Below are 144,179 nucleotides of genomic sequence, written 5' to 3' on the forward strand. Positions count from 1 at the left end.
ACGTCTTCTTTACACTAATAAAAGCTTTATTTTTCTCAGGGCAGTGGCTTGAAAGGAATTTGGGGATTTACATATACATATTAATCAATTAAAACTTTCTAACTGATTAAGGATTTAACAGCATATTAGGTTTGTTTAATACATCCTCATCAATTGTGTAATATATACCTTAATTCCCCTCCACCCAAACATCAGTGAGCACTGTTCATGCCTGAACATCGAACAGTGACATCAATTGCCTCAACCTCTCCACCCCTCTCATCCACTCCTACCTCTCCCTCACAGAAAGTGGAGCCCTCCTCTCCAACCATAACCTCACTATCAAACCCGCAGATGAAGGAGATGCAGTAGTGGTATGGCACACCGACCTTTACAATGCCGAGGCCAGGTGCCAACTCCTCCTATTGCCCCCTTGATCATGACCCCACCCCTGACCATCAACACATCATCTCCCAGACCATCCGTAACCTCATCACCTCAGGTGACCTCCGACCCACAGCCTCAACCTTGTCGTCCTCGAACCCCGCACCGCCTGTTCCAATCTCCTTCCCAAAATCCACAAACCCGACTGCCCTGGTCAACTCATTGTGTCCGCCTTCTCCTATCCCACCGAACTGATCTCCTCTTATCTCGACTCTATTTTCTCCCCCTGGGAACTCCCCACCTACGTCCGGGACACCACCCATGCCCTCCACCTCCTCCAAAACCTCCAATTCCCTGGCACCCAACACCTCATCTTCACTAATGATATCCAATTCCTGTGCACTTGCATTCCCCATACAGAAGGCCTAAAGGCCCTCCGCTTCTTCCTGTCCCACAGGCCTGACCTGTCCCCCTCCATCGACACCCTCATCCGCTCAACTGAACTCGTCCTCACCCTCAACAACTTCTCCTTCAACTCCTCCCATTCCCTACAGACAATGGGGGTGGCCATGGGTACCTGCATGGGCCCAAGCTTTGTCTGCCTCTTTGTAGGGTACATGGAACATTCCCTCTTCCGGTCTACACTGGCACTATCCCCCACCTTTTCCTCAGCTATATTGATAACTGTTTTGGCGCCACCTTGTGATCCCATGAGGAGCTCGAACAGTTCATCAACTTTACTAACACCTTTCACCCCAACCTCAAATTCACCTGGACCATCTCTGATACCTCCCTCTCCTTCCTGGACCTCTCTGTCTCAATCTCTGGCAACCACCTGGAAACTGATATCTATTTCAAGCCCACCAACTCCCACAGCTACCCAGATTACACCTCTTCTCACCACTTGTACAGCTCGGTTTGCAACAAATGATAACACCTTCTAGTCGCAAACCACTTCAACTCCCCCTTCCACTCCCTAGGCAACATGTCCATCCTGGGCCTCCTCCAGTGTTACAACGATGCCACCCGAAAACTGGAGGAGCAGCACCTCATATTCTGCCTTGGGAGCCTACAACCTAATAGTCTCAATGTGGACTCTACTAGTTTCAAATTCTCCGCAACCCTGACCGCATCCCAAGACCAACCCCCCTCTCATCCCCGTCTCCTTCACCTGTCTGTCTTCTCTCCTACCTCACTGACCAATCCCCACCACCACCTAGCTACACTCACCTTTACTAACTTCATCCCTGCCTCCTCGACCTGTCCGTCTTCTCTCCCACCTTATCCACTCCACTCCACTAACTACCTGCTATCACCATGCCGCCCCCCCCCCCCCCACCGCAACTGTCAATTTATTTCAGAGCTCCCTTCCCCTCCCCCATCTCTGGAGAAGGGTCCCGACCGAAAACATCAGCTTTCCTGCTCCTCTGCTTCTGCCCGGCCTGCTGTGTTCATCCAGCTCCACACTGTGTTATCTCAGACTCCAGCATCAGGAGTTCCTACTTTCTCTCATCAGTTGTGTAACCTGCTGATCTTTTATTTATAAATTCTGTGTCTGATGCCATCTCTCTCACTAACATCTGAAGAAGGAACTAGCTCTGAAAGCTTCTGTTTTCAGATAAACCTGCTGGACTATAACCTGGTGCCATGTGCTTTCTGACCCAGTTTATAAAAGTAATTTCACCAATCCATAATTTTGTCAATATCTTCCTCATTTCAACAACGGTCTTTTTCGTTGTTACACTCCATGTTTTGCGCTGTTTACACATTTCATTACTGGCCTTTTATGGCCAAATCTAAATTGCTGATGCAGTCCCAACACTGACTCTAGAGAACAAGAAATTTTTATATCTGTTCATGTGAAAAATAATTAACTATTGTTCCCTGTCCATTATGTCATTAAGTAAACATTCTGCTGCGTTCCTTTTAATTTGATATGACTTAATATTACCAAAATCCACCAAAATAGCATTTTATAAAATGCCCTTTAAAAATGTTTGTATACAACATCCAAAACATTTCTTGATCTGCCAAATGGACATTTCTAATTTCAAATCTCATGTTGACCTTGCTTTGGGCACCTGCTGTGTAGTTGTAACATTGTATGCCTCACTCTATAATCTGGTTGTCCTTGTTTGCTATGATCTGCCTGTGCTGCTTGCAAAACAAAACTTTTCACTGTACTTAGATACATTTGACAACAAAAAATCAAATCAAATCAAATCAAATCAATGTGTTTCAATGTTTCCACAAAGAAATCGTTGGAGGTAACTTGTCTTTTGTAAATGTGGTCGCTTTGAATACACGTCAAGACCTTCACTGTTCATCCAAACCTGTTACTGAAGTACTTTGTTAGTACCATATACCATGTACAGATTTATATCCATGTTGCTTAGTGAGTGTGCCATTTTTAAACAATCCCACATTACGTTGAATGTATTTTTCATTTCAAAACAAAAGAAATGATTGACAACAAGCCAGCATCATTCATCAAAGCACGAGGAAAATCTCGTCGGCTGCAAGAGGTAAACAATAAATATCTGTTTTAAGGAAAGTTCTGAATTATTATCGTAAAGTAAGTTAGGAAATTATGGTACGGGATGTTTATTCATATAGCGAAAAATAAACTTAAAACAAATTTTGAAAACCCACAAGTGTGCTGAAAGGGTGGTAAATGTTTGAAATAATTTGCAGAGTAGTGGGAAGAACTTTATTAGGCACATTTAATACTCAGCTATTCTTGTTCAGTGAATTAAGATAATAGGGTGCATGCCATGGGATGATTGCTTTTTTCTTGTATTTCCTTTTGTTGTGTTACCATCCCTGTTAGATTTTCATAGATAACCTTTCATATGGAGCATTAACTACATTTGCAAAGTTTAGTAAAATTTAGTTGTAGCTAATTGCCATTAAGATTGGCTTACAACAGATATTCTAATTTATCAGGTATGCATTAATTAGAATCAATTGCTCCTGTTGTCATAGCTAAAACTACAGAAAGAAGCCATTAGAAAAGAAAATCTGAAGCTGATATACCGGCTGGCCCAAATAATGTTGAGTGCACCGCACACTGATTGCTGGAATAAGATAAGACGTGGAAGGTATGTCATTTGTTCTTACTCATTTCTCTATCATTATTCCAATCAATAAAGTGCATTATTCCCTAACTGAGTTTGCAAATGATGGAGCAAGCAAAGATTTCAAGATTGTTTATTTCTAATTTAGAAATCGTTGTAAATAACTTAAATAATAGGAACATAATGGCTACGCATAAACTTTGATGGACCAGAAATACCTATCATGAATTTGGTCATAATTACATGGAAAATTGCATACAGAAAATGTTTGTTCTTTTAGTACAGGAAAACTACTTTCACCGTACCTAGGTTTACAGTTGACATTCAAAGAATGGAATTAATATGAGGATCTCTGATATCCATGCATTCAATCAAACTTTGGGCTAATACAGATCTTTAATAAGAATGGAATATGAGGATCTCTGATATCCAAACGTTCAATCAAACTTTGGGCTAATACAGATCTTTAATAAGAATGGAATTAATATGAGGATCTCTGATATCCAAACTTTGGGCTAATATAGATCTTTAATAAGTACACAAAAACTTTTACTGGTACTTTAAAGTCTGTAATGTTTGAATTTTTTTATAGTTTGAACAAGGAGGAAAGAACCACTGAACTGCAAAAAATTGCAGAAGAGAACTTGAACTTTGCAAAGCGTTTGCAAAGTATTGCAAAAGAACCAGGAAGATACTATTTTGATCTTGTGACACAAAAGGTAGCACCTTACATTATGAAAGGAACATTGTTGTGCTTGACTATTTTGCTTTTACTCACATATTTGAAAAAAAAGCTTGAAATGAAGACAGAAGATTAGTTTTCAAATTACTACAGTTGGAATAGTTAATTTAACTCTGTGAAAATTATTGCTTCAAACAATTAGTGGCTTTGAGGTGAAAGAGTTTGGTACTTTTAAAGTTACAAGATGGTAAAACCATGAAAGTGAATTTTCACAGCCACTTTGGCAACTATGGGGTCACCTGATTAAACAAATTATTGAATATTTCTAACAATGTGAGGTTTTAAATAGGGCATACTGACAGTATAGAAAGATGTCAGTTATTGTAGAATCATGTAGCACAAAAACAGACCCTTCAGTCCAACTCATGTGAATCTTGTTGATTATTAATTGTGAGGGGATCAGTGATCACACTAATAATACCAAATAATTGTGACAGCACCTTCTGGTGTGTGCACAAGCATTAATTATGGAAATGTAGATTTTGCTGTGGGCGGTACCTTGTTCCTCCATATTGTGTGCTGTAGTGATCCTCACCAATAGACAGAGCACTGAAATCCATCAGTTTGAGATACTATCTTGACACCAAAGTCATATGAAAATATTAGGGTTATTATATTTGGAAGTAAATGAGCTTTGTACAGAACATTATATGTTTTAATTTTGCTAAAAAACCTATTTGACCAGGAAATACTAACTCCAGTTATGTGGGATTCATTCAGAAGAAAATTAAAATAACAGATTTAAAAACAAATAAAGTGATGTAAGAATAAATGATATAATATTGTCTGTATTTCCATTTTTTAAAAAAAATCTGTTTTCTGTAAATCATTTAAATGTAATTTGGGCTTTCTGCATAATATTTACATGTTCGTAGTTAGACTGATTTCAACTTTGCACTGGATGGAATTTGAGGGTGGTGGAGGGTGAGATTTGAAAGACTTAAAATCTCGCCCCACACATACGTTTTGGTGACGATGTTTCAAACTGATTGGTTACAAGCCACACTTTTACCTGCATTTTTCACATCCCTTGTTAAGGGTGCCAAATTGAAAAAAGACCTGAGCTAATGAAAATCTCTGCTTATCAGTGTGTAAAAGATCAGTGAACAGCTGTCAGCAAGGAGAATGTGAAAAGTATTTATTACATGTTTGGCAGAAAAATCAGAGTCTATAAATAAATGTGAACAGATGCATATATTGTCACCACCAGACATTATTTAGAGACATATGATAATACATTTCACCTGGATTTTGGTTCTGAGAGTTGTGCAGTACATTTTGTTTAAAGCAAAAACTGAAAGGACTGTGGGTGCTGTAAATCAGGAACAAAAACAAAGTTGCTGGAGAAGCTCAGCAGGTCTGGCAACATCCTTAGGTTCTGAGAAAGGGTCACTAAACCCAAAATCTTAACTCTGTTTTTTCCTTCACAGATGCTGTCAGGCCTGCTGAGCTTTTCCAGCAACTTTGTTTTTGTTCCTTGTTTAAAGCATTGTTTGCTAGCATTTTCATGCTTTCAAATAATGTGCAATTTAACTTTCCAGTAAATCAATTATTCTTCTTGGCTTGTGCTATTTCAACAGCCAATTATTAACCTTTAGTCTGCATTTGCATGAAACTGCTAGTTTTATACCACTGTAACTGTTATAGCAAATACAGTAATACAAAACCCAATGATTTCCTTATTGTCTGGGTTTATTAACGTTCTTGTAAAGGAAGCTTCAAAGTTGGTGTTGCAAGAAGAAACGTAAAGTAGGACATTGAATTCCCTGAGCCACTTGCATAATTTAATTAGATCATGGCTTATGTTATGAACCCAACTCCTTTGATCATCTTTGTTCTACATCACTCACCCAATGAAAATCCATTGATCTCTTCTTTGAAATGTTGTTTTCTTATAAACTTGAATTACATTTTGAAAGTATTTCTAGAACTCCTTTTGAGGAAAATATTGGTCTTTACAGATGATTGAATGATGAGCAATATCCTGGCAAGGTTGGTAAGTTTTTGAGTATGCTTGTAAATTTTAACATTTTTGATTTACTATCGTCCTGTTTTGAATCATTGCTGCAAGATTTTGCACAGCTTTAATTGGTGATGCATGGAATTATTGACTGGGCCAACATAAAAATTATTTGACTGAGTTGACTGCATTTTGACAATTAAGGTTAAAACAGGAATGAAGTCATGTAGACCATGGAGAGGAAAAGTGAGAAATCGATAAAGATGCTGAAAAGCCACAGTAAGCTATAGAATCTCATTGGTGACTTTCATCATGGAAGTCTTGCTGATGTGCATGTGAGTTAAGTGAAACAGAGATTGACTCTTTGATGACCCCCCAGTAATGGAATAGCCAGTCATGAACAAGGAAGTATAACATTTGACCTCCCTTATTAATTTTCCTAAGTCAATTGAAGACCTTCAAAATCAGATGCCAATGTAAATTAATTCACTCATTAACAAAGTGCTTCTTGTTGTGGGAGATGTAGGTTGTTTGTTTCTATCGCCTTGTATTCACATGCCTCATACGGCAAGTTATACTATTTAACACTGAAGAGCTAATTTAATGAGCACAAGGTATTTATTAAACAGGAATTAGCAAATAAAAAAATGCAACAAATTAAGTTATTCACACTCCAAGTTTAAAGTAGAGAAATTAAATGGCTTCCATCTCATGGTGGGTGAAAGACCATCTGGGAATTGGTATATGCCTTCTCCACCTGCAAACAGATTAAGTTCAAATTAAGATAAAACAACACAACAGTTAGACAAATGGATTGCACACAATTGGCTTTTTGTTGTATTTCTGTTTGCTTATTCCCATGCAATAAACAGTATGTGTTCATCAAATTTACTTCCTGTGTTAATTACTGCAAGTTTGCTGTAATAACTGCTATGTGGCTTTGATCCAAATGGTCTCCTCTATGAATGTAATTTGACTTAGAAAAATATATATACTCCTCTAGCTCCTTTGCAAGGAAGTACTTGTTTAATACATAATAAATGGATGAAGTAATTTGCATTGGCATCTGATTTTAACCGTCTTCAATTTGTTTGGACAAATAGGGTTGAGTTTACTCCTGAATACCCCGCTTAAACTTTAAAGAGGTGAAATTTGCATCTCCTCCATGCCTGTTGTATGCTCCATCTGATTTCCTGATTTTGGCAAACTTAAGTACGTTGAGTTAGATGCCTATGTTTAGATGATGAAAGTTGTTTTGAGACTGTGGTGAGGGAAATGTGAGAAAGTGAGCAGGCATGGGAACTCAGTGGTGACTTTCACTGGCAGTAATGGTAGCTCAGAGTGGCATGGTGGTTCAGGGGTGGCACAGTGGCTCCGTGGTTACCACTGCTGCCTCACAGTGCCAAGGACCTGGTTTTGATTCTAGCCTCGGGCAAAGTCTGTCTGGAATATGCAGTTGTGTCTGTGTGGATTTCCTCTGGGAGTGCTAGTTTCCTCTCATTGTCCAAAGATGTGCAGCTTAGGTGGACTGACCACGCTGAATTGTCCCATGGTATCCAGGAATGTGTAGGGTAGGTAGATTAGCCATGCTAAATGCAGGGATACATAGATAGGGTGGGTATTGTGTCTGGACACATCAGAGGGTTGTCATGGACTCAGTGGGAGAGATGGCCTCATTCTGCACTGCAGTCCTGTTGGTATGCATGTGAGTAAAATGAAAAAGCCACTGATGGATTCTGAAGAACAGAATAGCCAGCTGTAAATAATGAAATGTGTATTTGGAGACCCTATAATGTAAGTAGTTTGATAAGGGAATTGATTCAGCTTTCCCAGAAACATTTTGATCTTGATTGTTGTTAATCTTTATGCAAGAAACAAAATGAAACAACTTATGGACACAGTGGAATTTGATTACCAATACTTATTGTTCTTGTAAACAGCATTCAAACAAATAAGGTTTTATCTTACACTTTTGTGCATATAAACTACATAACAATACATCTGAAAACAGAAACAAAACAACAAATTCTTATACACATTTCTTTTAAAAACATGCCACTTCTTAAAATATTGTTCTTATATAAAACAATATTCAGGTTATAATTAAGAAGAAAAATGTTTGGCTTTGATTCAAGCAATATGTATAGTCCCAAATTTGTCATTTGCACAATGCCATCTGTGCTACAATACCCATTGAATAAAATTGATTACACTTTTCACTTCTGCTTTAGTTATATTTACACGATTAATAACTTCTATTTTTATAGGTGATCACTGACTGCATTGAAGATACAGCAACAACTGGAACACAACAGGGGAGATACAATGTTGCACACTACAACGAAAAACAAATTTATGTAATAAACAGAACATCTCTCCACTGACACTTTTCAGTTATTCTTTGTACCACATGGAATGCTGTTGCAGCTGTGATGGCTGTGAATTGTGGGTTTATTTTTGCATGCTTGTAAAACTAACCTCTGCTAAGCATTATTTGCACACTAACTGTGGGTAATTCTAACTTAGGGCAAAAATGTAGGTAATATCTTATTCATTAGAATAATCTCATAAACTGATACCATGTTGGCCATTCAATCCAATTGGTCAAGTTCAAACCTAACCCTATTGTCTGACTGCAAGTCTGACTATATTTTCTGTGCTTGGCTAAATAATAACTGTACAGAAAAGTACAATCGTGTACAGCAAGTATTGTTGGTTGGCCTTTGTTCAGGGATGCACTTCAATGTTGCCGTGAAAACATATCTGCAAAATAAATAGTCCCAGATGGCGCTTTGCAGAGTTATTCTAATGAGGATTGTTTTGTGACTGGTGATTAACATTAGTGTAAAAATTCTTGAACTTATGCTTTCTCAATGATCTAATGATAGAAAGTGTTAACCATGAAACTCAAATGCTTAGAATCAACTAACACTGGAAGATTACACTGATAGTATGCTATCTTTGGGACCTTGTGTATATTAATCAAAAATATTGCAGATCTCACCGCAGTGGGATTATCTGTGTGGGATTTGGATCCTGTCGCATATCAACACTGGTGCAATACATTTATTTCAATGACTAGTTATAGTAATTAGTCACACCTATACAGACTGTTAAAGCTTACACTCACAATTGCAAATCATTTATTTTGAGAACACTTATGAATGTATTTAATTGCATGCATTGTGCAGAATAAATGGGAACTACATGATCCAAGCCAGTGTAGCAAATGCAGAAATCTTCATTTCCACACTAGATTGTCCTGTGCATTAGACATCTTCTATCTATTTGTAGAAATTGGTGACAGAACATATGTGCAGAAAATCATGCATGAACCACATAGTTCTTTAACAAAAACTATTTGTGCTCATTACCAAATTGAGGACTAGACTTAAATTCTGATTCAAATTCAATTAGGGCCATGTGTATTGACTTAATTTTGTTTGACTCAGTTTGCTGGTTACCCTTCGAACAGACTGTACTTAAAGAGAAATTCTCTTCTTTGCTATTGGGTGTAGTGCTGGTTTCCTGGATCTTATAGGGATCTGGAGCTTATAAGACACTGCATGTTTGTGTACCACTGGTTTCAACTCTCAAAGAACATCCCATGCGAAGAATGTATTATACGGACTAGCACAACATTTGTGTTGAATTTCCCAGATTTCATTGTTGGTTGAGGGATAGTCCATCAACCTTAGTCGGTTTTTAGTAGGCCTTTAAAATAGAACATTAATAGTAGTAGAGAAGGTGAAACAAAATCACAATATAGTATCAGACTATATCTTCCTAAAAAGACCAGATTTGATTCCACCCTCGGTCAGCTGTCTCTGTGGAGTTAGTACGTTCTCCCTGCGTCTGTGGGGGTTTTGTCTGATTTCTCCGGTTTCCTCCAACAGTCCAAAGATGCACAGATCACCCCATTCCAGGTGATGAATCTTAACCTATCTTAACCTGTACTTCCCTTGTGCTTAATGACCTATTTTCACTCCCTTGTCCTCAGGCTCCTTTGTTGTTTCACTCCTCCAACACTCAGTCTCCAGTGTTGTATCAATATATAAAAGATAGGTTGCAATGAAGAAAGTGCCACTTTGTGTTTCGCATGGATCAGAGGCAACCTTATTTAATTTGTGGGTTTTGCTGAGATAAGTAATGTAACGAGAGGTAAGTGGGAATTATGACAGTTATTAAAACAGCCTTTTAAAATTGTGTTGTGTACCGAATTTACCATTTATTTGACCTGAATTAGAATGGATCCTTATTAACCATAACATCTTTATGAAAGTTCACTTTCCAAGATAAAAATATCTGTCATGAAATTTAGCACATTGGCAAAGAGATAAATTGTTTGTGTGTTTTGTACATGATCTGAATTAAAGAACTTTGTTCTAACCTTGGAATCACTTCCTCCTGTTGTTTGACACTGGAGATACTTTGAGTGTAATTTGTTATGTTGTATCTCTCAGTTAGTATACCTTTGAGTCATGCTCATGATACAGTTATTGTGTCATAGCACGTGATCTGAGGGTATAAAATTCTCACAGTCCATCTTAAAAAGCAATCACTTGAAGCATAACATGCAACCAAATATGTGCTGCTCAACTGTAATCTAAAGTTTGTTTATAATAGTTAGCTGACGTAAACAGCTGTTAGATTCTTCAGTACCAGATATCCAGATAGTTGTGTTCAAGTGCTAATATAAACACTGCTGCTGCAGGCAAAATATCCTGTAGAAGGCAAAATTGCATCATAAATGGCTGTCTATATGGCAGATGTTTGCAAGACTAATTGAAGACTAACTAGTTCAAAAGTTTTGGACAATCAGCAGCATCTATTTCTGAGAGTGCTGATATGCAATAGATAACAGGACAGCAGAAACCTCCGTGGACTGGACAGAATCCAGCAACACCTTTACTGAATTTGAAACTATTAAAACAACGTACACACTTTTTCTTTATAAATCAAGCAATAGATGAGCCAGATTGCAAAGAAAGGCTTTGCAGGATTAACACATCTGAGGTTTCAAACAGAAAGATCCAGAAAAGATCAGGAAAATTTTCAAACATAGAAACATAGAAGATAGGAGCAGGAAGAGGCCATTTGGCCCTTTGAGTCAGCTTCGCCATTCTTCATGATCATGACCGATCATCCAACTCAATAGCCTAATCCTGCTTTCTCCCCATAACTTTTGATCCCATTCACCCCAAGAGCTATACCTAGTCACCTCTTGAAGCATTCAAAGTTTTCCCAACAACTACTTTCTGTGGTAATGAACTCCACAGGCTCCCCCCTCTTTCGGTGATGAAGTGACTCCTCACCTCCTTCCTGAATGGTCTACCCTGAATCCTCATACTGTGACCCCTGGTTTTGGACACAGTCACCATTTGGAACATCTTCCCTCCATCAACCCTGTCTAGTCCTGTTAGAATTTTATAAGTTTCTATGAGATCCCTCCTCATTCATCTGAACTCTAGTGAAAACAATCCCGACATATTCCATCTCTCCTCATATATCAGACCTGCCATCCCTGGAATCAGCCTGGTAAACCTTCACTGCACTTCTTTGGGAGCAAGAGCATCCTTCCTCAGAAAAGACCAAAATTGCACGCAATATTTCTTGTGTGGTCTCAACTGCAACAAAACATCCCTGGTCCTGTACTCAAAGCCTCTCACAATGAAGGCCGACATACCATTTGCCTTCTTTAGCATCTGCTGCACCTGCAAGCTTACCTTCAGCAACTGGTGCACGAGGATGCCCAGGTCCCACTGCACACTCCCCTCTCCCAATTTACAGTCATTCAGGTGGAAATCTGCCTTCTTGGTTTTGCTTCCTGAGTGAAAAACTGCACATTTATCCAAATTATACTGCATCTGGCATTGATTTGTCCACTCACCCAACGTGTCGATAACATGCTGCAGGATCTCTGCATCCTCAAGAATGTGACATTTCTGCAGATGAGCTGTCAGAGACATTAGTTGAATTCAGCAGGGCTTCTGTATTAATTAAAGCTTTGAAGAACGATCTCGAGCAACAAAAAGTTATTCAATTGATGCATCTCATGATGTGTGAAGCCATTATAGCAGTTGTCTATGCAATAGATATGGCCAACACCAAACACACACATTGACACAGGCATAGTTAGGAATACACATCACACTAACAAAATGTGTAAAAATGTCTTTCCTGCACTAACCTGAAAGCTTTCTAGCTTTTCTTTATCTGTAAAGTATGTGGCATCAGGGGACATTGAGCACCCATAGACAAGAAATCTGTTTTCAAAGGCCAAGCCAGAGTCCAGTGCAAACCACAGGTGATCAACAAGGCAGGACAACACAACACTGGCGGCAAGGCAAGTGCTAAATGTTCCACAAATGAAAAGTCAGCTGAATTTCAGATCCAACCATGCAAGAGGCAAATTTCAGAAGATGACCACCATTTCCTTCCGTTAACCTCACACACTATGCCAACAGTATGGGCAATCAGAAGCCTTTACAACCACTAATATCATATGTCCTGAAAGGATGATTTACATTAAAAGCTATAACTGAGGGACTTGCACCCACATATTATCACTGTATATGATGTAGGACATGTACATCAGCAAGTGTACTGCATATGTGAGACTATCTCTCAGCATATATAGGAGCACCAATTCTGTGCAAAGGCAGAATCACACAGCAGTGTCATTACACCAGTTCATCTTGGCTTCCTGAAATCTTCTATCTGGTACACACCAATGTACAGTGTGGCAGAACTATCTGGTTGGCGTGATCACAATTCATGACATTCAAACTGTGCACCCTTTGGCGGAACTCTTCTTATGTGATGTCATTGAATTAGTCAATGGTCTCCAAGGAAACAATTTTTGAGGTGAGTTATAAATCTGGTGTCAGGATAATTACATTTGACACACTGAGCAGATTACCCAACACACACAAACACCAAGATATTCCCCTAGACCCACATGTTGATCCTCTAGACTGTGAAATTGAAGACATTTTCAAGGTTGATCTGATACACTTAGGCCAGAGCCAGTGTGAACAGTTACACTCATCAACTGCTGAAGATGAACAATGACAAGAGTTGCAAATGATCTTTTTCCTAAAAAAAAATGCAGTCCTGACAGTCCTAAAAAATGCACTTGAGACAATTTGTTGAGTTTGGCCACACAGAGACCAACTTGGTGTATCATGGCAAACCATTTTAAGGGAAAACAGATCCTAATATCAGAAGTGTTACACCAGGATGTCATATACCTTTGAAATCAATGACACCTGGGTATTGAATGCATAGGATGGCTCGCACATGAATTGATGTACTGGCCAGGAATAAAGCAATGGTAGTAGATTCGCCAACTTTAAGTACATTTAAGTCGTCATTGGACAAGCATATGGACGTAGATGGAATAGTGTAGGTTAGATGGGCTTCAGATTGGTATGACAGGTCAGCACAACATCGAGGGCCGAAGGGCCTGTACTGTGCTGTAATGTTCTATGTTCTACTGGTAAATGCACGTGAGGCATGCCAAATATATCAATACTAGCGGTGGAGGGAACCTCTATATTCACATGATGTTCCATCTCCTCCATGAATAAAAATAGCAAGAGACCTAAATTTCCCATTGTTCAACAACTTACCAGCATGATGAGCATTACCATTGCTGACACAGTGAGCACTATTATCAGTTTATTCAATATCCTAGAACAGACAGCAGCTGGCAACAGGCTGCATAATACTGGCAAGCTCTTTCAAAGTGTGTCTACTAAGTGAGATGTAATCTACATCACATCATCTCTCCACTATCTATGTTCAAAACATCCAGCTGATTGTATTGTAGATGATATTAAATTAATGGCAAGTTATCCATTGACTGATGATTTTCATAGAGAAAAGTTTATGTATGTAATGACTTTTAGTAACCTTTAGTTGCAAATTATCTGCTCACAAATATGGCAATTTGAATTTTTGTCAAAATATTAGTTTCTCAAAATTAAGAACAGTTGCCTGGTTATGGATGGCATAGGAGTGTCCATCAAATATAGCCCGACTATTTCAGAGGAAATCTTCAACTCATGAAGTCAAGGTGCAAATGATTTAAGATGATTTTACGTAAGTGAAGATGCTTATATTCAGTCGGAGGAAAGGTTGTTGTATGTTTGTTCCTCATTAAGGCAAATTATACATGTAAAATCCATCTAAATATTTCTGATATTGTGGAATTGTACAAGGGGAACTACTAAATTTAAATAGTATTTAAGCTTCTAGAAATTACATAGTTACAACAAAATTTCTATTCAACACATTGTCAATATGCAAAATGGCTGTTTGGTAAATTGTACCTGCTTCACCAGATTTAACAGTTTATGGAGATCCACTGTGTACGTATGCATTAAACTGAATTTAAAAATATTCATGCTCGGCAGACTGCCTTACTTGCTGGGAGTACAAGTTCATAAAATTTGCTTTATTGTCCCTGATTGACTACAGTGTCTTTTCTGTCATTTCTGTGACACATTACGTATAATAGAAGGATAAGAACTGTTTTCTGCTCAACACTTCCCTTTTGCAGAGATTTGATCACTTCACTATTTATTTACTCAGTAGGGCTCAGCTGAGAGAAGATTTTCCCTGGGATTTGGGTAGAGTAAAATCACAAATACCTCTTTGAAGAAGATGCTTCTAATATATCAAAGGAATATTCCTCACCCTGCTTCCCTTTCGTCCCAGTCCCAAAATGTTAACATTGAGCTTGAAACTTAAATGATCCCCAACAAATCCAGCATTACATTCAGAATGGTTATATTTCCAGATGAATTAATTTGTGTTCATAAGTTATGTTGCTTAAAGAGACTCCTTTATATTATGTATCACCACAAGTTATCAAAAATAATGCCAAGTTTGATTTTCTGCACTTAATTGGAGTGCACTGTGATCATACATTTGTTTGTCATGTGCATAAACTATCTTAAGCCACCCATTAATATTTGATGGTCAGAAGGTGGTATCATAATTATGCTCCTCCATTTGGATTGGTACAGCTACGAACGAACCCAGCTAGCAGGTACCCAGAATGTATCCCTTTCTATACTCTCCAGAATTGTCCTCAATTCACTGCATGCAGTCTGAAGGTCACCCTTCACTAGGACTTTATCGATCAGATGACCATACTGCTCTTCAATATAAGCTGCTGACTGGACCATTTCCTGATACTTGTCTTCCTGCAATTGGAGAACAGAATTTTGACTGTAAGATCAATACTATGTTGAATACAAACAGACTAAAAAGCACAGAAAATCCCACTGGAAATGGAAATTATTCACAAATGTAGAAAGGCTGAAACCACATGGGGGCCACAGATTATTATCAGAGGCCAATGAATAATAAATTATTTGTATGTGATTTAAGGATACTGTTTTTCACATGGGTTTGAAGTTTATGTGAATTCTGTCAGCAATTATACCAGCTGAATGTTTAACTCACACTTTTTTATGTGAACTGTGAAATTGCCAAGTGATTTATAGAACATCGTCAAGGTTAGAAAACTTGCATTCTGGTATTACAGTGGAATGCTTTATACTCAGATGCACCAAAGTAAGGGATTTTGTTTTGCTTCTTTCCACTCCCGTTCACTTCTGTGTCTCTACATTGTAAAAGTTAAACTTAACAAATACCTTCAAATGCAGCTTTGAACTGATTGAACTTACACCTAATTCTTTAACATTGTCATTTCCTGATGTTTCAGCTGTTGATGTGCTTGCCTTTGGTTCTTGAAGGAATGGTTTGACAAATATCACAAATGGTTTAAACTCTGCCGTTCTGAGGTTTTTGATCGTCTGTAAATTGAGCAAAAGAGTAACTTATTTATAGTCAGATAGTAACTATATAAAAGGGTGTCATTGTGGGATTGTGTTATTTCCAATATGAGGCAGCATTCTATCTCAGTGCATTAAAACACTTACCATTTATATAGCAGCTTTTTGATTGTCTCATATTGCCGTAAAACTACTTAATAATGATTAACTCTGTTATGCAGCATCAAATATTGCAAACATTTTCCATAATTAAGACCGAACAAATAAACAATGAGATAAATAAACAGATAATCTATTTTTGCTTCTCTTGGCTTGGAGATAATATTAGCCAACAATCACAATGATCCCCTGACATGCAGTCTGTCCAGGAATTGATCTTAAACCAAATCCTGATCAGAAGCAACAGCATTACCAACTGAGACAAGCTAACATCTAAAACGCGTTACAACACATAACTTAAGCATTTTGTTTAGCTTGTTTATTTACTAAGAAAATCTTTTTAAAGAGAAAAATCAACACAAGGAACTGTTGATGCTGGAAATCTGAAAGAAAACAGAGGGCTGGAGGATCACAGCTGCTCTCATATTCCAGTTGGGAACCCTGCAGCCCAATGGTATCAATGTGGGCTTCACAAGCTTCAAAATCTCCCCTTCCCCCACTGCATCCCAAAACCAGCCCAGTTCGTCCCCTCCCCCCACTGCATCACAAAACCAGCCCAGCCTGTCTCCGCCTCCCTAACCTGTTCTTCCTCTCACCCATCCCTTCCTTCCACCTCCAGCCGCACCTCCATTGACTACCTACTAACCTCATCCCAGCTCCTTGACCTGTCAGTCTTCCCTGGACTGACGTATCCCCTCCCTACCTCCCCACCTATACTCTCCTCTCCACCTATCTTCTTTTCTCTTCATCTTCAGTCTGCCTCCCTCTCTCTCCCTATTTATTCCAGAACCCACTCCCCATCCCCCTCTCTGATGAAGGGTCTAGGCCCAAAACGTCAGCTTTTGTGCTCCTGAGATGCTGCTTGGCCTGCTGTGTTCATTCAACTTCACACTTTATTATCTTGGATTCTCCAGCATCTGCAGTTCCCATTATCACTGCTGCTATACCTGCTGTGTTCCTCCAGCACATTCTGGTTTTTTTTCTTTTTAAACAGAATTGACTAAATAGAATTTACATCACACTACAAATCTAAACTTCTCATTAATTTAGACGAGACCTAAAAATACTAAAATGAGGCAAAAGTGTTAACCACATTCATGAAGTAGGCAATTGATTTGTATATTGGATTATCCTGACAACCCTTCTCTTATCCATCATGATACAGATTCCCCCTTCTCTTCACACACCCAGCCTCATTCCTCACTGTCAACCCTGTCTCTACACGGCCATGAACGTTTAGTCCCAAGTGAGCGAGTGGCAAACCTTTAATCTTTAAATGTGGAGATGGAACAGCTATATTGTTAGGTTGAAGATTCACTCCCATGCAGGTGCACAGTTTTAATATTGGTCTACAGGCCTTAACTTTCTATAATGTAAATGGATTGAATCTGGAAGACAAAGATTGTAGAGATGGCTGTCATGTAAATAAGCTCCAAGATACAATAATGGTTGTGAATTGTTCTGCCTCAATTTATATTGTTTAGACTGTTAAGGTAGGCAACAGTTACTAAAGAACTTACTTCTGGATTTGCATCCAATAAGCAAATCTTTTTTTTTAGCATTATTGAACGAATGGAATCTACATTTATTCCATACAGATTGTCTTTGTATTCTCCATGTTCGACAAACCTACAATAGAGGAAAGAGCAACAATTTAATCCATTTACTCAATTTTGAACCATTTCAGTTTGAGACACATTGGTCACGATGGCCTAAGATTTGTGTTGATGGAGAGGCTCTCATCTTATCCAGAATGGCATTGGAGACAGAGGTCCAGTAGTCCAGTCCTTGGACCTGATCTACACATTTTCATGCTGTGGTTGGGAATCTGACTTTGCACATCCATATTTCACAGTGGCAACTATACGTATTAAAGTTATTTTTGTTACTGGGATGCCCTAAACATGTCTTATGCACTTCAGACCTGGTAAGAGAAAGTCTTAACTTACTGGAGGTTCTCTGAGAAGTGGCTTTCACTTTTGAAGAGATAAGTTACACTTTTGGTTATGGTCATGGGACTGCTTTGAGAAATGCCATTTCAGAGAGGTAATGTGTCATTTCGAGGTAATATGTCATTTATGTCTTCCTAGAAGTAGACATGATTCTCTGTTGGAATTAGACGCAGTTGAATTGTCAAAGAGAGTTGTCAAGTTGTCAACACACTAAATCCTTCTGCCTTTTAAATATACAAAAAAAACTGTAGACATTTTTTTAAAGTATTTGCTATATCACTCTGTTTTTTAATATTAACTTGAGGGGTTGTGTCACAGGATTAATACTGCATGATTAATTTTACAAACTATCATTATCACAGTGGAATGTCTGCGTCTCACAGTTTGACATTTCCAAGTGCTTAAAAAGGCTTTTAAATAGGTACTCACCCCTATCCCAGGCCCCAAGAACGCTCCACACTGCCCTCCGACCCCACCACACCTGGCACCTTCCCCTGCAACCGCCAGAAATGCTACACTTGCCCCCACACCTCCTCCCTCACCCCTATCCCAGGCCCCAGGATAACTTTCCTTATTAAGCAGAGGTTCACCTGCACATCTGCCAATGTGGTATACTGCATCCACTGTACCCGGTGTGGCTTCCTCTACATTGGGGAAACCAAGTGGAGGCTTGGAGACCGCTTTGCAGAACACCTGCGCTCAGTTCGCAACAAACAACTGCACCTCCCAGTCGCAAACCATTTCCATTCCCCCTCCCATTCTTTAGATGACATGTCCATCATGGGCCTCCTGCAGTGCCACAATGATGCCACCCGAATGTTGCAGGAACAGCAACTCATATTCCGCTTGGGAACCCTGCAGCCCAATGGTATCAATGTGGACTTCACCAGCTTCAAAATCTCCCCTCCCCCCACCGCATCCCAAAACCAGCCCAGTTTGTCCCCTCCCCCCACTGTGCCACACAACCAGCCCAGCTCTTCCCCTCCACCCACTGCATCCCAAAACCAGTCCAACCTGTCTCTGCCACCCTAATCTGTTCTTCCTCTCACCCATCCCTTCCTCCCACCCCAAGCCGCACCTCCATCTCCTACCTACTAACCTCATCCCACATCCTTGACTTGTCCGTCTTCCCTGGACTGACCTATCCCCTCCCTACCTCCCCACCTATACTCTCCTCTCCACCTATCTTCTTTTCTCTCCATCTTCGGTCCGCCTCCCCCTCTCTCCCTATTTATTCCAGAACCCTCACCCCATACCCGTCTCTGATGAAGGGTCTAGGCCCGAAACGTCAGCTTTTGTGCTCCTGAGATGCTGCTGGGCCTGCTGTGTTCATCCAGCCTCACATTTTATTATCTTGGATTCTCCAGCATCTGCAGTTCCCATTATCGCTAATTTCATATGAATACATGTTTTTACAAGGGATTAAAGCAGGTTAAATTTTCAATTGTTAGCACAGAACTTAAGTATGGCTGAAAAAAATCCATTTTGTTGAATCTTTTCATCTTATGCTTATCAAGACAATTTGCAAGAATATCAATTTCGGGGGGAAATATATATTGATAAGCTGTGAGAGAAGTGTGCTGATTGGTAGAAACATCGCCATGGAGATTGCACCAATTTGCGATGACTGAGAAGGTTTGTTTAAATTTTAAACCAAGTAGGTCAATTCTGGTAGGTCAAGGTATTGCCCTGTGAAGTGAACTGGTGAATGTCTGTCACTGATTTTGAGTAAAGACAGGCACAGTGAGCGTTCTTTCTGTTTGTACAGGCAAAGCCCACGTGTTAATATATTATCTTCCAAGCCATGCAGATTCTCCTGACTGACAATCCAAAATAGTTGCCAGCATAACTATTCCCACTCTTTAGTAACATATAGGAATAGTGCCAGATGACTGGAGGATAGCAAATGTGGTTCCCCTGTTCAAGAAGGGGAGTAGAGACAACCCTGGTAATTATAGACCAGTGAGCCTTACCTCAGTTGTTGGTAAAGTGTTGGAAAAGGTTATAAGGGGTAGGATTTATAATCATCTAGAAAAGAATAAATTGATTAGGGATAGTCAGCATGGTTTTGTGAAGGGAAGGTCGTGCCTCACAAACCTTATTGAGTTCTTTGAGAAGGTGGCCAAACAGGTAGATGAGAGTAAACCGGTTGATGTGGTGTATATGGATTTCAGCAAGGCGTTCGATAAGGTTCCCCACAGTAGGCTATTGTACAAAATGCGGAGGAATGGAATTGTGGGAGATATAGCAGTTTGTGTCAGAAATTGGCTTGCTGAAAGAAGACAGAGGGTGGTAGTTGATGGGAAATGTTCATCCTGGAGACCAGGTACTAGTGGTGTACCACAAGGGTCGGTGTTGGGTCCACTGCTGTTTGTCATTTTTATAAATGACCTGGATGAGGGCATAGAAGGATGGGTGAGTAAATTTGCAGACGACACTAAGGTCGGTGGAGTTGTGGATAGTGACGAAGGATGTTGTAGGTTACAGAGAGACATAGATAAGCTGCAGAGCTGGGCTGAGAGGTGGCAAATGGAGTTTAATGCAGACAAGTGTGAGGTGATGCACTTTGGTAGAAGTAACCGGAAGGCAAAGTACAGGGCTAATGGTAAGATTCTTAGTAGTGTGGATGAGCAGAGAGATCTCGGTGTCCATGTACACAGATCCTTGAAAGTTGCCACCCAGGTTGACAGGGCTGTTAAGAAGGCATACAGTGTTTTAGCTTTTATTAATAGAGGGATCGAGTTCCGGAACCAAGAGGTTATGGTGAAGCTGTACAAAACTCTGGTGCGGCTGCACTTGGAGTATTGTGTACAGTTCTGGTCACCGCATTATAGAAGGATGTGGAAGCTTTGGAAAGGGTGCAGAGGAGATTTACTAGGATGTTGCCTGGTATGGAGGGAAGGTCTTACGAGGAAAGGCTGAGGGGCTTGAGGCTGTTTTCATTAGTGAGAAGAAGGTTGAGAGGTGACTTAATTGAAACATATAAAATAATCAGAGGGTTAGATAGGGTGGATAGGGAGAGCCTTTTTCCTAGGATGGTGACGGCAAGCACGAGGGGGCATAGCTTTAAATTGAGGGGTGAAAGTTATAGGACAGATGTCAGAGGTAGTTTCTTTACTCAGAGAGTAGTAGGGGAATGGAACGCTTTGCCTGCAACAGTAGTAGATTCGCCAACTTTAGGTACATTTAAGTCGTCATTGGACAAGCATATGGACGTACATGGAATAGTGTAGGTTAGATGGGCTTGAGTTCGCTATGACAGGTTGGCACAACATCGAGGGCCGAAGGGCCTGTACTGTGCTGTAATGTTCTATGTTCTATGTTCTATAATATTTACCAGATCAAAAAAAAGAGCAAGGTCTATTTATTTCGCCTACTAATCTAGCTGTCACATGATAAAGCAATAACAGACTTATTAATAGGAACAAGAAATACTTAGTAATGCAATAGACATCAGATCAATTAGTTAGCATGAATTCCTGTCTTAAAAATGAAACTGATGTAGAGAACAACATTGTATAATGGACTTCATGATGTTTAAACAATAATTCCTTTACTAAAGTGACCTTACCTGTTCTTCTGAATATCTGCTTCAAATGAAAGTTTACTGACGAAATGATATTCCAGTCCTTGCCTCTCATGGATTTTCTTTTGCCTTGTTGTTGCTGAATTTAAGTAAAACTTGTCATTAGAGAAATAATAATCATTGAATGTGGCACACATGATTGCTTCTTTATTTGTCTGGAATGGCAGTCTTCATATAATATGAATAGTTTAATCAATTGAATATCCTGATCGGAAGCAGAAGCCTTTGGTGTTCAAGTCCCAGCAGGATTGTCTCATCCTTGCATATTTGTTTTGTGATGGTGATAAGGAAAAATAGGCTGTGACACAAGAAGCTATCCACTGTTCTTGTCCCATCATCACTGCATCTGTCTCCAAACACTCAGGGGATTGATGATGTGAAGGTGTCGGTGTTAGGCTGAGTTTGGACAAGTTCAAAAATCACAACACCAGGTTATATTCCGAGAGGTTTATTTGAAAACACTAGCTTTCAAAACTCTGCTCCTTCCTCAGGTATAGTTTGGAAAAGGAGATACTAATAGAAATCTGTATCTCCTTTCTAACAGATTAAAGATTCAGGAGGAGGTGGCCAGAGAGCCATTTTTAGGTTTGTTACCTCACTACTTATAAATACTGTGTTGATATACCTCCTTTTCCACACTACACCTGAGGAAGCGGCACAGCTCCGGAAGTTAGTGTTTTCAAATAAACCTGTTAGATTACAAACTGGTGCCATGTGATTTTTGACTCTGTGTATTAAATTGGACCCAATAATACACCATGTCGCTTGGACATTAATCTCCGCAGTAATCTATGCATAAAATCTTCCCTAAAATTCATACCTCTGTTTGAGTCTTAACTTATTGCCCTTCCACCATATGTCAGAATAAAAGCTTTTGTTGTTTTTTGGAGGTCTTCCTGGACATTGTCAGATCATTGCTATGACATGCCTCAGGACTTTATGAACAACTTTCTGCATTACAGGTTTGAAAAGGAACATTTTTGAATTCATTCTTTTAAAAAGCAAAAGGCATTCTTGGAAATTTTAAAAGACACTTAAAAGAAGAGCTTGTATGCAAATTTGAAACTGCTTTGTGATAAATTAAGCAATTAGAATATGAATAGCTTCCTAAGTAATCAGAAAACACCACCTGCAGTGTAACCATCTTAGTAATATTGATGTCAATGATTGCAATTTGACATAAATGCACCTTAATGTTGGGTGTCTTCTTAATGGACCTAGATGAGTAATTTTGCATCAAGGGTGAGGACACAAAATGGTTTGAAATCCTTTGTTGTTATTGAAGTTTAATTGGGTCAGAGCATCATATTGTGCCACCTCCTGGTTAGTTCCATTAAACACAGCTGTTGGTCTATAAACCTAAAGTTACACTATAGCAAGTTGAAGAGAGAATCTAGGACTGAAATGAAGGTTCAAATTAACCCTTTCAGACTTACCTCAATTTCATACCAGGGAAGGACACAAAAAGGGTAAATTTGTTTTCTACTGCAGTGAAGGGAATCTTAAAGATTATTTCAGCTGTCCATGGATACAAATAGTCCACTTTTAACGAACAGTATTATTAAAATGATGTTTGGTATTTAATATTGCTTGGAGGACTTAGGTTTTGACAGATTGTGGAAAATGGTTTCAATTTTTGTCAAAATAACCGGGCTATATTTCATAAAAGGTGTCATTGAAAATTCACTGTTTCACTAAAAGTTCAGTGACTTTGCAGACTTTTATTTTAAATGGGTTGCTGCTGGAGTTGTTTCATTCAGCGTCTGGCTCTGAGTGATATTATTTTATCTGACTGGAAAAGAAAGGAAGCCTGTAAACAACAAGCTGAGGTACAGGAAGACCAGCAAAAAACATGTGGAATTGGAGGAAAGCTTACTATGAAAAAGCTGCCCAGCTGATGCTCTTCATTTCTAAAAAGAAAATCCTTTTGGTGGGTTCATGTTAAAACTGGTTTGTTCTTTTGAAAGAATGATAGAAAAAAAAGTATTGCAAAATTATATTTACTAAGCAAGTTGTGCTACAAGCTTTCAGAGGTAGCCATAGGTGATTGGTGATGTACTATATCAGATGGCGTGATTATGGAATATTTTACATTTTATTGTTTTGCCTACAAGTGTTACTCACTTTTTTTTCAGCAAGCCAATCTCTACAGAGAATTTCTTTTTCACTTTTCCTAAAGAAAGTATACGTATGTGTTTATGTTTTGGGGATATTAAGAATGTTACATATTTATACTTCTATATTACTGACTCTGTTAACCAACTATTGCTCTTTATTGAATAAGTTTTCTTTTGCTATTCGTGCTTATTGCTGGTTAAGAAACCTGATTGATATATCTTTTTCTTTAAGATCTGCTACAGTTGAGATTAGTTATCTTGATGACTGGGAAAATAAAATCTTATGTTGTAGCTAGAACAGTAGTGCCCAATTCCAGCTTGATTGCAGTAACATCCCAATGTGTTTTACAAACTAGCTCATTATAAAGAAAAATGTTCAAGCTTATTTAAAATGGTTACGTGTACTATATAGAAAATCAACTCACTGAGAACCTGCTATTGAGTATAATATAATCTCAGGCTATGACAATCGTATTAATCTTGCATAGGTTCTCATTGAAAATTTCTACAAATACAGTAGCTGTGCAATGTAATATAACCCTAAACCTGCTGTTCTAAATAATTTAAGCTTTATTTAGGAATGCTGTTATTGAGTTGCTGTCTGTTGACTTCTGTTCAAAAAATCATATTTTATATCACTCAATCACTTGTCTGCATCAAGCCCAAATCTTCTTAAGTTAAATGAATAAGCCCCTTTATACTTACAAGGAACAGCCACATTATAGCGATTAGGATTCTCTGCTACAATTCTTTGTCTCATCTCATTTGCCTTTGCTCCTATAGAACCTGCATAGATGCACAGAGACAGGAAATAATCTTCAATGACTCAAATTAGGAATGATGTGCACATTATTTTGTTCTGTGAATCATAGTGGCATATAAATCTAGAGCACTGAGAAAAACGGCCTTCGGTCCATCAAATCTACAAAAGTGAAAAGCAACCACCTGATGATTCCAATTACACATCTAAACACTTCTTAAATATTGTGAGGGTTTCTGCCTCTAACACCCTTACAGGCAGAAAGTTCCAGATTCCCAATCTCTGAGTGAAAAAGTATTTTCTCACATCTCCTCTAAACTTTCTGACCATTACCTTAAAATACCTATATTTTGGTTAGTACTCGAAAGGTTTGTTTTTACCCAGTTTAATCAGTTACAATTCTTATACTAGCACAGCACTGAGTAATAGCAGCAATGAGCTTGATGCAGTAATATTCCTGAATTATTTCTTTAGCACTCTCCACCTCTGCCATTCTTTAATTGCATGGGATAAAGTCATGAGGCAGTCATGTGATTGTTCTATATTTACTGAATGCTGGAACATACCAACTAGTACCACCAGCCTGTGCACATCATTGGGGCGACGGTGGTAGGCAACCACTTCTTCATAAGTAAGATATTCTACATCCTTCTGCTCAGTCTGTTTCTCTTCATTTTGGTTTGCGTGTCGGTCTTTCCGACTGAGCCGAAAACTTCTCCGTAAACCAGCTGAAATGTATCATCAATGACAACTTAAAAAGAAGCAATGGCCCAATGCAGCTAAACAAATGCTACACCCCTGCATGAAATACTACATAAATACAATGGAAAGTGACATGGAAGTTTGTTTTTATTAAAATAAGTAAATGTTCTGTTTCAGTTGCGCAGATAGTATAGACCCATGTTAATCTCGTCCACCAATCCCTCTGCTTATGTTGGTTTCCAAAGCCTTCCACAGCCTTCCCCACTCCCCAACTCTATAATCTCCTCCAACAAAATAACCCTCCACAATATCTGCCTTCCTCTAATTCTGGCATCTCTGATTTTAAATGCTCCATCAATGGTGTCTTAACCTGGAAAGGTTCTAAGCTTATTTTCCCTACCATGTAAATCCTCTTCATGACCTCTTTCCTCATTCAACATGCTCCTAAAATGACCTCTTCTGCTAAGTTTTTGGGCGTGCCTTAATATTTCCTTAAATGATTTAATGTCAGATTCTGCTTTATAACGCTGAAATGAAGGGCTGTGGGATGTTCCTTTATATTAGGGAAGCCACATAAATATGAGCTGTTTTTGTTAACTCCAACTTATTTATGTTTATTTGTATATAAGTAATCCACAAATTTCTTCCATTTGACTGACACCTTTGACTTGAGGGTTTGTAGTTACTTGGGTTGATTTTTGACTCGAGACTCTATTTTTATTGTGACTTACTTTTGATAGCGCAAATTCCTCCCAGTTGTTTTATTCATTCTTTTCCATATAAGCTTCATCGTCTTGGTATTGCCTTACTAAATAATTTAGGGTCTCTATTTTTAACCTATGCCCATTAGCCCTTGGCATGTACTTATCTACCATGGTACAATTTTCATAACTTTGTCCTTTATTTCTCTGATACTGTTTTTTTACTTCCTCAGTTCACTTCTTTAAACTTGTCACATTGCCTTGAAATTGGTCAGTATAAAGCTGACTTTCTGAACATTAATTTATGGCATTGATTTATATAAGATCCTGTCAAATTTATGCAATTCATACAATTTGTTGCGCAAAATGTTAAATTGGCCATTTCTGGTTGGTATTCAGTAAAATACTATCCTAGAGGCTTGTAGCCACTTCCTATCCAGGCTGGCTGATAGCATTCTCATGGTTTCATAGTGCTGTGAGTGGCTGGAAAATACATCAAAACTTGTTGGAAACCTGCTTGAAGTTACAGTACCTTACTTTACCTCCATTAACCTCTATGCCCATATTACAAAAAACTGGGAGTAGGTATCTGCATGGTATGGAAGAGGCCAGTGGATATTTATAGCAAATTACTACTAAGTACAGACATTACATCCCCCAGGCATATGGGTGTCTGGGCGAATGTTAAACCTTTAAGTTACAACAGAGGAGCATTCTTCCAGCAGATTGTCATGCGTAAAGTGATCCAGGTAAGATGAAACACAAGACGTTTATATACTCATGCCACATGCCGTGATAATATCATGTGCATGTTTCTTCAAGATATACTGACTGTAAGATACAATGAAATAGATGTCCTCAGGCGTGTCATGAATGATGTGTGGGACTTTTCCTGGAGAAACCTGCCAGTTTAACCTTATGTGTATGCTTTTGAGAAATCTTTACATTTGTTAACAGTGTTCAGAGTATTACAAAAAGAAAATTCACATGTGAGTTTGGAGGCAGTTTTACAGGCAAATAGAAACACAAATACACATTCGATATATATTCATTTGACAATGCAGTGCTTCAAGGCCCAAGGATGTGAACTGTGTGACCTTCTAATCACTATGAAGGAAAAGCTTCTGGAAACATGAAGCTGTGTGGACAGTATTGATCTCAGCAGTGATAATCTACCCAATGATACTCTATGATTCAAATCTAAATCTTCGAATTGATGGTAACTATTTTGAAATAAACCATTTAAGTTCAGCATTAAAATAACAGCGATCAGAAAATCTAGACATCACTCTCTAAGCTGCAACGTGAAGCTCTTTGAACAAGATAGTGGAAGCTGCTGGCACCTGTGGAATTTTTACCTTTTTGAGTGACTCAGAAGAGAGGGGATCAAATGAGAGAAAAGTGGGAAGAGAAAGCAAGAAATGTTTGTACAGTCTGACAATTAGTTATGCAGGCAGTGATTCAAATGGAGGCACTAAGCTAGTAGCAGTGTAACTGTTTAGTCACAGCTCTGAATAAGAGTTAGGAAGGAAACCAGGCTTAGTTTGCAAAATTTTTGGGGAAAAGAAAACAACCATGACAAAGTATTAAGTTACAATTAAATTATATTTTTGGATAAGAAATTATTATAGGTCTATCAAAATGCCTAGAAAAGCATTTATAACCAGGACCACAGTTTCATGATATATAAAGAAATCAAATTCTGTTTCGTTCCCTCAGATTCTACAATTTTTCCTAGTTTTTAGGTTTTTCGCAATCAAAAATTTTAAGTTGTAATTGAGCAATTGGTTTATGTCATTATTCATTACTGCTGAAGGATTAAATTGTTTTTTCTTCTGATTCTGGGATGTTTTCTGGTAATATGGGGATTAAATGTTAGAGTTTTCCTATGAAAATCATAAATCAGTGGTCTTGATTTTAACTTCAAGAGGTGCATTAGATGGATTAGCAGAATCTAGATTCTCACCTATGTACAGCCCATTCAAATACCCATCACAGTCACAGTCATCTGAAGACACAGGGAAGCAGTAAATAGAAGGAGAAGGAACAATAAAGATCAGAAAGCAGAAATGTTTTTTCATGAAAATCTATTAGTGTTTGACAACAGTAAATCAATAGCAGTTGTACAGCAGTCATATACCACGGTGGGAATTAGGAAACATTGCAGGGTGAATAAGTCACAACACATTTTCTGAAGTTGCTCAGCTTGAACTGAATAATAAATTCTTGAGTAATTTAGAGTCACAGAGGATTACAGCATGGAAACAGGCCCCTTGGCCTATCTTGTTCATGCTGCCCAGTTTTCACAGTTAATCTAACCCTATTTGCCTGTGTTTGGCCAATATCTCTCCATATGTATCCCATCCATGTATCTGTCCAAATGTTTCTTTGCTGACAAAAATGTACTTGCCTCCACCACTGCCTCTGGCAGCCTAATCCAGATGCTCTCCACCCTCTGTGTTAAAAAATTTGCCTCTCTGGATGCTTTTGTATCTCTTCCCTGACATCTTAACCCTATGCCTGCTAGTTTTAGACTCGTGGAGAAAAGCTGTTGGCTATCTATCTTATCTACACCTTTCATGATTTTATTTACCTCTACGAGGCTATCCCTCCATCTCCTATGCTCCAGGGGAAAGAAAAGTCCCAGTCTATCTGAACTGTCCTTATAACTGAAACCTTCCAGTCCAAGTAACAGCCTGGTAAATCTTTTCAGCACTCTTACTAGTTTAATAATATTCTTTCTATAGTAGGGTGACCAGAACTGTGTGCAGTACTCCAAATGTGGCCTGACCCATACCTTGTACAGCTGCAACAAGACATCCCAAACCCTGTACCAATGCTCTGACCAATGAAAGCAATCCTGCTGAAAGTTTTCTTCACCATCCTGTCTACCCATGTGTCTACTGTAACCCTGGATCTCTTTGTTCTATAACAACCCCCAGGCCCCTACCATTGACTGTGTAAGTCCTGCCTTGGGTTGACATATCAAAATGCAACACTGCATTTATCTAAATTAAACTCCATCTGCCATTCCTCAGCCCAATTGATCAAGTTCTCACTGTATTCCTAGATAATCTTCTTCACTGTCCACTGTGCCACCAATCTTAGTGTCATCTGCAAACTTACTAACCAAACTGTCTAAGTTCTGTAGTTCCCTATCTTTCTTAAATATGGTACAATATTAGCCATGCTCCAATTTTCAGGTATTTCACCCATGGCTGCTAATGACTCACACATCTCCACTAGGGGATGCACAATTTCCTCCCTAGCCTCTCACAAAGTCTTCAGATACACTTCATCAGATCCTGGGGATTTATATACCGTAATGCGATTAAGACTTCCTGCACCTCCTCTTCTGTAATGTGGGCTCTCTTCGGGGCATCACTATTTATATCCCCTAAGTTCCCTAGCATCCATATCTTTCTTGATTATGAATGCTGAAGAGAAATATTCATTTAGGATCACACCCAGCTCTTGTGGCTCTGCACATAGACGACCTTGTTGATCTTAAAGAGGTACTATTCACTCCCTATTCTCTTTCTCTTCTTGTGCTTGTAGAATTGCTTTGGATTCTCCTTTACATTATCTGCTGAAGCCATCTTGTGTCCTGTTTTAGCTCTCCTGATTTCACTTTTGCGTGTACTCCAACACACTTTATACTCCTCAAGGATGTCACTTGATCCCAGCTGACTATACACATCATTTACATCCTTTGCTTTCTTGAGCAAGGCCTCAATAACTCGAGGCATCCAGGGTTCCTTACTCCTGCCAGCCTTACCCTTCACCCTAAAAGGAACATGGTGGTCCTGAATCCACATTAGCTCACATTTGAAAGCCTCCCACTTATCAGGCATCTATTTGCCTGCAAGCAGCCCTCCCCAATCAACTTTTGAAAGTTCGTGTCTAAGACCATCAAAATTGGCCTTGCCCCAATTTAAAACTTTCAATGTATCTTTTTGTGGCTTTACAAAGAGAGCAACAATAAGGATGGACTCGTGTTGATTGGTTGATCTTTTCATTACCTATTTTATCACTAGACAGTGTCTACCAAGTCAGTATTGGAGCTTTTAATCTTCTTGAATTATTCATGTTTTGCATTACTGTTAATGAATGCAAGATCATTTTTGAAAACAGTTATAGAATCATAGAATTATAGAGAATTCATCATGATTCAAAATTTATGAAAATTTCAGATATGTGCAGAAATTATATTTCCCAATTAGTAAAGGTTTTATGTTAACCTTTTTCTTGTATTATTGGTAAAACTTAAATGCTCTTTTATGTCCTGTGGTGGATTGAATTTGTTAGGAATCTGCTGCCTGAAAGGATGATCAACACTCACAAGAGAATTGAATAAACAGGGGAAGAGGAAAAAATATTATAATCAATGGGAGAACAGGAGCATGGATCAAAAACTGAATGACTCTGTCAAAGAACTAGCACAGACTTCAAGTTGAGTAGCCTTCTACACTGTGTACAATGCCATGATTCAGTAAGCCATTAACCTTAGATAGTTCTGGTGAATGAGACAATGTCCAGGATTTTAGATGGTAGGTTGGTAGGAAGAGAGAAGAGCAAGGCAGAAACGCTGAGGTGATCTGAGACATGAAAAGGATCATTTGAGATGGACTGGAGGTTGGGGAGTTGAGGGTGGGGTCAGGCTGTGATGCTGAAGAGGGAATTTGTTGTATGGGTCTAAAAGTGTTAATACCTAATAGAGTGCAGCGAGTACAACCCAATGTCATGGGCACTTGGGCAAAGAAAAGAAGGAACTCCAAAGAGACCTGAGACTAGTGTGCTCCTAAAAGTCTCCTTCATGACGTAACTCAAATTCAAGTGACCAGTGAATAGTTGCAGAAATGAAATAAACTTCATATCGATTACTCAATAAGGCTCTTCTCGTTAGGCCAGGAAGCTAACTATCCTCATTCCCACTAAGATCACTTAGGGCTTGATACCACATGCACAAAAGAACCAACAAAATAAAAAAAAACACTGTAGAAACAAAGAAAAGAAACTAACAAAACAAAAGAGGAGACAATAAGGATAAGATTGGGCGGAAATTTGGGAGCAGTGCAGCAATGGCAAAAGATTTGGAAAATGCAACAAAAATGGAAAAAAATAGATTCTTGACATTGAGAAAAAAATTCTGCTTCTGCCCTTAACGTTAAAATTGCAAGTCCAAATTCTCACTAATAAGCACCTTACTTCCATGCGTTTGCATCTCATTATTACAAACTTAAATAAATTCTGTCCAGATCACAATTTTCCTCTCCTTCCCTGAGAAACCAGATGGTGTCAAATGCCAACATGAAAATCAGACATTACCTGGCAGCAGTAACTTGCTGTTTGCTTCTCTTGGCTTTCAGACAACTTTGTATTCACAACAACATTGTCATCTGCTCCATGTAGACTATCCCCTTCCACCCTTCATCTACACAAGTAGGCATCACCAAACCACCATGCTCACTTTATCATTGCCTTTTTCAGACCAACTCACACACCACTTCAATGCTTCAGGACTTCTCTTTGAAGCCCAGGGACACTTATGAATGGCAGGCTTTTGCCAAGGTCCTTTTACCTGCAGGATTATGCATGCAGGCCTGTGCATCTACTGAGGCACTGGATGTGGTGGACCTGGGTCTCCATGGTAGTAGCCAACCCATTCATGGAGGTAGCCACATGTATGCATGCTGGGCTAGCGCAGTACTGACAATGTTGGTGACTTCATTCTTTGATCCAGTTTACTGAAAACCTCTGACAAAACAGCCTGCTGTTCTTATGCCTGTCTATGCATTTTGACAATCTCATTGACAGCAGGGACCGAAACTTCTGCTTTGGCTGAGCAAGTGCCTGGCCTCTGACAATCCTCTGAGTGACAGGGATCAGGGCATTTCCTTCTTGACCAGTCATGGAGAAGCGTCAATGACGTGCTCACCAGATTGTGCTCCCAGAACTAATCCAGATTGAACAACCACTGAGATGAAATACTAGAGCTGATGGGGGGATGCAGGTGAGACTTTTGCCTGTGTATTGAGTGCCTTCGTACTCTGAGGTGGGGCTGGATCTGGATCTGAGGGTCTCTAGCACAGACCACTTCTGGGCAGAGTTCCACAAGTGCTTGCATGAGAATAGAGACGGACTTAGTAGTGTGAAAGGGATAAAAGCTCTTGCAGGATAAGAATGAGTTAGTTTTGGATGCAGTGTGAGAGCAGCACAGCACAACACAATGAAAATTATTAGGTTGGTCACCAAGGAGGTCTCTGCATCCCCATATAAGCAAGTCTGTCCTTATGTGGACAAGTTTATAATCTTGCATGGGGAAAGGAGACTTGTGTCACCACCCATGGCTGGTTTTTGTCCTCTTGATCTGATGGTGACATTTATTCATTGAGTCATAAACATTGAAACAGGCCCTTCAGTGCACAATGTCAATGCCAACCTCCAAACATTAAACTGAACTAATCTCATTTACTTGCACTTGGTCAACAGCCATTTTGTCTTTCAATGACAGAAAGGGAGGCACTGAGTATGATGAAAGTGAATGGAAGACTTATTCGTGTTGATGCTCAAGCAGGAGAGGAGGTGAGGTATGCCCAGTGTGTGAGCAGGAAACACATAGAGAACAGGAAGGGTTAGTATTTTGGGAGGGTGAGAGCTATGGGCTGGACACGTTGTACGCAAAAGTGAGAGTTGTAATCCATAAGCTTTGAAAGGCACGTGCAGAGGCAGTGTGTTTTTTGCTTGTGAGGTAATAAAGAGGAAATAGTAGCATTTACCCTTGTGGAGTACAGAAGATCATTCACCTTCGGTCTGCAGTGCTCTGCATTGCTTTTCACACAAGACAATGCACTGCTGAGGCTGCCATCTGGGACCAGGCCGATGGTGGTGGCATGGCCAGCTTTGCTGGTCTGCAGATAAAAGGAATGGTACTCCTCTCCATTGCCCCACCCACCAGCATCCTTGAGGGTCCCAGTCCACAAAAGGGGTTCCAGGCAATTTCCACAGGGAAAACGCTGTACACCACATTATAAAAGAGAGTTGCTGGCTGGCAGTGCCTGATGTGCGTTGGAACTGCATGCAAATATGACACATGCAGAGTAGACATGACAACATCCTGGAAGTGGTGAGCACTCTCACATTTCCTGCCATGCAATTCTCTGAGATGGTGACAAAGAGGCCTGTTGCATAATTAATAAGATGCAGAGTGGAAGATTGCATGAGAAAATTCATCACGGCTCATGGTGCACTTGCCGTCATGAGTCTCACTTTTATAACAACACTTTTCTTAAAAAACAGAAAATGCATAATAAAATTTTCAAATTTAGCCCAAGGGATTTGGAAGCAATGTAAATTAAACAGTTGTACATTTCAAAATAGGCTTTGCATTTGCTGCGCATAATTGATCTTGCAAATTTTGATTAAATCTAGTGCATTAAAATATCTCAACAGTTTTACAGTTGCTATATTTGATATACTTATGCTTGGCTATTAATGCAAATAGTACCAGGAATATGCAGGCTCATCGTGTTTTGTGAGCAATGATGGATTGATGCCAAAAAACAAAGCTTTCAATGCAATCTATAAAAAAAGTAAGGGATGACAGCATCCAGCTGCCTTTTTCTGCATGAATCACTGTCCTCAGTTGCAACACTATACCCGTAGTGTTGAATGTGATTCAATGGCCCATGCTTAATAATAACTCTGGACTTGTAGGTCATGTCCTGTATTACTAAAGGCATATTGTCAGCACCTCTAAGATATGAACAAATTGGATAATATCAAAGCCAGTTATCGTGATTCTTATAATTATTCTGCAGTTGACCTAAAGAATAAAATTAAAACAGTAACTGTGCATTGGAAAGATTTTCAAACTGTTCAGTTTTAAAAGGTGTTCAGCTTTGACCAATAAGCAACAATCTCGTTGCTTTCTCAGCTACATATGTAACACAAGATTTGAATGCATGGAAGTCCCAAAGATCATGGAGCAAGGCTTCTTTATTCTACTGGCATCAATGAAATAGGGTGTTTACAATATTTACACGAAATAAAACCTGTGATATTTGATACGCTAAGGAATCTTTTCTCTCTCTCTCTCCTCCTTATCAGAGAACCTTTTTTTATTCCCCAGAGAGGGTCCGTTTGACTCTCCAGCGACTCTCTCATTTTTGCCACCTGCTGCTGGACGTCCTATTGCACTCTTCCCTGTTTGAAAGCTACCATTCTGGCAATTGCACAGTGATTGACTGTTTGCTAATCTGATGTGTGATTAGCAGTTTCAATGTCACCTCGATGGCTAGAATATTTGAATCCACATTAGTGGCGGCATTCTCTTCTTGAATTATAATCTGGGCAAGTTGTAGTGGTTAGGATGATGTCCAGCATTTTCTTGAATACCTTCCCAGTGTCTTGTCTGCACTTCCAAGTAGTCCAGGTCATATGAGAGATCACCCACACTGAGGTAGGTTGTTCAGGACTTTAGGAAGCAAGTGATTGATGACACTTACTGTTTCAGTTTTCACCTCCCAAAAGATGCTCTTATGCCTTTTTTCAGGGCAGAGGTAGGCCTCCTCTCACTAGATTCACAAGGTGCTGTTCACTCTAGAATTCCACATCACTGTCTAACTCCCCTCCACTTGATCCGTCGCACTAATGCTTAAAGCTCTCCAACACCACCAGATTTCAGGTCTCTGGCATCTCCACTCCATTTTCTGAGGTTTAGCATCATGTCATAATCGGCTGTCCACTTACTGACCTGACCATCTCCATCACAAGGTGGACCAAGCACAAGAGGATCCATAGGAAGGACTGAGTCTTGTCCAAAGGAGAGATGGAGAGTTGCCTGTGGTTGTGTATGGTGTTATTATAAACATAAACCAGTTCTAGAAGTACTTGGACCACTTGCACTTATTCTTGGGCGGCAAATTGTACAGATGTCATGCAGCTTATGGTTGAATTGTTTGTTCTGCCCACTATCCTCTAGATAATGGGGACTGCTGTAGCTCTTGGCAATGCCATTGGCCTTGCAGAGCACTTGCAGGATCTTGGTCTCAAAGTTGTGTCCCTGATCACTGTAAATTTGACATGGAATACTGAAATATACAAACCAAGAATGCACTAATCTGTAGCTACAGTTTAAAACAGTTGGTCAAGGGTGGGAATGGCATGCAGGGGGATGATATCACTACAATTAATAGAATACAATTCAATATAGCAAAGGAACCAGGCTCTTCAGCCCACCAAGCTTATGCCGATTCTAATCTTTATTTAGATCCACCACTTATTGCCCTTGCACAGTTTCTATCCCTCTGTTCACCTCCCATTCGTGTGTCTATCAAGATATGCCTTAAATGTTGCTAACGTACCTGCTTCCATCCCCACCACTGATAGTACATTCCAGACATCCAGGGTATACATAAATGTGCTCAATCTGGTTACTACTGCAGTGAAGGACCATAAAATTCACCACAAGAAACTCTAGAGATCTCTTCATGACTAGAAATCACATGCAGGGGGGATGATGCTTCCCTGCTGCTAGACTTCCTTTACATAAGAATTTGGTTTATCCCCTTTAAAACTGTGCATATGTTAATCTGAAATTAAACAATTTTATATTACCTCTGTCCAGTTTATACTTGCATATGGACGCAAAGTGAAGTTTCTATGTTACTTAATATTAAATACAATCCTGTTCTCGTACTTCAATCTTAAATAAAATGTTACAATCATGCCCCAAGTTTTGTGCTTTAGTGTATCTGTAATCTTCTTAATCTACTTAGAAACTAAAAGCATTAATATATGAACATGTCCAAATATTAATATTACTGAAGATTGACAAACATTGTATAGTTCTGTATAACTTTTATGTAATTTAGACGATAATGCAATACCCACCTTTCTCACAACTTTGGTCATCTGAGGGGAGCATTAATAAGAGAAAAGAAAATTATTCAAGAGTATTAACATGCCAGGAAATATTAAGCTGGTTTATTTGGTTAGACAGGATATAAAGTTAAAATCAATGGTTTTCAAACATTCAGATTTATTCCAGTTATAACTTCCTTTTCGAACAAATGTTTCAGCTGTGTCAGGAAGAACCATTATCTAAGTGTCACTAGTAAAGAGGAAGAAGTCGGTCTCTATGATAACAGCCCTTGATGATATCTTGTGTGTCCACTCTTCATTGGATTCAGATTTTCTCTGACAAAGAGGACATACCCAAACTTCATAATCTTTCTTTTCTCTTTCCAGTCGTTGACTGATCTGCTGAGCATCTCAGACAACCTCACTCATATTTTTCAGATTTTCAGAATTTTCAGTTTTTCCTTCTTTTTATTCCAGTTGACAATCTTTGGAGATGAGAACATTTTTCACATAGTTGTCAGAATCTGAAATGCTTAACTTGCAAAGTGGCAGAAACTGATTCCTCAAAAAAAAATTCAGAGAGTTCAACAGGTATTTGAAGATGAAGAGCTTGCAGGTTTACTGATTGAAAGCAAAGGTGTAGGGCAGAAAATGACTGCTTTTTATGAAATAAATTTCTATGCACTGGATTTAATACATCAAATCACTGAAGGAACAATGGCAGCTTACTTAATTGTGGGAGAGGTCTCACATCAGTCTCTAGGTGGCAGCAAACCCTTCTGCTCAACCTCCCATCTGCCCCACCACCACCTGTTCCCCCATTATATCATTAGACGAAAGTGGCAGAAGAAATGGGACCTAACAAAACCCAGGTTAGGTTCATTATCAAATCAACTGACACCATCATCCCTAAGCCCACAGCAATTAACTGTCCATTCATTGGCTTTCCTGCAACCTAGGGTGAAGGGGTAGGGAGGGGGGAGGCTTTGAGAAAAGGCCATCCAGACTATGTTTCAGCATTCTAATTTGCAGTTGCTGTTCTTAATCCTGAGTTATCTATTTTATCTAAAAGAATAATTGCAATCATCAGAACTGAATGCATGCCACAATCTTCAAGCAGAATTGAATAAGAGCAGTGGCAGGCTTTATTATATGTTTTGTTAGCCATGTGGAGGGCACTGACATCAGTTGTGTTTCCTAGATGCTATCTGACTGCTTCAACCAACTCATGGGCTTTGCATTACAGGGTTCTCATGTTATAGTGGGAGTGTCAGGAGACCAAGGATCCAGTCCCACCTGTTCCAGAGGTGTGAAATAACATCTGTGAACAGGTTGATTAGTACACGTAAAATTACAAAACCTATAATGTCCTTGGTCTTTGTCTCTCCTATAGGAATGTTTAATCATTATTTTTGCAAAATCAGTCCTACATAATGATTTAGGTTCCCCCACCCCACCTTTTTCTAATTTTGAACTATTTTGTCTTAGGAGGAAGTGATGGCCTAGTGGTATTATTGCTGGACTGTTAATCCAGAGACCCTGATAACATTCTGGGGACCCAGGGTCAAATCCCACCACAGGAGATGATGGAATTTTAATTCAATAAACTATCTGGAATTAAGACTCTCATGATGACCTTGATTCCATTGTTGATTGTCAGGAAAAACTCAACAGTCTCACTAATGTCCATAGGGGAAGGAAACTGCCATCTTTACCCGGTGTGGCCTACATGTGACTCCAGGCCCATAGCAATGTGATTGACTCTGATCTGGCCTCTGGGCAATAATGACAGGCAATAAATGCTGCCTCACCAGTGATGCTCTCATCCCATTAATGGATAATAAAATGAAAATGCTGACAATGTTTTGAATATTGTCTTCTTGCCATAGTCATGCTTATGCCCACGATGAGGTAAACAACCTGGTCTCAGGTGCAGTATCGATATTGCTGTGCGCTACAATTCTTGCAGAAGTAAGGCAATTGCACTTAAGAACAACAAATGTCCATGTAGCCCAACAGCTGAGGCCCAAAGAGCTTGCCCAAATGAGGCAGTCATGTTGGAATCTCCATCATTTCTGTGATTCATACTCAATGACTCAACTGCTTTACAGGAACCTCAACATTTTAGTCCTGCTCAGCATTGCTTTTAGAACCACACTAAACCTTGGACAGTGAAAGCATAGACAGCAGGAAACAAACTGGAGGTAAGGGTATTTGTTGTCTCCTTACAGGATTGTCTTTTACTGCGTTTCTCTTGTTCCAAATTAGCTTTTTTTTGCCTGTAGGCAAGCCGTCTGAAAATAAAAAAGACAATGTTGAAAATGTAGTCTGTCAACGTTATCAAATCAAGGAAAAAGACACCCATGCTGGTACTCATACACTCATATTATAAGTTGCATACAACCCTTCAAAGACTGTTTATCTAGAAAGTTTATCTTGGATACGTCAATGACTTAATTTGGAAGTATAGCATCCAATGTAGTATTGAGCCATAAGGCCCAGGAAGGTATAAGATTTGAAACCATATGTTGGATTGACTCATCTCAGCTGGGGCAGTGTGAATAATAACTGCCTCTAATGTAGGGTGCAGAAATTGCTCGTAAGAACAGGATTTATTTGGTTTTGTTGTCCTATTACTGCATTCTGGCATTAACTGTCCAGACTCTCCTGTGAACATTAGGCCAAGGTTTCAGAGAATAATTAGCAACTCAACCTGTACTCAATTTGAACTATAATTTACAATAACATATCCTGCATTTTCACAGTAACCTTGGTGAATAATCATTTTTGTTCTGTATGTAATATGACATGGACAGTCATTACATTACACAAGGCAAATTTCTCATGCAGAATGGCTTTGATTTTGCTGACTGGTGTGGTTAACACCACTCACTCCTTTTAATGTGTTAATTGGACAACATCCCCACGTGTACCTTTTGGAACACCAGTCAGGAAGGTGGTCTAAAATGCCTCATTGCACCAAAAGTTGCACAATGCTGAGAATTTCACCTTTCAGATACATTCAACAATGTAAAGTTGCTGTACTTATCTTGTTTGTCACATACTGATGACAAAAGCAATACTATGTGTTATTATCATACGAGCATTTGCAATGATAAGATAGAGTCAGATGTGTAGTTTCAGTTCTATGATTTTTAACAAATGATTTTGTATAGTATATTAAAGTAATACATTCTAAGAAGGCACTGGTGCAGTAAATGCCTAGCAGGACATCTGTGGTGTTGGTGAATGTAATGTTTGTACTGCTGAGTTTCTAGCAATCAGAGAAAAACAGATCTGAGGCCAATAGTTTGGTGTTGACTTCAGAGCACTAGATTTCTACCGACAAGAGAGTTTCACCCATGGTGAACTGTTTTAGGCTGTGAAGCCTCCAAACTATGAGACTTCATACAGAAATTCTTGCATTTTCAGAGCTGAAAAGCAGTTGAGGCCGTCAGAATTGGAAAAAAGTTCATATCAGCAAACTTGAAGGGATGTCATAAAAAGGTCCCAGCAGTCCAAGAAGAACAGAGTCAATAAAATAAGAAATCAAAGACTTGATGTCGGGTGATATTTCTCTGGGATTAAGTACATATATAATAAATTATTGGGAATTACATTTAAACTTTTTTTGCTGTTTATATTAATATCTTTTTCAACTGTCTCGTTTGCTTTGCTTTTTTTTCTTTTGTGTCTGGAATTTGTGTACTTTACTCAAGCCTTGTGTTATATGATCAAAGATTGACCACTGTAGTAACTGATAAAATGAAACCTACGATCCGCCAAGCAAGGTTTCCCTCTGGGATCTGATTAATCCAAATTGACCACTGGCTGGGATCATAGCATATTAAATCCATATGAGAAAAAGGCTTCACATTCCAGTCTAAAAGCCCTTTTTAGTAAAATAGTAAATATTAATTGCTATCAATCATTCTCTCTGGCATAATAATTAACAAACACAGAACCATGTTCTTTCTGCTTTTCATTATTTTTAGGGATATTAAAATAAAATCCTGTAATTTTAAAAATTTCTGTTTATTTCTCTCTCTTAATCCAAGTCACCTTCTCTCATTTTGCTTTCTTTATCTGATTTAACATTTAATTTAATACTCCAACTTTGACATCCTGGGTCACACCCTGCTCTGCAAATAAGTCTTTATCTGATTGATTCAGGAGGTAGACAATTTCTTGTTCTGTTCACATGTCAGAGATTTCCTGTAGAGCATGATGTAATTTTTCAATAGCTCACTGAAAGGAACATTTAGCCCAAAGCCCATAATAAAATGTGAAAGTATAACAAATTGAAAATTAATTCCATGTTATTTCATAGGAAAACCCCACACAATAATTTTATGGCAGATGAAAATGAAAGAACGCTACGGAGTCTCATTAGTTGTGTGATTACCACTAAAAGAATATATGTTCGTGCAGTATTTCCAACAAATTAAGCTATAATATATTCTTACAAAACTTGCCCAACTGAAGGAAGCTCGTAGTTGTCCCAAATACAACAATTTTAATTGCAAATATAACAAAGGAACATTGTATACATCAATCTTTTGTGATTATTCATGAGGTGAAGCTACCTTGAGCATGTTCAGCTTTAATTCTCCTGTGGTATTGACTAACAAAAAGAACAATTGAAATGTATTGTTAACGTTTCTGTTGCATTGTTGGTAGAGCAGAACTTCTGTCATTTGAGAACAAACATAATTTAGGTAGATAACATCAAGACATAATGATCTTAAGACTTAAACTTCTGTGTAGCTGAATATCTATTGTTAAGCCACTGGAATTTGATAGATAAGCCGGATAATATTAATTGTAAATTCTAAACCATCTTTGATCTATGAGCCACTAAGAACAAAAATGTGTAGCAACATACTTCTCTTGAAACTTTTTTGATGGGATAAGGCCCGCTCGCAGGTTTGCATCTCCCACACGTTTTGCTTGCCACCACACAGAGTCATCCTGGCTCACAACCTGAAGGACATCCCCTTTCCTGAAAGGTAACCCTGCTTCTTTACAGGGAATCGCTTTATCCTCACTTGGGTCATAGTCAAATAAGGCTCTCACATGTACCTGTCGAAAAAAAATGTCATTAATTTATAATCAGTTGCCTAAAAACACTGCTGTGGCTTTCCCAGGTAACCTATTCTGCAAATCCAGTGTTCTTTTTAAGTGAAAAAGAATTGTCTGACATTTTATAATTTATTTATTTTTAATTCATCTGCTGTAGTAAAAATTGACCATGATAAAATTTCTTTGTAAATTCGTAAACTTCATTTTGGGAGACATCAGTGACTTTTATTTCACTAAAGAATCCCAAATCCCTTAATGATTACCTAACTTTCTAATAGCTGAAATCGTCTTCATTTCTTACCTTTGTACTTTGCTAAGATGAAGATCCTTCCTATGGTTAGGTGACCAGACCAGATGGATCTGACACCTTCTAAAGCAATTTTGTTTATTTTCATTCTGCAAATACTGTTTACTACTTTCCCCCTTGCTGATAGATTTGTATTCTTTTCCACTATGAACAGTAATGGTTGCTGCTCAGTGTGGCTCACTGTTTTCCATTTAAAGCCGCCAATCTTGTTTTGGTTCCTTGCCCCAAAGCAATTACTTTAGTTACCCATATTAAATTACATCTGTCACATACTTGCCCTGCTTCCTACAATGTTTTAAAATAGTACTGTTTCAAACTTTAAACCCTGGGGCTGGGGATCTCATTCACAACCTCTTTCAAGCCTGGAGAGTTCCCATTTCAGGCTAACTTGTTTCCTAAATTTGAGCCAATTACTTAATCAGCAGCATACTTTACCTCCTACTCCGTGGCTCCTTACCTTAGCCCTTAATCGTCGACGTGGAGCCTTGTGTAAAGCTTTCTGAAAATCCAAGTATAAAATATCAACTTATAATGCTGCTGCATTTCTTGCATTTCTGTTCACAATCAAAAGAATTGTCTTAGAACTCAGAAGTTATTTGACTATATACTCAGTTGGCATCAGCTTTATCTTGATGTATAGTTTTGTACCGGGTTTAGGCTCAGATGCCTCCATTTACCTCTTTCCCCTGAGTAACTGAGCTGATCCCCAACAAAAACTTAACCTTAGAGTGCACTGAATGCAGAACTCAGCTCCACAATGGTTGTGAACAGAACAACTTCTGGTTGATTTGTATCTTGCACTATGCCTTATAATATTGTTTGTTTTTCACTCACTAAGTTTACCCTTTTCACTTCCACGGTACATTGAGAAGGTTGAGAAGCCTTCAGTGTTGTACGACAAGGCATAGGCAATGTAAATGTCATTCACAACCAAGACAATAATGCTATGCTATAGCCAAAGTTTCAACATTTGGGGCTATTCAGCCCCTGCCTGGAACCAGGATTCAAAACAGGCACATTGGATAGCTTGTGAAAAACCAGCTGACTAATAGTTTTATAAAATCTATAGCAGTGATTAACTTCAGCGGAAAACAAGAATTGTCTGGTACAGTATTATAGGAATAAAATCCATGGTTCTTCTGGACCTTCACTTAAAATATTCAGTCAGGGCCCGAAAGCAAGCTATTTAGGACCACAGCCAAAGAGGCATTGGGACTTGATTTCAATGGCCCTGCATTAGAGATGAGAGAGAAAAAGTAGCTATGGTTCCAATTAGGACTGATGAACCAATAAATCCTGCTAGTATGTGCGCAGGTGTGGGCATGAGATAAAAATGCAATTAAATGCATCTGTGATTATCCATAATAGAATAGCCCCCATTTTGTAGACTTTTGTGTTAAGAATTAGTGTGTGAATGAGCTTCTGAAAAATCTTTGCAAAGCCTTACCTCAGCATTGATCAACACCTTCAGGAGCATAAGAGATAACGAACAGAATAAATAATTTGGGTAATAATGTTTTAAAATAGCATTAATAATAGTAGGTGGTTTGTATTATGATAATAACAAATACTTTCCTGCACTTCTGTGAAATGTTGGATGGCAAATGTTTGTATGTACCTAAAAATGATAGAAGCAAAGTAATTTTTAAATGCTTCATAGGATCTGGTACAATTTGTTCCATATATTGAAATGAGTTAAATTAGATTGCATTTCGACAATGCACTGCATGTAATAACAATCAGAACTTTAGTAGCAGAAAGGCAGATCAATGAGATATAAGCATCAGCCTGTAATGGACTGTGATTTGTTTTATTTATAAACTAAGGAGAGATGTCAAGTTTTACACCACAAGACACCATCAAGATTGAAAATTAGAGATAAAGAAAATCTAAATCAATATATTCAGATTATATTACTCTTGAGTTCTATGATGATTATAAAGCAGGAAGGACAAAACTGATGAATATCAGGGAGTTAGAGTTTTGAGGCTGTGGACAAATGTAAAACATACATAGAGGCTGTGCATCATACAGATCAACAGTTAGTGTTTAAACCGTAGTGTTATCCATTGTCTTGGTTTCAGGTGCATGAGAGGGTCTGAGAAAAATTGCTGCATTTTCTTTTTCTCTTTTTGACATTTTGTTACCTCTCCCATGATATTACCCAGGTGTGGGGTGGTGGTATGATGAACCCACTGATTTCTCTTATCTGTTATTTTCTGTTGTTTATATTTGGAGAGAAGTGACGTATGGCCACAATTAAACTGTTGCAATAGAAAACTGAAATAGAGAGGAAAGTTGGGGCTACAATTAAGAAAAGAAATATCCATTTGATACCAACCTTTATTCTGCAGTCTAACTAAAAAAAGTTAGGTCATTAGAACAACATTCCCAAGCATGGTTATAGGTTGCAAGCCTTGGATAGATGAGTTTAATAGAATGTTCAGAGTTGTTTTGGTAATAAATGAAAGAGAAAGGACATTTCTGGAGATAATGGGAACTGCAGATGCTGGAGAATTCCAAGATAATAAAATGTGAGGCTGGATGAACACAGCAGGCCAAGCAGCATCTCAGGAGCACAAAAGCTGACGTTTCGGGCCTAGACCCTTCATCAGAGAGCACCCGAAACGTCAGCTTTTGTGCTCCTGAGATGCTGCTTGGCCTGCTGTGTTCATCCAGCCTCACAGAACATTTCTGGAGCCTGCTTTTGCTATGATGAAGATATGAAAATCTCATTTACGATCATGGGAGATAATAAACTCAGTAATGATAGGGTGAAATCAATGAAAATAAGAGCTATTACTTGTTGTTTAGGCTTATTGGATACATGAACAAGTTGCATATTTTTAGACTTGAAAGAATTAAAAATTTTATCATGAGCACAGGGAATGTCAAAGAACAGTTACTGGGCTATTACAATGCAAACAATACTATCGACTGCATTCGTTCTACAGGAAGTTGTTGATTGGAATTATCTGAAAAGCAATTTGATCTGCTTAGATAATGTTTAGAATTGGTAATTTCAATGAAGGAGAAAGCGAGAGCGAATGAGAAGACTCTAAGTTAATTGGAAAAGAATGTGGGATAAACTGCCACCCACAAAACAGACAAGAAAGATGAGTTGTTGAATTGCTCACTGACCTGGCTTGGTTTTGTTCAGATGTTTTGTCATCATGCTAGGTGACATCAGTGAAGCCTCCAGTGAAGCAATGTTATTCTACTCTGCTTCGGATTTATACTGTCCAGTCCGTTATGGTGAGTACTGCCATCTCCAGTTTTGATCTGTGTGGGCTTCTATATGGGGTCCAATTCTATATGTTTGTTGATTGAAGTATGGGTGGAGAACCATGCCTCTAGGAATTCCTGTGCATGCTTATGATTGATTTTGGCTACTATGATTACCTTGTACCAGTTATTAAATAATACAGATATACTGAACGTACAGACAATGAAGGGCATCATTTTAACAGTATTCCAAGCAGAGTAGAATAACACCACTTCATTGGAGGCTCCACTGATGTTACCTAGCTTGGTAATGAAACATTTGAACAAAAACAAACCAGCTCGGCGAGAAAGTCATCAAACTCATCCACAACCCGAGCTACAAATCCTTGCCAGTACTTTAAACAAGAAAGATGGGAATGGCAGGAAGAGATTGAAATGATGATGTAGGACAGTTTAAGTTCAGAAGCACATGTTTTGAGGCAAAGAGGTGAAATCAGGACCAGAGATCTTACTGCAGCCCTGAAAGCAAAGTTGTTAACAAACCCATTAAAAGTGAAACTTGCTATCAGTCTCAGCCAAAGTGTCTTTTACCAGAAATTCTTGGAGGATAACAGTGAGAACCATTACAGCAGTCTTTTGAAAAATCAGCAGCTGCACCATCAGAATTGTAACTGAATGGGTTAGAAAAGCACAACATTTATAAAGTGCAAATTCATTGTGAATGATTTGCAGAAGAGGCAGAAGGACACCTATTGGAATTTCATTTTCTGAAGATGAACTTTTCAGCTTTGATAACAACAGCATTTAGTAGCATCTGATTAGAGGCATATGTTATGAATTTTTTGAAAGGCCAAGTGACGTGCTGTAGTATCTCCAGGAGAAAAAGATGTCACCTTTCTGGACCTGCTGGGAAACATCACTCGCACAGTTTGTAAGATTATAAGAATTAAACTGAATGAATAAAAACAGCAGTTGGAGCAAATCTGGCACCACCAGAAGGACAGAAGTACCACAGTGATATTTTCTTAACTGTTTCAACTTTTCTGAGAACATTTTACCATTTTTTGAAAGCGACCTTCAACCACCTACTCCCAACTTCCATTTTGGTGTCCTATATGGATAAATGTTTCCGAGCAGGATGTGCAGCAGACATCTTTTGCATCAAGGAGTGGGAAATGTGGGCGATCACAAATGAGTTTCTTGTGACAAAGCCCAACTACCATGGTGCAAGTTGTCATTGCTAAACAGTTATGTAACACACAGAGGCATCCGAGCTCCACTGCTCAGGTCTCAGTGCAATTATCTTATGCACTTATAACACAAACAATTCTGCAGGCTACGAAGGAGTGTTCTCCCTTCAAACTAAGCAGCAGACTGCCTGAAACTCATAAAATGAGGTGGCCATTGAGTGCCTTCGAGGATTTGCCTGAACTTATTAATAATAATTATCTGCAACAAGCCTACCCAATTTCAACTATTTAAACCCTACTTACTCTCCTCTTCAGCAAAACCCTGTGTCTTTTCTCCGATAACACATTAATTTACTTTGGTCTATTGACATACATGTTTTTCACCATTGTGAATATGGGGGCTAATTTTGTGGATTTAATCGGGGTATCAGCCAATGGATAGAGAGTCAACAAAAGATGAGACAAATTATAAGGCAATCAGGCAATGAACAGGTCACCAGTAGGCCTTCCATTGGGATCAAGACCCAAGAAGTAAGAAATCCCACTCGCTAAGAGGTGCTGGTCAATCTGATATCAAGGGGCTAGTGACTGCTGTGGGGAATATATTTTCCATGGGATCAGCATTGTGGAGTAAGTGTTGGTAGGAAAGGTTTTGAACAGTTAGTAGCATCAGCAGGGGACGGTTGTCAGTGGAAGCTTCTGAGTGCATATAAGTGAGGTTCTCTGCCCCCTTTGCCACTCCAGGGGACCACAATCAAGCTGCCTCAGTTTCCAGCGTGATTACAGATCTACTTAGTGATGCCTATGAGTAAGCAGTGGTAAAATCCATCAGTTGGTTGTGTATGGGCAGGTCTTCATGGCTCTTTCCACCACAAACATGATTAAAATGCAAGTAGAAAAGTGATGAGGTCCTCACCAGTGACATTCCTGGTCCCTTAACTATCACCACCACCCCCCCACCCACCCACCAACAAGCATGACCCAGAGGACAGCATTAAATACTGCCCAGTGCCTCCAGGTCAATTTCTCTAATTTGAGTTCTTATTTAGAAAACCTGTATTAAGTCATTTTTTTAACTTTCTCATTTTTTTTACTATTAGCCAGATATTCACCATTTCAAGCCTCCTACATATTAGTGTACATTGCTAAGATAGTTTTTGTCAAGTGCTTGTTCGAGCTATTAACATTACAACATCCTCTGTTAATTAATAAAATGAAGCATCTTTATTACAGCTTGAGCCTGCCCAAAAATCATACACTCTCCTTACCTTAGTTTCATTAAACTGGTCCTCTTCATTGACAGCTGGAATTAGCTTTAATGTTATTGAACCCTGACACTGGGCCTGCACAAATAAAAGATTGAAAAAGTTAAACTGTTGTATCAGGTGGAACCTTTTCCCTTTCCTTTAGTTCATTTCAGTTTCAGTCAATTTCTTTTTTTAAACTGAGGCTGAAACACGTCCAACATCTTACAAAAATTGTTTTACTAACAGTTCCAGGTTTGCTCATGCTTTTGACTGCTGTCAGGTCATTTTGAGGAGAGATTTAAAATGATAACTTACACCTCATCTGGAGTTTACTATCTACTATCTTTGTTATTTAACGTTATTATGTTCTCAACTCTGCAGTGAGGTCTGCTGGTGAGATGACATTAAAAGGGTGCAGAAAGAATAAAAATGATCCAAGAGAGGAGAAACTTTAGTTTATTGGGTAACTTGAAGAAAATTGCACTGTTCTCCTTAGAGAACATCAGCTGTCATCTGACACTAGGCTATAGTCTAACAGGTTTATGTGAAATCCCAAGCTTTCAGAGCACAGCCCTTTCATCAGGTGAAGTGAAATAGGACCACACAGAATTTATAGCCAGAGGGATCAAAAGATCATACAAATGGTGTGAGTGGAGTGTCGAATAATAAGTCTCTTCAGGTGATCAAAAGTGTCAGATGGTGTGAGTAAAGTATCAACAGCTGAATAACAAAAATGCCGAATAGGTCATCATTTATAGCCCATCTCTTGTTGCCTAGAAGGCAGTTAAAAGTCAACCACATTGTTGTGGGTCTGGAGTCACATATAGGCCAGACCAGGTAAAGATGGCAGCTTCCTTCCCTAGAGGGCATTAATGAACCAGATGGCTTTTCTGATAATCAGCAATGAATTCATGGTCATCATTAGATTTGCAATTCCAGCAATTTTTAAATTGAATTCAAATTTTACCATCTGCCATGGTGGGATTTGAGCCTGGGTCCATAGAATATACCTGGGTGTCTGGGCGAGCAATAATACCACAAGGCCATAATCTCCTTTCATCAAGTTGATGGTGTCAAAGCAGGACCATAAGGAAGATTTTATAGAACAGTGTGGTGGGGCCACGTGCAGCTTGCCATGAACACAAGATCACGGTTGAGGCTGTCTTTATTGGTATGGAATTTGGCTACCAGTCTTTATTGGGTGATTCTGCATTGTTGTGTATCTCTAAGGCCACCTTGGAAGATGCTTCCCAGCAGATTGGAAGCTGAATGTCCTTCAGTGCTAAAGTGTTCCCTTGACTGGAAGGAAACATTTCTGTTTGGCGATTGTTACGCGGTGTATATTCATCTGTTGTAGTGGCATCTGCATGGTCTTTCCAACATGCCGTGCCTTGGGACATCCTTGCCTACAGCATATGAGATCAACAAAATTAGCTGAGTCACGTATCTGCCATATATGTGGTGGGTGTCCCAAGGTTGATGGCAGTGTCCATGTCGATTTGATCTGACATGTCTTGCAGAGGTAACCTGGCAACTTGTGATGTGCGATGGATGTTGTCCTGAAGGCTGGGTAGTTTGCAGCGAACGATGATCTCTTTAAGGTTTGGTGGTTGTTTGGAGGTGAGAATTGGAGGTGGAGGCATGATCTTGGTGAGATCCTCGTCGTCATCGATGACCTATTGAAGGTTGCAAAGAGCAGGGTGAAGTATATCTGCTCCGGGGAAGTACTGGATGATGAAGGGTACTCTTTCGGCCATGTCCTCTGTCTGTCTTCTGAGCAGGTTTTGCACTGTGGCACGTCGGAACTGGCAATCAATGAGTTGAGCACTGTATCCTGTTCTTATGAGGTTGTCCCTCAAAATCTTTAGTGTCCATCACATTCCCCCTCATCTGAGCAGATCCAGTGTATGTGCAGGGCTTGTCCAGAGGGAAAGGCTTCTCTAATATGTTTTAAATTTGTTTTAAAGTAACTGAAAAAAGGAGGAAAGGCGATGTTGGAAATTTCTTTTGCGTGGTCGGTGGCCTGTCTTTGGAATTCACTGTCTGAGAGTGAGGCAAATTCAGTCATTGATTTCAAAACAGAATTAGATAATGAACTTCAGAAAAACATTTTCGGGTCTTCTAGGGAAAGACAGGAGAGTGGGACTAGGTGAATTACTGTCGCAGAGAGCTAGTACATCATAATGGGCCAAACTACCACGCCTGTGCTGTAATCATCCTATGGTACTTATGGCATGGAAATTATTGTGAGATACTATCATTAAACAATAATTTTATCTGCAGCTTTTTTTTTGTTTATTGATTTTGGAAAGGTTTTAACATGTGTAAAGGGTTTAATGCTACTGCCAATAAGGGCGGGTGGTGGCACAGTGATAATGTCACTGGATTGAGTGATCCAGAGACATAGGCTAATGTTCCAGTGACAAAACCAGAATTTGCTAAAAAGGGTCAGCAGGTCTGGCAGCATTTGTGAAGAGAAATCAGAGTTAACGTTTCAGGTCCAGTGACGTTTCCTCAGAACCCCTGTTCCTCAGAACGGACTGGTAAATGTAAATTCGACAAAATGGGTAATAAAAGTTAGAACATAAGAACTAGGAGCAGGAGTAGGCCATCTTGCCCCTTGACCCTGCCCCGTCATTTAATAAGATCATGGCTGATCTTTCTGAGACTCAGCTCCACTTACCCGCCCACTCACCATAACCCTTAATTCCTTTACTGTTCAAAAATTTATCTAGCCTTGCCTTAAACGCATTCAGTAAAGTAGCTTCAACCATTTCACTGGGCAGGGAATTCCACAGATTCACAACCCTTTGGGTGAAGAAATTCCTCCTGACCTCGGTCCTACATCTGCTTCCCTTTATTTCGAGGCAATGTCTTTTAGTCCTAGTTTCACCCGCTGGTGGAAACAACCTCCCTGCCTCCACCTTATATATTCCCTTCATAATCTTATATGTTTCTATAAGATCTTCCCTCATTCTTCTGAATTCCAATGAGTATAATCCCAGTCTACTCAGTCTCTCCTCATAATCCAATCCTTTCAACTCTGGAATCAACCAAGTGAATCTCCTCTGCATCCCCTCCAGTGCTAGTATATCTCTTCTCAAGTAAGGAGACCAAAACTGCACACAGTACTCCAGGTGTGGCCTCACCAGGACCCTACACAGCTGCAGCATAGCCTCCCTGTTTTTAAACTCCATCCATCGAGCAATGGCAGACAAAATTCCATTTGCCTTTTTAACTGCCTGCTGTACCTGCAATCCTACCTTTAGCGATTCATGCACAACGTCACCCAAGTCCCTCTGCAGAGCAGTGTGCTGCAATTTTTTATCATTTGAAACATAGTCCATTTTGCCGTAATTTCTACCAAAATGGATGACCTCACACTTATCAACATTGTACTCCATCTGCCAGACCTTTTCCCACTCACTTGGACTATCTATATCCTTCCGCAAACTTTACCCTACCACTCATCTTAGTGTTATCTACAAATTTTGACACACCACACTTCGTCCCCAACTCCAAATCATCTATGTAAATTGTAAATAATTGCAGTCCCCACACTGATCCCTGAGGCACACCACTAACCAACCAGAAAAACACCCATTTACCCCTACTCTTTGCTTTCTATTGGTCAACCAATGCCAATACATTAGTTTTATCTTATGTAGCAGCCTTTGGTGTGGTACCTTGTCAAGTGCCTTCTAGAAATACAGATACACCATATCCACAGGTTCCCCATTGCCCGCCATGTAAGCAATGTCCTCAAAGAATTCCACCAAATTAGTTAAACATGACCTACCTTTCATGAGCCTGTGCTGGGTATTCCCAATAAGATAGTTTATATCCAGATGTCTTGCTATTTCTTCCTTAATGATAGATTCAAGTATTTTCCCCACGACCGAAGTTAAGCTAACTGGCCTATAGTTACCTGCTTTTTGTCTACTTCCTTTTTTAAACAGTGGCATCACATTGGCGGTTTTCCAATCTGTGGGAACCACCCCAGAGTCCAGTGAGTTTTGGTAACTAATTATTAGCGCATTTGCTATCTCCTCCATCGCCTCTTTTAGTACCCGGGGATGCATTTCATCCAGGCCAGGAGACTTGTCTACCTTTAGCCCCATTAGCTTTCCCAGCACTGCCTCCTTAGTGGTGATAGTTTCTAGGTCCTCACCCGCTATATCCTTCTTGCCATTAGTTTTCGGCATGTTATTTGTGTCGACCAACACAAAATAACTATTTAATGTCTTGGCTATTTCCTCATTCCCGGTTATTAAGTTGGCCTTCTCATCCTCTAAAGGACCAATGTTTACCTTGGCCACGCTTTTACAACTTTCATATATATATAGAAACTTTTGCTGCCTGTTTTTATATTCTGAGCTAGTTTACTCTCATAATCTATCTTACTTTCTTGATAAATTTTTGTGGTTTTCTGTTGGCCTTTAAAGGTTTCCCAGTTTACTAGTTTCCCACGACTCTGTGCTTTTTTGTATGTGTTTTTTTTTCAATCTGATACTTCCCTTTATTTCCTTAGATATCCATGGCTGGCTCTTTCTTTTCTGACTTATCACTGGAATGTACTTCTGCTGAGCACTGTGAAAAATCATTTTAAAAGTCCTCCAATGTTCCTCAATTGACCCACCATAAAGTTTTTGCTCACATTCTACCTTTGCTAACTCCCCCCTCATTCCTTCATAATCTCCTTTGTTTAAGCACAGGACATAGGTACTGGATTTAAAGAGATAATTGGAACTGCAGATGCTGGAGAATCCGAGATAACAAAGTGTGGAGCTGGATGAACACAGCAGGCTAAACAGCATCTTAGAGGCACAAAAGCTGAAGTTTCAGGCCTCGACCCTTCGTCAGAAAATTGTCACGCTCCATCTGTATTTTAAATTTGACCAAACTGTGATCGCTCCTTCCGAGAGGATCCCTAACTGTGATATCATTAAATATTCCTGTTTCATTACACAGGACTAGATCAAAGATAGCTTGCTCCCTCGTAGGTTCCATTACATATTGTTCAAGGAAATTATCACGTTGAAGTTAAGAAGTAGTCTAAAAGCAATTCACTTAAAACAACAAATTTTGGCCTTGCCAGTGACATCAGCATCCCATAAAAGAGTATTTTAAAAGATGTTGTATCAGAATTTTGAAGTAGAAACTTAAGTATTTGTAGCTACAATAATATTCAACATTACATGCAGATCACATATCATATACATTTTTATATTTAACCCTGGCATTTTATTTGTGTTTTGAGATGTTTAGCATTACATTTGCATGATACACATTTTTTAATCATTCTGCCCAATTATTGTGTAATTCCTTTGCCCTGAAGCAAACTTCCACTTGTAAAATCAGTGCTAATGGCCAATGACTTTACCCAAAATCAGTTGCTCAGTAGATCAATACAGTTTGTTTCAAATCTAAGAAAAGGGACTATAGTTCCTGGGCTGTCATTAACAAAAGAGAGGAAAGTTTAAGATCGTCAGGCCTTATTGAGTATCTAGCCAACAGCTAAGGAAGCCATACATGCATGACAGTAAGTAAAAGTTAATAAAATCAGCGAGCTAATTTCTAGGTAAATAGCTATCAGCAAGTCTTAAGGCTTTGTAAAGATCATATTATCTCTGTTTTCAATTACAATGCCAATCTAAATTTAGCTGGAATATTTATTAATACGTTATATTGTACAAAATATATTGAGAATTTAGATGAACTGACATAAAAGATGCCTTCTTGCAAAATCAAAGAATGAAGAAATAAAACCTATAAAAATAAAACCTCCTTTAAAACTTTATTTACAAAGAGTAATTATATACCAGAATCTGACTGATTTCTTCAGGCGTCTTGTGCTCAACTGGGATTTCATTGACCTCTCTCAGTTCATCTCCAACATGAACTAAACCTGCAGAATAAAAAAGAAAGTCTTCGGAGAGGAATATAAAAACATAGAACTCAGGAGCAGGAGTCCGCCATTTGGCTGTTTAAACCTCCTGTTTAAATACTTTAAGCAATCTCGCATCAATGATTCTCTGGGTACAGAATTCCAGACTTTCACTATATTTTGGGAGAAGTTCCTTTGTACTCAGTTTTAAATAAGTAATAGCATCATCGAGTCATAAAGCATGACAACAAATTTTCCCAAACTAAACTAGTTCCACTTACCTGTATTTGGCCCATTAACCTGAAACAATTTTGCATTCAGGTACCTGTCCGAATGTCTTTTAAATTGTTGTAACTGCAGGTACAATTTTTCTAGTGGTTCATTCGACATATGAACCTACCCCCTATGTGGGGAAAAATGTTGCTTCTCAGGTCCCTTAAGTCTTTCTCATCTCACCTTAAAAAGATGGCTTCCTATTTATGAACTCCCACACCTTAGGGAAAATATCTTTGCTATTCACCATATCTGTGTTCCTCACGATTTTATAAACCTCCGTAAGGTCACCCTCAACCTCCAATGCTCCAGGGGAAAAAGCCCCAGCCTATGCAACCTGTACCTATATCTCTGTTTTCCAGTCCAGGCAGACATCTGGCTAAAGCTTTTCTGAACTCCTTCCAGTTGCCCCATTACCTCTGTGCCTCTGTCCCATGGATCAAAGTTTCCCATTTAGTGGAAACATCTTCTTAACATCTATCCAGCTCCCTCAGAATCTTGTGTGTTTCAATGAAATTACCCCTCATTCTTCAAAAGTCTGATGAATAAAGGCATAATCTGTTTAGCTGTTCTTGATGAGTCAACCAGTCCATCCCAAAACCAGCCGAGTGAATCTCTTTTCAATTGCCTGCACTGCAAGTTTTTCATTTCTTTAAAAAGCAAAACTGCTCTCAGTACTCCAAGTGCATCCTCACCAATATTATTTACACTTGAAAACTGTGTCATGGACACCTGCTGGATAACTAAATACATTTCAGAAAGAGATGGAGCAAAATATAAAGCTGCAAACGAAATTAATAAGAATGGCGACACAGTGGCTCAGTGTTTGCACTGCTGCCTCAAAGCTCCAAGAACCCGAGTTCAATTCCAGCCTTGGGTAACTGTCTGTCTGTGTGGAGGTTGCACATTCACCTTGTGTCTGCGTGGGTTTCTTTCCACAGTCCAAAGATGTGCGGGTGAGGTGGCTTGGACATGCTAAATTATCTGTAGTGTTCAAGGAAGTGCTGGCGAGTTGGTAAATACAGGGATCGGATGGGTGGCTGTGTCTGGGTGGGATGCTGTTCGGAGGGTCAGTGTGGACTTGATGGGCTGAACGTTTTCTTTCCATACTGAAGGGATTTTATGATGATAATAGGAAGATGGAACCTCAAGGTATGGGGGGAGTAAATGTCGAAACCGGTGAGAAATGATGAGAACAAGTGAAAGTGTGTGAAGTGTGAATCAGCCACCACTCTTTTCTTCACCTTCTGGTCTGGCTGTGAACTTCCAAAAGCAGAGGTAATTAGACAATGGCTAGAATTTTTCACGAAAACAGATTTGGACATCATTGCAACATGACAGCCTTTTGCTTGCCCATGAGGCAGGACAGTCTTTTCCAGGGTTCAGACTATGTTAAATATTGGCGGCAGGCCAACTCCGCCTTTTGAATGCTCCCTCTGATTTTCCAAGCCTGCTCTATGCTATAGTAACCGTTTAATGCCAGAATTACATTCTCAAGTTCCAAAATGTCCAGCATATAAATAAAGTTAATGATTGTTTCCTTTCATTATCAAAATATGCTTGGCCTCATAAGAATATGTCATTGGTCATTTCTGGCAGAAAGCTTACGAGGGACAGAAACGAGTGGGGATCTGTGGAAATAACTGCCAAAAGAATCACCTTCCCCTGCTCTCTGTCGTGGAGAATGCCATATGGTTACTGTAGTTTGAGGAGCCCATGCAGCAATAGGTGCAAAAAAAAATACTGAATTGTCAAAGTGCAGCACTGTCCAAAGTGACAAGGAGCTAAAGGAGAATTCTACAAAATCTGATAAATATTTGAAAATTTTCAAATATTTAAGGGAAGTGCAAATAAGCAGCAATACTTGAATAGCTCATTAAACACCCGGCACAGGCAAGATGGGTTGAATGGCCTCTTTCTGAGCCAGAGATTCATGTTTCTGTAACAAATATGTTTTCCCCAGTGCAGTGTGAAGGACACTTACCACTGCGGTCTGCGGCCCCGCCGCGCATGATCCGAGCAACAACAACGGCGCCTGTTTGTTCATCCATCCTGATGGTCGCTCCCTGTTGGGCAAGAAAGGCTTGCATTTATCAAGAGAGATAATAGGAACTGCCGATGCTGGAGTCTGAGATAACACAGTATGGAGCTACAGGAACACAGCAGGCCAGGTAGCATCAGAGGAGCAGGAAAGCAGATGTTTTGGGTTGGGACCCTTCAGAAATGGGGGAGGGGGGAGCAAGCTCTGAAATAAATAGGGAGCGGAGGGGTGGGACTGGGCAAAGTCGGTGGGATAGTTCCATCACACTACCTTCCCCAGCCTCACTCCTCCTCTTTCTATTTATTTCAGAGCTCGCTTCCCCTTCCCCCATTTCTGAAGGGTCCTGGCCTGAAATGTTAGCTTTCCTGCTCCTCTGATACTGCCTGGTCTTACATTTATCAAGTATCTTTCAAGACCACTGGCCATCTCAAAATGCTTTACAACTTACACAAAGAAGTATTTTTGAAATGTAATTATAGTTGCAATGTAGGAAATGCAGCAGCCAATTTACACACCGATAGCTCCCACAAATAGAAATGTGATAATGAGCAGATAGTTTATTTCTTTGCATGTGATGTTAAATAAAAGGTAAATATTATTGACTGGGACACTCAGAAATAACACCCAGCTCTGTTTTAAAATAGTGCAATAGAATTTTTAACAGATACAATGGGCTGAGGAGTGGCAGTTAGATTTGAAGTGGCAGATGGATTTTAATTTAGATAAATGTGAGGCATTGTGTTTTGGTAAGGAAGATCATTGCAGGATGTATACACTTAATGGTAGGGTTCTGGGGAGTATTGCTGAACAAAGAGACATTGGCGTACAGTTTCAAAGTTCCTTGAAAGTGGAGTTGCAGGTAGAGAGTGTATTGAAGAAGGTGTTGGGTATGTTTGCTTTCATTGGCCAGTGGATTGAATATAAGAGTTGGGATGTCCTGTTGCATTTGTACAGGGACATTAGTTATCCACTTTTGGAATGCTGTGTTCAATTCTGGTCTCTCTGCTATAGGAAAGATGTCATTAAACTCAAAATTATGCAAAAAAGATTTTACAAGCATGTTGCCAAGATTGGAGAGTTTAAGTTATGGGAAGAGCCGGAAAAGGAAGGGGCTATTTTCCTTGGAGCATCGGAGGCTGAGGGGTGACCTTTATTGAGGTTTATAAAATCATGAGAATCATGGATAGGGTGAATAGCCAAGGACTTTTTCTCAGGGTAGGGGAGTCCAAAACCAGAGGGCATTGGTGTAGGGTGAGAGGGAAAGATTTAAAAGGTCTCCAAGGGGTAACTTTTTCACACAGAGGCTGGTGTGAGTATGGAATAAGCTGCCAGAGGAAGTGACAGAGTCTGTATGACTGAAGCTGGCAGATGTAGCCTTGGTTTAATGTCTGTTCGTAAAGTGATTACTCTAACAGTCAGGGTGAACTGATTATCACAGACAAAATTAGGAAATGCTTTTGCATTGGGGTTTGAGTGAGTGGTGTTGCCTGGTTGAGTGTAAGGGATTAGGAGGTTTACAGAGCTGAGACAGTAATCAAACAAGAGTACAGTCCTGCACATGAGTGAAGGATCACAAACACAGTGTATACATTGTCACAGCAGCTATCAAATGCAGGATGGTCCTGTAAATACCAAGACTGCTAACAGTGTAGCACTTGCTCAATAGAGCACTCAATTGTCAAACTTGAACTTTGTGCTTAAGCCCTGTAGTTGGCCTTGAACCCAGGACCTTGTGACTCACACACAAGACTGCAAACAGCAGAATGAACAGTTGCAGTTGTGAGGATTGATGTTTGTTATGGCACTTTAACTTTCTCATTAGTCTGTCACCCATATTTCTTTATATCAATGAATCATAGTGTATTTTAATCACGGTAGGGCAGAACAAGTATAACATGTTTTTAGTGCTTCTGGAAAAACTCATTTGATTATTCAGCTCAAGAATGGCAGCAAGATATATTAAAACGCTCTCTGTTTTACATTCCATCTTAAATCCAGCAATGTCATATAGCACTTTAAGGTCAGACTCTGGTGCAATTTTGAAAGTCTTCCAATCAGCCATGACATCCTCTGCCATATGTATCAAAACAAACTTTTGTATTTCGCAAATATGTGGCTGCAATAAATGATCATGTAGATGTGAATTCAATTCTATCCAGTGATGTTATCACTGATTTCAACAGATTACTTCAAATACCACTAGTCTAATGAAGTACATTAACTGTCATTTTACACCCAAGATGAACACATATACCACATTGAAATTGTTAATTTCATTCTTTATTAAAATCTGCCATGAATAAGTTATGCAATGGTCCTGGCTTGGGGATTAAAGGCTGTTTTGGCCATTTCATGCTGCATCTTAAATGAGAGAATCTCTTACTTTCCTGTACAAATGTGACACATCTGATTTCCATGCTCTCTATCATTATAACCTTGCCGGGCCAGTTTGCTAAATGAATGATTGAAGTATTAAACGTGAGGATAGTTTAAACTGTAGAAATTTAATCTATGAATTAAATTAAAATAGCTTTGGACTATTTCAGTTTGGATGTTTTTAAGGCTGTCTCAAAGTAAAACGTCTAATTATTACTAGGTACATCACCCAAACTCCAGAACATAGAACATAGAACATAGAACATTACAGCACAGTACAGGCCCTTCGGCCCTCGATGTTGTGCCGACCTGTCATACCGATCTCAAGCCCATCTAACCTACACTATTCCACGTACGTCCATATGCTTGTCCAATGACGACTTAAATGTACCTAAAGTTGGCGAGTCTACTAACGTTGCAGGCAAAGCGTTCCATTCCCTTATTACTCTGAGTAAAGAAACTACCTCTGACATCTGTCCTATATCTTTCACCCCTCAATTTAAAGCTATGCCCCCTTGTGCTCGCCGTCACCATCCTAGGAAAAAGGCTGTCCCTATCCACCCTATCTAACCCTCTGATTATTTTATATGTTTCAATTAAGTTACCTCTCAACCTTCTTCTCTCTAATGAAAACAGCCCCAAGTCCCTCAGCATTTCCTCGTAAGACCTTCCCTCCATACCAGGCAACATCCTAGTAAATCTCCTCTGCACCCTTTCCAAAGCTTCCACATCCTTCTTATAATGCAGTGACCAGAATTGTACACAATACTCCAAGTGCAGCCGCACCAGAGTTTTGTACAGCTTCACCCCATTCACTTCTTTCATCTTTCATTTGCACTTCCAGATACATTAAACATTTATACGGTTATAACTTATTGTGGTTGAATTATTAACCATGCTTAATAATTCAGTATGATCTTTTTTTCTAGATTCTCTGGAGAATAATGAAAGGGACCCATTGTTGCATAGAACAAAGGCGCAAATACAGTTGATGAGATGAAAGTTGAGATTATAGCTTTTGGGGATTTGCATCAGACATCCTGCATGTTATTTTTCAAGGCCCCAAAAATCAAAATTACAGCAAATGTCCTCGGTGTTTGACCTTCACTCACATAATAAAACAATTAAAAACATGTCTGTACGCTTGCATGAAAACAAAGTTGCTCAAGTATGGCTGTTTGGGATGCTTTCAAAATTGCACTGGAATCTGACCTTAAAGTGACCTGATAGAAGTTTATAACATAAACGGTGGCTCAGTGGTTAGCACTGCAGCCTCACAGCGCCAGGGGCCTGGGTTCGATTCCAGCCTCGGGTAACTCTGTGTGGAGTTTGCACTTTCTCCCTGTGTCTGCGAGGGTTTCTTCCGGGTGCTCCGGTTTCCTCCCACAGTCCAAAGATGTGCAGGCTAGGTGGATTGGCCTTACTAAATTGCCTGTAGCGTTCAGGGGTGTGTGGGTTATAGGGAGATGTGTCTGGGTGGGATGTTTCAAGAGGCAGTGTGGACTTGCTGGGCCACATGGCCTGTTTCCACACAGTAGGGAATCTAATTTAAATAATGAGAGGTTTTGATAGAGTTAATGGTAGCTGTCTTTTCCCTAGGATGGGAGATTTTGAGGCCAGGGGATTTTAAGATGGGAGGAGAGAGATTTAAAAAAGACATGAGGCAATTTTTTTTTACACAGAGTGCTTTGCGTGTGGAATGAAGAGGAAGCGGTGGATGTGGGTACAATTACATCGTTTAGCAGATATTTGGATAAGTACATGAATAGGATAGTTTTGGATGGATATGAGCCAGGAGCAGGCAGGTGCGAGTAGTTTAGTTCGAGATAAAGTTTGGCATGGACTGGTTGGACTGAAGGATCTGTTGCCATGCTGAATGGCTCTATAATTCTATGACTCTACGCTATATAACATTGTTAGGTATAAGATGAAATGTAAGACACAAGGCATTAATTAAGTCAAACTAGAATTAGAAAGGTTCCCAGCTCAATTGTAAGTTTAAATTCAGATTACCAATGGCTCTTTATTTTTCACAAGGCGGACAATCTTCATAGATTCCTCCTCCTCTTCAACTTCAAGGTCATCTGGCATAGGTGGTAGCACAGGATCAAAGGCCTTGCGAGCTACTGTGTCATGAGCTGATAGCACAGCCTGTAATTGTCAACAAAATTTCACATTAGATAATATGCCATTTCTACATCTTTTGTTATCATGCTGTATTGCACCTCTGTATTGTGTACAAGTGGTGGCTAAACGAGCATTAAAGAAAACTTCTTGAGTTTAATATAAATAGATAGTGAGAGAAAAGATTATTTAAATTTCAAAATCATCATCTGTTGATGCTACTTCTAAAATGGATTCTTTGACGGGATGATAGCCAGCACTTGTTGCCCCTCCCCAGTTAAGATGAGTCGATTACTAGACCATTTCAGAAGGTAATTAAGAGCCAACCACATTGCTATGGATCTCCAGGCAAGGTTAGGATGGCACATTTCCTTCCTGATGGGTTTTTATGACAATCCTAATGTTCATTTATATTTTCTACTCAACCTGTTCAATGATGTTATTATACACGCCTGGAGCTAATAGGAATTGAATCTAGGCCTCCTGGTTTAGAGGTAGGGTGCTACCACTTTACCACAATATTATGATAAACAACGAAGTCACCGTGCCATGTGATGCCAGTGAAACGGGTCTTGGAACAACCCTAATTCAACAAAGTCAACTGGTTGCATTTGTATCTGGGGACATTAAGACAAAGACAAAGACCTTTATGATCAAGAAAGAAGGCCTGGCCATTGTCTTTGGTTGTGAACATTTTAACCAATATATACTTGGAAGACTCAAAGGGACAGTTGAGTCTGACCACAAACCATTTTCTTCAAGTCTCTACTATCTGTTCCAAAGGCTCTGCATAGAATGTTACTCCGATTGCAGGAATACCAACTACATGTTTTTTTTTTCATTAACAGGATGAGGACGTCGCTGGCCAGCCAGCATGTATTGTCCATCCCTAACTGCCCAGAGGACAGTTCAGAGTCAACCACATTGCTATGGGTCTGGAGTCACATGTAGGCCAGACTATGTAAGAATAGCAATTTCCTTCCCTAAAGGGCCTTAGTGAATTCTTAATTCCACATATCTTTATTGAATTCAAATTCCGCCATCTGTTGTGACAGGATTCGAACCCAGATCCACAGAATGTTATCTGGGTCTCTGGATTAACAGTCCAGCAATAATACCACTAGGCCAGTGCCTCCCTGTGACATAGAGGCAAGGGAAGTAGATGCATATTGTAGACATGCTGTTGAGAGTAGGTCACTTATTAAAGAAAATGTAGGGTGCTACAATAGAGTGTGAAATCCTCCAGATTCAATATGAAGCAGCAGCTCAACATTTCTAGAGGTTATCAATTCAACAAAGACACTAAAAATAACAGACAAAGGCCTTCCTCAAATCAAGCAAGCTATCCAATGAATCTCTAATTGTTGCAAGAAATAATGGTAAAAGAATGGCTGAAAAGCATCATGGACACACCTGAAGTTTAAGAGCATATAGAAATGACTTGATAGCCCAAGGCAGCATATTGTACACAGGTCGTGAAGTAGTTATCCTGAAAGGGCCGAGAAGAAAGATGCTATATCATATCTGGTCAAGCCATCAAGGAATCAAATTAAGTCTGAAGAAGGCAAAAAATATGCTCTACTGGCTTAACATGAGCAACAAAATCAAGTACCACATCAGCTAGTGTTAGGCTTGCAGAGAGGATCAATCAAAGCAGCTGGAGAGCTGCTGATGACATATGACATTCCAGGTTGACAATGGAACAAGCTGGGATAGATTTCTTTACACTGGCAGGAACTGATTATCCTGTCAGAATACTCTACTATTTCTGATGACTGGGAGGTAGACTAGTTTACTTCAGTTAGCACCACAGAGATTGTTGAATGCTTAAAATTAAATTCCAGCCATCATAATATTCTTGGCATTGTCATGAGTGAAAATGGCCTTCAGTTAATGAGTTAAAAAGTCAGTTTCTTCACCAAGATTGGGAAATTCAACGCCGTACACCATCCTTCTAATATCCCCAGTCAAATGGAAAGACTGAGGTGGCAGTAAAATTTGCCAAAGGATTCTTCCAGAAGTTGTGTAAATTCCATACAGATGTAGAGAAGGCAATCCTCGAGGGGCAAAACACATGGAAAGCTATAGAAAGTAGTCCCAATACAAAAACAAATTTCAGGCTGTTTGCAAACTCTTCTTCCAATATCAAAAAATAAACAGTTGTGAGAGAAAGAAAGCTAAAGGAAAAGGCAGAAAGACAATTTTCATTTTGACAAGACTGCTAAACCCTTGCCAGAGCTGAGTATCGGAGAGTCAGTCAGGGCACAAACATTCAACAATTTCAATAGAAGTTAGCCAAAGAGACATTGTGGTACATGTTTTGAACAGTTGTCACCTCAAGAAGTGAACGACTAGATATCATCTTAAGTGCAGGGACACACATCCAACTGCAAAATCTGTTCCTCAACTGAACATGGCTGATTGAGGAAAGGTGATCTAATCTCCTATACAGATTGATCATCAGATACGGAGGTCCGTCACAACCAAACAACAGAAGTAGAACAACGATGGTTGCTTTGGTAACAACAACTCATGGAAGTTGACCTTCATGACAAAATTCCATGTTAATACTCTGGTAGTCTGCTGTTTAAGGCCTCACACTCTCTCTGGATGCAGCTGCTTAGAAGGCAGATAGGTTATGTTTAAATAGAACCACTGCCCATTATTTGATGCACATTGCAGAGGACTCCCTCCCCCGGTCTGAAATCAGTAGCTTCTCACAAATTGAATCCATGCATTGCAGTCCAAACACCAGAGGTGTTGGCATCTGTGAATGGTCTCAGTGTTGGGTTTCCAAGAATCCAGCCGGGTATATCTACAAATAATTAATACTGCAAGAATACCATATAGATAGTATTTTGCTTTTCCACTTAAATAACCAGCAGCAACTCCCCTTCCCATGAGTATCTCACTTGTGTTACTCACTTGAACAAACTCCAGCAAAAGTGGGGCAGCACAGTGGCTCAGTGGTTAGCACTGCAGCCTCACAGCCCAGGGACCCGGGTTCAATTCCCGCCTCGGGCGACTGTCTGTGTGGAGTTTGCACATTCTCCCTGTGTCTGCGTGGGTTTCCTCCGGGTGCTCCGGTTTCCTCCCACAGTCCAAAGATGTGCAGGCTGGGTGGATTGGCCATGCTAAATTGCCCGTAGTGTTCAGGGGTGTGTGGGTTACAGGGAGATGGGTCTGGGTGGGATGTTTCAAGGGGCGGTGTGGACTTGTTGGGCTGAAGGGCCTGTTTCCACACTGAAGGGAATCTAATCTGCCCTGAAGGATTTGGATTTCATTTTGAAAAGAGTATATTTAGTATAAGTGAGAAGGGTCAAGTAGAGGTGATAAAAGAGGAACTAGGAATTAGTTGGTTGAGAACCAAAGTGATTTGGATTTCATGAGGCTAGTTTTACAAAAGAATGTTGCGATTAGTGTCCTGTTGTATTTCAAATAATGAAATAATACACAATGTCTAATGATTATGGAAAAGATCTCAAGCTGCACCTAGTCAGCCATACAGTGAATATGGCTCCTAGTGAGGAATGGTGGGCCAAATGGCCGATTTCTACGCTGTAACAGTTTAATTCTGAAAATGCTGGCAAACTGGCATATCAACTGGATGTTTCTGTTTATATCTTTATGGGCCAGCCCATCACTGTTCTTGCCTCTGCAACCCTTCCAAAATTCAGCTTATTATATCTTTCCAAGAATTGTTCAACACCACACCTGGCAGAGCCAGGCCCCAGATGACCTCTGAGTGCTGGTGCATGTTGGTATAGTTGTTATGTTTTTCAGTCCAGTGAGATTACTAACGAAATCCCGATAGATTGGCTGGTGCTGAGTAGCTAGTATACTACTGTACTAATTATGAATGTGATTGTAATTAGATGAAGTTGTTTTGGTGTTAAGGGGTTATGAAAAACATGATGAAAAACACAAAGGATTGTTTTCAATTCTGTAAATGGAGTGAAATTGAGGAGTTTAAAAATAGTTTGTGAAATAACTGCACTGTGGCCGGTATCCCATCACCAATTTGACCTTCATTTACAGATAGAAGGAACTGCAGATGCTGGAGAATCTGAGATACCAAGGTATAGAGCTGGATGAACACAGCAGGCCAAGGAACATCAGAGGAGTAGGAAGGCTGACGTTTCGGGCCTAGACCCTTCTTCAGAAATGGGGGAGGGGAAGGGGGTTCAGAAATAAACAGGGAGAGGGGGGAGGCGGATAGAAGATGGATAGAGGAGAAGATAGGTGGAGAGGAGACAGACAGGTCAAAGTGACGGGGATGGAGTCAGTAAAGGTGAGTGTAGGTGGGGAGTTAGGGAGGGGATAGGTCAGTCCAGGGAGGATGGACAGATCAAGGGGGTGGGATGAGGCTAGGAGGTCAGACATGGTGGTGGGGCTTGGGGTAGGAGGATGGGATAGGTGGGAGGAAGGACAGGTTAGGGACGCAGGGACACACTGGGCTGGTTTTGGGATGCGGCAGGGAGAGGGGAGATTTTGACACTTGTGAGGTCCTGCAGTGCCACAACGATACCACCTGAAGGTTGCAGGAACAGCAACTCATATTCCGCTTGGGAACCCTTCAGCCCAACGGTATCAATGTGGACTTCACAAGCTTCAAAATCTCCGCTCCCGCTACTGCATCCCAAAACCAGCCCAGCTCAACCCCGCCTCCCTAACCCGTTCTTCGTCTCACCTATCCCCTCCTCCCACCTCAAGCCCCACACCCATCTCCTACCTACTACCCTCATCCCGCCCCCTTGACCTGTTCGTCCTCCCTGGACTGATCTACCCCCTCCCTACCTTTCCACCTACAGTCACCTTTACTGGCTCCATTCCCGCTTCTTTGACCTGTCTGTTTCCTCTCCACCTATCTTCTCCTCTATCCAACTTCTATCCACCTCCCTCTCTCTTCCTGTTTATTTCAGAACCCCCTTCCCCTCTCCCATTTCTGAAGAAGGGTCTAGGCCCAAAACATCAGCTTTCCTGCTCCTCTGATGCTGCTCGGCCTGCTGTGTTCATCCAACTCTACACCTTTTTATCGCTTGCCCTTCATTTACCTGTGCACAGTACACTGGCTCTGAGCAGCCAGCTCAGAGTCAGTGCCTGAAGTCAGGATACTCTCTGAATCCCTATCAGCCAGCGCTCCCTGACTGGCCCAGGTTAACAGCCCCAATCAAGGACCCCATAGCCAATGAGATCCATTTGGCTGCAATCATTACAGTTTGGTGCTTTTTTTTAAAGAATGCATTTTCTCAATGATTAGCTTATAGTGCATTTTTACACTAATGTATTTGGTTAATATGGACATCGTTGAATGTGTATCTGGCATGAGACTGGCCGTTACTAAACAGACAACACTTTCTCCCTTTTTATATCAGCATAAAATCTATTTTGACATAATCTTGATTTAAAAATAAAGACAGCCTCACCTACTCTATTAGATTTGCAATCAACCTTATTCATTCTTTTTGACTCTATTTGTCAGTGCTATAATCTGTTTGTTGTCCAAAGTTCAGATAAAGAGGGCAAGTGATGCTCAGCACAATCAATTATTTTCCCAGGTGAGATTTAATGAACGTGTAGAGTTGGGTTACATGTATAATTTCCAAAGGCTAATTTCAAGGTATTCTCTTGGCTGGAGAATATTATGTGGTGTGCATGATTTCAGTTGAGAAGAGAAGATATACATCTGTTTCTGAAGGAGGGTCACTGGATCCAAAAAGGTAACTGTGATTTCTCTCCAGAGATGTTACCAGACCTGCTGAGTTTTCCCAGCAATTTCTCTTTGTGGTTTCTGATTTCCAGCATCCATCATTCTTTTGGATTTATTTTGTTCATTATATGTAATCTTTATCACTTTTAAGATTTACGATGGCTGGAAGAAGGGAAAGACCATACTTAAGTACATTGTGTTTCATGAACCTCGGATGTTTGAAAGCACGTATGTGTCAGTGGAGTAGTGTTGAAGTGTTGTAATGTAAAGAATGCAGACACAAACTCATAGGGTCAGCCAGCACAGAAACATGACCTTTTGGTTCAACCACTCCATACCAACTGTGTTTCTGAACTAATCTGCCTGCATTTTGTCCATATCCCTCCAAACATTTCTTATTCATGTATTTATCTTAATGTCTTTTAAATATTGTAACTGTAGCCACATCTACCATTTTCTGTGGAAGTTCATTCTAAACACAAATCACTCCCTGTAAATAAAAATGCTCCTCCATGTCTTTTGAAATCTTCCTTCTCTCACCTTAAAAATGCCCCCCAGTCTTGAAATCCCCACTCTAGGGAAAAGACACCTGCCATTTGCATTATCTATACCCCTCAAGATTTTATAAACTTCTGTAGGGTCACCCCTTAACCTCCTACACTCCAGTGAAAGAAGTCCCAGCCTATCCAGACTGTCTTTATAACTCAAACCCCCCTTTCCTAGTAAATCTCTTCTGAACGCTCTCTAGCTTAATACCCTTCCTGTAACAGGGAGACCAGTACAGGTCATAGTATTCCAGAAGTGGCCTCATTAATGGTCTATGCAACTGCAACATAACATCCCAAATCCTATGCTCAAAGGGCTGAGCAATGAAGGTAAGCATGCACACTGAGGTTCCATAAACATTATATGACAATTAACCGATTTATTTTAGTAAAACTGATTCAAAGTAAATGCTGGTCAGAACATCATGCCTGTATTGTTTGAACATTTCCTTTGCGATTTTACCTCTATTTCTGAGGGTAGATAGATGATGGACTTAATGTATCGTCTGAAAACTACTGAACTATAAAAACAAGCTGAGATTAGGTGTTAATTTTTTGTTGCTTGAACTTCTGACTCAGAAGCAAGACAGTGCAAGAGCTTACTTGAAATTCTGAGCACTTTTCTGTGCACTTTTTAAATTTTGTCGTAGTAGGCATTCTCCATATTGAATGTGAATAAATGTATGGATTTCACTAGGAATTAATGACATTCCTGAATAAATACTAATCAAGTAGTCCAAAATTAATAGTGATAGTTATTTACTTACAATGAAATGCTTTGTACTAAAATAAAAGCTTTACCTGGATGTGTGGCTTGGCCAATAACTGCATTAGTTCTCTCATGTCATTGTTGTTCTGTCCACTCTGCAGCTCTTCTGATATCTATGAGAAAACAGTGATGACAAAGATGTGAAAATGACATATTTGTGTTTCACCTTAAAACAACCCTTTAAACGTATCTCAAGTGCTGGGCACAAAATTAATTAGAAATAAAGATGAACAATGCAGTGTAGGATAGGGATAAGGGGTAGCAGATTTAAAACAGAGAAGAGAAAAATGATTTCTTAAAGAGCTGAGAATCTATGGAATTCACAACCCCAGAAGAAGGGAGGATAACACGAGGGTATCGAATTAATTTGAGGAGGGTATAGATTTTTAATTAGTAATGCAGTAATAGATTAAAGGGAATGGGTAGGAAAGTGGAGCTGCTGCTGTGATGTCATCAGCCATGATTGTATTAAATGGTGAGCAGGCTCGAGGGGATGAACTGCTTACTCCTACGCCTAGTTATGTTCATATGTCATGGTCAGCAGTCACCATACATGTTCAAGGACACCTTGAACTATGCAGAGCCAGGTTCAGGACCCTGTGCCACCAAATGGCTGCTGAGGTTTCCTTACAGAGAGCTTAATGGAACAATTCACATTACTGTTCTGAAAGCTCCCTGATTTACCACACCACCTTTCTATAGTCGCCAGGTTAACAACATCCTCCTTCATTATGCCGTAGTTTTGTTAATGCAACATGTAGCATTTCAAGTTAATAGATGGTTACTGAGACCATGTTTCTTTCATTCTTTAGACAGTTCATAGCAAGAGCCACTACCAGAAGCAGAAGATGCCTGACACTCAAGGCAAGAGTAATGGGCTGATGTGCCATTCCCTGAGGAATCAGTTTAATATTTTGACAGGCTTAATATTACTTTGTCCTCAAGATTGACATGAACTGTCCCAAAGCTGTGTTCTACAAAATGGACCCAATAAGTAAGGAAATGGATATCAGTCTTGTGAAAGATGGAGTCCAGTATTTTAGAATGTTTACTTACTTTGGTTCTGATTTTGGATTAAATATAATCTTTGACAGGATTTTTATTAGTATGAAGATAAAAAGGGAAAAACTGAGCGGCCTTCACCTTAACAATGTATAGGAAGCTTGTAGAAAACAATGTGAAGAAGGTGCAATCTGATAAGAAAACTACCTTATCTCACAATAAGACACTTCATGTTTTCCTTCTTGTCACGATAGCTGTCTAATCTGAGAGTACAGATGTTTGGCAAACATAAGGGCCAAAATTCATAAAAATGTTTCAACCTCTCAAATTATACCTATAACCATAATATTTTCGCCTTGGTTAGTGAGTTCAGCTTGTTTTTTTTTGTTTTCACTTTCCATATTCCATTGATTTGGAGTCATTTAAGGGAATAGTTGCGTAGTGGGTATGTTATTGGACTAATAGTTCTGAGGCCTGGCCGAATGAACCAGAGACTTGAGAGTTTGAATCATATCATGGCTCCTGTGAAATTTAAATTCAGTATTGTGTAAACACTAAAATCAATATTAGTAACCGTGAAGTTACCAGACTGTTGCAAAACCTCATTGTGTTCAATAATACCCTGATCTATATATGAAGCTAGTCCTTCAATAATATGGTTGGCTCTGAAATGACCGAAACAGCTCCACAGGTAAAAGTAGTGAATGCTGCTTTGCTCATGGCACTCATTTCCCAAAAAAGAATTTAAATATATGCAATACACAAGTCTTCGTAGGAACAGAAATAAAACCTAACACAAACCCAACCAGTAATGTCACTGTTTGTTCTGTCTAAGTGTTACTCATAAATATGATTTATTCACAAGCTTTCCAAGTGTTTTCGTTCCCAAATGAGTTACAAATGTTGACAAAACTTCTGGGAGTGCAAATCGTGACACTCCAGCTTCATTCTTCATACCCCTTAATTCTAGAAACATGTCTAATTACCGACTGCATTCATTTAATGCCCACTTCAATTGCCCAAATTTCAAGGAATGTCATGTAATTGAAGTAGTCAATGTATTTTTAGGATCCTGGGTAATTGGCAATCACTGTAACTGTAATTTGTTCAATGGTAGTTTTAATAATAAATTTAAAGGTACACTTCTCGGTTACCTTCGTTTTTTAATTGTATTTAATTTAATCACATTCTTGATTTGATCTCTTTTTTTTATGTACTAAAAGTTTATTACCGATAGCAAAATAGTTATAGCCCTACATATAAAGAACATTCTAAAGGAAATACACAGATAGAGAAACAAATATGCAATTTATTAGGCAACCAAATGAAATAGCTCCCCTTTTCTAATTTATCACTGGCCTGGCTTACCCTGGACAATAAATAAAGATATGGAGAAGGAAATAGATGCCTTTGAAATATAGATCCTGAGACATATATTACAAATTATTATACAGACCATAGAAGACAAATAAAAAGGTGCTTGAAGTTGGAACAGCAAAAATATTTTTTAAAAATGATATTCAGAAAAGAAACTGACAGTATGAGTTTGTGGACTTGCTCACTGAGCTGGAGTACAAAGAACAAAGAACGATGAAAAGTACAGCCCAGGAACTGGGCCTTCGGCCCTCCAAGCTTACGCCGATCCAGATCCTCTATCTAAACCTGTCACCTATTATCCAAGGATCTGTATCCCTCTGCTCCCTGCCCATTCATGTATCTGCCTCGATACATCTTAAATGACACTATCGTGCCCGCCTCTACCACCTCCGCTGGCAACACGTTCCAGGCATCCACGACCCTCTGCGTAAAGAACTTTCCATGCATATCTCCCTTAAACTCTTCCCCTCTCACCTTGAAATCATGACCCCTAGTAATTAAGTCCCCCACTCTGAGAAAAAGCTTCTTGCTATCCATGCTGTCTATACCTCTCATGATTTTGTAGACCTCAATCAGGTCCCCCCTCATTCTCCGAATTTCTATTGTAAATAATCCTAATCTACTCAACATCCCTTCATAGCTAGCGCCCTCCATACCAGTCAACATCCTGGTGAACCTCCTCTGCACCCTCTCCAAAGCATCCACATCCCTTTGGCAATGTGGCGGCCAGAACTGTATGCAGTATTCCCAATGTGGTCGAACCAAAGTCCAATGCAACTGTAACATGACCTGCCAACTCTTGTACTCAATACCCTGTCCGATGAATGAAAGCATGCCGTATTCCTTCTTGACCTCTCTATCATCCTGCATTGCCATCTTCAGGGTACAATGGACCTGAAAACCCAAATCTCTCTGTGTATCAATTGTCCCCAGTGCTTTTCAATTTACAGTACAGTTCGCTCTTGAATTGGATCTTCCAAAATGCATCACCTCGCATTTGCCTGGATTGAACTCCACCTGCCATTTCTCCGCCCAATTCTCCAACCTATCTATATTCTGCTGCATTCTCCGACCGTCCCCTTCACTATCTGCTACTCCACCAATCTTTGTGTCAGCTGAAAACTTGCTAATCAGACCATCTATCCCTTCCTCCAGATCATGTATGTATATCACAAACAACAGTGGTCCCAACACGGATCCCTGTGGAACACCACTGGCCACAGATGTCCATTTTGAGAAACTCTCTTCCACTACAACTCTGTCTCCTGTTGCCCAGCCAGTTTTCTATCCATCTAGTTAGTACACCCTGGATCCCATGTGACTTCACTTTCTCCATCAGCCTACCATGGGGAACCTTATTCAATGCCTTACTGAAGTCCATGTATATGACATCTACAGCCCTTCCCTCATTTATCAACTTTGTCATTTCTTCAAGGAATTCTATCAAGCTGGGAAGACATGACATTCCCTGCACAATACCATGCGCTTATCACTAATAAGCCCATTTTCTTCCAAATGTAAATAGACCCTATCCCTCAGTGTCTTCTCCAGCAGCTTCCCCACCACTGACGTCAGGCTCACTGGTCTATAATTACCTGGATTATCCTTGTTACCCTTCTTAAACAACAGGACAACATTAGCAATTCCCCAGTCCTTCAGGACCTCTCCCTTGCTCAAGGATGCTGAAAAGATATCTGTTAAGGCCCCAGTTATTTCTCTCTTGCTTCCCTCAGTAACCTGGGATAGATCCCAAATGGGCCTGAGTACTCGTCCACCCCAATGCCTTTTAGAATACCCAACACTTCCCTCCTCCTTATGCCACCTTGACCTCGGAGTGTTTGATTTCATAAGTTTTGTTACCCTGCTCGGTGATATTGTCAGTGCATCTCTGGTGAAGTGTTGGTGTTCTGTCCTGCATGTTATTTATATGCCTTGTATTGCTGGGGTTGTTGGCATTATGTCCGGTTCTGTTTTTCAGTGGTTAGTATATTGGGTCCGGTTCAATGTGTTTGTTAATGGAGTTCCAGTTGGAATGCCAGACCTCCAGGAATTCCCTGACACGCCTCTTTTTGGCTTGTGCTATTATGGATGCATTATCCCAGTTGAATTTGTGTCCTTCTTTGTCCGTGTGTGTTGAGAGCAGTGAGAATTGGTCATGTCTCTTGGTGGCTTGTTGGTGTTTGTGTATCCTTATTGGCAGTTTTCTTCCAGTTTGGCCCGTGTAATAGTTTTCACAGGGCTTGCATGGTATTTTATATCTTGCATTAGTTTTATTGGTTGTAGGTATGGGATCCTTTACATTCGTCAGTAGCTATCACAGGTTGGTTGTTGGTTTGTGGATTACCCTGACACCTAGGAGTCTGAGTAATATTGTGCCCATCTCTAATATGTCTCTGATGTATGGTGGAGTCACTAGTGTGCCTGGCCGTGTTGTATCTTCTTGTTGTGGTCTGTCGCAGAGGTAACAGAGGATTGTGCTTTTTGGGTATCCATTCCTTTTAAGAACTGCGTATAAGTGCTACTATTCTACTTTGCACAGTTCCGGGTTGCTGCAGTATGTTTTGGATCATTTGAGTAATGTCCTGATGCAGCTCCATTTATAGGTGTTGGGGTGGTTGCTAGAGTAATTAAATATCTCTTCTGTAAGTGTGGTCTTACTATATATGCTAGTCTGGAGTTCCCTGTTGTTCTTACATTCTACCATTATATCTAGGTAGGGTAATTGGCTATTGTTCTCTTCTTTTGTGAATTTTATTCAGGTGAGGATGCTTTAGGTATCAGTGGGTTTCTTCTAGTCTTGTGCATTTGATAATCACGAGGGTGTCATCTATGTTGTGGACCCAGAGTTTGGGTCGAAAAGTGAGGAGTGCTGTCTATTCTGCATTATGGCTTCTGCAATTAATCCTGATATTGGAGATCCCATTTGGTATTTTGTTGATTTGTTTGAATGTATGGTCATTGAAGGTGACGTGGGTTGTGAGGCACAGATCCAATGGTTTCAGGGTGCTGTCCTTGTTGATGCTGTTGGTGTTGTGGGGTGCCTGCCTTCCTGATTCACCCAGCTGTGTGGTAATTGTCCCTTTGGCCAGGTTGATGTTTATGGATGTAAATAGTGCTGTTGTGTTGAAGGATATCATTATCTTGTCCTGCTTCTATTCTGGTGTTCTTGATGAAGTTGAGAAATTCTTGGAAGGACTGGATGGAGTGGGTAGTATTGTCAACTAAGTATTTCCGTTTCTGTTGTAGTTCTTTGGAAAGTCAATATGTTGGTGTGCCTGTTAGTAAGACAATGGGTCTCAGGGGGACACCTGGCTTGTGAACCTTGAGGAGTCTCAATAACAAATGGGACAGAACACCAATGCTTCACTGGGTGCCTAGCAGGGTGATGAAACTTCTGCAATCAGACATACTGGCTCAGTGAGCAAGTCTAATACTTCATCCACAACCCGCGCTATGAAACTTCTAAAAAACTTTAAAATTATAGCATTTTGGCCATTTGATCAGAGTTAAAAAGGTACACAGACATCTCCTAGTGTTGACTAATAGAAAGATATGTAGACTTAGGCAAAGTTACATTATGGACTTCAGAGAGTAGTTGAAGACAAACTACAATAGATGTACAAGTGTGGTGCAAGACAGAGAGGATATGATATACCCAAGATATGATGTCACTTGGCAGGGGTAAGTACAAGCAGATGGACAAACTGCCCAATAAAAATAACTGCTTGCCTTGCATTATTTAGTTCTCTACAAACAATGGAATGAAACCTTGGACCAATGAAGTGTGCTTTCAGTCATAAAGCATTTCTTCCAAATTGTCATTTATTGAATAATTTAATTACTCTCACTTACTAAAAGTGCTCTCTATATTCTTTTCAGAATATCCTCCTTCCCTCTTACTTTCTTCTGATTCAAAATTCTGATCCAAGAGAAATGAGTATTCTTTCTTATCCTTCCCAGCTACCCTGAGAATTATATTATCCGAGTGATGATTCAGCTCTGTTCTCAATCTGTTTCAAATTTGATTTCAAATCCCTACACATTCACTGTTCGCTCAGTCTCTTCCTGAATTAATGGACTCTGACCATTGTTAAATTATTTAGGGCAAATGATATTTCATTTAAAAGGAATTTTATTCGCACTGTATAAGTTGCTACAAATATGATCAAATTTCCACTCTTGGCGCAATGATACTCTCAAATATGTTCACCATGCTTTTACTGAATATTAAGAAAGTAGACTTTATACTTTCCTAACTGCTATTAGATTGAGGACAATGACTGACCAAGGGCAGCTTAATTTTGTCCTTATGTCTTTAGCACTACTAACAATACAATGTATTTACTTAGTCTCTATTAATGGTGTCAACATGGCACTTACCTTGGGTAAATAGAGCGCAGATTAGTATACTCCAACATTATAAAAGAATTACCCTTTCAAATCCAAAGTGGAGAAGAGATGTTGCCATGGCAATGTCACTGTACTAGTAACCCAAAGGCTAATCTGGAGACATTGGTTCAATTCCCACCATAGAAGATGGTGGAATTTGAATTCAATGGAAAGTCTGGAATTAAATCTAGGCTAATGACTGCTGTTGTAAAATCCCATCTTGTTCACCTATGCCCTTAGGGAACGAAATTTTGTGCCTGCATGTGACCACAGATCGACAGCAATGTGGTTAACTCTTAAATGCCTTCTGAAATGGCCTCAAGATGTAAACAAGGAGAACTCGGGATAGCCCTGGCTAGTAATATCCACATCTCATACGACAATTCAGATAAAGAAAATCCCTTCAGCTGGTGTAAGAAATGAACCCATGCCATTGGCACTACTAAACCGCTGTCCAGCCTACTGAGCTAATCAACCTGTGTGAGTTGGTAGCATTTGCACATACTCCCGGTGCCTGCGTGGGTTTCCTTCGTGTGCTTTGGTTCTTCCCACAGTACAAAGATGTGCAGGTTAGGTGGATTGGCCATGCTAAACTGCCCATAGTGTCCAGGGATGTGCAGGCTGGGTGGGTTAGCCATGGGAAATGTAGAGTTACAGGGATAGGATGGAGAGGTGGGTCGAGATGGGATGTTCTTCGAAGGATTGATGTGGACCAGATTGGCCGGATGGCCTGTTCCCACACCGTAGGGATCCAATTATTCTATGATTTTAACCCCTGAGAGTAACAAATTTGCAATGCAATCATATGAACAGTGTTATGCTGATTACTAATGGATTTCCATTGCTGACTTATTGTAGCTACTTACATCCTCGGCTAAAGCTGCTGCGCTCTGTAGGGCAGGAGTTGGTCCTTGTCTAACAAACTGTTGCAGTTTCTGATGAATCTGTAATGGAAGCAAAGATTATTTACTCAGCTTTACTCCATCAGCTTTGATTAAGTAAACTGTAAATAAAACAGCCAGGTTTCAGGGGTCAATTGTCCTCTGGATGTTCAGGTATGAAATTGGCATCCTGTAGCATTTAGTGAAGAAAGAAATAATATTGTCAAGGTATGAAAAAATACTTGGAACTGAATCAGATTAAAATCAGGTAACAACAGAAGCCATTAAATCTAATGGTCACTGTTGCAGGTTCCACTCCCGCACATCCCAGATGTCCAAGTTCTTCAAGGACCGCAACTTTCCCCCCACAGTGGTCGAGAACGCCCTTGACTGTGTCTCCCGCATTTCCCGCAACACATCCCTCACACCCCGCCCCCGCCACAACCGCCCAAACAGGATCCCACTCGTTCTCACACACCACCCCACCAACCTCCGGATACAATGCATCATCCTCTGACACTTCCGCCATCTACAATCCGACCCCACCACTCAAGACTGTTTTCCATCCCCACCCCTGTCTGCTTTCCGGAGAGATCACTCTCTCCGTGACTCCCTTGTTCGCTCCACACTGCCCTCCAACCCCACCACATCCGGCACCTTCCCTTGCAACCGCAGGAAGTGCTACACTTGCTCCCACACCTCCTCCCTCACCCCTATCCCAGGCCCCAAGATGACTTTCCACATTAAGCAGAGGTTCACCTGCACATCTGCCAATGTGGTATACTGCATCCACTGTACCCGGTGTGGCTTCCTCTACATTGGGGAAACCAAGCGGAGGCTTGGGGACCGCTTTGCAGAACACCTCCGCTCGGTTCGCAATAAACAACTGCACCTCCCAGTCGCAAACCATTTCCACTCCCCTTCCCATTCTTTAGATGACATGTCCATTATGGGCCTCCTGCAGTGCCACAATGATGCCACCCGAAGGTTGCAGGAACAGCAACTCATATTCCGTTTGGGAACCCTGCAGCCCAATGGTATCAATGTGGACTTCACCAGCTTCAAAATCTCCCTTCCCCCACCGCATCCCAAAACCAGCCCAGTTCGTCCCCTCCCCCCACTGCACCACACAACCAGCCTAGCTCTTCCCCTCCACCCACTGCATCCCAAAACCAGTCCAACCTGTCTCTGCCTCCCTAACCTGTTCTTCCTCCCACCCATCCCTTCTTCCCACCCCAAGCTGCACCTCCATCTCCTACCTACTAACCTCATCCCACATCCTTGACCTGTCCATCTTCCCTGGACTGACCTATCCCCTCCCTACCTCCCCACCTATACTGTCCTCTCCACCTTTCTTCTTTTCTCTCCATCTTCGATCCGCCTCCCCCTCTCTCCCTATTTATTCCAGAACCCTCACCCCATCCCCTTCTCTGATGAATGGTCTAGGCCCGAAACGTCAGCTTTTGTGCTCCTGAGATGCTGCTTGGCCTGCTGTGTTCATCCAGCCTCACGTTCTATTATCATGGATTCTCCAGCATCTGCAGTTCCCATTATCACTAATATAATACAAATACATGTTTTTACAAGGGATTAAAGCAGGTTAAATTTTCAATTGTTAGTACAGAACTTAAGTATGGCTGAAAAAAATCCATTTTGTTGAATCTTTTCATCTTATGCTTATCAAGACAATTTGCAAGAATATCAATTTTGGGGGATGCTGCTGGGCCTGCGGTGTTCATTTCATTATAATGGTCACTGTTTATTGATTTACAAAAATTGCCATCAATATTACGTTTTAATTCAACGTTGCATGAAATAAACACCAACCAAGATTATTGATGTGGTCACCAACTCTATTCAAATATTAAATATGAATAACCTCTCCCTTAAGCCAGGGTTAGCGGGGATGTTTTATTTTACAGTACAACATCATTAAGGTTCAGCACTATGTCTGCAATACCCAATACGTAATACTATACCTTCATGAGTGAATTGAAACTATGTTCGCTGAAGACTTCTGTCAAGAAACCGATTTCTGCTGTGAGGTTGGCATCTGGCCGTAGTTGAGCTGTCAGCAGAGCCAATATTTCATGCAATCCTGCACATAAAACACCAGAATGATATCCATGGATTGTTATAGAAATAATACAGAGGGGATTTCTAGCGTTTTAACCTTGATTTCTTGAAAGTTGGACATTATTTCATATGTTTTGTTATTTGGCAGACTGAGTAAAGAACTTAAACCCATTGCATTTCCTTGCAGATGTAGGGATATATACTTGCATTTTTACCCTAAAACGTTAGCTCAAAATAGGATATTGCATGTCAGACATATTTTGGCTTGAAACACTCATGAGCCGCAATTGTTATGGTTTCACCCATGTTTACCAATTCCCTTCTTCCAGATTTTGTGTGGTTAGTCTTGGGGAACTGAAGAAAATCACTGCCAGTGAAGAGCATTTCTTAAGCCATCCAGGAGAGAAAACCAATTATCCTTCTTTTTGGTTCCAGGCCATTCTTGGACACTGTTCAACAGCAAATTCTCATCATCCTGTTATGAAGATTCTTCATGTCTACTGTATCTTGGGGAAATTGAAAGCTTGCGGAAAACTTGATTTATTTAAAGTTTTGTGGAAATACAGCAACCATTTTATTCACCAGCTGCCTATGGGATCAGGAGTGTACCGGTTGATTAAGTATTCCAGTGATCAAGAGGTCCACATAATCAGTGTAATAACGCACATTCAACCATAGGACTGTAACGCAAATGGTAAACACATAAAACTTGTAATTAACTTTGTGATGACTGTAATGAGGTTAGCCAGGTGGACCTCATAGAATAGGAGTTCTCTGATTGGGGCTGTTAACCTGGTCCATTCAGGGACCCCTGACTGACAGATATAAACAGGAGGGTCAGAGGTTCTGCTCGCTCCAAGAGCTGGCTCTGAGGAAGCTGTATTTGTGTCAAAGACTCTCCACTTGTAATTAAAAGTAATTGGTGACGGGATACCGGCCTCTGTGGAGTTATTTCAATGGTCAGGATAAATCGCTTAAACAACTTATCTTAAACTTACTGGCAGAGAACTTTCTCACTTGCACCCTCAATTGACTACATGGACATCATGGAGATTGCAACAATACAGTTTACTTTCAGTGCTTCACAGTATAATTTTATCTGGTTTATTGAGAGACCTGATTCGTCAGCCACCAATTAAAACAAAATTGCTTTACCTGGAATTGGTTTCTTTAAAATAGGTAATTGAAAAGTCTACGAGGACATTGGAGGTTTTTTTGTTAACCAGGCTTCCAAGAAATCGTGTGACTGGTGGTGCCTACTTGTTCTGTTGTTATACCTTGCCTGGACTGGATGGAGTGTGATTTGGTATCTGGAATTAATTGGGGGAACAAGAAGCAGGGTGGCCCAGTTGACCTCTTCTATTTCTGAAAATGTTGTGATCATTTGAAACTTATTCTTTCCTTTGAAAGAGAGATTGAAGGAATTTTTCAATTTATGTTCCCTGAGCAGACACCAAAGAGAGCCAAATGACTAGAGACTTGACTAAACATGCCAGAATATCAGAGCGGCAGACCTTGGAATATTCTACACTTCCATCGCATTCATCTTCTAGCATAACTCAAATGGCCAGAAAGTTTATTCTTAAAGTGGACTTCTGCAGTGAAAAAAATCAATGCTTCCTCTTTTCCAGAAGAATGTTTGTGTGTTTTGGGTTAATTAGTGGATCAGATGCTTAAACGTCTATTTGTATGCTAACTGGTTATTGCAGCCTCATCGAATGGTTTTTGTTTTGATAAAATGCCAATAATTGTGTTTCTTAAATAACCCATTGATGGATCTTTTTAGTTAGCTTGACATAGATATTTAAGTCGCCATCATGGTAACAAGGTAAACTATTGTTTCTTTCTTCATGTTGTGAGATGTAGGTGACAGTGCACTCCCCCAGCCTCAGTCATAGCAACCCCAGGAGACACAGAGGTCATTGGCACCCATTGGTGTACCATAGTCTATGGAAAATGATGCTGAGTCTTGGTTTGGCTGGAAAATCTGTGACTCCACGTGTAGAGAGTTTCTGTACCTGTGGTGTCAACAACATTGCAAAGGGTGGTTGGAAGTTCTACCTCTTTGAATTCCAAACAAGACTTCCCAAAATCATGGCAACCCAGATGAAATGAGCCTTGGCTTTCCCAATGGATTCTGTTGGAATTATACCAGAACTCAGTGAAATCCATAAGAAAACTTTGAGGCTTTGTACATAACTTCAGCAATGTTATGAATAGGAAATGTAAAGCATCATCTCTAGAAGTATTTTATAGCATTGTGTCAGTTGGACACAAACATTGGCATCAGGATTCTTTTAAAAAGTAACATGGAAATTTGTAACAATTAAGAAATAATTGAGGTGCACTTATGTGTTCATGTTTCTTTACGTCTCTTCTGGCATGGTGATAATGTCCATATCTCTGAAACAGAAGGCCCTCATTCGAGTCCTACCTGGTCACGAGTGTGTCAAACATATCTGAATGGGTTGATTAAAAATATCTACATCAGAAAGCCAAAGATGTAGTGCTTTTGTCATTAGATTAGTAATCCAAAATAGCAGATAATTATCTGGGGCTCAGGGTTTGAATCCCACCGAGGCAGATGGTAGAATTTTAATTCAATAAAAATAGGAGATTTGAAGCCTAATCATGACCACGAGATCATTGTTAATTATCATAAAGACCCATCTGGTTCATTTATGTCCTTTAGGAAAGAAAACTGCCATCTTTACCTGGTCCGGTCTACATGCGATTCCAGACCCACAGCAATACGGATGGCTTTTAAACGGCCTAACTAGACATTCAGATGTATGAACCACGAGAAAGCAGAAAAGGTATGAAACGAGACAGACAGTCTGATCTCAATTAAGGCACCAGAAAAGACAATGACAGAAACAGCCCTGTTGACTATGCAACATCCTCCTTACTAAAGCTTGGGGCTAGGCCAAAATTGGGACAGCAGTCTCACTGACTGCTCAAGCAACAGGCATCATACTGATGGAATTATACCTTCCAGGTAACCTTCCAGACACAGTCATCACAATTCCTGGGTACGTTTTGTTCCAATGGCAGGACAGACCCAGCAGAAGTGGCGACACACTGTTGGGAGAGAGCTGCCTTTGGAGTCCTCAATATTGAATTTCGACCCCATGAAGCCTCATGGCATCAAATCAAACATGAGCTAGGAAACTTTCTGCTGATTACCATCTACTGCCTGACCTCAGCCGATAATTCTGGGCTCATCCATGTTGAATACTATTTGAAGAAAGCATTGAGGATAGCAAGAGTGTAGAATAAATCTCAGGTGGGACCCTTAAATGTACATAGAACATAGAACATAGAACATAGAACAATACAGCGCAGAACAGCCCCTTCGGCCCTCGATGTTGCGCTGACCTGTGAACTAATCTAAGCCCCACCCCCCACACTGTCCCGTCATCATCCATATGCTTCACCAACAGTGACTCAACAGCACCACTATTGACTGAGCTGGTCGAGTTTCAAAGGACATAGTTGCCAGACTTGGTCTGTAGTAGGTCATAAGTGAACCAACCAGAGTGAAGAACATACCTGAACTCATCCTCACCGATCTGTCTACCATAGATGCACCTGTCCATAATAGTATCAGTAAGAGTGACCACTGCACAGTCCTTGTGAAGGTGGCATTACATCTTCACTTTGAGAAGGCCAACCCTCGTGTTGTGTGGCAAATGGACTGCAGCAGCTCAAGAAAAACGCACACCAGTACTTTCTCAATAGCTACTAGGGATGGGCAATAAGCTCTGACCCAGCCAGCAATGTCCCTTCCCGAGAATGAATATTAAAAAAAAGCCTGACCTCCCCAACTAACACTCCTCAATTAATGACAATCCCATAGAATATATTATTTCTTTTTAGAGCAAAACAATACAATTAGTAAAGTGCCCTTTTTACATGCAGGTGTAGGTCCAAATCAAAAACAGATGCTTTTAAGTAATATCAATGGCCCCTTTTAGATTTTACAATTCTATAGTTTCCTGTATGGTGTTCTGTTGCAAGTCTCCAGCAACTGTTTTATTCATTATGCTGTCAGATTTACATTGAACACAATGATAGACACATCATCTAGCAGCACAGAAAGAAATCATTTGGCTTATCAAGTCTGAGTATGTTCTTTTGAAGAGCTATTTGTTTAAGTACATCCTATTCTTTCCCATATTCCTGCAGGTTCCTTCTTCAAGTAGCTATCCAATTCTCTTTTCCAAAGCTACTATTAAATCTGTCCCTACCACACAATGTATTTCAAGTCCTAATTCATAGCAGCCCTAGAGTGCAGAAACAGGCTATTCTGCCCATCGAGGCAATGCCAACTCTCTGAAAAGCATCCCTCCCAGACCCACCACATCCCTGTATTTCCCATGGCCAATCCACCTAACCTGCACATCTTTGCACTGAGGAAGAAAACCGGAGCACGGGGAGAGTGTGCAAACACCACACAGATAGTTGCCCACAGGTGGATTCAAACACTGATCCTCGGTACTGTGAGGCAGCAATGCTAACCAACTGAGCCACTATGCCTTTCCCACATCAAGAACATCAACGAGAGTGAGAGTTGAACCCATGCATGCAGAGCACAATGTATTAGCAGTCTGAGACCTTAACCTCTCGGCTACTTCGTCACATTTCATCATATCACCTCTTTTGCAAATCAACTCAAATCTGTGCCCCCTGGTTTTCAATGTTTTAGCCAGTGGAAATGGTTTCTCTTTATTTCTTGAGTACAAACCCTGCACAATTTTAAAGGCTTCAATCATATCTCCTCTGTTCCTTTTTTGCTCTAAGAGGCACAATTAATTAACAAGAATTGCACAATGGATCTTTTCCAGTGTCTTCATTCTTAAACCCTTTAACTGAAGGAATTCATGTTGCATTTCCCATCAAAATGTTACTCTTCATTATAAAAATCTGAATATTAATCTTTTGCTACTAACTACTAAAGAGTTTGAAATAATACTCCATAAATATAGAAAAACTAGTATCTTCAGTGTTGACATTTTCTCTGCACTGACTGAAACTTTTAAAACCACATCGTACCTTCTAGTGTTGAACCCATCATTTATCTCTCAACCAATAACAATAAAACAAATTGTCTAGCCATTTATTTTAAAGTGGTTTGTCAGATCTTTATGTACATGAATTATCTTTACCAACAATCGAACAGAGTTGACACATCATTGACTGACTGTTAAATGCTTTCAGATGTTCTGAGGAAATAATAGGTACTTTATGAACGTAAGCTTTATGTTAATTCCAGTTCAGTTACACAAGCTGTTGGTGATGTTACATTTTCTTTTGTTACTTTCTCAAATTTACGTGGAGTTCACAATCCAAAAATGAATAATGCACTCCAATGTATCAGACCTTAAATCACCCTTTGAATCAAAGAGTGTAGTCCACACGTCATAGTATCCATTTAAAGTGTTTCTTTGAAACATGAACTTCTTGCAAATTTATTGCTGAATTGTTTGCTTTTGTAATCATACTTATAAATATATTAGAGCAACAAACCTACATTTATTTAGGTCTTTTCACCAGATTCGTACATCTCAGGCACTGCACAATCAATGAAGTAGTTTTGAGATACAGTCATGGTGGTATAGCTGGCAACCAGCCAGGTCCCACAAACAGAATTAAGGGCAGCAATTTTGTAAATAAGCCAATCACTCAAACTATTTTGGTGATGTCAATTGACGAAGAAATATTGGCAACATAAATCCCCTGCTTCTCATCAGGTGGTGTCATGGAGACTGTACATTCTTCAACTATGATAGTTTAGGCCTTAGTTTAACAATTCATCTAAAGGCACCATCTTGTGCCCAGCTATATTGTTTGCTCAAGAGTCTGAAGTTGGAGTTATAAGGTAGCAACAACAAGCTCTGTTTTAAAACACTGGCCTCGTGTTGCTAAGTTATATCTGCAAATTGTGCTGTCAGGTTAAAAAAGAACAACTTTCATTTAAGAACATAATTAGCTATATGAATATCTAACAATGACATCATCTTTCCATGAGGCTGTGAGATAGCAAAGTCATGTCGTCATTTCCTGTGATGAGGTACACTCTGTTTCATTCATCACCCAGTAACCAATTATACTATAGAATTTGTCGTCATGACTTTCTGACACAATAAGAATGCCCACACTGAAACAAGGCTGACATGAGGTATCAGTGGAAAGGTAAGAACTTGAAGTCCCCAGTTGAATTCTATTACTCAAATTGTTTTTTGATACTTATAGACAGCAGCATTTTAGACTAAATCCGACCATGCCAACAGACTTGTGATCCTTCAGTGTTTACATTGAGTGTCTACTTTGAGAAATTTGGTGAATTGTCTGACAAATATTGACATGTCTTTTGGTTTAAGCTGGTCTGTGTCTTATACTCAATTATTTATCCATTTGGTGAGCGACAATGCACACATTTCAAGCCAGTGGAACTCTGTAATTCGGACAGTTTATGTTGGGTAAACATGCGGAGCAGGAATTGAATGGTGTAAAGTGTGTAAGCTACCAAGGTATAGCAAAATGTGACACTTCATCTTCAGTAGAATTTGTAATTTAGAAATAGACACATATTAGGTTGCCAAACTGCATTTATTTGCCTTGATTGTTTCAGTTGCATTCATAATGATCTTTGTTACTAACCAGCTGAGATCAACCACTCGAATAGAATCCAAACAAATATCACTCAGAGATAGGGGAGCAGAAATTGGAAATCCTGTCACATAATCAAGATTATGTCTAAATAAAATTAATTTGCGTAGCTGACCTTTAAAACTGAAATAGACTTTAGCTATTAATTTAAACTCTCAAGGCCAAATACTCTCTATATAATATTCAGGCAAAGCTGCATTTCTGTATCAAGTGTAATTTTAGAATTTATTTACAGATTAACAGCTTCTGACACTGTGAAATATTCATTCTTTCTGTTGAATATTCTTCTTTTGAAATTACAATCATTCTATCCTACAAGAGTTAATATTCTTTGTTTCTAAAAGTTGAAAATTTGGGACTTCTCCTTGCATTCAATCAGATCCTACTTATACAGCTGTAAACGTCATTGAAAAATGCATTAATCACTTGGGACTATTGTAGTCATTGTCGTTTGACCTCTACACTTGTACTTCATTAATTGGCTAATTTAATTGCTCTCATCTGACAACTCGTTGAGGACAAAAGTTCCAAGGAGGTTTTTGTAAATCTGAAGTTAAAGTTTGTCTTTTAGTATCTCCGAACTGAGATTTTAATTTAACCTTAAACTTGTGTTTTGATCTATGGCATGACATTTAAACTTTATAAAGTACACTGTTCTTTCCGTCTATGATGGTTTGACTTCTCCACAGGTATTACATTATCTGTTGGCCCTGCCTGTTGTACTATGGTCAGTGATAGCAGACTTAGGTCTGTGGGGTAATGCCCCACAACTGACCTCAGTCTGTACTAATTCTTGGGGAATTGTTGCAATATCTCTGCGCTGCTGTCTCTCTGGAAAGATACTTCAAACTTCAGTTCTACCTATAGTTTGACTAAAAGCAGACTATTTAGCCAATTATCTCGCTTTTGCATATGGGATCTTGCTGAGCAGAAATGGACTTCAATAATAATGATTGCATTTCAGAAGTAATCCATCAGTTGCAATACACATTGGGACATCATGATATATATACATTTAAATCCTTCAAAACAATATTTTGACTCTGTCTTAACTGTACAGTGCATAAGTCATTGAGTTCGAAATGTTAACGTGGCGATGTCAAAATTGTCCTTGGGCTGAAGAAGATTCTTTACGATTGCAATTATCCAGTGGTGCCAAGCTGCAAGTGTGGGAATTCTGAATGAGGATCACATTAATCTTGCCTGTATTGCTCAATGGTCAACTAATCACTCAATAGCTCCGTATAATTATGATTTTACATACAGAGAGTAAAGCTGTTGATGATGGTCTGGTATTGGCGATCAAACTGATATTAGTGGAAAAATAAATTGGACAGTTTTAATGACAGACATTCAACAAACAATGCTAGTAATTACCTTCCAGGACTCAACTGAAAATTAGCCCCAGCATCCAGATGAAGTTAGCAAGAAAGTTGCTGATGTGTCAATACTACCGTTAGAAGAAGAAAAAGTAGCAATGTTTCCTTGTTCATAAGATACCAATTCTGCCGCTCCCAGCAGGTTGGCACCACCAGACACACATTCTCCTCCCCTGTCAGTTTTCTCCAGAGATCACTCCTTCTGGGACATCTTGACCCACTCCTCCTTCACTCCCAACATGTTTGCACAACCCATGGCACCTACCCATGCAATTGCAGAAGGTGCGACACCTGCCCGTTTACCTCCTCCCTCCTCATTATCCACAGCTTCAAACAGACCTTCCAGGTGAAGCAGTGGTTTATGTGCACTTCATTCATTCCAGTCTACTGTATTCATTGCTCACTATGTGGTCTCCCCTACACTGGGAAGATGAAGTGCAGAATGAGCGACTGCTTTGCACAACTCCTATGTTCTGTCAGCAAAAATAATCCTGAACTTCCAGTTGCTTGCCACTTCAACACATCACCATGTCCCTTACCAACATCTCTCTATCAACTTCCCCAATATTACTTGGATTCCCTTTGTGCCCAGGGCTTAGATAGGGTAGAATTTGGTCAGGGTTTCTTGAAGCAATATCTAAATAGTCCAACTGTGGAAGGGGCTGTACTAGACCTTGCCTTGGGGAAATGTGCCTGGCCAGATGATCAAAGTTTCAGTAGCGAGTGTTTTGAGAATAGTGATCATAATTCTATAAGCTTTAAAGTGATAATGATTAAGGAGAAAACTGGTCCTCAGGTGAAAGCACTAAATTGGGAAAGGCTCATGAATATAGTATTGGGCAGGAACTGGAGAAATTAGATTGGGGGAGGCTGTTTAAGGGTAAATTGACATCTGATATGTCGGAGTCTTCTAAAGGCCAGTTGATCAGAGTTCAAGAGCAGCATGTTCCTGTGAGGATGAAAGATGAGAATGCCAAGATTTGGGAACCTTGGATGACAAGAAATATCAAAAGTTTAGTCAAAAAGGAAAAAGAAGCATAAGTAAAGTTTAGGAAACTGAAATCGGACAAAGCCATGAGGAATATAAAGAAAGCAGGAAATAACTTAAACAAGGAATTAAGAGGGCTGAAAGGGGCCATGGAATGTCCTTGGCATGAAGAATTAAAGAGAATCTAAAAACATTTTATTGATATATGTTAGGGGCAAGAGGTAACTAGGGAAAAGGTAGGTCCACTCAAGGACAAAAGAGCAAATTTATGTGGAGGCAGAGGAAGTTGGTGACGTCCTTAATGAATATTTTGCATTGGTATTTACCAAGAAGAAGGAAATGGATGATGGTAAGATTAGGGAGGCGTGTGTTGATATTCTAGGGCATGTTGAAATAAAAAGGAGGAGATATACGTTTTCTCGAAAAACACTAAGGTCGGTCAGTTCCCAGGATTTGAGGAGATCTATCCTGGGATACTGAGGGAGGCAAGTGAGGAGATTGCTGGGGTCTTGAAATGTGCCTTTTCATCCTCTTTAGCCACAGCAGAAGCTCTGGAAGAGTGGACAATAGACAATGTTGTTCCTTTTATTTAAGAAAAGCAACAGGGATAAACCAAGAAATTACAGTCCAGTGACCCTTACAATCGGGGTAGGGAAATTATTGAAGAAGATTCCTGGCGATAGGATTTACCTGGATTTGGGAAAAAAAAGAGGAACTAGATTTAGATTTTTATTGTCACATGTATTCAAGTATAAAAGAACAGGAATACAGCAAAAAGTGTATAATGTCACCACACAGGTGCCTCGCAAGTACAAGTACCTGGGTGTAGAATCATAAGAACAAGGTAGGAAGAAGAACAAAGTTAAAAGTTAAACATTACAATGGAAAAGTAAAGAATTAAAGCTAAAAGTCAAGTCTTTTGAAAGTGCTCAGCCATGTTGGGACCACACTTCCTACAGCCACTTGATCTCTTCTTCTTTGTCATACTTTCCCTGTACAGCCAATTTCAGGAATCCCAAATTGGGCCTACCATGCTGCTGCCAAAGCACTGCTGCTCCTGTCGACCTACCTGGAGTACCGCACTACCACAGCTGACTGATGTGATAGTCAGCATGGCTTTGGGTGGGGGAGGTCTTGTTTCTCAAATCTGGGTTTTTGAGGAAGTAATATGGATGATTGATAAATGTAGGGTGTTGGATGTTGTCGGCATGAATATTACTAAAGCATTTGACAAGGTCCTCATGGTAAGGTGGTCTAGAAGATCCATTGTGAGTTGGTTCATTGAATATAAAATTGACTTGGCCATTGAAAACAGAGGGTAGTTGTGGAGGGGTGTTTTACTGACTGAAGGTTTGTGACCAGTGGCATTCCTCAAGGAACCTCTGTTGTTTGAAATATATGTTAATAATTTAGATCAAAATGTAAGTGGTCTGATTTATAAGTTTGCAGACGAAGTGAAAATTGTGGAATTGTAAATATTGAGGAAGGCTGTCAAAAGATATAGTCGATAATTTAGAAAGTTGGGCAGAGAAATGACAGATGGAGTTTAATCTAGAGAAGTGTGAAGTGATGCATGTTGGGAGATCAAATGCAAGAGGAATGTGTATAATAAATGGCTAAAATTTTAACTTCCATTTTAAAAACAATATCTGTTTTAAGGATTAAGCGAGAAACTTAGAGATTCTTCTCTTCATTAAATTTCAAATAAGTTTCTATTTTTCACACAAGGAAATCATCCTGTTGTACCTGCTGCTGTTGACAGAACTGGCATGGTGTCTATGCTGAATCCAAAGGAGAAGTGTTTCACTTTTTCAGGGTGTTATTTTTTTCATTCGATGGACTCCTGCAGAAGAGGATACAGATCATAAGAAAATACATTAAAAGCCATAAACTGCAAAAAATTGTGATAAAAATCCACTGAATGTAGCAGATTAATTTTTATTCTGTAGAATTTCTGACTGTCAAGTTCACAATAACAGGTACCTGGCTAGGTGAAGGACAACTTCTAGGAAAGGGTCACCGGACCTGAAATGCTAACTCTGATTTCTCTTCATCAATGCTACCAGACCTGCTGAGTTTTTCCAGCAACTTCTGTTTTTGTTCCTGAGCTCAAGGCTCCAGTTTCCTAGGACTTTATGCCTAAGGAGAGGTGTGCATAGTACAGTTGATCAGCAATTTGCAAATCGTTAAAACACATCCCAGTGGCAGGTGGTAAGGAGGGAATAGATTCCCAGTCAACCATGTTGCGTCCTCTACTATCTCATGCCATATCTCCAAACTATAGGTGCAATGTGTGTAAAGCATGTGTGTTACCATAGCAACCTGGACTTCCTGTGACACATCTTACCACCATATGCCTGGCTAATTAGAGATTAAACTAAAACTTTAACAGGGAATAGAAATCAAAGATTATGACTATCTGTGGCAGATTGACCTAAAAGTCATTCCAAAAATTAAGATTTCTATTACTGAAATGATGACAACTATTTCGATAATCTTTGAACATGAATAGCGTTCTTTGACAATGTTGTTTTGATCAAGCCCAGCCATATTGATGCAATAAATCCTCCAACTGAAGCCTCAACTTTCCCTTTAAAAATTTTCTTTTCCCTGAAGGAACTAACACCATTTCAGTTACCACTATAAAGCTACCAAAAGCCTTCCAACTATGTTTCATCATGACTAAAACATAATCATGGAAAATCTGTTGACTTTTTCATTACCAACTTTCAACCTGTGTCCCCAGTGTATTCATTTTCCAGTCAGGATAGTGAAGAATTTTCAGGAAAGGAAACTTTGGTTGACTTTTCTTTTCCCCTTGGTAGAAAAAGGGTGCTGTGTGACAATATTATGGCTTTAAGAAATGTACTTTTTTTTTTGTTTAGTGAAGAAAGTTTGAATCTGCTTCAGAGCCAATAAAGTAAACAGTTTGTGAGGCCTTGGTGTTTTCTCTAAAGTTGGAACAATAGAAGCAGCCTGGATGGGTGGAGCCAAGCATGCCCAGAGCCAGAATTTGTAGTTTTATTTTGTTCAGTAACAATTGCTGGGGTCTTGAAGCTGGGTTTGGCAGCTGCAGTACATCTCTCTCTGTTACTCTCTCTGAGTTTTTCTGTCTTGATGTTTTTCCTCCTGGACTGGAGAATTATATATGAGACTATCTATATTCCTAAATTTGCCTTTGCCAAAGTTGTGTTTATGGGATGTTAATATATCAGAACAGCTATTGAATAGTAGTTAAATAATCCATTACTCTGTTAAATTTTCCAATAGTTATGTTACTCCAACTTCTTTCTTTTGTTGTATTTTAACTATAATGTATGAATAAAATGTGTTTTGCTTCAAGACGAGTAGTTTAACCAATCTTATTGCATCCAGAATGCAATGGCTGGCACCTGCCTTTAAAATTAGGGAAAATTAGGGTCTAGGTTATCCCCTTTAAATACTTGGAGGGGATTTGGAATGGTCCATAACAATTGATATCAGTTGCAGCCATTGGTACGGATCCTAGCTGGGATCAATTGACTCAGCATAAGTGGGGATCAAAGCTGTGGTCATCTTCATCTGGTTAAAGCATTATCAGGCTGAGCCACAGACTCAGACAGTGGGTAGGAGGTTGATCAGGTGGGCTGGAAGTGGGTGGGTGTTGTTTCATGCCATTGGCAATTTGCTGTTGCCATCAACTCCAACCCCTAAGCCATTTTGAGGAAGGTTTCAGTGGGGGTAGGGGGTGCAGAATGGCTATCCACATGCAAGTGATGGGTATTCAGTTAAACTCATTGTAAAATCGACTAAAGTCTGAATGGAAGTTTTTAGCATAGCTTCTGCCTGGAGGCAGTATGACAATGGTAGCCCAGGAGACTGGAGGCAGATTCGAATGACGTTTACTTATAGCAGCAGGCTGCATCAGTGGATCAGAATTCAGGATATGTTCAGAGCTCTGCGGAAGCATCAGTTTTGATCTGCCCCCCAACCCATCCCCGTATTGAGTCCCAAAGCAAAGGTAAAGCTCTGCACAGAGATTCTGAAATCTGCAGAATAATTGCTCACATTAAAACAGTGCCCAATAGATTTATCGTGAAAACTCACTGTTGAAATGTTGAGCGTTATATATCTACACAGTCTTTACATCATGGAAAAAGACTCTTTGGCCCACTGAGTCCAAGCTGGTTACAAAACATTCATTTTCTATGGTTTGACCAATGTATAATACCTGTCCCTTTTTGGCATCAAAAAGTGAACCAGAAAATGTGAGCAATACTTAAAAATCCACACAGCATGGAAACAGGCCATTCAGCCCAACAAGTTCACACCAACCCTCTGAACAGCAAACCTACCCAGACACATTCCCCTTGCCCATCCCTGTAACCCTGCATTTCCCATGGCTCATGCGCCTAATCTACACCCCTGAAAACTATGGGCAATTGAGCATGGCCAATCCACCTGATTCACACATCTTTGGACTGTGGGAGGAAACCAGAGTACACAGCAGAAACCAACGCAAACACGGGGAGAATATGCAAACTCCGCACAGACAGTCACCTGAGGGTGAAATCTAACTTGGGTCCTGGATGCTGTGAATCAGCAGTGCTAATCACCGAGCCACTGTGCTGCCTGTAAGTACTGTTGGCATGATTCAAACCAAAAGTATCACAAGTGAAAACATTTATTGCACAGTAATGTTAAACTAGCAAGATTTTAAGACTGTATTCAAACTTGCTCTTTGACAGTGTTTCTTTCATTTATTAATCCCCGGGCTGTGAATAAACCTGGGAAGGCTGCATTCACTTGCATCCCATATTGCGAAGAGTAAAAGAATTTATACCCACACATAGTGAATAGGAAGATCTTTGCTCTGAGTTAAATTTTCTTTGCCAGGAGGCTTCGGGACTCTTGGATTAGACAGAGATAAATTAATTGTTAAAGAGAATCTGCAGCCTTATTTGCTAATGTTTAAGTGAATGTTAAAATAATAAGATCTGACAAGCCAGGTTTAATTCTGAAATCTTACTTGCCCAGTAGTAACACCAGGTGGGATTATAATAGCAGTCAACCTCTATTTTACAGCCTGCAAATGTGTCTCTTACTTCCCTCATAACTGTGAGGGCAGTACGGCTATAGTTGCAGTAGTTTAAGACATACCTACTCTTTTTAATTAGGTGCTGATGACATTTCACAATGCTGATTATCAACATCCATGCTAGCAGTTCACTTTTACACTCTACATATTAAGTTGATCCCTGTTTTTGGAAGCGTTTTGCTTTTGAGACTTTAAAGGTCAAAGTATGCGTTGACATCTGTGATCGTTTGTCTTTTTTTTTAAACCTGGAGTTTAGATTAAGAACGTAAAACAGTACAGCACTGTACAGGCCCTTCAGCCCACGATGTTGTGCCGACCTATTATCCTTCTAAGATCAATCTACCCTACATTTTACTATCCTCCATGTGTCCAGCCAAGAGTCGCTTAAAAGTCTGCAAAGAGATTAAGATGAACCATTCATCAGGAGACAAATAATTAGATTTAAAAATGCAACCTGGGAATAAACTTTTTGGTCTTAGTCGTAATACTCCACACAAATTATAACCTAAACCCTAAGTATATTTCACACTGGTTCCATATCCTTTTATTCCCGTTTTTCGTTTTGCTCTATTTCTTATATTCTTCAGTGTTGAGATGGCCTCAGAAAATGTGCTTGAATGCTTTCCTGCTGGCAGGAGATTGAATGTCCATCTGTTACCATGGAGAAATTGTGACTGGACTGATGGAAACCTGGCTTAGATTTCTTGGCGATCAGTATTATTAATTACATTAATTGCATTGGAATTAAAAGAGACGAATTAATGTCTGAGGTGTTCAATCATAGATCCAAGCCAAACTTGCTTTGATAATTTTTATAATTCATAATCTTCAAAAGATTGCCTTGTGCATAAAATCATCATCTGCAACACTCAAATAACGTAAACTTCATCCATACAAAGATCCTGTGAATTATCCTCATGCAATTACATCCACAAAATGCCAGCTGTGGCTCAGTGGGTAGCCTCTGATCCAGAAGGCTGTGGGTTCAGTTCGCAATCCAGCAAATTAAGCACAACAATCTGCATTGCTATCCCAGTTAAACGGAAACCTCTCTGTCTACTTTGCTGAATGTTAAAGATCCAACAGTACTATTTTAATGAAGAGCAGGGGATGTCTTCCTCATGTCCTGACCAATATTAACCTTCAATCAACCTCCCTTAAAATAGATGACTCAGTTGTAATTCCCATTTGTGGGAGCGTTTTGTGCTGCATCCCCTACAATAAAACTGTGCTACACCTGCCCCCACACCTCGTCCCTCACCCCTATCCCAGGCCCCAAGATGACATTCCACATTAAGCAGAGGTTCACCTGCACATCTGCCAATGTGGTATACTGTATCCATTGTACCCGGTGTGGCTTCCTCTACATTGGGGAAACCAAGTGGAGGCTTGGGAACCGCTTTGCAGAACACCTCCTCTCAGTTCGCAACAAACAACTGCACCTCCCAGTCGCAAACCATTTCCACTCCCCCTCCCATTCTTCAGATGACATGTCCATCATGGGCCTCCTGCAGTGCCACAATGATGCCACCCGAAGGTTGCAGGAACAGCAACTCATATTCCGCCTGGGAACCCTGCAGCCTAATGGTATCAATGTGGACTTCACCAGTTTCAAAATCTCCCCTTCCCCCACCGCATCCCTAATCCAGCCCAGTTCGTCCCCTCCCCCCACTGCATCACACAACCAGCCCAGCTCTTCCCCTCCACCCACTGCATCCCAAAACCAGTCCAACCTGTCTCTGCCTCCCTAACCTGTTCTTCCTCTCACCCATCCCTTCCTCCCACCCCAAGCTGCACCCCCATCTACCTACTAACCTCATCCCACCTCCTTGACCTGTCCGTCTTCCTGGACTGACCTATCCCCTCCCTACCTCCCCACCTATACTCTCCTCTCCACCTTTCTTCTTTTCTCTCCATCTTCGGTCCGCCTCCCCCTCGCTCCCTATTTATTCCAGAACCCTCACCCCATCCCCCTCTCTGATGAAGGGTCTAGGCCCGAAACGTCAGCTTTTGTGCTCCTGAGATGCTGCTGGGCCTGCTGTGTTCATCCAGCCTCACATTTTATTATCTTGGATTCTCCAGCATCTGCAGTTCCCATTATCTCTAATAAAACTGTGCCGACACTTCAGTAATGCTTCATTGGTTGAAATACTTTGTGAACGTTTGAGATCATAATAATATGATTTCCTTCACCCTTTCAAAATGAAAACAGTGCCTTGTGTTCAACGTATTATTTTTGTTATTTATGTACAAAGATCTCAAAAGATGAATACTAGAATGACTTCAGCAAACATCAGCTCCTTGTGTAGATGTCATGGGGACTGGTAGGAAGGCTATTCTACTCCACAGTTACTCTCTGTAGTATCATAGGTCATGTTCACGTAACCTATTAATGCTTGCAGTGATGCAGTAAACTTTGCGCAGTTAACTCAACAAGACTCTTCCAGTTAGACAAAAAGGATGGATATCCAAATTGATACTATATTACTTTTGGCTTGAAGAAGCCACATGTGACAGCAATGGTGGGCCTCTGTTCGAGCAAAGTGGGCCACAATTTCTTCATAATGCCAACCAGAAAAAAATAGGAATGTGGGATTTCAAGGGAAAATGTTTGCTGGTAACCCTGAATAATTCAAAACAGGCATAAAAGCTGGGAGAGCCTCCATTATAGCTGAAAATCATGGTAAAATACTCCAGTGCACCAGGAAATTATGGGATGACCTCTAATACTGCAGAATAAAAATTTGAAAAGATAATAACATATCCAAGCAAACTAGTAAGCTATGGAATCAGAAATAGTATTGTCAGGGAGATTTACGTTCAGAGATGGTCCAAATAGAACACAAAATAAGACATCACAGAGGAGACAATGCTTGAATTTTAGAATAGCTTGTAAACTGGATTTGGAAAGAAACTGAACAAGTAATATACTTTTATACACAAATAGGTGTACACCAGATTATGTTTTTGTTTGACAAGGATAATGAACCATATGACAAATGGAAAGAGATTTTGAAAACTTTTGCCACTATTTCAACCTCGGACCTAATAAAATTCTGGTAATGACACCGTTTGCAATATCCAGGTGAATCCTAGATGGTTTAATTAATGGTTTCTAAAGGCCAGTGGAGAGATGCAACTACAATAAATTAAAGTCAAAGTTCATAAGAGATTGTGATAGGCATTACTAAAGGATCTTTTTCAGATTTGTTAAACCAAAGAATTACTAATTATAGAGCAAGCCATTCAGTTGGTGAGTAATGCAGAAGCCTTGAATCGATATTAACAGGAGAAGCAACAACTTGGAATCTTTCAAATCCAATCGGTCCTAGATATCAATCCATGAAAGACACAGCTAATAATCCAATACAACAGATAGGACAGGGGTTAGATATTAAAAATCCCTACCAGTATAGTAGAGCAGAGATACAGGCACAATCACTTCTGACTTTATAAAGTCAAAAATCATATGACACCAGCTTATAGTCCAACAGGTTTATTTGAAATCACAAGTTTCCAGAATGTAGCCTCTTTGTCAGGTGAAGTGAGAAAGAGGCACACAGAACACAGAATTTATAGGCAGAGAGATCAAGGGCAGAGAAATCAAAAGATCATAAAAATGGTGTTGGTGGAGATTTGAATAAAAAGTCCCTGCAGGTGATCAAAAGTGTTAGACAGTGTGAGTAAAATATTAACAGCTGAATACAAGCAAAGAGATAACCTATAATCTGAGTAAATGAGGCAGAGAGATAATTACAAAAATTAAAAATAAGGTATGCTGTAGACGAGGTACATGATTAGAATAACATGACAGGTATAAGAGTCACATGCAAAGGGTCTAACCAAAGTAATAGGTAATCCAAAACATATAAACTAATTAAGGTAGAGAGATCATCACGACCTTTCAAAGTGATCACATCAAAACAGGACAGGAAGGAAAATTTTACAGATACAGAACAGCGTGCTGGGGTCACATGTAGTGCAACATGAACACAATTGAGGCTGTCTTCATGGCTGCAGAACTTGGCTATCAGTTTCTGCTCAATGATTCTGCATCGTTATGGATCTCGAAGGCCACCTTGGAGGACACTTACCCGAAGATCAGAGGCTGAATGCTGTTGAACGCTGTCGTGTTTCCCAACAGGGAGGGAACATTCCTGTCTGGCGATTTATTGCACAGTGTCCATTCATCTGTTGTCACAGCATCTGCTTGGCCTCACTGATATGTGATGCCTCGGGGCAACCTTGTCTGCAGCGTATGAGATAGACAACATTGGCTGAGTTACAAGAGCATCTGCTATGTAGGTGGTGAGTGGTGTTCCCACATGTGATGGTAGTATCCATGTTGATGATCTGACATATCTTGCAGAGGTTGCTTTGGGAGGGTTGTGTGGTGCTGTGGTTGATGTTGTCCTGAAGGCTGGGTAGTTTGCTGCGAATAATGGTCAGTTTAAGGTTTGACAGTTGTTTGAAGGCAAGAGGTGGAGGCATGGGGATGATCCTGGTGAGGAGCACATTGTCATGAATAATATGTTGAAGTCTGTGAAGAACGTGCTGTAGTCTCTCCACTCTGGGGAAGTACTGAACAACACATACAGATGCTACAAATAATCCCACCACACTGTTCTTGAACTATAAAATCTTCGTCACCAGACCCGAAACATCGACTCTGTTTTCTCCTTTGCAGGTGCTGTCAGACCTGCTGAGCTTTTCCAGCAACTTTGTTTTTGTTTCCACTTTATAATTAGTTTGCACAGTTTTGGATTACCTATTACTTTGTTTAGATCCTCAGTGTGTGACTCTTACACCTATCATGTTATTCCAGCCATTTGGTTTGTCTCCAGCACCACCTTATTTTTAACTTTTTGTAATTATTTCTCTGTCTCATGTAATCAGATTATAGGTCATCCTTTTGCTCGTTATTCAGCTGTTAACACTTTACTCACACCATCTAACATTTTTGATTACTTTCAGAGACATATTATTTGACACTCCACTCACACCATTTGTATGATCTTTTGATTCCTCAGCCCATACATTCTGTGTTCTGCATGATTCTCCTTCACTTTGCCTGATGTGGGCGCTATGCTCCAAAAGCTTGTGATTTCAAATAAACCTGTTGGACTATAACCTGGTGTCAAATGACATCCGACTTTGTCCATCCCAGACCAACATCGGCACCTCCAAATCATGGCAGTTTATAAAACCAAGTGCTTTTATAGTTTCATTTTTATTCACTCATGGGATGAGGGCGTTGTTAGCAGACCAGCATTTATTGCCTGCCCTTAGCTGCCACTGAACTGAGCTGTTCGCCAGGCCATTTCAGAAGGCTGTTGAGAGTCAACCACATTGATGCTAGTCTGGTGTCATATATGGAAAGTATGATATGAGGACAGCAGATTTCCTTGCCTGAAGGACATTAGTGAGCCATATGGTTTATCTGACAATTGGCAAAGGTTTCATGGTCATCATTAGATTTTTGAGTCCAGACGCTTTTTTTTATTGAATTCAAATTCAATTTGTAAGAAGATGGGGACATTTAGAAAATTGGCTGAACCAGGACATCGGCATGGAAAAGCAGAAGACCAAAGAAATAACTCACAAATTTAAAAAACTGCAGTAGGATATTCAACTGTAACAAGTAAATCCAGCAAAATTTTCCTGAAATTACAATCGAGTTGAAAATGTTTTGTACTACAAATGAGCTGGAAAACTGTGACTTTAGTGGTTTGGCTGAAATGTTTTCAAAAGAAGTCAGATTCCAAGCACCAACAAAGATTACAAAGGAGTACATGCAAAGAGGCAGCAATTGGACCACATAGTGGGATCCTGTACTAATGTATGTCATACATGTGCAACCTGTAAATAGTTGGAACCCTGGAATAAACTCCCTATTGATTACTTAGCACAACCCTTCTACATAAACCTGAAAAGTGCACATCCTAAACCAAACTAGGTCACTTCAGGTTTGATGGAACCCATATAAAACAATATTAATTCATCTTCACCCTCCTCACCTCAGCGCATAGCTGTGCTCCCACTGTTGACAGGAAAGATCATCCCCACAGAATAATTTATGGAAACCTTCAATCAATTGCTAAGAGTTGTGTGGATGGCACAGACAGATATCAAGATGGACAAACGAGAGTCTGGAAAAACACAGCAAGCCAGGCAGCTTGGAGGGAAGGAGAAGTTAATGTTTCAAGTATTACCCTTCTTCAGGACTGGATGGATATCCTCTGCTTCCTTTTCCCTGCCTCTGTGCAATGCAGGTCTGTCTCTGCTGAATTACTCCTCTGACTCCCGGAGATATTTGTTTGTAAAGAAATCACAACAGCTCACGCTTTAGTTTACGTCCAAGGTTTACGCTATATTTCAGACAGAAGCGGACACTGTTTCCCTTTTCCCTGCTGCCGTAAATAATCTGACCTAAATTCACATCATTCGAGCATTGTATATTTTGTGAAATCACATACCAGTTCTGAGACATTCCTTTGAAATATGACATTTTAGATTCTCAGTAAAATAATTCATAAAATAATCAATGATTTGTAATAATATCGAACAAAATGATTTTTCCCCAAAAGGAGTAGTTTGATAATATTTCACATCATTTTCGTTATTCACTCATGGGACATAGGTGTCACTGGCTGGATCAGCATTTATTGCCCATTCCTACTATATAGAATACCTACAGAGTGGAAACTGGCCATTCGGCCCAACAAGCCCACACTGTCACTCCACAGAGTACTCCTCCCAGACCCATTCCCCTGCCCCTGCATTTCCCTTGTCTAACCCACTTAACCTAAACATCCGTGGACACTATGGGCAATTTAGCGTGGCTAATACCCCTACACTGTACACCTTTAGACTGTGAGAGGAAACGGGAGCACCTGAAGGAAACCCATGCAGACACAGGGAGAATGTACAAACTCCACACAGACAGTGACCTGACAGTGGAATCAAATCTGGGTCCCTGGCACAGAGCGGCAGCAGTGCTAACCACTGAGCCACGGTGCCACCTCACTTGCCCTTGAGAAGGCAGAGATGAGCTCCCATCATGACATGCTGCAGTCCATGTGTTCTAGGCCGACCCACAGTATACCATCATTTAACATAGTTCCAAACATTTTACACTATTTACTGTAAGAGTTAATTATTCAAACTTGTTACATCTTCCCATTACTTAAGAAAATTGGCCCATTGGTAATCATCATAAGTAGTCTGCCCCCATTGTTCAAGACTATCTAGAAGTAATAAATAAAGAAGCACTAGCAAGGATCAGCTTAATAAATAAGCAACATTAATTAATCACGCTGATTAAATTTTTCACGTTGCTGTCAACATCCTATAGCATTGCAAAGTGGTCGCAATTTCTCCAGTTTGCGGTGATCTTGATCAGTTTCTCATATATAGAACTTTGTTTGCATTTTGTAACAATGGTTGTATCAGAATGTTTCGGTTAAATAAAGAAAGGAAACATTTACAGTATGGCTTTATAGAGATTTCACCAGTGCAAAGTTAACAATTGTCAAGTTGTCTAAAACATTCACTTGAATAAGTTGTTGCACTTTATGGTTTACTATTTGTTAGCACATGTAAAATCATCATGAAGAATTAGATTGAAATCTTGAAGTTTACTTACAACATTAATTATATACGTGACTACAGTATCATATAGACTGGGTTATGTGCTTATTGATGTTACTGTACATTATATGCACACAGTTGACTGACTAAAAACTTTACACAAACTCCATGACACAAAGTAACTGACGAAGCAGGTACCTTTTATATCTGAATATCACATGCTATAATGTCTTAAATGTCCGAAGGTACCAATCTGTCTCATCTGGAATCTGTGCCACATGTAGAACTGAGCAAAAATCCTAAGCTTTTTAAAATACTGAGCTTAAAGAAAAATACCCTATCATTTAAAACCACAGGACCAAACATTGGACGGAAGAACAAAATAGTTTAACTGGGGTCTGGGAAGAATGCACACAGACACAGAGGAGAGCAGCTTGGAACTATTGTTGAATTGAAATTGGAATTCTTAGCTTTGGGAGAATGATCCACCAGGCTGAGCAACCCAACCTGTAAACAAAATCTCTAACTACTCGGAACCTACGCCAATACTGGGCATTCTAAATTCAATTAATACTAGGTCACACAAAGCGCTGGACATTCCATGCGATCAGGAAACACATTCACCTGTGATGGAAAAATATTAATACCCATTTTGGGAATCAAGAAGATGCTATTGCAACAATCAGGAAATCTATTCATCACCATTGGCAAAGACATTTTTTATCCTATTTATCAGGAAGGCCGATTCATCTCTTAAGGGAGCAACAAAGACCAGTGAAAGAAAGCAAGATTTGGCAGGCTGATAACAGACCTGGAGTTCTGCATAACATCAGGCCCACTTTGTCCCAGAAAGAGTTTCTCTGCCGTATTAAACTGGAAGAAGTAAAGATCCCTGTAATCACACAAGGAGAAGATGCATGCACAGAGAACTATCCTCACAGCCATCTCCAACCAACACCGACCAACCACAAACAACAGCTCCGACAACTAGAGACATCCGAGAGTGCCAACAGCAACTGGGCCAACACCACCGACCCCGGACATTCGCTGTTCAAAATCACGTTCTGTCAGGGTGAGCTTAATTTCATTGAGACCCTAAAAATCCAATCTAATAACAGGGAGAGGATGGGAGTTCAGTGACGGTGCAGAGCGTCACATGGTGAAGAAAACAATAATGGTCTGGGATTAAAGTTACTTTAATCACTAAAGTATCTGAGTTCAACTACTGTTTCAATGTATTGCAGTAAATTAACTGGTATTAAGCGAATAGGATATTGTTTAGTTTTAGCATCTGTAATAGTGTCAATTTTCACTGTTAATTTTGTGTTATTTTCACCTTTTACTTTTTTCTCTATAAATATATCTATTCTATCTGATGTTTTAATAGAGACTCTTTTACCCTTGAAACACCTACCTGTTCATTTATTACTCCACATTCGCTAACCTAAGTCCAGCATCAGAACAGGAAGCTCGTTGGTGATCCAGGCTGCCTGAGAGTTCCAACAAGGTTACTGATCTCACAGACCAGAACTCCCTACACATAGGACAGCAATTGTGCATAACACGTAATGATATTTTATCACTTTGAGATAACTGAAACAAGGGGAAGATATCCAGATATCCAAAATGAATGGGGTTATTTTGCTACACACACCACATGGTTGCAATTAAACAATTCTATTCATTCAATTCGTTTCTCCTAAAGAAATATTCCAACAGATATTGTTTACATTTGGGCCTGGCATACTTTCTCTTGTTTTGAAGTCTTTTGTGCTACCTTTTGTGTTGATACCTACAGTATGGTCTCATTGGTGTTAGATTTGTACCAGTTTACTCGGTACAGTGAGTGGAAGTCTGGAATGATATGACTGATGGCTTGAGATTTTACAAGGGCCCTTTTGGGAAGTAAAATTTTCACCATTCACTGTCAAAACACTGAGGGTTACCATTGAGCAGAAACTGAATTAAACCAGCTAGATAAATACTGTGGCTTGATCAGCAGGTTAGAAACTAGAAATCCTGCAGGGAATGAGTCCACTCTCCAAATGCCTGGATGAGAGCATCTGCAACAACAGTCAACAATCTCAATACCATAATAAAACCGTGATTGACACCATATTAACTACCTTGACAGTTCATTCCCTTCACCATAAATGGGCAGAAAACAAAATAAGCAGTAATGAACTATCAAAGCTCCTTTTAAGAGCACTTCCAGATCCATCGCCTCTACCATTTAGTGCACAAGGGCAGCTGATGCCTGGAGAACACCACCAGCCGAAAGTTCTCAAAGTGACACATTATTCTGACTTGGAACTATATTTCCATTCCTTCACTGGGTCAAAATTCTGGAACTCCTTTCCTAATGGCATTATGGGTTTCCCTATGCCTCATTCACTGCAGAGGTTGAAGAAAGTGTCTCATTGAGGGCAGTTAGGAATGGACAATAAATGCTGATCCTGCCAGCACATATCTGATGAACAAGTACGAAGAATCTCAATACATTATCCCAAGACTTCATTGTTCTACAAGATGTGTGGTGGAAAGTTTAAGTGTGAAAACCGAAAGCTTCCACAATAAGCATTTTCATTGTAAACTAGGTGCATGGTTTGGAAAACGCCTGCTGACAATTCATTGACTAAAATATCCAAGATAAATCATATTTGCTCATGTAAAAGACATCTCCATGATTTTTGGCTTTGTTAAAAATGCATAGGACTTAATTATATGAAGCAAGAAAAAGCCAGAGGGTGCTTTTTGGGCAAGGACAGCTCCTTTATAGCCAGCTGAAGGCAAAATTTCAGCTTTTTGGAACAACCAGTCCTACTTTGGAGTTCTATCAAAAACAGCCCCCAAGCCCAGGCAGCGCTGCTGTGCCCCTAATTGTTACTACATTCAGTGCTTGAAGAGGTGTTGAGAAATGCATTGAAACTTAGTAAGTATTGGGTGTCAGAAAGAGGATTGGGGACCAGGATCTGAAAGGAAAATTTCAGGAGAACCAGGGAGTGTTAATGCCCAATAGTGGCACTGCTCCAGTAGACCCAGCAGACAGTTAAATATGCACCTTCCCCACCCCAGCCCATGCAGGGAAACCTGACTGGGCTGGCCACTTGGTGAAGGCTGTTCCTGCCTGTTGCTTTACTATCATTGGTAGCAAGATGTTGCCTGTAGTGGGTGTTGATTTCCCATTTAAGGGGCTCAATTGACTAGCTTATGGTAGGCTGGCCATTATCAACCCTGCCCCTGGCAAAATTGTGAAGGGGCCAAGGATAGGCTGCGTGTTGCATTTTACATCCCACCACCAACACCCCACCCCACCCCCAATCCTCTACCTCCACCACCACCACTTTCAAACTTAGCTTCAGGAAACATAAAAGCCAAACTACATCTTTTCACATCAATAGATTTTAAGGACAAGCCAATAATTTAAGAACCAAAATATAACCCTGGAGATGAATTGTACAGAATTCATAATAAGGTTATAAAATAAATAAATAATAGACAACTTGTTTCACTATTACTGGCTTTTCCATTGTGACCAGCTTGTTTGGATTTTATACAGGCCCAAATCATGCATGCATGTCAATTCCTTCAACATTTCATCATTTAAAGTCAGCCAATCAGCTTTGTGCCTAAAAACTGGTTTCAGAAATCAACATTTATACAATTTTATACAGTAAGCCTTGTCTTTAACTACAGTTTGGTTCCTTGCAGATTCATTAAGGATGATATGAAAGAAGAAGATGAATATATGCCCACATCATGAAATTGCCTCTAATTTGGTGTTAATTTGGGCAAATTCATTCAGATAAGATAAAGGATATGTATTTTTACATGAATTGGAGCAGAGTACCTTTCACATAAATATTACAAAACAAAAGTCCATGTTGGTGACTGCTAAGGAATTAGGAACTCTTTTTCTGAAGTTGGTCTGACCTTTATTTTGAAATAGAGTGATAGAAACATTACTCTGTACCAAGCCATTCTCATACTGCTCTGAGATTGTTTTATTCTCCAGCATTAAAGACTGAGAGAGAAACACAGGTTTGGCATTCAACTGGCTATTCGCCTGTTGGAGGCTCTATCAAACAGCCTGTACCATGGGGCTGGATGAACACAGCAGGCCAAGCAGCATCTTAGGAGCACAAGAGCTGATGTTTCGAGCCTAGACCCTAACCCTTTTCTGATGAAGGGTCTAGGCCCGAAACGTCAGCCCTTTTGCTCCTGAGATGCTGCTTGGCCTGCTGTGTTCATCCAGCCCCACACTTTGTTATCTTGGATTCTCCAGCATCTGCAGTTCCCATTATTTCTGATCACAATTTTAGCCTATACCATGATGTCTCCTATCAATTCCCTTTTGGAGTCAAATCATTTTATGGGAATACAAAACTTGTTGTATAAATGCACTTTGAAGTACCTTAATCTCTGATGAGATAGCCTTGCCATAACAGAATTTAATCCAAATTTTTTCACAGTCAACTCAATTCAGAAGAGGCTGAGAGAAGCAAATTAAATTTAAGATTTTCAGGTAACACACATATGCTTATTTTTAAAAGAGAAGTAATTTATATTAATTTACCACCTTTCTTGACCTCAGGATGTCCCTAAACACTTTACAACCAATGAAGTACTTTTGAGGCGTCATTGCAGTTTAATGTAGGAAGTGGGATTGCCAATTGGTGCACAAGGAATGGCTCACCAAAAGCAATTAAATGCATATCAGATGACATGTTTTCAATATTGTTTGAGGGATGAGTTTTCACCAAGGGGTTACAAAAGCTCTCTGACTAGGAGCCAATGAAGTTCGATGAACCCTGGAATTACTGGTGAATGGGATTTGATGTAAAGATACGTTTGAAGCAAAGTTTTGGATGAATTCAAGGTGATATAGAAAGGAAATATAGGAGGCTATCCATTGATATAGCCAAGTGTAGTGGTACTAAAGACATTGGTAAGGACTTCAGCAGCAGATGAGCTGAGGCAGGGTGAATTGGGCGATTACATCGATTTAGGAGTTAGCACCCTTGGTGACAAAGCCAATTTATTGCTGGAAGGTTATTCTTTGCGAAATGTTGGATCAGCAAAGAAATAAACTGAAGAACAAACTAATCAAATGCATACTACATACAGTATTGAATCAGGTGCTATTTTTACCCACTAAACTCAGTTTACCACAGAAATTGATAGGCCCAAATAATAGTCAATAATTCACAGATAATACGAAGTTCGTTTTATTGTTGGAATGTGATCCTGCTCTTTAAAGAACTCAGACAAGTTAGCAAAGGAGATTTGAAGCATAAAATGTGCCGAAATAACCAGTTTAACAATCTAAACAGGATTATATTCAATATAATAACAGATATGATTTGGAAAAATTACTCCTGTTGCAGTTTAGGCTGTCTGAGCCCCTTTATGGACAAGAGTACAAAATTATATTATCTGTGCAGAATTAAAATTTTTGAAAATGCTGACTTCAGAAATTGTTGAGTTTTCCTTTGTATGCTTCCTGAAACATCTGTTCTTTAAACTGATAATGCTGACGGCAGTCAAAGCTGAATTAAAGGAATATCTTGATGAATTATTTCTATTTACATAAAAAAAAGCTCATCAGTCCCTTGGATGAGCAATTACCAGACTTTTTTAAAAAAAATGTAAATATGTACATGGTTGACCAAAGTACTGTATGTGGGAATTGTTGCTTAAAAACATGTTACCAACAGTTACTAAAATTATGCTGCAGAATGACCAACAGCAGAACTTCTTTAAATCTTGGAAATTATACTATCTGTTGGCAACTTCAAGGAACAAAACAAGGGTCACATACTCGCCAGCCCAGAATTGAAGCATTTTTATTAGCTAGAGCTGTAGCTGGAAATTGCTGCACAATTTCAAATTGGATTTATTCTCACCTTTTACTTCAAATCACCAACTAAAGTTCCTTGATTCGTCTATTTCTGACAGGTTTTAACACCAAAGAAATTAAAATAACCCCTGCAGCTGCATTAGAGATTTCCCTCCTCCATCCTAACAGAATTTTATGTGTTGCAACACAATTCTCAGCCAGCTAGGTTCTGTGAGCATTTAACAATGCCACTGCATAATTGATCACCAAGCTGTAGTATTTTGGATCAGCCAAAATACAAACACAGGCTGCTTGATTTCAGTTAGCATTCTGCCTTACAAAGCGGTACCAAAATGAAAGCATTAGATCATAATACTCACAAGAGCCTGTGGTAGCTTCAGCAATGATCAGCCTGAGATTTCAATGAGCTATGTACATCGTACAGTCACAACAGAAGTGGAATAAATCCTCCGTGTAACCATTCTGGGTAATTAGTGGAACATCTCTGCTCTTTTCCAGTAGTAAGGCAGGCACAAGCGTCATATGAAAGTGCCAGGGATGTGGGTGTGAGACAGCGAGCGACGACACGATTTGAATGATTGTATCAGAACCTACTGTAACATTGCTACCCTATGCTGCTTACTGTAAGGTTTAGTACTTTTGCAGCTAATGTTAACCCTCTGTGATCCAACGTACTCATACACTGAACATGTCTATAATACGAAGGCAGTTAATTAACTGTTTCAATACAGGGATGCTTCTGCATATTTTGTCAATGACAATATTAGGCTTTTAAATCTATCTTGTCATTTTTCAGTCACAGATTTACAGGAATTTTCTCAAAGAAGCATGTTTGATGGTTATTTTATAAATTGGAGATACTTACAAACAATACTGGCTTGTAATAATACTGCTTTTCAATTTAAAAATAAAACATATTTTCTCCACATTTGGTTTACATTTCATTTTTTGGTTCTCTCTGTGTCAATGTCCTGCTAAAGATTTCCAGTCATACTGATTATTCATATAATCTCTACAGTGCAAATAGAGCCTATTTGGCCCATCAAGTCGGTACCAATCCTCTGAAGAGCATCCCACTCAGACCTAAACCCCGCCCATCCCAAATCTCTGCATTTACAATGGCTAATCCACACATCCCTGGACACTAAAGACAATTTAGGATGGCCAATCTACCTAACTTGCAAATCTTTTGAATGTGGGAGGAAACTGGAGCATGTGGTGGAAGCCCACACGTAAAGGGAGAACATGCAAACTCCACACAGACTGTTAACCAAGGCTGGAATTGAACACAGGTCCCAACTCCAGTGAGGCAGCAGTACCACCATGCCCCCAACTGTTCTTAAGTGATTGTCAGTGGATTGGAGCTAGTAGCATTAGGGAGTCATTAGCACCAATTTGTGTCTTACCTCTCTCGGAACAGTAATGAGTGACAGAAACACAGGGTGATTTCTATTCCCCTTCCTGGTCACAGAAAGTTGAACAGTCCTGCTACTCTGAAATTCTGTAGTGTTTCTTCAGCACTCCACCATCTCATTGGATACTGAAGTGTTCTCTTTTCCATCTGCTCCCTCCCTTGGGACCATCGCAAAGCACTGCTCAGAATATGCTGAATAACCAGATGAGCTGCTTGAGCTTTACTGCTTTATGGCTCACTTTATTCACAACAAGTATGTTTTAAGAAATGTAAGTGGAAAAACAAAATCTGCAAATTTTGGGAAGCTGAAATTAGGTCAGAAACACTGACATTATGCAGCACAATAGGCAATAACTGAAAATGGAGAAGGTTGGATGACATTTTGGATAGCCATTTTATTCACAATGGCCTCTAGCATTCCACAACATTGTCTGGCTCTGGGCCTGGGAAATGATCAGTTAAAGAGAATATTGGGTCTCAGTTTGGAGACGTGGAACTACACTGCTGCCTAATGTGGTTGGCAACATTGCATGTTATGACAGGGTTAGGAGTGAACTTGACTGGTCAACTACATGCAGTACACCATTACTTTTCCAATAAGAAACATGAGTTGAATGAATGCATATTTGTGGCCCTACATTGCAAGAAAGTTTGAACACATTGAAAGGATCAATAGGCAAAATGTCCAGTGTTATTGCTGTTATATAACTTTGCTTTTTCTCCTGCAATGGAGAAACCAGCTGGTATCTCAAGGCCTCATTCCAGTGCTTCAGGAGATTTTCCTTCACTAAATTGTACCAACTCTCCTATGCTTCGTGTTGTTATCAATGAAAGAATATTCAAACAAATTAAAACTGATAGTACGCACGTCCAGAGTTTTAAGAGAGGAACTTTGGTAAGCATGTTATCAAAGATTCTTTTGGAAGTGCATCTGTCATTGGGAAATCGTGAAGCATGCAGAATTGCAGGAGCCAATGCTTTATGCGGCTGCTAATGAGACTATGCTGTCGATGTAGGGGTATCTTTAAAAGTGGCTCAGTAAATCCAGAGGTCAACAGATTTTCTTTAGCAGTATCTCTGCACTATAAAGACAGACACCATGCTGATACCTCAACCCTCTATTTGGCTCGTAACAGCAGGTAATTGTATCTGAAATAAGTTGGCTTACATTATGAATTTTCCTCTGCTTCTATTCTCTGAGGACATTTACTACTTATCTTCCTTTTTTACCAGCAGGTACAATGAGACTGGCAGCTTACTATAAGAGGAAGAACAGATGTAATTCAACATGATACCTTTCACAACATTGATACATGGACACACTGCATTTGTAGGTTGACCAATATAAATGAGTATAAAAGACGCATGTACACTGTTTTTAAGAAGAGCAAGGAAGACCTCCTTGGTGTCTCTTAATTATGATATGGTCATTATCGACATCATTAATTATTGGGCTTTGCTGTGCATAACTGAACTTCTTATGTCACAGCAGAGGCTGTGGTTTGATAGTGTTTCATTGACTGTAAATTGCTTTAGGGCATGAATTCTCAAAATAGATAAGGGCTCCCTATTTATTTCAGAACGCTCGCCCCCTCCCCCATTTCTGTTGTAGGGTCTAGGCCCACAACGTCAGCTTTTCTGCTCCTAAGATGCTGCTTGGCCTGCTGTGTTCATCTATCTCTACACTTTGTTATCTCTATATTTAGAGTATATGTGTTTGTGTCTGAGATACAGATATATTTGTATCCATCATCTGCTTAGGTTTCTTATTAAATTTAAGGCTGGATTTCTCCATTTTTAAACTCAGTGCTATTTTTGAGGAGTTTTATGGCACAGTGGCCTTTCTTACACTGTCTTCTTCTTCTCACCTTATTAATTATACCACCAGCCTCTATGGTGTCATGTTTGTGCAATCATGTGGCTGGAGAAGCAAAATCTCTATTGCAGCCAAGACTTCTGGTGTACAAACTGTTGGTGCGATATGTAAAACCCAGCTGGCCTGAATACAAATAAAATCCTAGGGTCAGAAAGTATGTACAGCAGTGCTGGAGAAAAATCTCGGATCTTCTGTGCTCGCAAGGGTAAGTACCACCATTTTCTCTCTTCTGTTGTACATTCACTCTAACTGTGCCAAGACATACAAATCTCGCTAATGCTCACAAACTACCAACCTTACTTTTGCGTGTGGTATCTGCACTCAATAACTCTCACCCACCTCATCCTCCACAACTACTAACTTGTTCTACATTGAGCCAAAAAGCTTTGCAATCGACAGAGGTCAGGAGCCTCCAAGAGGACGCAAAGTGAGTAAGTGCTAAGTAGTGAAGCTAAAAGCCACGTGAAGCACTGTTTTTAGATGTGTGAAATAGCTGTGTGTATCTGTGCACAAAAACCTGGTACGGGCTTGCAAGTCAAAGGGGTGAGTTCTAAACTTAGGTCCTGATGGGCTGAGTTGGATTCTGAGTTGGTCCAAGATCAGCCACGATAATATGGTGAGGCTGCTGGTTTCATTGGATGAAGGAAGAGGCTGATTGTGGGCCAATGAAGGACATGTTAGTGATGGGATATTAAAATAGAGGCCCCGAGAAGTATGTAGCTTTTGCCAAGTCAGGAATTGTTGTCATTTAGTTTCTCAGGAGCGAACAGGAGAATTACAAGCCGCAGAAAACTGAAGTAAGATTTGCAAATATTAAGATGCAAATACATGGAAATGAGGTAGCAACGGTCTATAAGTGAGGGGAGGCAATGGCCTAGTCGCATCATCACTGTTGATCCAGAGACCAGATAATGCTCTGGGGACTGCGGTTCAAATCCCGCAATGGCAGATGGTGGAATTTGAATTCGATAAATATCTGGAATTAAGAGTCTAGTGATGACCATGAATCAATTGCCGATTGTTGGGGAAAAACCCTTCTAGTTCACTAACGTCCTTTAGGGAAGGAAACTGCCATCCTTACCCAGTCTGGTCCACATATGACTCCAATGATTGACTCTTAACTGCCCTCTGGGAATATAGGGCTGGCCAATAAATGCTGGTCTAGCCAACAACACCCTCATCTCATGAATGACTAAAAAAATATGAGATTTGAAACTTAAAGGGAAAGCAGAACATATTTTCTCAATAGTGAGATTCAGACCTTTTCAATCTCTCTATACTTTTCCACAATGTTTGCTGTTGCCATGCCATTCAAGGGCTGGGAAGATTTTGCTCTTAATCTTTGTGCTTTTCAGTTGTGACCCCCAACTCACAGAAGCGTCACTATTCCACCGCTAACTCAACCCATTCACTCCAATCAGATATTCTGTTATCTTGAGGCTAATTTTCTACACTGAAAGAGGCTGTTTTCCATTCTGAGAATATTTTCATAGGTAGATGTAGAAATCATCACTTTGACCTGCATTGATGCCAACTTGGAGGTGCTTGACAATGGCCATTCCCACCTGATTGTAGAGATGGTGTCTTGATCAATCTTTGGACCCTTGGTGAGGGGTCTCTGAACCTCTATAACCAAAGTGAATCATTGGTGCAAGAAGGAATTCAAAATAGCAAGGAATAAATACATTTTGTACATGGCAGTATGCCCCAAAAGATTTCTCTTTGATTCATTTTTTTAATACATACCTATTGATGACATTAGCAGAATGCTGAAATTCAGAGTCAATAAATGTGGAGCTAGAAAAGTGCAGCAGGTCATTCAGCATCTGAGGAGTAGGGAAGTTAATGCTTCAGGCCAAAACCCTTTGTCAGGACTGGGGAGAGGGTGGGGAGGCCAGAAATAAATAGAGGGAGGGGTGTGGGCTAGGAGGGAAGGTAGGTGAGATGGAGACAGGTGGACGCAGGTAGGGGGTTATTGTGGTTGGTCAATGGGAAGAATGAGGTGGATAGGTGAGCCGGAAGATGGACAGGTTGGTGGTGGAGGGATTTTGAAGCTGGTGAAGTCAATGTTAAAGCCATTGGGCTGTAAGGTTTCAAGGTAAAATATCAGGTGTTGTTCCTCCAGTTTACATTTGGCCTTACTCCAACAGTGGAGGAGGGCAAGGATGGACATGTCACCAGGGGAAGGGGGGTAAGTTAAAGTGGACAGTAACCATTGGGTTGCTTGGTGCGTACAGAGCACAGGTTCTCCGCGAACTGGCCCCGAGTCTGCGTTTCATCTCCCCGATATAGAGGAGACCACATGAGGAGCAACACATATAGTAGATAAGGTTAGGTGAAGTGCAGGCGAATCTCTGCTGGATCTGGGAGGATTGTTTGGGGTCTTGGACGGAGGTCAGTGGGGAAGTGTAGGGGCAGGTGTAGCACCTCCTGTGGTTGCAGGGAAAGGTACCAAGTATGGTGGAGGGGTTGGTTGAGTGTGTGTGGCTGATGAGGGAGTTCTGGAGTGAATTGTCCCACTGGAAAGCAGATAAACGTGGGGAGGGAAATATCTTTTTGGTAGTGGAGTCTGATTGTAGGTGGTGGGAATGTCGAAGGATGATGTGTTGGATTTGGAGGTTGGTGGGGTGATATATGAGGACTAAGGGGACTCTATCCTTATTTTGTTGGGGGTGAAGGTTTGAGGGCAGAAGCACAGGAAATCAGGGACATGTGGTTGAGGGCATCCTTACTAACAGGAGGATATCGGGAAAGTGCTAGAGTAGAACGCCTCATCCTGCGAGCAGATGCAATGGAGATGAAGGAATCATGAGTATGGGATAGCATGTTTGCAGGAGGGAGGGTGAGAGGAGGTGTATTCGAGGTAATTGGGAGTCAGTGGGTTTGAGATGGATATGAGTGGTGAGTCGGTTACTGGAGATGGAGACAGAGGGGTGCAGGAACGTGAGGGAGGTGTCAGAAGTGGTCCCGGTAAATGGAAGGTGTTGCGGAAGTCGATGAAATGTTCAAGATCCTTGCAGAAGCATGACACAGCACTGATACTGTCGTCAATGTAGTGGAGGAAGGGGTGAGGGATGGTGCCAGTTTAATTGTTGAAGAGGGACTGCCCCACGAATCCTATGGAGATGCAGGCAAAGCTCAGGCCCATGTGCGTGCCCATAGTCACCCCGTTGGGTTATAGGAAGTGGGAGGAATCAAAGGAAAAATTGTTAACACCAGGCAAATGAGAGTATTGGTGAGGGGTACTAGTTGGGCCTATGAGAGAGGAAGAAGTGGAGGGCTTTTAGGCCCTCTTGGGGGGATATAGGTGTACAGGGACTGAACATCCATGATGAGGATGAGGTGTTGGGGGCTGGGGAACTGAAAGTTTGGAAAAGGTGGAGGGCGTGGTATGTGTCCCGAATGTAGGTGGGGATTTCCTGGACCTAAGGGGAAAAAATAGAGTCAAGGTAGGAAATGAGTTCAGTAGGGCAGGAACAGGCAGAGACAATGGGTTAACCGGGGCAGTCTGGTTAATGGATTTTGGGTAGGAGTTAGAAATGGACAGTGCAGGATTGGGGAACTGTCATCTTGGAAGCTGTTAGCGGGAGATCTCCTGAGGAGACGAAGCTGTTGATGGCCTGGATGATGAGGGCTTGGTGATCAGGGATGGGGTCGGGATCGAGGTGACGGTAGGAGGAGGTATCAGAGAGTTGGCTTCTGGCCTCAGCGATGTAGAGGTCAGTTTGCCACGCTACCATGGTGCCCCTTATCAGCGGGTTTAATGGTGAGGCTGGGGTTGAAGCAAAGGGAGTGGAGGGCTGTATGTTCTGATGGAGACAGGTTGGACTAGGTGAGAGGGGTGGAGAGGTCCAGGCAATTGATGTTGTGGCAGCAGTTGGAGATGAAGAGCTCGAAGAGGAGGATAGGAGGCCAGGAGGGGGTGTCCAGGTAGATGGATCTTGCTGGAAGCCGGAGAAGGGGTTGTCAGAGGGTGGGTCGGATTCTTGTTCAAAGAGCAGTGGAAAAAGACCTCAGCATTGAGGCATGCACTGAATTCATTCACGTGTGGGTACAGGAGAATGAAGGTGAGTCCTTTGCTGATGACTGACCGTTCAGCTTTAGTGAGGCAGAGGTCTGGGGGAGTGGTGAATACCTGGCACGGCTTGAGGCTGGAGCTGGGTGTTGAGCTGGTGCTAGGAGCAGGAGTGTACACTGAAACTGGAGTGGGTGTGTGTACAGAAGTGATCACGTGTGTGGAAGCAGAAGTAACAACATGGTTGGTGGCCATCATGTGGTCGGTGACGTCGACTTTAGTTTCCAACACCTGCAGTCCTTACTGTCTCCGAGTCACTGAAGCTGAGAGATATTAATTATCTGAAGTAGCATATAAAGATTTAGTACTTTATACAGAGAGGAATATTTTGATTTACTATCTTCCATTAACTTCAATGTTTTTGTTTAAAGTGACTCATCCCTCTTTCTTGAGTACAACAAAAGGTAGAAATAAATGTTGGTCTTACCAGCACTGCTCACATCCTCTAAGTGAGAAAGTAGAATAAATATTTTAAAACTAATGCCTGATAGGATCATCAGGGACACTAACTTGGAAGTTTTATTGATCTAAATGATATGTGGCGTTGAATGAAGTTTGCTAGCTACAGCCATTAGCTCAGGGTGTTTTGTCAAATGTCTCATTACCACAGCCTCGTGTTAATTGAGTTCCTTTTCTGCTTTCGGAATCTGATATTTTTCCCAACAATTTCTCTCAATGATACATTTGTGATGACAACGTTGCAAGTGGATTAAGAAAGGGGTTGACGCGCAGGGCTGAACTGGATAGGAACCTATCCTAAATTCACCAGAACTAGTCCAGGGAGATTTTAAATGCAGGATCTCATTTACCTTTCAGCTGCCTATGCAGTGATGTTGCTCGTAGGTGGGTTTGGGTGCAAAATTGGACTTGTAGAGGTTGCAGCCTATACCTTCCTATACCTCGAACTTACGCAACCCAACACAACAATGTCATCATTTTCCAAGCTTAGGCACCTCCCAATGTCATAGTAGCTTGGGACTACAATAGTACCCAATCTTTATGCTTTTTAAATGCTGCCTGATCTGCAATGTGTTAGAAACTTAGAAAATAGGAACAAGAGTAGACTATTCAGTCTTTTGAGCCTGGTCTGCCATTCAGTGTGACATTGGTTAATCATTCAGCTCAGTGCCCTGTTCCCAACTTCTTCCTATAATCTTTTCAACTTTTTAACCCTAAGAATTATGATTAACTCCTTCTTTAAAACATTCAATGTATTGGCTTCAACTGCTTTCTATGGCGAAGAATTCCACAGGATCTAGGTGAACACATTTCTTGTCATTTCAGTCCAAGCATTTTCTTTTCTCATTTCAGATTCCTAACATTTGCGATTCTTGCTATATCGGTACTGCTCAGGATCAGCTCTGCCGTAAATACCATAATAGGCAACCGCGCCATATATCATAGAAGGGCTGTAAGTCATTTCCAAATCATCCATCCTGCAGTCATTCAGCCGATACTGAAACACAATATGAGTGAATCCAAGTTGCAGCAACAGAAGGTATCTATTGCACTCCTGGCATTCATTGTTCCATTCAGGTTCAACATTGTCAGTTTACAGCATAAATCTCCAGAGGCTGACACTGAGTTATACACAAACCACAGCAACATGACTTAATTGTTGTTTTATTGGTTTTTGAAAAGTTAGCAGTTAGATCTTTTCTGGATTGCTTTATTTTTATCTTGAGAAATCCTAGGCTGTCAACCTGTAGAGAATGTATTGCCTTCTGTGTCAGGAAATGTGATCAAATGAAGATCATTCAGAGTAAATATTCACTTTAAAGTGAATTGAAGTTCTTGCTCTGACATTTGCACTCAAACATAAATGGCAAATAGCCAACAGCCATGCCAGCCCATGAACATGCATGGTGTATGAATCTGGATTCAATTTGCATTTGTGCATGGCTCAGTTGTGAAAGTAAGAAGCATGCCCTGTGCATTTACACTTCTGTGCTTCCATGTGCACTGTGCAAATTAATGATAACGGTAGAGGTTTCGCCCTGAAAAACAAGATTTGTTTGTGCAAAATTTGTTGACTTAGATCTCCTGGCAGTGGAACATTGCTCAGCAAAGAAGTTTTTGTTATGTGCTAAGCCTGGCTTTCCAGTGTACACTTTCACAAACAAGGCTTTTCTTATTCCGAGAGTATAGAGTTAGAAAATCGCCCTCTATTCTGAGGAGGTGGTAATAATGTTGGACTAGGAAACCCAGGCTGATGGTCTGGGGGCATGAGTTCAAATTGCACCACAACAGAGGGGAGGACTTTAATAGGATTAACAAATTTGGGACTAAAAACCATCCTGCTGGTGACTATGTAACTACTGTTGTTGGTTGTAAAAGCTTATCTGGTTCATTATTGCCCTTTAGAGAAGGAAGGGGAGGTGATGGCTTATCACTGAGCTGTTAATTCAGAGACCCAGATAATCTTCTGGGGACCTAGGTTTGAATCCTGCCATGACAAATGGTGGCATTTGAGTTCAATAAAAATATCTGGAGTTAAGAATTTAATGATGTCTGTGAATCCCTTGTTAATTGTCAGAAAAGACCATCTGGTTCAATAATGTCTTTTAGGGAATGAAACTGCCACCTTTACCTGAGATAACATGGTGTGAAGCTGGATGAATGCAACAGGCCAAGCAGCATCAGAGGAGCAGGAAGGTTTGACGTTTTGGGTTGAGACCCTTCTTTAGAAACGTTAAACTTTCCTGCTCCTCTGATTTTGCCTGGCCTGCTGTGTTCATCCAGCTTCACACCATGTTATCTCAGATTCTCCAGCATTGGCAGATCCTACTATCTCTGCCACCTTTACCTGGTCTGGCCTACATGTGACTCCAACCCCACAGCAATATGGTTGACTCTAAACTGCCCTCTGGGCAATTGGGATTGGGCAAAAAATGCTGCCTAGCCAGTGACGCCCTCATCCCATCAATGAATAAAGAAGAAAATAAATCAGCTATCCTGATCTATTCTGGCCTATGTGTGGCTGGTTGATTTTTAAGATCTCCAGCAGCTCCTCTTTTGCATTGTGGACTCTTTTCAAGACATCACTATTTATTTCCCCAACTTCCTTCACTTCCATGCCTTTCTCATAAGGTCAGCATTAGGAATGTTTGCTGATATTCAGCACTGTTCCTGACTCCTAGAATATTGAAGCAATCCATACTAATATGCAACAAGATCTGGACAACATCAAAGCTTGGGCATTTGAGTGGAAAGTGGTAATTTCAGCACAGAATTACCAGGTAATGCCCATGTCTAACAAAATCTATCCATTGCTCCTTGCTTTGAATGACATTGATGTTGCTGATTCTCACAAGATCAACATCCTGATGCACCATTGACGAGAAGCCTTCACTGGACCTGCCTTATAAAAACTGTGGCCATAAGAGTAGGTGAGGGCCAGGAACCCTGCAGTGAGTAACTCTTCTCCTGATTCCACAATGTCCATTGTCTACAAAACAGAAGTCAGGAATGTAATGGGATACTCTCCACTTGCCTAGATGAGTGCACCTCCAACAACACTCAAGAAGCTTTACATCATCCAAGACAAATCAGCCTGCTTGATTGATCTCGTTCCACAATCAGTCCCTTGATCTCTGATGAACAGTGGTACCCCTGAGTTGGAAATATGTACCATTTAAAAATCCTCAAGGCTCTTTTGATGACACCTTCCAAACTCATGACCTCTTCATATCTTAAAGGACAAAGGTAGATATGTGGAACATAACTACTTGCATACTCTCCTCCCAACAACACACGATCCTGATGTAGAACTATATCACTGTTCCTTCACTGTTAATGAGCCAAAATCTTGGAACAGGCCTCCTTCGTAACAGCACAGTGGGTGTTGCTGCACTCCAAAGACTGCAGTGATTCATGAGGACGGCTCACCACCATTGTCCAGGGTATTGAGGATGGGCAATACATACTTGACTCTCATGCCATGCCTTTAGCCCAAGAAGAAATAAAATAAAATTGCCTCTGATCTCATCTGTGCAATCAAATTCAAACAAATTTTACAAAATTGAGATGGAAAATGAAGTTCAAGTGCCATAATCTCTGGTAATTGCTTGTGTTCTGCAGTAAACAAATTAACATTTCAAAGCATGGGAGTTATTGCAAATGTCAATGCTATTTAACAGAGATAATTGTTTTGAAGCACCATCTGGCTAAATTAAAATAAAGGAGGGAAACAAACAGAGGTGATGCCAATCATGCCAGACACATTTGAACAGAGTTAACAAAGTGTGGAGCTGGATGAACACAGCAGGCCAAGCAGCATCTCAGGAGCACAAAAGCTGACGTTTCAGGCCTAGACCCTTCATCAGAGAGGGGGATGGAGTGAGGGTTCTGGAATAAATAGGGAGAGAGGGGGAGGCGGACCGAAGATGGACAGAGGAGAAGATAGGTGGAGAGGGCAGTATGGGTGGGGAGGTAGGGAGGGGATAGGTCAGTCCGGGGAGGATGGACAGGTCAAGGAGGCGGGATGAGGTTAGTAGATAGGAAATGGAGGTGCAGCTTGAGGTGGGAGGAGGGGATAGGTGCGAGGAAGAACAGGTTAGGGAGGCAGGGACGAGCTGGGCTGGTTTTGGGATGCAGTGGGCGGAGGGGAGATTTTGAAGCATGTCAAGTCCTTATTGATACCAATCGGGCTGCAGGGTTCCCAAGTGGAATATGAGTTGCTGTTCCTGCAACCTTCAGGTGGCATCATTGTGGCACTGCAGGAGGCCTAGGATGGACATGTTGTCTAAGGAATGGGAGGGGGAGTTGAAATAGTTCGTGACTGGGAGGTGCAAACCGAGGTTTATTGCGAACCGAGCATAGGAGTTCTGCAAAGTGGTCCCCAAGCCTCTGCTTGGTTTCCCTGATGTCGAGGAAGCCATAACGGGTACAGTGGATACAGTATACCGCATTGGCAGATGTGCAGGTGAACATCTGCTTGATGTGTAAAGTCTTCAGGCCCCAAGCAACCCATATTCCGCTTGGAACCCTGCAGTCCAATGGTATCAATGTGGCTTTCACAAGCTTCAAAATCTCCCCCTCCCCCACTGCATCCCAAAACCAACTCAGCTCGTCCCTGCCTCCCTAATCTGTTCTTCCTCGCACCTATCCCCTCCTCCCACCTCAAGCTGCACCTCCATTTCCTACCTACTGACCTCATTCCGCCCCCTTGACCTGTCCGTCCTCCCCGGACTGACCTATCCCCTCCCTACCTCCCCACCTACACTCACCTCTACAGGCTCCATCCCTGCCCCTTTAACTTGTCTGTCTCCTCTCCACCTATCTTCTCCTCTATCCATCTTCGACCCACCTCCCCCTCTCTCCCTATTTATTTTTGAACCCTGTCTCCATCCCCCTTTTCTGTTGAAGGGTGTAGGCCTGAAATGTCAGCTTTTGTGCTCCTAAGTTGCTGCTTGGCCTGCTGTGTTCATCCAGCTCCACACTTTGTTACCTCTGATCTAGTTCCTATTTGCTCGTATTAGGCCCATATCTCTCAAAATCCTTCCTGTTCATGTACCCATCCAGGTGCCTTTTAAATGTTATAATTGTACCCACCTCCACCACCTGTTCTGGCAGCTTGTTCAATACAAGCACCACCCTCTGCGTCAAAACATTGCCCCTCAGGTCCCTTTTAAATCTTTCCCCCCTCACCTTAAACTATGCTCCCTAGTTTTGGACTCTCCTACCCTGGAAAAAAGTCCTTGGCTATTCACCCTAGCCATGCCCCTCATGATTTTATAAACTTCTATAAGGTCACCTCTCAGCCTCTGATGCTCCAGAACAAACAGCCCCAGGCTGTTTAGCCTCATTCTATAGCTCAAACCCTCCAATCCCAGCAACATCCACAGTTGCCCATGTAAAACAATAGTTGCCTCAACCCAAGTCTGATTTTCACAAAACTAGAAATGGAAGACACAATGTGGCAGGTGGATGGTAGGTGCATGTCCAGACTTTGCAGAATTGCTTAGATATGTGGGGTACCCTTTTGGAGATGTCCTTTGCAATTTACTCAAAAGTAGTACTATTTCATTTACAAATGTCTGTCTATAATCAGAGGCAATGGTTTAGCAATGTTATTAATCCAAAGACCTGTATTCAAGTTCCACCATGTCAGATGATAGAAAAAATCTAGAAGTTAAATGTTTAATGATAATGAAACTGTCGTTGATTGTTAAATTTATAAGAAGATGAGGGTGCTGAGATGCTTTTACACACCTTCAGACTTCTCCACAGCCATAGGTTGGTCTAGCTGGGGCTCGCTGCAGGAGTGCAAGAGTTATCCATTCCATCAACCATGTGCCAACGGTGTCATATCCTTTACACAGCCATCCACTCATGTCTTCTGTCGCTATTAGCTTCTGTACTCCGAGCTTGTTGATCCGAGTGAGTGAGGGAGGATGATACCTTTTCTTAGTCGAGTCACTGCTCTTACATTCACTCTGAAAACTGCTGCAAGTATTTCTCCTTGAGATTGGCTACACTGACCAATCTCATGGTCACTGCTCTTAACCTCAGACATCAGTGAGCTCTTCTACTTGCAATCCAAAAGTTCCCATCACCTTAGCGCTCTGCAGGATGATCACACATCTGCATCTAATTGTCTAAACATTGTATCCCAAAAAGTTAATTCCTGAACCTCCAGATTCCTGCCCAATGTGCATAATCTTAGCTTGAGGGAGGCTGCATATGGATATTTCTGCCTTTAACACTTTCTTTCTACACTCTAGTGTTGTGTTCTATGCCCTGTGCTCTCAATACTACATTGCTCCGAGCTGTTTGTGTCTAAGTTGATGGAGAGTGGGCTTGTCTGATGTCATCCTGCTGCTTCAGCCACCTGTTTTCTGAGTGATGTTGGAGAGATGAAAAGGTCACTTGAGTCTGAGTGAGCAGAGCTGGAACCTGGGTGGAATTCTAATTTTGGTAACACTCTTCTCATGTTCCCTTCCGCTCAGTAAAGTGACAGCATGACTTATGCCATTTCACCATGTTCCAAGATCATTTATCTCCACCTTTGTCATTTATTACCTGCAATTCATTATTGCTGACTTCTGCGAAAGTACCCTGGCTATTTCCATGCCTATCTGCTCCAGGGTTCCTCATCAGTTGCAGCCCAGGCTGGCAACGCATGCTCCCCACTACCCTTACTTTCTTCAATATGGTTGGAGGCTTGAACCAGCCTGAAGGTAGGGAATTAGAGTCCTCTTCTGCATCTTATCCACTTTATATTTGCAGGATGTTAATCACTGAGCTTTGGGTCATCTGGACCCACTCCTTTGTCTGTTTCCTTTGTGTGACATTCTAGCAATACAAATAAAAAATGGAAAGGGTTGAAAGGAGCGTAAGCCTTGCATCATGAAAGATCTGATTATGTCTGTTTACATAAGCTAACCATTTTCATCACATTATCTACTGAAGTATTCCCAAAGTTTAAAAAACGTTTAGAATTGTCAAAAGCTTGTTCTACTAATATCTCTATCACTAGAATTCTATTTTAAAGTATAAGGAGCCAACTTGGACTGGTAACCAGCCATCTCCAAATCTATGGATTTATAACTCCACAGCATGGAGAGTAATCTGTATCTTTCCAAAACATAGCCCTGATATATCTAGCCCATGGTGTGGAAAATTTCTAAATATTTAGAACCACTTTACGTCCATTGTCAGATTTATCTAATAGTTCTAAGGAAAAATTGTTGCTTCAATTCAGTTGCTGTCGCTGCTGACTCCTCTAATGAAATGGTTGGGGAATGACAATGTACACAACAGTTTTTGTCCGTTTGGGCACTTCTGCAAACCTGCTATGCTACAATACAAAATATGGGAACACCAATCTACTGAATCTGCTGAGAAAGAAGGTTTTGTTGAATTTCTTCAATCTCAATTAAATTTTACGCTGGCCATCTGTGTTTGCCATGGTTTTCTGTTCTACTGCTCTTTTCAACCCATCAGATCAGTCAAGAGAAGAGAAATGTCCACTTAATGACAGGCTTGCAATTAGGAATATTTTAAATGTGTCTGCACAACAGAACTGCTTTTTTGAGAAAGGTTGCAAATACCTTTATAAGGAATGTATATTTTATTTAATGCATACTGAAAAATGAGAAGTATGGGATTCAGTCAGACTCCATTATTGCTCATAAATAACTGCTTATCGTCAGCAAAGCCACTTCACTCTTTGAAGTTTTATCCCAAGGGGTTTGATCCTAGAGAGAGTGTCTGTTATTAACATTGTGCAGTCAGTCATACAGAGGAAGACAAAACAAAGTGCAGCTACAGTGACTTTGCAACAAATCAAATTAGCTTTCTGATGCACCTTCTCTGTGATTAAACTTGCTTAATTATCTGATGATATAAGGTTTTAATGCTAAATTATCATCATTATTTGCACTGTTTAATTTAAATTATTGAATAATTCAAATATTTTCAGTATTCAATTTTTTTTTTCAAAAACTGCCTTATCAGGATTATGTCATACAGATTTTATCTAATGATTTATTGATGAATTTGACTGGAATTAATTTTTGTGTTCTGAAAGCTCAGGATTAATGACATTTATTTAAAGATTGTTAACCTATAAATCAGGCTCTTGGATGTTTTGATGACAGACAGATTGATGGTACGTGAAATTATCATTGCTTTTATAGTAAAGTATGATTCAAGTGCGTTAGCTGAAATTTGACCTTAGATCAAAATCAAAAGACAAAACCAATGTTTTATGGAAATGGCTGAACTCTTGGTGAAGCATTTAACTGCTGATTTAAAAACCCATACTTCGTATCCCGATGCCCTTTTCCTCTCTGTTTTGACCTATAGCAGAAAATATGATCAAGAATTATCAAATTGTATGACATTTCTAAACATTGGAATATTCTACAAAGATCTCTCCAGTTCTGAGTAGTCACATGACTAAGCATTACAATCTCTAATTAGAACATTTAAATAACTAAGAATAGATTATATGACCTAAAATGACATATTCAGCCCGAATTATTGGAGCTTGTTGTTAGACTTTGCTCAATAACAGTCCTGTGAAGATGTCTTACTTTTTGAAAAGTGTTGTCAAAATTCAAAATGCTTTTGATGATAGATGACTTTGGATGATTTCTGTTGTGATTAAATGGTCTAGCGACTTGATTAAAACTATAGATAACAGTCTGTCATGTGAACATGTTAATGTGCTGAACGTTAATTTCTGATTTACAGCTGATGTTTTGAGAATTATAGTTTTTGGCCCAGAAAATTCGAGAAGCATGAACTTTCATGAGGAGCACCTGATTAGGGTATTTGCTTTTACACTTTCAGTAATATTCACCAATCACATACATGCTATCAATAAAAATCAACTAGAAGAAACAAAAGGAATTATTTTTCAAAATCTCAGTTTCCATTCAAGATATCTCTTTAAATGATCATTCAGTTTTTGCTCTGGAGGCGATTGTCTCATTAACTTAGGAAGCACAGTATTAGGTGTACACAAACATTCAGCTGAAGGCAATGAATATACTGCATTATTAAAATTATAAACTAATGCAACATAAAATATTTATATGAAGCTTCCAAATGTGCACACCAAAATTAAAATGGGCCACTCAATTAAACCATTCATTTGTGCCTGCGAGCCACTTATTATCTTGTAAAACAGGTATTGCTGATATATCTGTGATTTTGTTTGTGTGTTGTGTATCTGTGTATATAAATGATTCTCACCTCACCTGCTGAGCACAGCCTCTTCTCTTCATGTGATGCTTCAAAACCACTTGCACTATACTCGTGTTTATTTGTGACGTTACCTGTTTGCACAACTGCCTGAAAACTTGCTCCTATCCTTCTACCCCATCCTTTATGAACAATGTGGAGATATGAGATTCCTTTATCAAACAAAATAAACCTATTGCAAAATTACAACCACCACATTAAAATCGTCCAATCAAACTTATCCATTGGCGACAGGAGTATGTATTGTAGTGACTCAGATGCAAATAAAACCGAATATTCAGTTTGTAATATTAAATGTATGTTTTTTTGTTCATTCAAGGGATATGGTCATTGCTGGTTAGTCTAGTATTTACTACCTATCCCTAATTGTCCTTGAGAAGGTGATAGTGAGCTGCCTTATTGAATTAATGCAGTAAAAATGTGTGGATAGCACATCTGTTGTGGAATTTTGTCCGTTTCTTCTTTTAACAGTCTCCTTTGTGAGAGTTTATTGGTAGTTTTAAACAGAAAGTGAAATCATTATAAATACGTTCTACAAGGTAAAATATTTGAGATGCATATAAATATTTGTGGCGTGATTTTGTTCTAGAGGGATCTACCGAACTTTCAGAGCTTTCTTTGAAAACTATTTCTGACATTTTCATTGGAAGATAATTAATTTCTAGAATATAAATTAACAACAAAACAAAGTATTGCTGAAGAAAGAAAATCCACTCATCTTTCAGCAACTAGGTTTCATAAATCATGTAGGAGCCCATTGATGACGTCAGTGTTTCTTGCCCATTGGAAGAACAACATGAGCCTTTTGAGAATTTAAATACATTAATCTAATTTACTGAAGTGTATAAAACTCATTGTGGCACCAATGCCAGCAGATACTTGGAAACAGTGTTTAACCCAATAAGAACTGGAAACTGGTTCTCTCTACTAGCAGTAATACTACTCACTAGCAGTCTTAAGTTGTGCTTCAGCATTTACATCGCTTGGTTTAATGATAATCTGTAGCATGTGGACACTGTTCTGTGGAGTAAATAATGAAAATCTTTTTTCCCTATTACATTTTTTTGTTGATGATAACTCCCATTAAGGTCAGTATGGGTAACATTGCTGAAGACTTCCACAGCCACTTTCTTTCTGGAGAGAGATGTAATTGATTTTCTGTCATGGTTCATCCTGAGTAGTTTTGTAACAGTAAACTCTGCTCTGTGCACAGTTTCCAGTGTACACACTTAGATAAACATCAACAACAAGTGAAGGACCATTAGCATGGTGAAAGACACTCTTTCCTTGGTCTTCCTAAACCTTGCTAAGCATCCACTGGTCTGTTCAAACCAATAAAGTAAATAGCTTGTGGGGGCTTGATGGTTTCTTTTTGATTTTGGAATAATAGAAGCATGATGAGCGGGTGGAGTCAGGCTCCCACAGAGCCAGATTTTAGTTTAGCTTTCAGTAGTTATTGAGTTTTTGAGTGCTGCCATACATCCTTCCCTTCCACAGCAAAATGCTATAGTTCTCTCTCTCCAGCAGAATTTTTTCCTCATGTTCTTTCCTCCTGGATGGAGAAACATAGCATGTGAGACAATCTATTTTACTGAATTTGCCTTTGACAAAGGTGTGTTTATAGGATGTTACAATATTGTAACAGTTACTGTTTTGTGGTTAAATAAAAAACAGAAATTGCCCAAAAACCACAGCAGGTCTGCCAGAATCTATGGAGAGAAATCAATGTTAACGTTTTGGGTCCAGTGACCCTTCTTCAGAACACTCCAGTTATTCTGTTAAGTCTTCAAATAGTGTTAAAATTAGACTAATTCCTCTTTCTTTTTATTTTGTTTGTATTTTAGCTCTAGAGTAAGAATAAAGTGTGTTTTGCTTAAAGCCAAGAAGTGTAATCAATCAAATTATATCTGGTCAACAGCACCTTACACTTGTCTTTAAATAAAAGTTAGAATCTAGGCTATCTCATTGATATATTTGAAAGGGAGGTGGGCTGATTCATAACAGGTGGGGTAGTGTGGAGGCTGGTGGAGGTAGACTTGAGTGATGCTAAATAGGATATTTCTATTCCTTTGTCCGGACACAACATAGATGTTAAATCCTCTCCTGGGGTCATGTTCTGGTGGAGTTAGAATGCAAACTAACAGCTCCCAACGTACTTACAATTTTTCAAATTTTTTGATAATACGGTATGCCCACTACTAAAGTACTCACACTTTATCTAACAGTTAAACTGTACAAAATAGTATTAAACACATCATTGTTTAAGTATTAATAAATATTTAAAATAAACCTATCTCTATATATTCTAGCTGTGCATTTTATGCTGAACCAACTTAAAAATCTTTCTATTTTTCTCTAAGGGTATAGATGCAGTCTTCTGTCTGGAATGTGTGGTGAGAATATTTTAATTTTTTCATAACAGAAGTCATGCACATTCTAAGCTGATCACAAATTGTTTAATGTTCCTGCTGCGCTGACCACAGACCCCACACCTATTTTGCATAAAAACAATATGCTTCGCTCAATTCCTAATCAGCCATTTTCATCCCAATGTTTATGAGTAAACAGCTGAATCAGTACACTAGAGAATTAAATAGACCTGAACATAGTCTTGATTTTTTTTTTAAAATGGCTAAGATTGTACCAGTGAAAAATTGCTGTGGAATACTACGGCATGAATTAGTCACATTGAGGTATGTGGGCTGTTATTTATTGCTACACATGAACAGACCTCAGTTTGGGTTCAACGAATACCAGTCACGGTTGGACATAGAACAGTTTTTCCGCCGCCTTCGCCTCCAAGCCTACTTCTTCAACCGGGAACATAACCCTCCCTCCTCTGACCCCTTCACCCGCTTCCAACACAAGTCCTCCTCCTGGACACCACCCCCAGGCCTCCTACCTTCCCTCAACCTCTTCATCTCTAACTGCCGTCGAGACATTAACCGCCTCAACCTCTCCACCCCTCTCACCCACTCCAACCTCTCCCTTGCAGAACGGGCAGCCCTCCGCTCCCTCCGCTCCAACCCCAACCTCATCATCAAACCCGCAGACAAGGGTGGCGCAGTGGTAGTATGGCGCACTGACCTCTACATCGCCGAGGCCAAACACCAACTCTCCGACACCACCTCCTACCGCCCCCTCGATCATGACCCCACACCCGAGCACCAAACCATCATCTCCAACACCATTCATGACCTCATCACCTCAGGGGACCTCCCACCCACAGCCTCCAACCTCATTGTTCCCCAACGCCGCATGGCCCATTTCTATCTCCTTCCCAAAATCCATAAACCTGCCTGCCCTGGTCGACCCATTGTCTCAGCCTGTTCCTGCCCCACCAAACTCATCTCCACCTATCTGGACTCCATTTTCTCCCCTTTGGTCCAGGAACTCCCTACCTACATCTGTGACACCACTCACGCCCTCCACCTCCTCCAGGACTTCCAGTTCCCTGGCCCCCAACACCTCATTTTCACTATGGACGTCCAGTCCCTATACACCTGTATTCCGCATGCAGATGGCCTCAAGGCCCTCCACTTCTTCCTGTCCTGCAGGCCCGACCAGTCCCCCTCCACCAACATCCTCATCCGCCTAGCCGAACTAGTCCTCACCCTCAACAACTTCTCTTTCAATTCCTCTCACTTCCTACAGACTAAGTGGGTGGCCATGGGCACCCGCATGGGCCCCAGCTATGCCTGCCTCTTTGTAGGTTACGTGGAACAGTCCCTCTTCCACACCTACACAGGCCCCAAACCCCACCTCTTCCTCCGTTACATTGATGACTGTATCGGCGCCGCCTCTTGCTCCCCAGAGGAGCTCGAACAGTTCATCCACTTCACCAACACCTTCCACCCCAAACTTCAGTTCACCCGGGCCATCTCCAGCACATCCCTCACCTTCCTGGACCTCTCAGTCTCCATCTCAGGCAACCAGCTTGTAACTGATGTCCATTTCAAGCCCACCGACTCCCACAGCTACCTAGAATACACCTCCTCCCACCCACCCTCCTGCAAAAATTCCATCCCCTATTCCCAATTCCTCCGCCTCCGCCGCATCTGCTCCCACGATGAGGCATTCCACTCCCGCACATCCCAGATGTCCAAGCTCTTGAAGGACTGCAACTTTCCCCCCACGGTGATCGAGAACGCCCTTGACCGCGTCTCCCGCATTTCCCGCAACACATCCCTCACACCCCACCCGCGCCCAACCGCCCAAAGAGGATCCCCCTCGTTCTCACACACCACCCCACCAACCTCCGGATACAACTCATCATCCTCCGACACTTCCGCCATCTACAATCCGACTCCACCACCCAAGACATTTTTCCATCCCCACACTTGTCTGCTTTACGGAGAGACCACTCTCTCCGTGACTCCCTTGTTCGCTCCACACTGCCTCCAACCCCACCACACCTGGCACCTTCCCCTGCAACCGCAGGAAATGCTACACTTGCCCCCACACCTCCTCTCTCACCCCTATCCCAGGCCCCAAGATGACTTTCCATATTAAGCAGAGGTTCACCTGCACATCTGCCAATGCGCTATATTGCATCCACTGCACCCAGTGTGGCTTCCTCTACATTAGGGAAACCAAGCGGAGGCTTGGGGACCACTTTGCAGAACACCTCCGCTCGGTTCGCAATAAACAACTGCACCTCCCAGTCGCAAACCATTTCCACTCTCCCTCCCATTCTTTAGATGACATGTCCATCATGGGCCTCCTGCAGTGCCACAATGATGCCACCCGAAGGTTGCAGGAACAGCAACTCATATTCCGCTTGGGAACCCTGCAGCCCAATGGTATCAATGTGGACTTCACCAGCTTCAAAATCTCCCCTTCCCCCACCGCATCCCAAAACCAGCCCAGTTTGCCCCCTCCCCCCACTGCACCACACAACCAGCCCAGCTCTTCCCCTCCACCCACTGCATCCCAAAACCAGTCCAACCTGTCTCTGCCTCCCTAACCTGTTCTTCCTCTCACCCATTCCTTCCTCCCACCCCAAGCCACACCTCCATCTCCTACCTACTAACCTCATCCCACCTCCTTGACCTGTCTGTCTTCCCTGGACTGACCTATCCCCTCCCTACCTCCCCACCTATACTCTCCTCTCCACCTATCTTCTTTTCTCTCCATCTTCGGTCCACCTCCCCCTCTCTCCCTATTCATTCCAGAACCCTCACCCTGTCCCCCTCTCTGATGAAGGGTCTAGGCCCGAAACGTCAGCTTTTGTGCTCCTGAGATGCTGCTGGGCTTGCTGTGTTCATCCAGCCTCACATTTTATTATCTTGGATTCTCCAGCATCTGCAGTTCCCATTATCACTCAGTTTGGGTTAGCTGGCTGTTGATTGTCATTTGGCATAGAACATCATTTACAATACCCATTTATCTCTTTTCTCAGAGCTTTGTAAGGCTACAGTGTTATTGTCTGATTAATTACACTCAGACCCAGCAGCTGAAATGGAAAACATGATTTCCTTTATGTTCAGCAATAACATCAAGAAATACAACATAGTCACTTCTAATTGTCACTTCTAGCAAGATCAAAAATTGGAATATGTGACTGGTGGAAGGCTTTCTCTATTTTGCAATCACTGTCCCAGGAACTGGACTAAGTTCTTCCCTGTCGGTAGGATCACCGTCACTTACAGCGATCATTGCACTGCATCTTTGAACAATAATCAGTCTGAGGTTATGGTTGTTGACTTTCTACTGAAACCACAAGCTGATTGTTTCACTTTTAAATTAAGTGTTTTTCATTAAGTACTTGCGATTGGAAGAATATTGCCTGTGTACGGCTTAATTTGCAAATTATGATAATATTTATCAAGATTTGATTTTGGTGCAAATGCTCCCACGCAGAGCCTTCTCTTAAACTTCTTCCTTCAAACTGATGCAATACTGACTAGGAGGAGATATCAGGTTGCACATCAGCAGAACTACATCAGATTCCAGATATACACAGGTGACATCTGTACCTACCTCAACCTTTACCTGTGCCAACTGCTCCATTGCCAAATGCTGCTCATTATCCTGACTTCTGGTCTTCAGTTTAAAAGTTTGAGGAAGACTGAAACCATTATCTTCAGGTCCTGACACACAGCTTGTTTCCTAGACACTGATTCTTTTCTAGTCTCCTGTCTGAGGCTAGACCAAACAATGTATAACCATTCCATCCTCCCTCAACCTGAACTGAGCTTCAGACCCCAAATCCTCTCAAATCCAAGGTTGCTTAGTGCTAAGTTTAGAATGATGTACCAGCCCATCTTCTGCCTAAATCCTCATCTATGCCTTTATCATCTCCAGACCCCATTACTCCAATGATTTTGTGACTTCCCTCCCATGTTTACTCTCCACCAATTTGAGATCATCTGAAACAGAGCCAGCTATATTCAAGATTGCACTGTGTGTCTTTGCCTCAGGTTTATTCCTTGATTTCAGAATTTTTATCTTTGATTACAAATCCTTCCATGACCTCATGCCATATATGTAACACCCTTCAACTTTATAATCCTTCAGGAACTCTGTGGGCTGAATGTTCCCGTTTTTTGGTGAGGTGTTATTTTTGGGGAGTTTCATTTCAGGTTTCCCATCAATCAATTTTCCACTGCTCACTGCTTTAATTATGCTTTCAGGCTTTATCATGCCCCCTTTTGTACAATTATGTGAAAAGGAGGCCAAAGTTCTCTCTGGTGCTGTTAATACTGCTGGAACCATATTTAAATCCCAGCTATGTGCCACTTCAAACACCCCCTTTCATAAAGTGTTGCTTCATTATGTTCGGCCATGGAATGACTCAGAAAGGGAAACTGACACCCTGCTTTGATGCAAGGGACTGGCAGTGCTGATGGAAGGGATGATGCAAAGATGGTCTATCCTCTTTCCCCTTTCAAACAACTGTCAAACCTAAACAGGCCATTGTTCACAGTAAACTACTCAGCCTTCAGGACGGCATCACACAACCCTGCCATGGCAACCTTTGCAAGACATTTCAGATCATCGATATGGGTATGTGGGAACACCACCTATCATGTACATGGCAAATACTCACGTGAATGTTGTCTCTCTTATACACTGCAGGCACGGATGCCCTGAGGCATGGTATATTGGCGAGACCATGCAGATGCTATGCCAATAGATGAATGGGCAGCGCGCAACTATTGCCAGACAGCCATGTTCCCTCCCATTCGGGGAACACTTCAGCAGTCAATGACATTCAGTCTCCAACCTTCAGGTAAGTGTCCTCCAAAGGCAGGCTTTGAGATGCACAATAATGCGAAATCACTGAGCAGAAACTGATAGTCTAGTTCTGCACTCATAAAAATGGCCCCAACTGTGATCTTGGGTTTATCTTGCACAACATGTGACCCCATCACACTGTTCTGTATCTGTAAAGTCTTCCTTACTGCCCTGTTTTCACACTATTATGTGGATAAATTGTCATGATCTCTCTGTTTTAATTAATTTGCACAGTTTTGGATTACTTATTACTTTGGTTAGACGCTCAGCATGTAACTCTGCCTCTCCTGTTACTCCAGTCATTTAGTTTGTCTCCAGTACCACCTTATTTTTAATTTTTTTCTAATTACCTCACTGCCTCCTTTAATCAGACTATAGGTCGTCCCTTCTTTTGTTATTCAGCTGTTGATACTTTACGCACACTGTCTAACACACTTGGTCACTTGCAGAACTTATTGTCCAGCATCCAATGGTGGCTCAGTGATTAGCACTGCCGCCTCACAGCACTAGGGGCCTGGGTTCAATTCCACCCTTGGGCAACTATCTACAGGGAGTTTGCATGTGGGTTTCCCCCAGGTGCTCTGGGTTTCTTCCCAAAGTCCAAAGATGTGCAGATTAGATGGATTGGTTGTGCTAAATTGCCCACAGTCTTCAGGGATGTATAAAATTCGGTGGATTAGACATGGTAAATGCAGATAAAGGGTAAGGGGAATGGGTCTGGGTGGGATGTTCTTTGGTAGGTGGAGTGAACTTGTTGGACCAAATGGCATCTTTCCATACTGTAGGGATTCTGTGATTGACTCACACCAGTTGTATGATCTTTTGATGTTTCTGGCTGTAAATTCTGTGTCTGTGTGGCTTCTCTCTCACTTCTCTCATCTGTTGAAGGAGCTGCTCTCCGAAAGCTTGTGATTTCAAATATATCTGTTGGACTATAACCTGGTGTCATGTGACATCTAACTCTTTCCTGTAGGCCATCAAAGGAGCTCACAACCGCACACAAAGCCAGCCAGGCTTCAGATGGCATCTTGGCTCAAAGTCATGTTGTGCACCAAGAGAAATGCACGGCAATTGTGCAGGAAGGCTATGGTCTTACCCACAAAGGTAAGTGCCACCATCTTCTCTCTACTTCCTTTCCCTCAATAACTCTTCCAGTGCACAGTAACGTCACCCCACTAATGGATTACATCTCTTACCATTGCATACAACATCTCCCCTCAGTTGCTGTTGGCCACCTCGTTCTCCTAAGTTGTTAACCCTTCCTGCCCTTTGAGCTCGCGCATTTGGTACATCTCACCACCTTTTCTGCTATTGCACCATCACTAACAGTTCTTCCATCCATTTTTTTTCCCCTGATTCAACCCCTCATTTTCAGTCTCTTTGAAGGAGAACTGGACAGAGAGGTTTACGAGAAGTAGCTCTCGGAGAAGTGGTTGGAGAGGTCAGAGATCATTCACAGGGGGACACGGAAACCGCCCTGTAGAGGCAACCCAGTAAACTTCCCTGAGCTGAGCTGTGTTACTATCTCATTATAACCACTGTTAACTTATTCTTAAGTTGCTCATGCTTTTACCTTTAATGCACAACCTGTGGTCTCTCTTTTCTCATGCGGGTACCAGAGCACCCATAAAGCTGCTGCCTTCAATAGGCTAGACCTTCACCCTACCAGTGTCTTCTCCTCTGAGGAATCAAAAGCCACAGGTCCCTTGGAGAATGCCCCAGCCGGCTTTCTGCTGCATGTACCTTGCTCAGAGTTTCACCTCAGTGGCTCTCTATCGAGATTAAAGTTGCTATGAACATCATGGCACATCTCCACAGCTGGCCAAAGAAGAAATGCTTCAGTTCAGTGACAGAGGACTGCCAAAGGCCAGGCACATGCTGTGCGCAGATAGGAGAGGAGCCCTTGCGTTCAGTCATTGATGGCTGTATCCAAATGTACAGACAGTCACGGGAACAGCCAATTGTTCTGTCAGAGATACTTGGTAAACTGGACTGAAGTTTGGAGGGGTCCACCAATCTCTGGCTCTGGCATGTGAGTTTTTAAGCCATCTCCGTGGCCACCATGGACAGGCAGGTCCAGTGGGATGTTCAGTGACTGCCAGAAATGTGAACAGACAATGCACCCCATCACTTTAACCACACCTGTTCAGTATCAGGGGCAAAGTGACAGGGGTAGAAGAACCTTGACCTCTCTCTAGAGGTCCCATCCTCTTCAGAACACAGAGTAGTGCCTGAAGGTATCCTGACGAAGGAAGTCTGTTTTTGCTTATGGTGTCAGCTGACATTGGTTAACACTTAATTCTGTTGGTGGGGTACTAAATGCCTAGGAGTTAAAAGTAACAAGGCAATTAGGTGTTGTGAATCAAAACAAAAACAGAAGTGGCTGGAGAAACTCAGCAGATCTGACAGCATTTATAGAGACAGAGCAGAGTTAACATTTCAAGTCCAGTGGCCCTTCTACAGAGTTTCTCTGGGTTTCTTCAGCGCTTCCTGCTTTTGAGTCATATTACCAGTATCGGTAATTCTTTGCTTTATTTCAGGTGTTGTGAGTTAATTATATTCAAAAGTATCTAAAAACAAGTTAGCCTGAACTTGGCAGGGTTTATTTGTAGGTGTTTGGTTGAAATGAAGGTAAGATTTCTAAATAAATTCTATACCTGGACATTGCCCAAAAATCTTCTAGCATGTGACAGAAACCGCAAACAGGACACTTAGAAGTTTACGCTCTAGACACTTCAGAGATGTCAAGTTTCTCCATCTCCACCCTGCTGACAGCCCCCAGCCTTGCAGAGGTTGAAGCTGAGGAGGATGAGCCTGTATCAGGGCAGAATATCTGTGCCCTCTAGTCACAAATGCCTCTGGGGGTGTCCATCCAATTCTTCCAGGCCAAGAGGGCCTACTACTGGCTCTAGGGATTGTACCTTGATGTAGTGGGAGGTACAGGGAAATAAAAGATTCTCTTAGGGCCCATAGGTGGGACATCATTGCAGTTACACTTTTACATCTGTTAATATACGTACACCTACAGTCATCATGCCTCTGAGCAACTGTTATTTTACCTGTAGACTTGGTAATGTAATGACCACAGAGTTAAGCAGCTTCTTCACACTCCCCAAGGATGATAGAGGGAATATTGGAGAGATGTTGGTCATTTTTGAGAAGCATCCTGAAGAACTGTACGTTTTACAAGCACTTCAAATCTTACTTCCATGACTGTGGCCAAGACTTAGCACTTTAATGACCAGATTACTGAGGCCAAAGGTAATGTGAATGTCTTGTATGAGGGCCTTTCCACCACTCAGGTTCCATGCTTTATATGTGTGATTATTTGATCATTCATGAGGGTTACTTGTCTGGGGGCAGCCTTGGTGTGTGAGATAACCATTTGGAAAGTCATTGAAATTTGCCTTTCGCTGTATTGACTCTGAACCATGTCAACACATTAACACTTGCCTGGCTGTCAACATTGTGGTGCTACACTATCTTGTTGGGCACATGTTTTATTTTGGGGTCTGGGTTAACTTTTGCTACCAGATTTCCTGTATGCCTAATATCCCTTGTACCTGCTTTACCAAGATCACAAGAAAAGCTTATGGATCGGTGAGACAAGTTGCATCTGTTACAAATTTTACTGTTTTGGGGCACTTCATTGACTGTATCAATTGTTTCGGTTGCACAGAAAGCATGTAACTGTTATTGGTCTGTCACTATGGTTTCATACTTGTATTTATCTTTGGGTAATACATAAATAACATGCCCTTTTCCCTGCCTAGAAGAACCTTCCTAGAGATTTTAATTAGTATAGAGATAATTACTATTTAAACGAGGCTTTCTGAATGTTCTTTGGAAATGTTTCACTCATTCTCATTGCTGTAGCATCTGAAAACAAATGGGCCAATAGACTCTTGAGGTTGCTGTCTGCATGACATGATGTAGAGTCTTTTAATCCAGTGGACTTCTTGTAGCTTCTATATCTTCTCCGGATCTTTCCAATCATCCAAGAAAAGATCAGACCTATTATTCCTACAAAGCCAGTCCATGCCAAAGGAAGGCAGATTTTCAGACGGCCTGCGCTTGGGATCATTTATCACTTTAATTGTAAACTAAAATTGCTAACTTTGTTTGCAAAGCTGTAACTGAGTAAAGGTACGTTTGAATACCCATTCTATATTTAAGTGTTTGTCTGCCATTTCTGGTTGAAAGTCTGTTTTTTTAAGAGAAGTAGAGTGCAGTATAGATTGTTTTGCTTCACCCTCTTTTTTTTTCTTTTTACAGCCTGTTTCAATGTAATTTCTCTTGTTGCTGCTCATTCCTGGTCTTAGCCCATGTAACAAGGTTGACTCAAAAAGTGCAGCCTTGTAGGTTTAAATTGCAGACTTTCAGTTGTAAGTTTCGGTCACTAGATGGTGGATGTGCTAAATGAGCAATGATGAAATCAGAGGCATTCTTTCAACTTTGCATCAAATTGGAGAGGTAAAATGTCAGAACAACTGATCTTTAGACATGAGTATGACTTGTTAGCGCAGGGCACCACATCTTGTGATTTGTGAGCTATATCTTCTTTTAGGAAAGCTTTGTAGTTCTACACTGAGGATCATTAAACTAACACTTTTAAAAGGACAAATCAGCTCAGCAGGCTGTCAGTTCATTTGTTTTAATGGAGAGAGGGAAGGAAAAAGAATATTCACTGAGTCAGCTCCCCAGGACTGTAATCTTCAGCCTTGCTTCTAGTTGCAACTTCACTGTTGGAAATTTCTTTTAGTTTGAAAGACGATGAATTTGAATCAAAAAGAAATCAGCTGTCTTCTGTACTCGTAGAAACTGATCATGCTGCATGTCTGAAATCTTCGATGCTCAGTGTTGTTTTCCAGATGATCATCAATTAGCTCTTCAAAATATTTGCCATCAGGACCTTAAAGTCTTCTTCATAAACAGCATTGCTGCTTTACCATAATGTGCATTTTGCCTCCAGCAGGTTATTTGTACCTGATATAGTAAAGCTTATATTATCTACCATAATGTAAGAACTTGAGATGGGTAACGTGTATTGAAAGACCCACTGATGTATGCAAATGATACAATCACAGATACTTTAGTATCTCGGCTAGTACTAGGTTACTCAGTTACAAAGTGTTGAATGCTTCTTGGGACCTGATTTAAGATGGAGTCTGAGAACTTTACACCTTCAGCTCATATGCTGTGATATAGGGGTGAAATCATGAGCATGTCTCTTAAAGGTAACCTGACATAAAGGTAGCTTGGAGCAACACTATGGGATAAGATGCTGAAGTGTAGAACTAGAAATATAGATTAGACAGTCATTATTTAAAATGCCCAATGTTCTTTACCAAGTGGATTGCTCCCACCAAGGTAGGTCAGTTAGTCTATTAGTTCATTTTTACTTCGTAAAATGTATGTATTATTTTAGCAGATTCAGCTCTTTTCTCATTTCAATATCTGTGTACCTTATTGGTTAGAAGGGAAGTTAAGAAAATATAGCGCACACTTACAAATATCTCTCCATAAAGCCAAAGCTAGAAGCTCCACCTGCTGGCAGTAACATGTACATGCTTATCACTGTTACATTTTTTTTTCTGCTTTTTAGACTGAGACGTTAACCCTTTGAAATGCCTAACAATAGATTGATATGTTTATGAGACATTATGGCCACTGGTTATTCTGAGGCTCAAATCTCTACAAGCTCTCTAAGTGGGCCTGTCAATTTATAAATTAAAACCATTCAACCTCATGACATATAGCTATTAAAAACAGAAATTCAGTAAAAATATCCTTCACATTCAACAAATCTGAATTTATAGTATGCAACTTACCAGAGCTGGAAATCTCACTAACTGTGGTGTAAACATAACAGTATGTCATAAATACCCGCAGGATAGAAAATCTTACTGTATCTTATATCCTTAACTTCAATAGTAAATATCACTGTTTTGTATCCGAATAGAAAATCAGTGTATTGTATAATCTTAGTGTACAGTAAATTATTTTTATATTACAGTAGAATAGTAAATCTTTCAATATACACCTTGTTTCACTGAATAGAATAATAAAAGATTTATAAATTCTTACAAATACAAACCATAAAATATACTAACCATTTTTTAAAACATATTTTATCTATTTTATGTTCTCAATCTTTCTGCATGATCTGTAAATTTTCTAAAACTTTTGGAATTGTCAGGGTTTATATCTTGATTCTTACCACTTGAGAAAAGGTTGAGCATTTATTTTCCAGATTTTTTATACTACTTCTTGTCTGCTCCTCATCATTTCCCTTAATTTTTGCCTCTGCCTGAGCAATGATCCTCCCATGTTGAAGACCTAAAGCTGAATTACTATCCCTGATGCAAAGTGATTTTCATCGGCTCTCCCACATGCATTATGAGGCCAAAGTTAATCACCTTTGCAAAAAGACCTTGAGAAACAAAAGCTCTTGGATTAAGGAAATGTGCATTGAAACTGCTTGGGGTATTTTTCTGCTGCTGCAGGGAAATGACATGTTAAAAATGGCTCGAGTGAGTCATGTTTAGTATTGAGATGTTAATAGGCTATGCAGCTGGAGACAGTGTGTGTCACAGTTGGACACCCAGGGGAAATCTAACAGCCAAGGAAACCATCCAAAGCTCCTGAATTTGAAGCAGTATTTTTCATGTAGATTTAAAAGTGCTGCACATAATCACCCACGCGAACACTTTTTTTACAACAAAATCTTTATCACAAATCCTATACAATCAAATCTGCTTCTCTCCATAACAGAAGACTACTAACAAAATCACGAGTGTACATGTATAAGATCTATTGCCTTTTTTTTAAAGTTATAAATTATTTATGATGTATGATCTTACAATTGTTTGGTTAACTTTCAGAAGTTTAAGTTTTTGTTGCAGATGTTTGATTTAGTTTAAACCACCGTGAATTTCTCTCAAATTCAATGTTGATCCTATATTGAAATACTCTTTTCTCAGCCAGAGCATTAGGCTGGGTTCTATCAGTAAAACAGTTACATTATTTAATGTCAATTTTGTAGTTTTTGTTCTTTTCACAGATGTTGAACAGAAATGGGAGCAAGTAGCTATAAGGTTTATTCTGTTTGACCCCCAATCATTATTATGGTTCTCCATTTTTGACTAGAAATGCTGGTGCTTGTAAAGTACATTATCAGAGAATAAGAACATCTGGGCTGTCATCTCTTAAAGATTGGCATCCTCCTCTAGAGCTATTAATCAGGAAAGAAAGGGATTCCCTATAATATCTATAAAAAATCCTTTCCACAACTGCTTAAACAATGATTCAGACCCTGAGTCACTTTCGGTGACTAACTTTTGTTAAAATATCTTTTCTCCTATTTGGTTTTATGTTTTTGTTTACCCAATACATCCTATGTATTCTAGAATGTATAAAAGAATTAAGTTTTTATTTCAAATTGTCAACCTCCTGTGACAAATTTAACCTAACTGTTAGTGACTTGGCTGTCTATCTCTTCCAATTATATTCATTTGTTATTAATAAACTGGAAAAGCAACATTTAATGCTCTGGGCCGGGCAATAATCATTTGTGTGTCCATTAATTCCCCTAGCAAAAAGGATCAGGGAATATGTGTCTTAACAGTACAGAGATTAATTTTAAGACTTGGCTTTGACTATTAACCAAGTACAGATTGTGTTTATTTTTATGATATAATTGTGCAGGACTCTGGAGTTCCAAATCAATAGAAAAAAGTAGTTACCATAAATGAGGAATTATTACATTGAGACAACACTTGCCTCTCAGTTAAAAGGTTGTGGTTTTATGTCCCACTCCATAAACAATGTTATGGCATGCTTTTGCCACCTGCTTTTTAACCCAATTTCGATTAATTGCTACAAGTTTTTTGTTTACTTATTTTTAGTACACACCTATCACCTTTCAATTAAAGTGTAATTCAGTAGCAAGTGAAGAAGATTACTGCTAAGGTTTTCATACCTACTATTTCTCTGAGTCAAAATAATAAATGAACAACATCAAATACACACTCAAACACAAGTAGTAAGTTTAAAAGGGAGAGTTTAAAAGATACGGGTGTTTGAATAACAATCACAGAGATACACCAAGCTACAGTCCTCCAACTGTTAGATTCTTACCCTGAGACCACAGCTATTTAACAACTGACATTATATTCTCTGCAATAGTGGAATCTATAGTTATCTTTGAGTTCTCAGTGAGTGGTAATTTTTCTCAATTTGCTTTTTGCAATAGGTGCTGTCTTCTCAGATGATGGGAGGCACAGGGAGAAAGAAAATTCTCTATTTGCCACTTTTTTTCCTCCTTTTTTGCTCGGCTGCTCAAAATAGCCGTTGAAATATTGTTCAGTGTGTATTCCAGAGTCTACCTCCATTGTCTTTCCAAACTGGCTAACTGGCAGGTGAGTTTTTCATCTCTTAATATATGAACTTTTCATGCACGTGTGCATCTAGCAGGAGATGTGAATTTCTTGATGTTAACTTAGTTGCCTGGTTTTGATGTCCATAGATGAATCAATTATTTATTTTCAGATGGCTTTGCTTATTCCAGATGAATCTCATGAAGCTTACCTCAGTCTGTGTTCAGATGATGACTGTAGCCATATTTTGGTCCATGTTCCTTCCTTTTATAAAATCGGTTCAGCCCATGATAGATCTCAGGTATAACAGTCAGACAATGGAAATTATGGAATTTGACAGTCTATATTCACCACCATTGTAACAAGAAGCAGATTCACTGAAATGCATAGTAAGTGAGTTTTGCACTGTCAAATATGAAGTCTTAAACTGGAGCTCTCTTTCATCTTTGCAAAGAATCCCTTGACGTTGCAATATTCAAAGAACAACAAGGGAATTCTCCTCAGCGTCTTGCTTTTATCCATCGTCTGACATCACACATCTAGCTTGCAATACCTCATTCTTCTTTGTGAGACTTTGTTATGCTGCTGTGCTCCTAACATTACAACTGTGACAGTGTGTCAGAAGTATTGTTGTGAAGCATTTGGGACATCTCGAGGTAATGAAAGGAGCTGCAAATTTTTTTCTTAGATGTATTGTCTTTGTGATGCATTACGTTTCAAGCTGGCAATTCCCCATAGAGAGCTGAATTTTTCCATGTTTTGGCAAAGTGTTTTTTTCAAGTGAGGCTCAGGGTGCCTGGCCCACCATGAACCAAGCGAGCTTTTCCCACACAATCTTCCTCATTCCAGCTGCATTAAATATGCAGCCAGCCTCTGGACTGCCCATCTCATGGAATCATGTGCAAGAGAGGTGGGAGTGCCCACCTTAGCTGGAACTTTGTATACTACAGCACCATGTTAAAAGCTCAACTGCGCAATGCCTCAGACACTGCAAGCCATGACAAGAAAAAATCTGAAAGAACTGCAGACGCTGGAAATCTGCTGGAAAATCTCAGCAGGTCAGGCAGCATTTATGGAGAGATATCAGAGTTAACGTTTTGGGTCCAGTGACCCTGCTGCTGGTGGTGAGGTAAAGGATAGTTTATGTACAGAAGATTTGGTAGGGGGAGGGTGTGGGATGAGTTAACAGTAGGTGGAGATAGAGCCCAAAGAAAGAGAAACACAGTTGGGCAGAGAGAGGAAAGGCTAAAGGTCAGTCTGTGGGGAATGAATAGCTGCTAATGAGGATTATTAGTGACTGACAATGGATAGTCTGTGGTAGCAGCCCACGTGATGCAAGCCACAATCTTCCCTTCACATTATTATTGAGGGCACGATTCTGAAAGGAAAGTTGTCGCCAAAGTTTCATTGTAGCACTGGGGAAGGCCCAGGATGGGCATATCATCCAGGGAGTGATTTCCCACACTTCTGCCCTCAAAATCCTTCCCACCAACAAAAATAAAAACAGAATCCCACTGGTCCTCACATATCCCCCCAACAACCTCTGCATCCAGTGTATCATTCTCCAACACTTCCACCACTTACAATATGACCCCACAACCAAAGAGATATTTCCCTCTCCACACCTATCTGCCTTTTGCAGGGACCACTCTCTCTGTGTCTCCCTTGTCTGCTCCACACTCCCCAATAGCTCCACCACCCCTGGCACCTTGTCCTGCTACCACAGGAAGTGATACACCTGCCCCTACACCACCCCCTCACCTCCATCCAAGGCCAAAAACAAACCTTTCATTTACAACAGGGGTTCACCGATACACCTGTCAACTTGGTCTGCTGTATCCGCTGCTCCCGATGTGGCCTTCTCTACATCGGTGAGACCAAGCATAGACTCGGAGATGGTTCGTAGACCATCTGTGCACTGCCCATGACAAACGACCATGGCTGCTAACCATTTTAACTTCTCGTCCCACTTCCTGGGTGGCATGTCCATTCTGGGCCTCTTCCAGTGCCACAACGACGCCATCCGCAAACTGGAGGAACAGCACCTCATATTCCTCCTTGAGAGCTTATTGTCCATTGGCCTAATCATAGAATTCACCAGTTTTAAAATCTCCCCACCCTCCCCTGGCCTCAACCCATGAACAACACCCCCCCCCACCATCCCCACCACATTGACCTGGCACAACCTGTCCATCTTGTCCCCCATCTGTCTGCCCCACCCATCCCATTGACCAATCCCCACCACTCTCTACCTGCACTCATCTATCACCATCCCAGCCCCACCCCTACTCTCTCTATATTTTCCCCTTTCCCGCTCCCCATTGCTGAAGAAGTGTCCTGATCCGAAATGTCAACTTCCCTGCTTCTCTGATGCTGCCTGGCCTGCTGTGTTCCTCCAGCTCCACACTGTGTTATCTCTGACTCCAGTATCTGCAGTTCTTGCTGTCTCTGAGTGACTTACTCACAGCATGTTACTTTTTAACGGAGCTAATAATAAGCACAATATGTTCACAGGTTCTCCTTTAATCACGTTGGAGTTTTTTGAGGAAATAATAACCAATAAATTAGTGATGATTTTCCTTTCACAAAACCATGTTGACATTGAGATTTTCCAAATGCCCAACTGTAACTTCCTCAACAACAGATTCAAACATTTTCTCTTTGACAGGTGGGACTGGCCTATAGCTTCCTGCTTTCTGTCATCACCTTTTCTTGAACAGAGGAACCACACATCGCATTTTTTTTAATCTCATGGGATCTTTTCAGAATCTGGGAAATTTTGGAAAATTAAATCCAATTCATATAATATCTCAGGAGGCACTTCTTTCAACAGTGTACAGTGAAGCATATACAGACCGATGAATGTGTCAGATTTACAATCCCTGGGATTGCAATTGTTTTAATTTCCACCTTTCGTTTCGCCGCTGATTCACAATTACTTCTGGGATGTTATTTGAACTTCCTTAATAAGCCACTGATGGTGTATCTTTTCCCTAGATCTTTCTTACTTTACGGGACTGTATGTATTTCCTTTTTGGGACTAGCCACTGAAATGGAAGTTGGACTATGATATAGCTGAAATACCAAGAGAGCTTTGCATCTTGGAAAAATGAAGTGGTGTACATTTTTAACTGTGTAATACAATATTCTGACGCTGCTGTAAAGTAATCTCAATCCACAGTTTGGCCAAGAGCTACCAAAAATCAAAACAATAGCAAGGAGATCAGAGGGACCATCTGGTATCTATGTCAGGTGATTATAAAGCAGCCACTTAGTTCCATTGAAATAAAACTGAAAGAACTATAGATGTTGGAAATCAGAAACGAAAACTGAAATTGCTGGAACACGTCAGCAGGTCTGGCAGCATCTGTGCAGAGGGATCAGAGTTAATGTTTCAGGTCCAGTGACTCTTCCTCAGAACTGATGGTAGGTGGGATAAAGCTGTTCTTTATGCCGAAGATTGAATGGGAGGAGAGGTAAGGAATAAGCATCAGGTGGAGATGTAGCCCAAAGCGAGAGAACAATATTTCACCTGTCATTTATCCCTTACCCTCCCCACATCTCCACACCCCCCCACACTCCCCAATGGACCCACCATCTGCATGAAAACCAAGTTGTTTTTAGCTGACATTATATCTGAGGAAACGCTAATTCTGATTACTCTCCACAGGTGCTGCCAGACCTGCAGAGCTTTTTCTGGTTTTGATACTTAATTCGATTGTGTTAGGGAAGGAGATGCTACAGGAAACTTTTGAGAATCAGGCCAGCTTCAAAGGTGTACCGTCTCCTCAGTTCTGAAGAAGTGTTCTACCGGACATGAAATATTATCAGATGCTGCGAACCAGTTGAGCTTCTTCAACATTCTCCTTTTTGCATCATCTCCTGTTGTGTTCTAAGTAAATTGGGCACTGATCTCTCCTTTCCTCATTATGGAAAAAATATTCTGTGCCCTAACACTTAGCTCAACGCCAGGTGGCACAGTGGCTCAGTGGCTCAGACTGCTGCCACACAGTGCCAGGGACTTGAATTTGATTCCACCCTCAGGCGACTCACTGTGTGGAGTTTACACGTTTCCCCTGTGTCAGCAAGGGTTTCCTCTAATTCTCCAGTCTCCTCCTACAGTCCAAAAATGTGAAGTTTAGGTGGACTGGTATGAATATCCATTCTATCAGTGTCATTAAGTGGTGGCCTGTGATATGACACAGTATAATATTAAAGTGATTCACATTCTCAGGCATCATGACATTATGAACTCATGGACTGCCTGACATTAACCATCTTGCAAGACCAAAAGGATAATTGTAAATTGCTTAGTCCATGACTGCATATTTTTCACGGATCTTTTCTTGGAGGGCCATAAATTTAGAATTCTGTCTGTGTATGTAATTCTGAAAATATATGCCAAATAATGAACATCATTAGGACTTCAGCACCGCTATTCCCAGCTAGTGACAGTATTAATAGAGCTTGAACTGTAGGCAGAATTTCAGCAAGAACATAAAGTTGTTTGTGAAGAATTACATTTGTATGACCTTAGCCTGTAAAGCATCATGCTGTTATTTTCAACCTGACTTTTTTATATCACTGTGATAAAATGTTAAGCAAAGACTTCTGATGTCAAATGAAGAGATATTGAGGCAAACTTTTTACAAGTAAGAGAAGCTTTAGAATCAGAAATAACAAAAGGGATGATGCAACTTGGAGTTAATCGTGCCATTGTACTCCTGCGATCTGGGAGACGAGGGGTATAGAGGTGGGCAATGCTGAACCTATAGTCAGCTCTCAAATCAGGTCATGAGGTGAGATGAGCAACATTTCTGAGTCAGAAATCTGAGCTGATGTATATTCAAACCTTGGGCCTCTGAGGAAATTGCATTTTTGTTTTGCTTTATGATTAACATTTGTTTTTGAGGATCATATAATGTAACCTTGCCCTTATGAAACCATACACTGGTTAGATTTTGACAGCATGTTCATTTATTGCTGAGAGCTTCTATCTGTTTTTATTCTCATTTGGTTCAGTTTTGACCATTGAGTTATGTCTCATGCTCAGTATGCCAATTAATCTCTAAAAGACATGTTTATGATATCTTGACTGACTCAAAGCATATGACCTGAGGAGCTAATGGTCTTTAATGGCAGCATGCTGCTGTCTATTGTAAACTAATGGCTTCATGTTAGCTCAGCCATGTATGTGCCTGGGGAATATAGGCTTTATATGTAATAGCTCAATGTAATAAATGTCTATGTTTTTCAGTACAGGGAGTCTCTGATTTATCAACAACCTACTTACGAGCCCTAGTACTTTCAAACACACATTCTTATGAATGGGAGCTCACAGAGAGTTGTATTCATATTAATTGTAGAGGCCTGACACATGAATTTTTTCTAATACTTAAGAATAGCTATTTTATATTGTCCTGCATTGTGTTTCAACTGGCTTACAAGTTGACTAACAAACAGACTCAAGAACAGAACGCGTTTGCAATGCAAAGACTGACTGTACCACAAATATCCATGCCCAATTTTTTAGTTTAAGATCGATGATGAATTGCGTGGTATTTTGAATCAGTCTTCACTAGAACAAATACATCTAACATTCCAGAAATTGAGGTATTTCAGGAAATGGAAGAAAGGATCGATCATATAAGCATTATCAAGAAGGTAAATACACTGCTAGAGGCAAATTCACACTATTGGCCAACAAAACTAATCATCTCATATTTTCCCATGCACAGTGAAGAGACGGCTTCTGACATTCACTTCAAAATTTCCCAGAGACATTTTGCAGTGTGGTCAGTGGAGATTTCTTGTGATTCGGCATTTCATCGAGTGTGACGCTCTCTTTACAGGGCTGTGTGAGCAAGTCATGCAGAATTCAGACCACTGAATTAATCAAATGTTAGATGCTCACCAAGACACAAAAGTGGCATTGCTGTCTGTTTTACCCTGTAATAATGTCAAATGTTGCCTGTGGCATCATTGTTAATACAGCAAAATCAAGGACAACATCTCAATGAAATACTATGGATAGGATAATTTTCAACTTAATATTAGAATTTCAAATTGATCATGTTAGATTGCTGGATTTTCCATTTTATTGAATTTTTCAATTCTTATCTTTACGTTCAAATCCTTCCATTGCCTCATCAGTCTTTATCTCTATAACATGCTCTCGTCCCAAGATATCTATGCTTCTCTAATTTTGTCCTCAAAAGAATCCACATTTCAATTGTTCCACCATTGTTGGATGCTGCAAAGTTACTAAAAGCTGGAACTGCCTCCCTCATCTTTCCCACCTCACTATATTTCTTCCTCCATTTAAGATGATCCTTCAAACCTATGTCTTTAATCAAATTTACGACAATTTGCTCAATATCTCCTTATGTAGCTTTGTTGCACATTGAAAGAGCTGGTGGTGGGAGTTTTCCCTTTGCCCTCACCTCTCAATTGCTCAAAATAAGATAGCAATATACAATTCCCAGACCATGAGCTTTTACTTTATGTAAAACCTTTGATGAAACACCTTATCAGATGCCTTCTGGGAATCCAAGTGCAGCACATCCTCCAGGTTCCCTTCACTAATAGCATGTAACTCCTTAAAAGAACTCCAATAATTGGTTAAATATTATTTACCTTTCCAAAATCAAGTTGGCTTTCAATGGCTTCTCTAAGTGCCCTGCTAGAGTATATAATTTCTTTCATAACAGCTTTTAATATCTTCTCCAAGAGAGATGTTAATTTAACTGGTCTAGAGTTCCTGCTCTTTGTCTCCTTCACTATTTGAATAAAGGAGTTATGTTCAATATTTTCCAATCAGGCAGAACTTCCCTGAATTGACGACATCTAATAAAAATAAATCCCATGCACCAACTACTTCATTAGACACTTCTTATAAAATCTTAGGGAAATGTCCATTAATACTACATCACTGGTGATTGTAATTTTCTTAAGTTCTTTCCTTTCTTCCACTTCCTGAAATACGGCAATTTCTGGAATGTTAGGTGTATTTGTTCTTGTGAAGACTGATTCAAAATACCACGCAATTCATCATCCATCTCATTTGTTTCCACTATTAACTCCCCAGCTTCACTTTCCGTGGGACCACTGTTTTAACTCTTTCCTTTTCTAAATGCCGAAAAAAGCTTAGTACATTTTTTGCTTACTCTCTTTTGTAATTTCATGTTTTCCCTCCTAAATAATCTTCTGGTCAATCTTTGCTGTTTTGTTTGCTTTAGATGTTGTACCTAATCTTCTGAACTGCAACTGATCTGTACACAACTTTATGCTTTTTATTTAAGTTTGATACTTTTTTTTGCCTGTTTTAGTCAATCACAAATTAAGGATCAAACCTTTGGATTTCTTTTTTCTTGTTGGAATGTACTTATTCCGTGTGTCCTGAATATCCCCTTAAATATCTCCCATTGCACTTCTAGTGGCGTATCCCTTAACCTAATGTGCCAATTCACTTCAGCTACCTCTGCTTGCACACTCTCATAATTGTCATTTTTAAGCTTAAAATACACATCTTGGGCACACTTGTCTCACTCAAACTGATTGTAAAATCTAATCATGTTATGATTACTGCTAGCTAGGGCAACCTTGCCATAAGAGCATTAATTAA

General features: G+C 40.4%; 1 protein-coding gene across 6 annotated transcripts; it reads right to left on the minus strand.

Annotated features, from left to right (window-relative positions):
* Nucleotides 1-5,663: 5,663 nt before the first annotated feature.
* LOC125466345 (MAGUK p55 subfamily member 3-like) lies at nt 5,664-104,469 on the minus strand. 6 transcript variants are annotated; one of them, XM_048560734.2, is made up of 22 exons: nt 104,219-104,469; nt 87,079-87,175; nt 76,197-76,315; nt 74,203-74,280; nt 66,601-66,681; nt 59,434-59,571; nt 54,988-55,069; nt 52,666-52,751; nt 46,865-46,939; nt 42,629-42,646; nt 41,639-41,680; nt 40,678-40,874; nt 38,022-38,086; nt 35,823-35,843; nt 27,895-27,936; nt 25,092-25,253; nt 24,471-24,551; nt 21,634-21,727; nt 17,631-17,739; nt 15,844-15,972; nt 12,033-12,098; nt 5,664-10,866 (listed from the first exon to the last, which is right to left on the minus strand). In XM_048560734.2, exons 2-22 carry the CDS (start codon nt 87,101-87,103, stop codon nt 10,798-10,800), a joined length of 1,779 nt encoding a protein of 592 aa, XP_048416691.1. In that variant the 5' UTR covers nt 87,104-87,175; nt 104,219-104,469; the 3' UTR covers nt 5,664-10,797. The 6 variants fall into 6 exon arrangements, with proteins under 6 accessions (XP_048416691.1, XP_048416689.1, XP_048416687.1 ...); XM_048560732.2 differs by having other exon boundaries at nt 5,664-12,098; XM_048560730.2 differs by lacking the exon at nt 5,664-10,866 and having other exon boundaries at nt 11,987-15,357.
* Nucleotides 104,470-144,179: the final 39,710 nt, after the last annotated feature.

This window comes from Stegostoma tigrinum, chromosome 31, assembly GCF_030684315.1.
Source record: "Stegostoma tigrinum isolate sSteTig4 chromosome 31, sSteTig4.hap1, whole genome shotgun sequence".
Classification (NCBI taxonomy): Eukaryota; Metazoa; Chordata; class Chondrichthyes; order Orectolobiformes; family Stegostomatidae; genus Stegostoma; species Stegostoma tigrinum.

Bases quoted from the DNA above. Each gene is read 5' to 3' on its own strand.
- LOC125466345 (XM_048560730.2), bottom strand. From the start codon at position 87,103: ATGCCAGTTCTGTCAACAGCAGCAG. The intron at 52,752-54,987 runs GTAAGTGTCCTT...TTTATTCTGCAG, and splicing joins CGGGGCCGCAGACCGCAGTG to GTTTAGTTCATGTTGGAGAT. The intron at 21,728-24,470 runs GTAAGTATAAAG...ACTTAAATTCAG, and splicing joins CTATAATGTGGCTGTTCCTT to CAACAACAAGGCAAAAGAAA.